Raw genomic sequence first — 127,500 nt, 5'->3', positions numbered from 1 at the left:
TCATGCATCCATCCATCCATCCATACATCCATCCATATATTCATCCACTCATCCATCTATCCATCCATCCGTCCATCCATTCATTCATCCGTCCATTCATCAATTCATCCATCCGTCCCTCCATTCATTCATCCATCCATCCATCCATGCATGCATTCATCTATTCATTCACTCATCCATCCATCCATCCATTCATCCATCCATGCATCCATCCAACCATCCATCTATCCTCCCATCCATCCATCTATCCACCCATCAATCCATCCATCCATTCATCCATCTATCCATGCATGCATCCATGCATCCATCCATCTATGCATCCATCCATCCATTCATTCGTCCATCCATCTATCCATTCATTCATCAATCCATCAATTCATCCACTCATCCATCCATCCATCCATCCATTCATTCATTCATTCATCCATCCATCCATTCATCCATTCATCCATCTATCCATTCATTCATCCATCCATCCATCTATCCATTCATTCATCCATCCATCAATTCATGCATCCGTCCATCCATTCATCCACTCATCCATCTGTCCATTCATTCATCAATTCATGCATCCATCCATCCATTCATTCATCCATCCATTCATCTATTCATCCATCCATCCATTCATCTATCCATTCATTCATCAATTCATCCATCCATCTATCCATTCATTCATCCATCCATCAATTCATGCATCCATCCATCCATCCGTCCATCCATCCATCCATCCATCCATCCATCCATCCATTCATCAATTCATCCATCCATCCATTCATTCATCCATCCATCTATCCATCCATCCATCCATGCATGCATTCATCTATTCATCCACTCATCCTTCCATCCATCCATCTATCCATTCATTCATCAATTCATGCATCCATCCATCCATTCATTCATCTATCCATTCATCTATTCATCCATCCATTCATGTATCCATTCATTGATCCATCCATCCATTCATGCATTCATCTATTCATCCACTCATCCTTCCATCCATCCATCCATTCATTCATCCATCCATTCATCAATTCATCCATCCATCCATTCATTTATTCATCCATCCATCCATTCATCTATAAATTCATCCATCCATCCACCCATTCATCTTTTCATCGATCCATTCATCCGTTCATCTATTTATCCATCCATCTATCCATTTATTCCTCTTCATAGGAACGCTTACCCATTTCAGGGTTGTTGGAGCCTATTTTAACAGAAATAGATGAAGTTTGGGGGGGTTGGGGGGCAGCTGTTTCAATCATTCGGGGGCTGGACTGGGCCCCCAGCAGCAGTGGTGCCCGTGTTCCTTTGGGTGTCGGCTTACCGGATCCGGTTGCCCGGCCCCCCACCCACGGAGAGGAATCCCTGAGTACTCTGGCTAGACTATGAGCCGGGATAACATCCCATCTCATCTGAACCTGGGAGGCACGTGTCCCTGTAGTGCTGGATCTGGACCGCGCCCTTAAGCACCAGGCCCCTCCAAAATTCCACCAGTGGGGGAGCCTGGTCGACCCATTTTTACCAGGGACCCCACTTCTCTTGAGCTTCTTGAAAGGTTTGGGTGAATGAAATGATCTTTTCTCCCTGAAGCCACAGAGAACTTCCGTTCATGCATGAAGGTACAGATTTACAAATGTTCAGATATTTAGCCACAGAAACTGAATGTGACCCTTTTCTGTGTCATTTCAGTTTCTCCATACTTTAAAATAGCCTCTCCAAACGAGGTGTAAAACAGCTTCAGTACATCCAGAATGCTGCTGCTCGAGTCCTGACCAGAACCAGGAAGTATGATCACATTAGTCCTGTGCTCAGGTCTTTGCACTGGCTCCCTGTACCTCAAAGAATAGACTTCAAAGCAGCTCTGCTTGTGTACAAGTCTCTCCATGGCCACGCACCAAAGTACATCTCTGACATGTTAGTGCCATATGAACCATCTCGTACTCTGAGGACCTCAGGGACCGGCCTCCTGTTGATTCCCAGAGTCAGAACTAAACAAGGGGAATCAGCGTTTTAATATTCTGCAGCTAAAATCTGAAACAGCCTCCCTGAAGGCGTAAGACAGGCCTCTTCTGTGCTTAAAACATTTCTGTTTAGCCGTGTATATGACTGAAAGGTCTTATCTGGTCCTATCTACACTTTTCTTTCCTTTCCTTCCTTTATTTTTAAATCAATTTTCAAATTTTTTCTTTTCTTTTAAAGTAAATTTTACGTTGATTATTTCAATGATGTATTGTGATTTTAATGCATTTTTCTGTTTTGTGAAGCACCTTGAATTACTTTGTGTACGAATTGTGCTATACAAATAAACTTGCCTTGCCTAAAATGATTCTGGTAAATATTTCCCTCCTTTGATGCCACATTCCTGTGCTTTGCTCACACGTTGGGTCATATCTGTTGGAGCTGGATGGTCAGCATCTCCCTGGTGACCATGATGATGCACAGACGAAGAGCGGAGCTTCTGTGCACATGCAGGGATCAGCTGACGGTAGCCGTGGCTCCTTCAGTCCTGCGCAGTGAGGCGAGTTTGATGAGACTAAAGTTAGCTCTGCCTGTTTGACCGCTTCCTAAATGGATGAGCTGCTCCCCTGAGCCTGATCGCTCGTCTCCTGTGGCTTTGGAGAGTTTATTTTGATTTAAATTTTCATGAAACTGCTCGTATCTTCAGCTGCATGAACTCATCGTGGTACGGTAGAAGCAAGAGGGATGAGCATGAACCCTCCATTGATTTAAATGACGGTTCATGGCAGTTGTTTTGGGGAATCGTGGCTTTGTCTCTTCGGTTTCCTCCACTCTGTGAAACAAGTCAGCCATGCAGCGTCTCTGATCCACAGCAGAGAAGCTCATTAGTTTCCACCCGGGCCGCTGCATGAGCTGCATCTTCAGCTGCCTGTCAGGAAGTTGTGGGGTTCATTTGAAGTTTGCTTTTGTTTTTGCCTCCTTCACGGCGGCTGCAACTCGCCGTGCCTGGACTTTCTGATGATTTGATAGCAAGCGGCAAATTGTGGTGTGTGATAAAATGCTGGCTGTCATGGAAGACGCGGCGGTTTGGGTTGAGCTCATTTCTCAGAGGCTCTGGTCTGCAGCCTTCAGATTGCTTCGGAAATTGACAAACCTGTCATGAATTTTTTCCCAGGCAGCTTGTCAGCGGCTTGACTTCAAGCTGAAGTCCCCGCTAAGACACTGAGACGTACTGCCACCCTCTGATTTACACTTCAATACATGTGGGGATTGTAATTTATCCTAAAAACTGTCTGCCTTCAATAAACAGCCTGTTTGCAATGCGTCTGCAAGACCTGCCATTCTGCTTTACTGTTTTTACTAACAGCTCATCCATGCGGCTGGTTGATCTTCTCCGGCTGGATCACGTCTGGTTATGTTGCTGGTTCAACGGTAACCCAGCAGGATCCACAGTTCAGTAAACCTTCTTCTCTGTGGAAACACGAAGATCCAGTTTCTAATTCAAGTTAAGGACGCAGATCTGAAGCTCCTTTGTCAGAGCAGAAGAAGAAAGATCTTCCTGTAGCTATTGACTTGTCTGTGAACATCCCATAATAAGCGTTTCTCTGTGACTGGTAATTCACCCCTGATGGTATGAGAGGGTTAACGGTTTTTTCCTCTGTGTGGATGTATGTAGGGCAGCCCGTGGATCCGCTAACATTCCCATCCTCCTACATTCCCACACAATCGTGTTAAAGCGTGCAGCTAATCTGAAGAGGAAGACGACTCTTCTGAAGCTCACGCCGCTTTCATCAGCCTATTGTTCTGCCCACATCACGCTGTGGCAAGAACCCTGAATTCTATCAGTGTGCCGGTTCCTTTGGGACAGGCTGGTTCCTCACATGTTCTTCTGGGTCCTCACATGTTCTTCTGGGTCCTCACATGTTCTTCTGGGTCCTCACATGTTCTCCTGGGTCCTCACATGTTCTCCTGGGTCCTCACATGTTCTTCTGGGTCCTCACATGTTCTTCTGGGTCCTCACATGTTCTTCTGGGTCCTCACATGTTCTTCTGGGTCCTCACATGTTCTTCTGGGTCCTCACATGTTCTCCTGGGTCCTCACATGTTCTTCTGGGTCCTCACATGTTCTTCTGGTTCTTCACATGTTCTTCTGGGTCCTCACATGTTCTTCTGGGTCCTCACATGTTCTTCTGGGTCCTCACATGTTCTCCTGGGTCCTCACATGTTCTTCTGGGTCCTCACATGTTCTTCTGGTTCTTCACATGTTCTTCTGGGTCCTCACATGTTCTTCTGGTTCCTCACATGTTCTTCTGGGTCCTCACATGTTCTTCTGGTTCTTCACATGTTCTTCTGGGTCCTCACATGTTCTTCTGGGTCCTCACATGTTCTTCTGGTTCTTCACATGTTCTTCTGGTTCTTCACATGTTCTTCTGGTTCTTCACATGTTCTTCTGGTTCTTCACATGTTCTTCTGGTTCTTCACATGTTCTTCTGGGTCCTCACATGTTCTTCTGGTTCTTCACATGTTCTTCTGGGTCCTCACATGTTCTTCTGGTTCCTCACATGTTCTTCTGGGTCCTCACATGTTCTGCTGGTTCCTCACATGTTCTCCTGGGTCCTCACATGTTCTTCTGGGTCCTCACATGTTCTACTGGGTCCTCACATGTTCTTCTGGGTCCTCACATGTTCTTCTGGGTCCTCACATGTTCTTCTGGGTCCTCACATGTTCTTCTGGGTCCTCACATGTTCTTCTGGGTCCTCACATGTTCTTCTGGGTCCTCACATGTTCTCCTGGGTCCTCACATGTTCTCCTGGGTCCTCACATGTTCTTCTGGGTCCTCACATGTTCTTCTGGGTCCTCACATGTTCTTCTGGTTCTTCACATGTTCTTCTGGTTCCTCACATGTTCTTCTGGTTCTTCACATGTTCTTCTGGTTCTTCACATGTTTTTCTGGGTCCTCACATGTTCTCCTGGGTCCTCACATGTTCTTCTGGGTCCTCACATGTTCTTCTGGTTCCTCACATGTTCTTCTGGTTCTTCACATGTTTTTCTGGGTCCTCACATGTTCTTCTGGGTCCTCACATGTTCTTCTGGGTCCTCACATGTTCTCCTGGGTCCTCACATGTTCTCCTGGGTCCTCACATGTTCTCCTGGGTCCTCACATGTTCTTCTGGTTCCTCACATGTTCTTCTGGTTCTTCACATGTTCTTCTGGTTCTTCACATGTTTTTCTGGGTCCTCACATGTTCTTCTGGGTCCTCACATGTTTTTCTGGGTCCTCACATGTTCTCCTGGGTCCTCACATGTTCTCCTGGGTCCTCACATGTTCTTCTGGGTCCTCACATGTTCTTCTGGTTCTTCACATGTTCTTCTGGTTCTTCACATGTTCTTCTGGTTCCTCACATGTTCTTCTGGTTCTTCACATGTTCTTCTGGTTCTTCACATGTTTTTCTGGGTCCTCACATGTTTTTCTGGGTCCTCACATGTTTTTCTGGTTCCTCACATGTTCTTCTGGGTCCTCACATGTTCTTCTGGTTCCTCACATGTTCTTCTGGTTCTTCACATGTTCTTCTGGTTCTTCACATGTTTTTCTGGGTCCTCACATGTTCTTCTGGGTCCTCACATGTTCTTCTGGGTCCTCACATGTTCTCCTGGGTCCTCACATGTTCTCCTGGGTCCTCACATGTTCTTCTGGTTCCTCACATGTTCTTCTGGTTCTTCACATGTTCTTCTGGGTCCTCACATGTTCTTCTGGTTCCTCACATGTTCTTCTGGGTCCTCACATGTTCTTCTGGTTCCTCACATGTTCTTCTGGTTCTTCACATGTTCTTCTGGTTCTTCACATGTTTTTCTGGGTCCTCACATGTTCTTCTGGGTCCTCACATGTTCTCCTGGTTCTGCAGGTTCTCCAGGAGGAACTTTTTGGAGTGATCAGAGCTGTAGGCACTGCAGACATTAGAACCTCAGCAGGGAATGTGATTTCTTGGGAGTTGGCTCCACCCCCAGTGATGCACTGACACCAGAGATCTCCAGCAGGTCCTTCTGAAGCTCCCTGCTGCCACTGTTGTGGAAAATCTCCTTTTCTCATTCTGACAGGAGAAGCTCAGGGGGAACAAAGAGCTGCATCTTGCTGAGCCTCATGGAGAAGCTGCAGGTCAGATGATGCCGACAGAATCAGGGCTGCAAAGGTTGAGATGCTGCTCAACACCTGGGCATTCCCAGAGGGAAGGGGTCGTCCAGCCCTCAGCAGACACCACAAGTCATCTCTGGATCCAAGTGAGGATGAGAACTGAACCTCAGATGTTTGTCCAAACATGTTCCAGGGTTTAGCTTTCTCTAAGATTTTTCTTTAACCGTAATGAGCAGCAGCTCAAACATCTGACAGGATGGTGGACGTGACTGAAGGGATTCATTTCCTACAGTTTCACTGGAATAACAAAACACCTTCATGAGGCGATGATCTCCTGATCCTGGTATGGAGTCACTTTCTGCCTGTCCTGAGATGAAGACCACTGGGTCTTTCATTTAGATCAGGCAACCAAAAATTATTCAATAATTCAAAAATAATGTTGTCATGTCTTCAGATGACCTTCTTTCTTATTTTGAGATCATTCAACCAAACCTGTGGAGCCGTTTCTCTGCTTTTCTCTTTTTAACAGTCAGGCATGTTGCAGCCATGATAAATATTTATCCATGTTGGCCTTCAGTTGACTTGGCAACACTGCCATCTAATGGTTAAAAGTGGGAATCAAAGGGAATGTCTCTTTCCTGAGTTTTCTGCTCCTCTGTGCTTCTCCTGATCTCTCAGCTTCTGTCAAACCAAAGGAAGAATGTTCAGCAGACTTCACTGCAGGCTCACAGAGGTTGGATTTGTTTTTGGCTCTCTGGTTTGTTCTCAAAGATTTCCAGCTTTGGAGAAACGTCCTGTTTCTGAAACTCCATGACAGTGAAGCTCTTCAGCGGGGATGCTCTTCACTCCCCTCCTCCTCCTCCTCGTCCTCCTCCCTGCTGCTGTGGACCAGCAGAGCGTCACAGCTCTGCAGCCGCGGGTTCGGCTGTAAATCCCCAGTCGGATGATGATGAAGATGATGCTGTTGGAGTCCACGATGGAGTCCAGCTGTGAGCAAAAGAGGAGCCGCGGGATTGCAGGGGAGGTGAGGGACAAACCTGCTGAGAACCACAAGAACCTGCATGAAGGCTCAGCAGAACAGAACCAGGCAGTGATGACCCCGACCCAGTTGGCCTTGACTCCAGGTCCCTGAAAGCATGTCCAGCATGTCTGCCTTGTCTTCATTGTGGACCAGGAGGCGGTCATATGACCTGTCTCCTTTGAGCATCAGCCTGCTTACACAGAGGGTGGTATGGTCCGGTCCAGTCCAGCCATCCAGTTTTCAAGCCCCAGGCCCACCGCGCCCTGAGTAAAGAGGCCAACAAGCTAATGCCAGAATATTTGGGAAGGATCCGTCAAATGGAGGATCAGCCATGCTCGTTGGTCATTGGATCAACCAAGAAGACCGTTTACAAGAGATGGTGACAGCGTCTACTACTGCTTCACCGTCCCATTCACACACACACTGATGGCTGCACCACCGCCAAACACTGGCACCACCCTTTAACCAACGCGGAGTTCAGTGTCTAGCTGAAAGACACCTCAACACACGGACACGCAAAGTGGGAACCAAACCTGCAATCCCCAATCAGAGGTCGACCACTCTACCTCTGCACCACAACCATCATTGCTGCTGGTGTTTTGACCCCAACAACAGCAAAATAAGAACTGACCTGGACAACCTCCCCCCAAACAGAAAGTGGTTTAAGGAAGCCAAACTCCCACAGACGTCTCTAGAGAATCAAACCGCTGTTCCTCAGTGGTTCTGGTCCTTTTTTAACATGTTTTTGATCATCCTAGTTTGGATGTTTTTGCTGAAGCACGATGAACATTTGAAGCGTTTGATGGACAGATTCTCCCAGCCCGCTTTCAGTGGAAGGGGCGTGGCTTCAGTCCTGACTGAAGAGAGTGGTTGCCATAGAAACGTAGATGTTGACTTCATTTGGTTGTAAGCGTAGCAAGATATTTTGCTATGGGAGACGTCATACGTGATGTCCAGCTATGCATGGTTCAGTCAGTGGTTGAACCACAGGCCCCGCCCCCATCCCCTCATTTGGTCGTTTTGGTCATTTCCTCCAAAATCCCACTGAAGATGTTTCTGCCTTTTTTTTTACCAAAAGGGGTCTGGGTGTGACACTCCGGGGGGGTATCTGTAGCTGCACGCCCAACCCTGTGGGGGGGTTGTGAACCAACAACTGTAGCCCGTGGCTGGAGGAGCCACTGGGGGCAGCGTTGGACTGCAGCTTCACAGAAAGCAGTTTGATAGGATGGCGGTGCTGAGGGGAGGCATGGGGGGGCCAAAGATGAGGGATAGCTCTTCTAGTGGTTTAGTCCCCCCCCCTTCCCATCTCCACCACCACGAAAAGCATCAACTTCCAGAGATGCAGTCATTCTTATCACAAATGCAAATCCCAGTTTTAGCCACGAGGGCGGAACTTCAAAGGAGACGCCTGCAGACAGACGGCGTCGTTCAGACTGAGTTCAAAGACGCCGCTCCGCCATAAACACAGCAAAGTGATGAAGGATGACATACAGAATTGACTGTTTCCCTCTTTTCCAATGCCCCCCCTCCCATCTAAGTATTCGATTAGCCAAACATCCTGACGGCCTTTTCCACGCCCAGCAAAGCCACGCCCACCAGCAGGAAGCAGTAGAGTGGTTCCTCTTTGAAGGTCACTGATGAAAAAGGATGTTTTTGGTGTTTCTAACGTCTTCTTTTTTTAGCAGATGATCACGGAGGACAATTAAGAAAAAACGGCATTTCTGAGGATTTCTTTATTCAAATCGTGAATCAGGAGCAGATGAAGACATGCAGTTTGAAAAAGTTTGAGCCGTAGAAAATACGCTGGGCGGGGCCACAAGCTCCCTGCCCCTCCCATTCTGATCCATCAGAAAAACAGATCCATGAACGTCTTTGTTCTCCTGGTCTGAGCTGGATCTGGATCTGATGTTTCTGCTGGACCGCTAATGTTAGGTTATGGCTGTGAACTAGTGGGAGGGCGGGTAAACCAAGGGATTATGGGAAATCAGTGGAGGCTTACTCCCCACCAACAGTCCCGCCCACAACTCAGAGGAGAATTTTTGATGAACTTCTTTCGCACAGAAGAAACTATGTCCTAGAAAGATGTAAATGGAGAACAAACACAGACACAATCATGGGGAGGAGGTCCTTTAATGAGGGGGGGGGGTCCTTTAATGAGGGGGAGGTCCTTTAATGAGGGGGAGCTCCTTTAATGAGGGGGAGGTCCTTTAATGAGGGGGAGGTCCTTTAATGAGGGGGAGCTCCTTTAATGAGGGGGAGGTCCTTTAATGAGGGGGAGCCTCCTTTAATGAGGGGGAGCTCCTTTAATGAGGGGGAGCCTCCTTTAATGAGGGGGAGGTCCTTTAATGAGGGGGAGGTCCTTTAATGAGGGGGAGCCTCCTTTAATGAGGGGGAGCTCCTTTAATGAGGGGGAGGTCCTTTAATGAGGGGGAGCTCCTTTAATGAGGGGGAGACAGGCAGAACTGGCAGGAGGAGAGAAGCTGCTCCTCACCTTCTATGAATACGAAAATAAGGGGGAGATAGAAAAGAGCTTCATTGGTACGGGGGGAGGGCAATGTGTTATCAGCCATGCAGAGGAACAGGACACCTCCAGGTGGAGATGCAGGAGAACGGGGAGATCTGGAGGAGCAGGTCCTTGATTACAATTACTTCAGGGAACCTTCAGGTGAAGCTCCACCTTCAGGCGAGGCTCCACCTTCAGGCGAAGCTCCTCTTGGCAGACATGCCCCCCCCCCCCCCCCCCCCCCCCCCCCCCCCCCGCATCAGCAGTTCAGCTCAGCGGTTCGTTGGCACAAATCTAAAGATTTTTTTCTATACATCTCCGGATGGCAGCTCTCCACTTAAACCTGCCCCCCCTTACATGGTGTACGCCACCCAGTAGATGACGTTGACCACGGCGAAGGTGAAGGGGAACACAGCGCGGGCGTAGATGTCGATGGTGTCTGCATCGATGGGTTTGCAGACACACTTGGAGCAGCACTTCTTCTCTTCCTCACTCTCCTCCACCGGCCTTGACCTCCTCCTCCGGGGCACTGCCTCCTCCGTGCCCCTCTCTCCAGGGATTTCGCTGCCGGAGCGCTGCGTGCGGCCCTGGCGGTTGGAAATAACCACGCCTTGGTTCATGCCGGTGACAGACAGGGAAAACAGGACCATGGCCTGTTTGCCGTTCTTCACGATGGACTGTGGAGACAGGAAAAAGTGTGACTGAGTTATGAAAGTTCCAAAACGCTCCTTCTCTTCTGAGTCGGACCTCCTGTCTGAATAGGAGAGACAACAGCTGTTGACATTGAACTGCTGCTTCTGATTCGGCCACTAGATGTCAGTAATGGTAACTTTAACTTATTTTTTTAAGTAAAATAAAGAAAGGAAATAAATGTCAAAGGTTAACTCCCATTCTTCTAGAAACGTTTTGCTGGAACCTCCTGTAGTATTTTCCTAATATTATATACATTTTTACTGTAAGTACTTTGAAGGACACAGGGTGAAGGACCCCCACTTTCCACAGTGGGTAGAAATGGTTTTCTGTCATTAATCAGCTTTGATTCCACACGTTTGTCTGATACAGTTACAGCCTCAGTCCCACCGGTCCTTGTGGGCTGTCTGCAGGTGTAACGTGGTCAAAACACAGGAAAAATCAGGTGATGGACGGCCCGGTGACCCCGTAGACTGAAAAAGGTCCTTTTTCTGTGCATGCTGCGGCGACAGGTGGTAGAGAACACTTCTACAACACGTAGGGGGGAGTAGGGGGGGAGTAAGTCAGACGCAGGCAGCATTTAGGCGGTCAGTGAGGAGCCAGAAGTCACTAAACACTAGAGTGTGGCGTAAGGACGCCGTACGACAGCATCATAAGTGTGTGCAACGTCACGTCACGATAAACTCACATCGCACACAACAATGGTACGTTCCATTTTCATGGCGTCCCTTGAAGTGGTCGTACGAGCCTTTGGGAAAACATAAGACATACCTCACTCCCCTAAGATGCAGCCCCTCTTCTCTACGACCCTCCTCGGACCCAGACAACCCAAAAACCCGCAGAACCCACCCAGGGTGATGTGACCAAGTTGGTATCATCCATCCCTGCTGCTCCACTTGACATCAGCTGCATCTTCAATAGCATCAGTGAGTTTTAGTTCCCATCTTCACATCATTTGTGTAAACTAGAGTATTGTGGATAATCCTGTTGGGGGGTCATCTCTAACAGAGCGGCAGACTGCAGCAGAAGGGTGGCTGTGGGACGATGGGACAGCGCCCTCCTCCAGGTCTGCCCCGCCTCAAGGTCTGCCCCGCCTCCAGGTCTGCCCCGCCTCCAGGTCTGCCCCGCCTCCATGTCTGCCCCGCCTCCATGTCTGCCCCGCCTCCAGGTCTGCCCCGCCTCCAGGTCTGCCCCGCCTCCATGTCTGCCCCGCCTCCAGGTCTGCCCCGCCTCCATGTCTGCCCCGCCTCCAGGTCTGCCCCGCCTCCATGTCTGCCCCGCCTCCATGTCTGCCCCGCTTCCAGGTCTGCCCCGCCTCCAGGTCTGCCCCGCCTCCATGTCTGCCCCGCCTCCATGTCTGCCCCGCCTCCAGGTCTGCCCCGCCTCCATGTCTGCCCCGCCTCCATGTCTGCCCCGCCTCCATGTCTGCCCCGCCTCCATGTCTGCCCCGCCTCCATGTCTGCCCCGCCTCCAGGTCTGCCCCGCCTCCAGGTCTGCCCCGCCTCCATGTCTGCCCCGCCTCCATGTCTGCCCCGCCTCCAGGTCTGCCCCGCCTCCAGGTCTTCCCCGCCTCCAGGTCTGCCCCGCCTCCATGTCTGCCCCGCCTCCAGGTCTGCCCCGCCTCCATGTCTGCCCCGCCTCCATGTCTGCCCCGCCTCCAGGTCTGCCCCGCCTCCATGTCTGCCCCGCCTCCATGTCTGCCCAGCCTCCATGTCTGCCCCGCCTCCAGGTCTGCCCCGCCTCCAGGTCTGCCCCGCCTCCATGTCTGCCCAGCCTCCATGTCTGCCCCGCCTCCATGTCTGCCCCGCCTCCATGTCTGCCCCGCCTCCATGTCTGCCCCGCCTCCAGGTCTGCCCCGCCTCCATGTCTGCCCCGCCTCCATGTCTGCCCCGCCTCCATGTCTGCCCCGCCTCCATGTCTGCCCCGCCTCCAGGTCTGCCCCGCCTCCAGGTCTGCCCCGCCTCCATGTCTGCCCCGCCTCCATGTCTGCCCCGCCTCCAGGTCTGCCCCGCCTCCATGTCTGCCCCGCCTCCATGTCTGCCCCGCCTCCAGGTCTGCCCCGCCTCCAGGTCTGCCCAGCCTCCATGTCTGCCCCGCCTCCAGGTCTGCCCCGCCTCCATGTCTGCCCAGCCTCCATGTCTGCCCCGCCTCCAGGTCTGCCCCGCCTCGAGGTCTGCCCCGCCTCCATGTCTGCCCCGCCTCCATGTCTGCCCCGCCTCCAGGTCTGCCCCGCCTCCAGGTCTGCCCCGCCTCCATGTCTGCCCCGCCCCCATTTCTGCCCCGCCTCCATGTCTGCCCCGCCTCCGCGTGTGAAGGCTCGTCACTCAAACCCTGCTCATTGATGCAGTCTGATGGAGAACTCACCTCAGAGCTCAGCTTGGGCTTCACCTTGCTTTTCTCTTTCAGTCGGTAATCGGCGTTGTAGTGGGCGAAGGCGTACTCGATGAGGGCTGCAAACACGAACACGTAGCAGATCCAGAAGTACACGTCCAGGGCCTTGATGGCGGATGCCCGCGGCAGCGAGGAGCGTGCGCTCACCATCAAGGTGGTCATGGTGAGAACGGTTGTTATCCCTGCAGGAGAGCAAACATGTCTGAGTCTGTGGGAGCAGCAGCTTTCTTCCTGCCTTCATGCAGCTGCAGCCTGAGCGTCATCAGTTCATCTCTGTCATTCCGAGGTGAAAAGCTCAGATAGGAGTCCAATTAGGCGACCAGCCTTCGGGTTCGGAACGTTTTCCTGATAATTTGAACTCAGAAATGCTGTAAAAAGAGAGCGTTTGAAGGCTGATTTGGACCTTCCAGGATCCCTGAGAAACGTGAATCTGCCCATTCTTTAGTGAAGATCTACGCCGCCGCTTTAGCCGTGGCGTCCGGCTTGTGTTGTTATTTTTTAAAAGCTGTTAAAAAAAGAAAAGAAACATCCCAGAAGATTTCCATAGAAAGGATTTTGTTGGACTGATGATGGTGCGTTTAAAGTTTCTGGATTCTGTGGATAAAACAGAATTTCATAAACTAACATCCCATCAATCAAACGGGATTTTGTCCTCAGACACGCAGATCCACGACGGTTTTTACTTTAGAAAAAAGGATCCTTAAAAAATGTGGTTGATCCTTTTTTATGATCTGAATCATTTAGGTGCAAACATTTACCAAAGAAATAAAAAGTAAGAAAAGCCACAAACAAAGATGTGGATGAACACGAACCCAGCCTCAGTTTATATCATGGGGGGGGGGGTTAGACTTCCAGATTGAAGCACACTTAAATTAAAGTAACCGGAGCCGGGTCAGTTCACAAAGTCAACACCAGGTGGTTTGAGTTGTTCAGAATTAGTCCAAAATAAAAAAGTTCCACCTGCACGACAAAGACAAAATGAAAACCTTTGCCCTGTGGCTAGATTTAGTATCCATGGTAACCGGGGGTGGGGGGGGTAATCTTATTATTCTGTTGTTATTCCAAGGCTAAATGACCTTTTCTGATGACATCATAGCTGGCGAAGGCCATGACGATAAGAAACTGGTTTCAGTTTGGCCCAAAGGGTCGTTTGACCTCAATGAATACCACGAGTGAAAAAAAATGACCGGGAGCTTCAAAACAGGCTTTAAACACAAACCAACCTAAGGTCACACGAGCCGGAACTGCTGATTGGCTGATCCAGAAGGACACCCAGGACATGGCCACCAGCAGGATGGAAGGCATGTAGGACTGGATGATGTAGACGCCTCTGTTGCGCCTCAGCTGGAAGCGAAGGCTGAGCCTCGGAAATCGTCCCGCTGGAGGAAGAAAACACTGGTTTAGTTCCACGATCTCCACGCCGTTGGGTTTTTAGATTTCCTATCTGGCTCAATTCTGCTTCCAGTGGAGTCATTTTAAAATGTGAGGCGTGACAGTTTTACAGCAGAAACTCCTGTCATGTCCTAAACCTTTTCTTTCTGCGCTCAGAACACGTCTGCCTGCAGGTTTCTACCGCGTGAAAGGTCAAAAATGCTTCATGATGAGTCAAACCGTCAGCCGCCATCAGAAGGAGGACGCTTCCGCTCACCGGACTTGAAGTTCATCAGTTCTGTGACAAAGCGGTAATCGATGATGGTGAACTGGGACAGCTCCAGCTTGTCCAGGCCGTGGATGTGTCTCTGACTGTCCGACCAGTGGTACACGATGTCCTCTGAGGAGTAGCCATCTTGGGACAGAGCAAACACAGCAGATCGTTGGTGTGTTCACATGACTGCTGATGATGTCGCTGAACCGCCACTCACAGCTCTCCAAGTCCAGCATGCACTCCTGCTCATCCATAGGATACTTGGTCAGGTCCATGTCACACGCCACCGTAGAGGTGATCCTACAGGAAGGAAGGTTCAGAACCAGCAGAAGGAGCAGATGAACGCAGAGACTGGACCGTACCGGCTGCTGTACAGGATGACCCCGTTGGGCTGCAGGCGGATCAGCTTGTTCTCCACGGTCACGTCGTGAAACCACGCCGATTTGGCGTTCACGATGAAGGTATCTGGAAGCCACAACTTGTCCACGAAGCGGCTGTCCAGCCCCAGAGTCTTGTTGGTGTGGTTGTAGGACAGGCGGTCGTCGTGCCAGCTCTGCCGTAAGAAGATGGTCATGGTGTACTCCTGCCAGGAACGGAAGAGGAAAGAAACCAGAAACCAACAAAGACTTTCAGGTCTGAAGGGAGAACATGTGACAGAGGGCGACCAAGAAGTATTCAACCTCTCCCTCACAAATGTGTCCAAACAGAGGAAAACTGATGAACCGTCCTGCTTTTGTGACATAGATCAGTGTTTTTCAACCTTTTCTGAGCCACGGCACACTTTAACCTTGACAAAAATCCCGCGGCACACCAGCATCCAAAGAAAAAAAAAAAAAGGGAGAAATTCATGGTCTGTAATGATCTCACGTGCATTTTTGGGATAGTTGTGGCAGAAAAAGCAGGAAGTTGCGGCTGTTTTTTTCTAAGAGATGAAATAAAAGTTAAGTTAGAAAATTTAGAAACTGTTTGTTGTGGTTTCAATACATTAAACAAGGACGACTCATTGTGCGCTGAGACACTGTCCCTTTAAGCCAATGCATCATGGGAGATGTAGTGTGAAAACTGCCGAAAGAGGGCAGAAAGACTCGCGTCTGTGAGCTTCAATGTTTTGTTCTCTTGTTCCACGGTCTGACACCGGATTCTGTGGAAAGCTACACCGCTAAAGACGAGCTTTAGCTGGTATTTCTGTTAGAACTGAGCGACTTTTTGAGCTAAATTGGAACAAGGAAGTGAAGACTTGATCCACTTCTGATTGGTCAGACTGATGACATGTGATTAAGATCCCAAGAATGATTGGTGGAGACAGTTAAAGGGGCGGGACTTTTCCGCAAACACTTATAGCTGCAGGTAAATCGCGGTATCCCGTGATTCTTATCAAAATGTCTTTAATAGAATTAAATAAACACAAAGAAAAAGTAATTTTATGATCTTTTATATTCCTAACTACTCAGTGTTTTATCAGGGCCTGTTTGGATGAACACAGAGCTGATATCCTGGAGATGGGAAATGTTTTTAGATCAGTTAATGATTAATGAGGGTAATTTCCCACGGCACACTTGACCATCTCTCACGGCACGCTGGTTGAAAAACACTGACATAGACAGACGTTTTGTGAATTTGATTTCAGTCCAAATATCTGATTTGTGTTTGTCATTTGATTTTGTAGAAGTTTTTCCCGCTTTGTCCGATCAGTGACCGGCAGTGCTGAGGGTAAGAGCGCCTTTGCTGCTGCGTGTTTGGTTTGTGTTGGTTGTGTGACGTTGTGTGAGATTTTGTTTTCTTCTTCCTGTTGAAGACAATAACCTGTGATTGTTAAAGTCAGAAAGGTCCAGCGCCGCCCCGCCCACACCAGAAAACATGTCCATGAGGACAGAGCGGCTGCAGTTCAGTCACCTGTCAGGCGGAAACTTCAAATGACAGGAAGAGCATTTTAAAAAGGTTTCTTCATTATGACGATGACCTTTGTAGTTTTTTAATTTACATGGGATTTGTCCCACACCAGTTTCTTGAGCCCTCAGGGCCACCGTACTTTGGTGTTGGTTTTTAAAAACATTGAAGCAACCAAAGCTGCTGGATTTGGTTCCTCGTTATAGGAATGGAAACTTGACACCCTTTCTGTGGTGTACCACAAAGCATTGTGGGTATGAGTGCAGATTGAAACCCCTCAACGACGGGCAGACGAGCCTTAGCAGCACTGATTGACAGAGACTAAGGCGCAGAGTCAAGACGTTGTGATATACAAGCTGTAGTCATGACAACCATGGGAAATTGGCTTTTATCTTTTCCAGGATGGAATAAAAACAGCTGAATTATCTGAAATCTCTAAGAGTCGAGGAGCAATCATGCTAGTGCTCTATCTATGTCTGCATGATCTGGTCTGGCAGTGCTGTTACCCCCAAACTCCCCTAATGGGGACTTCTTTGTAAGAAGTGCTAAACTAAATGGGAGTGGGGCGGGTGGAAGATGGTTCCACCTGTGCACTCCAGCTGCTCACCTGCAGAGGGTTCATAAAGGTGCTTTCCCTCTGTCAGCGTGACCGGCTGAGCCAAGGCTGCCTTCAAGCGGAGTCCAGGGGTAAATGCGGCTCAGCGCGGGGCTTTTTGGCTGAGGGTCTCAGCATCAGATGCTGCGTGTCGTTGCTGTTGGTGTGACTCCTGTGGGTCGTCCTCCTAAGCTGTGGGATCAGGTATGTGTGTTTTATGAACCTGCATTTGTCTGTAGGGGGCACTGTTCAGTCGTTTGGAGCCGCTGTCTAGGGGAAACCTCTCGCTTTGCTCTGTCAGAGTCCTGCGCTTATTCGGTTTTAGTTTAGTTTTGCTCGGCTAAAATAAAAGGGGAAACCGTGATGCCACAGGAAGTTCGTCAAATAAAGATGACGACTGCTGACATCTGTGGGTCTTTTTTCTAGCCTCTTGCTGTTCAAACTCCAGTTTTTCTCCTTTGCTTTGATGTTTTCATCACTGACCTTTTTCAAACGTAACGAGAACTAGGCTTGTTTTTGGTGAAGTTCCCACTGCTACCCACAATGCAATGCATGTTGGTCATGTGGTCTGCTAAGGTCTGTGTTGATGTGGCAGCTCAGCAGTGTTCATCATGGATTACCATGTTGGCTTCAGAGATGTGGTCTATGCTGGCCACTTCAATCGCCATGGCAACATTCACTGGAGGGCCTGTCGGGAGAAAAGGTAAGAAAACAGCAAACCAGCAGCATCCTCATGTCAAACACACACATCCGCAGATGCACACACACATCTGCAGAGGCACACACACACACATCCGCAGATGCACACACACATCTGCAGAGGCACACACACACATCCGCAGATGCACACACACATCTGCAGAGGCACACACACACACATCCGCAGATACACACACATCTGCAGATGCACACACACACACATCTGCAGAGGCACACACACACATCTGCAGATGCACGCACACACACACACACATCTGCAGAGGCACACACACACATCTGCAGACGCACACACACAAATCTGTAGAGGCACACACACACACACACATCTGTAGAGGCACACACACACACACACACATCTGCAGAGGCACACACTCATACACATCTGCAGATGCACGCACACACACACACACACATCTGTAGAGGCACACACACACACACACATCTGCAGACGCACACACACACATCTGCAGACGCACACACACAAATCTGCAGAGGCACACTCACACACACACACACATCTGCAGATGCACGCACACACACACACACATCTGCAGAGGCACACACACACATCTGCAGACGCACACACACAAATCTGTAGAGGCACACACACACACACACATCTGTAGAGGCACACACACACACACATCTGCAGAGGCACACACTCATACACATCTGCAGATGCACGCACACACACACACACACATCTGTAGAGGCACACACACACACACACATCTGCAGACGCACACACACACATCTGCAGACGCACACACACAAATCTGCAGAGGCACACTCACACACACACACACATCTGCAGACGCACACACACAAATCTGCAGAGGCACACTCACACACACACACACATCTGCAGATGCACACTCACACACACACTCACACACACACACACGTGCATGCAGACATTCAGTGGGATGCTGTCACCCAGCAGCTTGCCATGATTAGCATGATTAGCGTTGTTAGCATGGAGCGTGTTTTTGTGACGTGCTGCCATGCAGAGCAGGATGAGGCCTAAGGAACCACACTCTGTATTCCACATCATTCAAAGCCCCCCAGACCCTCCTCTGTCGGCGCTGATTCCTCTGGGAAACTACTGAAAACAGCAGGTTTGCTGACTAAACGACAAAGACCTGGTTAAAAACTGTAACGGAGGAATCCTCATCTCCCTGCAGCTCTAAACATGCAGTTTGGGTGACTTTGAATGCTTTATGGAGACACTTAACTGATGCAGAAACTCATTGAAGCGTGTTTGTTGCAGTAAACTCTGACAGAAATACAAGCAGCACAAACGCTGCAATGTCATTTGTTAGCAACAAATCCTTTCAAGTATTCATGTCTTGTTCCTGCAGTCCCACTCTTATGCATACATTACTCCTTTAAATATTCAGATTTCTGAAATAAATAGCAGAACACATAAAGAGTCACAGGGGAAATTGAATCAAGGCAATGAACTCGGATAACAGACATGATTCGCTAATAGTCCCATCAGAACCACAGAGTGTGATCCTAGCAGAGCCCCAGTTCATCTGAGTTAAGCTGTGAGATTGAGAAATCTATCGCTGTGGTTGTTGGATGTTTCACATGTAGCAGCCATTCTTAGCAGAGAAGGTCGTTCATCTGCCTGAGAAGCTCCTGTTTTTCTCTGAGGACCATTTGGAAAAACCAAGGAAGACTTGTCTGGAAAAGGCTGGTGTTGTGCTAAGGATGGCTGTAAATGTGAGGGGGTGAACTGCAACCCAACACCTCAAGCAGTAGATCTCATACTCACCTCCTATCCCAGGACGAAAGTTTCTCGCATAGCCCTTCATTAATTCATCCAGATTAGGTAACCAGGAGATTTGAATGTCTGTACCTACATAATCCCCGATGTCACTCAGCATGGCCCTGGGGGAGACAGACAGGAGACAGCAGCCTGAGAGGACGATCCTTCACAGCAAAGCCTGTCAGGAACATTCAGCACCAAAGGGCCATTTCATGTCTGCAAGAACTCCTCTGAAATACTAAGATTTATTAGGCAAATATCAGCGACCTGCAAAGAAAAGCACAAATTCTCACTGGTGTGAAAGTGTGTCTGAAGGAAAAACTATTTTAATCCACAACAGAATGGCGCCGTTGGAAGAGTCTGTCACGTGAACGGCCTCCGCCGCGCTCTGGCTGGCCACTGCTGCACCTTTAAGTCACAGGAAAAGGCCAAAAACCAGCTAAAAAAGGAGCGTTGTGCACCAGCGTGCTCATCGGTGTGTGCTTCAGTGTGCACGAATCCGTCCATGAATGCGTGCTCGCTGTGTTCTGCTCCACAGCGCCGCCCTGCAGGGAAAGCTGTGCTTATTTCAGCCGTCAGGTTTCTCCGTCTCAGTGGGAACACTAAAGACAACACACAACCTTCAAACAAAGAACGTTTCAGACTTTAAGAGCTAAATGAGCGTCTTAAAGGAATACTTCATGGAGGTAACCGCGGCTCGGTTTCAACACCTCCATGATTATCCAGCATTTCCAGATCAGAATCCATCCACAGAAGGTTAGTCACTGAACGTGTCCTTGAACGCTGCAGCAGGTCTTCAGGTTCTGTGTTAGCTCAGTTAGAAGTGATGTGCAGAGTGAAGGACAAGAGTGATGAGCCTCATTTAGTGCAGTGACGCCTCCTCAACGCTGATGGATGGAAGGTTCCATCAGTGCCAGAAGTCTCCTGATGCAGAACTCTGAAGGTCCAAACAGAATGACGTTGATAGAAGATCATAACTGCTAAAGCCAGAACTGAAGTGTGTTTGTGAGCATATTTGCTCTTTTATGCATTGAAATGACAAACAGTAATTCACCAACAGTCTCCCCTAGATTTAGAAACATATCTGTCCATACAGCAAATGACCTTTAGGATTTCACTGAAGGGCTGTTGTTCCACGTGACCTCATTCAGCAGATGAGGCATGAAGGTCATTAGATCAGGAGGAAGTCCGTCTTTACACCGTCAGCTGTTCTCCTTCCACAACAACCACAGCTGCTGTGGTTTCAGCCATGCTGCAAATGTGGAGCTTCAGTCTCCTCCCAGGCAGAAGAAACGGGCAGAACTGGCCTGCAGGAAGGGCTGCATTCACAGACACACCACCAGGTGGCAGTCTTGCACCTTAAACAGGTGTAAACACTGCTGGCCGGTCACATGGTGCTGAGGAGAGAGGACTGTGTGGCATGAAGGAAGGAATGATGATCCGGGCTCTGACTGACTGACAGACGCTCCTCTGAAGGAGGAAGGAGCAGGAGGAGCAGAGGACTCCTACCCCTCAGCACATCATGGTCTGGGCTCTCACTCTGCAGCTCCTGCTGTCCTGCACTATTTGCCAGTTTCTAAATCTGGATAGGAAACTTCTCCTTGAAGGACATTGACCAAGGTCGCAGAGGCTGACACGCTCAGTCCTGTGTGCGTCAGAGCAGCAGCTTCAGTCCCAGCTGTCCTCACAGGGGGAGGGGGCCGCCTGCAGGTGAAAACGGTCCGCCTCTCCTTTAACCCCCATACCCCACCCATCCACTGGGTAGGGTATCTCATACCCCACCCAGGGTATCTCCTCTTCAACCACCTCCATAACCCCTCCCACCAACAAACTGAAACTGAAGTGAGCGCGTAAACAGAAGCGTGATGGGAAGTGGGGGTGGGCTTACTCTGTGCCAACAGTCCCGCCACAACTTGGAGGTAAATTTTTAATGAAATCCTGCCGCTCTGCAGAAACTATGTCCTAGAAAACAACACAAAGCTTCAGATGTTGGCTAAATGGATCAGAGTGGGAATCGAACCCTAGACGTGTGTTAAACTGGGATTACTGGAGCTGTCAATGGTTGGAACGCCGTTCTTTTACTGTTTAAGTGTTGCTTCACATTATTTATTATTGTGAGCGCTGAGGACCCAGCATACACGGGGTTTAACAGGAAATGGTCGTAGCGTCCGCCAGACTGCGTCAGCGTTTCCTCTGTTCCATATCAGGAAGAACGTGGCGTCCTTCAATCCAATCCAGGTCTGACTAAAGTTGATCGTGAGGTCGAGTCAACGGCAGGACCAGACCTTCACGCCTGCCGGGGGGGGGGGAGTGTCCGCTAACTCCGCCTTTCACGCAGATTAGTCCGGAGATGGACGTCACCTGAGTTTCAGTGGAGTGAGGGTCGCAACCAGAAAGAAAGCTTCAGTCTGCAGGAAATCCAGCTGATCAATTCCTCAGTTTGGAAAACCAACATGTTTGTAAAAACAGACGTGACGCCCAGAAAGCCTCAAACAGACGCTCCTCTGGTTCTGGCTTGAATTCAGTTCATCATGTGAAGCCCAGACCCACTTCCTGACGCATCACTGCAGCACCAGTCCAGTTTGGTTCTGTGTTTGCTGTCAGCAGCGAGCCCGGCCCGGCCCGGCTGTGGTACCGGGTGAATCGGCTCAGCCTCCCACTCTCACCTCAGAGAAAAGCTGCTCGCCTCATCGCCAACATCCCATCATGTCCTCTGGGCAGACGTCCAGCTGATTAGTCCGGTGTTGGTCGGCAGGAACAGGTGAAGCATGACATGACCTCTTCCAGCCACACAGTTGACGGACCCCCCCTCCATCCGTCAGTTCATGTTCCCGTCCGGACGCTTTTCTCCGTGTTCTGTCGTGTTCTCAGCTGAATGCAGAGCAGGAGACCTGAACCGGATGTTGGTGAGATTTCCAGTGTTCTTGTCAGAACCGACTCAGAGAGATGAATAAGAAAGCATAGTCTGGGGTTTACTGCCCCCCCCCCCCCCCCCCCCCCACTGGCCTTTCCACTTCTTCCCTGAGATCTCTCCAGTTTCTCCCCTTCCTGATGGAGACATCCCAGGAACAACTGCACAAAGCTTGAGGAGGTGAGAGGAGACGCATTCATCGATTTATAGGGATTCATGTCATAGTTTATGGATCCTGATCCGATTCCCAGTCAATTTTGGTTCATTCTGAATGATTCTGATTGGGTCCGATTCTCTGAACTAAAGTGGATCCAGAACATCTTCCACCAGTGAGACTCAGAGAGAAAAACCTGGAGGTGAAGAGTGCAGGTGAGAATGCTATTATTTTGTGTTTTTTACCTTTAACTCAAATAATTTGCATTTAATGATCAGAGTTAAAATCAGGAAGCTGAAAGCCCGTCCCACAAACATTTTCACCTCTGCGATGGTCACTAATGCTTTCACTTAGAAGGCCATGAAGACACGGCTTTGATGAAGAAGGACGACGGAAGACAATTTAGTTTGTGAAAGATATAAAATCAAGAGGAAGTCGACACTTCTGTGTAGTCTGGAGTATTGTGGGTGGAGCCAGTCATGACGTCTGTCTGTGCACAAATCTGTGTTTGAACTTATTTTAAAAGGACATTTTTGACTGAAATGAGTGACATCCGAGTTTCTAATGAGCTGAATGACTTGCGTTTAAAATTTGTGACACAAATGTGCTTCTAGCGCTTGGCGTTGTCGTTTGCACTCTACCCTTCCTCCAACAAACTGGTGCTGCAAAGCTGACAAAGTGACAAGTGGAGTCATCGTGATGACGAGCGCGCCTCTGTGGGGTCGGTCCGCTTTTGTTTCCGCTCCTGTCAGCCCTGATTTAAGGAGCTTTTCTGCTGCTGGACCCTCAGTCGGCGTGTTGGATGGAGCTGGTCTCCACTGCTCTGAAACCAGAGTTGTTGTGTAACAAAGACTGCAGTCATTCAGCTTTCTCAGGGCTTTAAAAGAGATTTGGCTGAAAATCTCATCAGCTGGACTCAGAAACTGCTGTCAGACAATTTTTTACATCCTGTCAATACAGAACCACAGAAACACAAACGGATGAAAGAAAACAAATTCCAGTCAGAACCTGGAGAGCGATCACGCAAAGAGCACGCGAAGAGCACGCGGAGAACACGCAGAGAACATGCGGAGAACACGCGAAGAGCACGCAGAGAACACGCGAAGAGCACGCAGAGAACATGCGGAGAACATGCGGAGAACATGCGGAGAACACGCGGAGAACACACGGAGAACACGCGAAGAGCACGCAGAGAACACGCGAAGAGCACGCGGAGAGCACGCGAAGAGCACGCGAAGAGCACGCGGAGAACACGCGAAGAGCACGCGGAGAACACGCGAAGAGCACGCGGAGAACACGCAAAGAGCACGCGGAAAACACGCGAAGAGCACGCGGAGAGCACGCGAAGAGCACGCGAAGAGCACGCAAAGAGCACGCGGAGAACACGCGAAGAGCACGCGGAGAACACGCTAAGAGCACGCGGAGAACACGCGAAGAGCACGCGGAGAGCACGCGAAGAGCACGCGAAGAGCACGCGGAGAGCACGCGAAGAGCACGCGGAGAACACGCGAAGAGCACGCGGAGAACACGCAAAGAGCACGCGGAGAACACGCGAAGAGCACGCGGAGAGCACGCGAAGAGCACGCGGAGAACACGCGAAGAGCACGCGGAGAACACGCAAAGAGCACGCGGAGAACACGCGAAGAGCACGCGAAGAGCACGCGAAGAACACGCGAAGAGCACGCGGAGAACACGCAAAGAGCACGCGGAGAACACGCAAAGAGCACGCGGAGAACACGCGAAGAGCACGCGAAGAGCATGCGAAGAGCACGCGAAGAGCATGCGAAGAGCATGCGAAGAGCACGCGAAGAACACGCGAAGAGCACGCGAAGAGCACGCAGAGAACACGCAGAGAACATGCGGAGAACACGCGAAGAGCACGCAGAGAACACGCGAAGAGCACGCAGAGAACATGCGGAGAACATGCGGAGAACACGCGGAGAACACGCGGAGAACACGCGAAGAGCACGCAGAGAACACGCGAAGAGCACGCGGAGAGCACGCGAAGAGCACGCGAAGAGCACGCGGAGAACACGCGAAGAGCACGCGGAGAACACGCGAAGAGCACGCGGAGAACACGCAAAGAGCACGCGGAGAACACGCGAAGAGCACGCGGAGAGCACGCGAAGAGCACGCGAAGAGCACGCAAAGAGCACGCGGAGAACACGCGAAGAGCACGCGGAGAACACGCAAAGAGCACGCGGAGAACACGCGAAGAGCACGCGGAGAGCACGCGAAGAGCACGCGAAGAGCACGCGGAGAGCACGCGAAGAGCACGCGGAGAACACGCGAAGAGCACGCGGAGAACACGCAAAGAGCACGCGGAGAACACGCGAAGAGCATGCGGAGAGCACGCGAAGAGCACGCGGAGAACACGCGAAGAGCACGCGGAGAACACGCAAAGAGCACGCGGAGAACACGCGAAGAGCACGCGAAGAGCACGCGAAGAACACGCGAAGAGCACGCGGAGAACACGCAAAGAGCACGCGGAGAACACGCGAAGAGCACGCGAAGAGCATGCGAAGAGCATGCGAAGAGCACGCGAAGAACACGCGAAGAGCACGCGAAGAGCACGCAGAGAGCAGCAAATCCCAGTATAAGTATTCAGTCAATAGCAAACGTTCACCTGAACGTAACGTGACCCCGGTTGCTGTGACAGAGGTCAAAGGTCACCTGCAGGTCTGCAGCAGGTTTGGTCCATTCTTCATGCAGATCTTCTCTAGAGCTGGGATGTTTTCAGACTCCCTCCAGAGCATCTCTGATGGATTGTGGACCAGAAACGGGTCAAAAACACCCCAGAACCTTGAAATGCTTTTTTTCTTGAACACTTCTTGGTTGCCATGGCGATGCGTTCGGCGTCACTGCTGGATGATGCAGCCACGTTTCGTCTTCAATGCTCTCACTGATGGAGGGAGGTTTTCACTCAGAATCACATCAGCCCCAAATCATGATGCTTCCACCCCCATGCTTCACAGTGGGTCTGGGGGTCTTCATCCTCCAAACACGGGGACTGGCGTTTATATCAAAGAGCTCCATCTTGGTCTCATCTGACCTCATGACCTTCTCATCTGGATCATCCATGGTCTGTGCAGAACTGTAGACGGTCCTGGACGTGTTCTGGTTCAGGCAGGATGAACCTGTGGAGCTCTGCAGGATTTGGGTCCGTGACGTTGTGAGTTCCCGTAGCGGCCTTTGTTTCTGTGGTTCCAGCTCTCTTCAGGACCAGTTCCCCCGTGTAGTTCTGGGCTCTAACATGCAGATGCAGGTGGAGGGAGGTTGTCCCTGCTCCTCTAAGAATCGCTCCAACGGTGGATCTCTTCTCTCCAAACTGCTGTTTATAGTAGATGGGTTCATCCCAGTCTGGTTCAGGTCTACAGTCCCTGGTGTCCTCAGACAGCTCTTTGGTCTTGGAGGAGAGGTTGCAGTCTGATGTGGACAGGTGTACAGATGACCGGTCCAAACAGGTGACATTATTACAGGTAACCAGTGCAGGATAGAAGAGCTTCTTCAGTAAGGGACAAAATTCCTGTTGAAGGTGCAAATCCCTCTTTTGCCCCCCCATTATGTAAATCAATGCTTTATAGATCAAACCATTGGATTCGATCTTGGTGAATTTTCTGAAACTCTTGGCTTTGTAAATTCCTGCAGTGACCTTCTTCCTGCAGAATCTCTCAAACGCTAAGTTCTCACATAACGCTGCAGCTCTGCTGCTTGATCGGCTCTGAAGAGCTGCATTCATATTTATAGATGTCTTCTAGCCAAAGCAGTTCGTCAGAAATGGTTTGGATTTTCTGAGATTACAGGTTGAAGTGACTTCAGTGTTTCAGATTGCAGCTCAGCAGAAATCCAGTCAGCTAGAAGCTCTAGGAGGATTAGAATGATTATTCTAATGCGTCATTGCTGTGATGACTGTCTCTGTCTCTCCTATAATTTGTTATACAGTTTCCAGACTTGGTGGGTCTGCCCCCCCCCCCCCCCACCACCCCTGTTGTGTACCTGAGCGGATTCACCTGCAGAAACCCCCCTAGCCTGTCCCGGACTGTCAGCCACGGGGCAGCAGAAACACGGGGGGGGGGGGGCAGTAGGAGCTACTGTGCGCCTGAAAAATCAATCCTGGCTACAGAAGCGCAGCGGTTGTTTTTCAGTGAGTCGTGGGAGGCGAAGCGCGGGAGCCCCGTGCGTGATTCTGCGGGATTCTGCGGGTTTTCATGACAACAGTCTTCATGTCTGAATCTGTCGCAGGTTTGAAAACTACTGAATGCGCGTTTGGATGGCATTGGTGTCGTAAGGGACAGAAAATCAGGTCTCACCTGGAGAAAATGTCCCTCCCCACGCACAGCAGGGCCAGGCTGGACAGCAGGAAAGTTCGGACCTTCATTCCAGAACCGACGGAGCCACAAATGAGCAGCTGAGGAGCGTTAAAACCCAAAGAGAGTTCTGCTAAGGTGGATCTCTCAGTCAGTGCGCTCTCCGCGTGAGCCGGCGCTGCGGGGGGGAAGTCAAGTGCGGGGCTGCTGCTGAGGCTGATCGCGATGCTGACTCCATGATGAGATCCACACGTCCTCCGGGTTCTGGAGCGCGAGGCGGGTCCGCCTGACCGAGAGGAGACAATCCCGGTGCCTGTGCGCTAACGGAGCGATCCTTCCTGCAGCCACAGCCCGTTATACAGAGAGGGAGGAGGGAGGGTGAGATGGAGGAGGGATGGAGGGAGAGATGGAGGGAGGGGGAAGGAGGGATGGCAGGAGAGGGGGGAGAGAGGAGGAGGGATGGAGGGAGGAGGAGGGATGGAGGGAGGGGGGAAGGAGGGATGTCGGGAGAGGGGGGGAGAGAGGAGTAGGGATGGAGGGAGGGGGAAGGAGGGAGAGATGGAGGGAGGGGGAAGGAGGGATGGCGGGGGGGGAGGAGGGATGGCAGGAGAGGGGGGAGAGAGGAGGAGGGATGGAGGGAGGAGGAGGGATGGAGGGAGGGGGGAAGGAGGGATGTCGGGAGAGGGGGGGGGAGAGGAGTAGGGATGGAGGGAGGGGGGTAGGAGGGAGAGATGGAGGGAGGGGGAAGGAGGGATGGCAGGAGAGGGGGGAGAGAGGAGGAGGGATGGAGGGAGGAGGAGGGAGGGGGGAAGGAGGGATGTCGGGAGAGGGGGGGAGAGAGGAGTAGGGATGGAGGGAGGGGGAAGGAGGGAGAGAGGAGTAGGAATAGGAATGGAGGGAGGGGGAAGGAGGGATGGCGGGGGGGGGAAGGAGGGATGGCAGGAGAGGGGGGAGAGAGGAGGAGGGATGGAGGGAGAGATGGAGGGATGGAGGGAGGGGGGAAGGAGGGATGTCGGGAGAGGGGGGAGAGAGGAGGACGGATGGAGGGAGGGGGAAGGAGGGATGGCGGGGGGGAAGGAGGGATGGCAGGAGAGGGGGGAGAGAGGAGGAGGGGGGGGCGTCACTGATCCGTCTTTCTTGGCCTGGATCTCCAGCGTCACGTGGCGCCTGGAGGCCGCCACACTTTTCTCCTTGGAGCAGAAGCAGCATCTTCTCCTCCGTGGTTCTGGTCTCCTCCCTCGTGTTCAGTCGCTCCTCCTCCCAGACTGTTGGATATTCTGCTCCACAGCTCGGGTGGATCAGAGTCCGTCTCTGACGTAAAGTCCTCAAACTCTGATCAAAGACCAGAGCTGCTCTGCACAGAGGAAGTAGAAATACTCCAGAGAGAAAACTCCAACACGGCTGCAGCAGATCAGCTCTTTTTCATCTCAGTGGATGACATTCATCTTTCTCCTCCATGCCGACCTTTAACCCTGAAAAACGGAACTGAAAGAAATGAATAAAAGTGACAAAAATATGTTTCAGAACAAAAGAGGAGCAGAAACATCAAGGAGGCTCTATTGGAAATACTTCTATGGTGCTTCTCTGCCTCCTTTACAGTCAGACTCCCCAACCTGGAGCAACATGGTTGCTCAAGGACACTTCAGCACATGTGCAGCTCTGCACCACAGCTGGTTCCTCAGCAGTCACAGACGGTGACCTTTGAACCCTGCCTTTGCCCAGCAGTGGGCGGTCAGGCTCTGGCAGCCTGAAGGGGGCACAGTGGACAGAAGTCCGTTTGTCCAAAACCATAAACACGAGGATCTCAGAACTGTTGGAATTCAGTCCCAGAAGTGAAATTTGCAGGAGCGACTGAATCACTGTGGGGGGGCTGAAGGCAGAGCTCCTCCCACACACGGATGGCAGCTCCTCATGCGTGTCGGCTCCATGAGTCACTGGATGCCTCTTCCTGAACCAGCAGCGGCCCACGGGCCCAGCAGGGACGTCGCACCTCCCCATCCGGACCCCCCCACCTCGCTGAAGCCTGTCATGGTCCTCTGAAGGTCCCGATGAGGACCCGCCTGTCTGAACACCTCACCTTCCATGTCAAACATTCATTTTTCTGTCCTTTATGGTCAGAATTCTTTGATCTTCACAAGAGGCTGACAAACAGGAAGTGACTGTAAAATCCAAAGACAAAGATATCTTTTAAACCTCTTATTGATAATCTTCTGTTTTTTCTTTTTGTTTTTCTACAGTTCAAGATAGAAATGGACCAATCAGACGCCTTAGTAGCAGTAGGTGGAGCCTGCCGGAAATGACAGATGGGTGGGCGGCGTTCTTACGGCACGGCGCCGTCCAAATGAGCGACTCCTTCAAATGTGGCCAACGACTACGGCCTCCTTCTTCCAGATTTCAAGGATTGGTCTGGTGTATCCTTCTATGCTGTACATATCCCAAGATGCATTGCGGCCGAAAACTGAGATTTTCTGACGACAAAATCTCTGACAGCGGACTGTGAGGCGGGACCCAAAGTTGGACATAATTACACATTTTCATAATGAAAAGTTGGATCAAATAAACCAGGAAAATGAAAATGTTGAGCTCCATGCCAGGTTCACCAGTCCTCTCTGTTCGGGACTCGCGGTTGCTAGGCGACGGGACATTCACCGATGTAATGGCGGGAATTATCTAAAGGTTACATCCGGCCCACCTGCTCGACCGAGGACCCGGCCAAGAAGAAGCATAGTGTCTCTAGCAATGTAACTCTTTAACTGGCCCCCATGTTTGACAAACTTCATGTAGCTGCTTTCAAGTGGTGGGGGTGTGGCCTTCCAACAAGCTCACTCCTGATTGGTGAGAGTGGTTGTCATAGAAACGGTGACTCTGACCAATCACTGCTTATTAACCTCGTCTGGCTCCAACATGGCGGTGTCTGCACGGTGAAAAAATGGCGACTCGATTGACTCCACTTGGTTGGAGCCGGGGGGCGGGGCGGGGCGGGGGGGGGGGGGTCAGGTGGTTCTAAATCACGTTGAATGAAAACTTTCTGATTCCATTTCCTTCACGTCTTGATCTGAGAAACATTTTCATTATTGTGTCATAAATATGGGTTAGGAACCTTTTTTTATTATCACTTTTCCGGCTAACTGAGCAACAGACCCTTAACTTGCGCTCACACATTTACTTTTGCGCTGGGCGCTCTGATTTACACGTAATTTAAGACGTAGTTTGACTGCAGGACCTGAAGCAGAGACTCTCTGGGATGATCTCATGAACTCAAACATGGAAACATTGTTATCATGTGAAACTATTCAAAATAAAAAACCTGATCTTTTTACACTCCATGTACATTGTGCATCCATGCATTGTTACTGAGATAAGCACAGGCAACCGCTCCATGTGGCTATCAGGCTAAAAACATTAGCTGCTAGCTCCTCCCACACGCGGCATGGTGCATTCATGGAACTCCAGTTCATAGAAGCTTAGCTTGGAACTCCAACAGCCATCCAGCCTAACTTAGACCAGTACTAGATGTTAATGAGAAGATGAAAACCGCTGAACCGACCACAAAATCACCCGAATTATGCACACTCGCCCAAAGCCACTTTTATCCGCAAATTTAGAACCAAAACTGCCCAATTTATGGTAACACTGTGGATGTGTTGAGGTGCATACTCCCCCTAGTGTTGAGGGGTGTGTATTGCGCCGTCACGTTTGCTGAAGCATCTTCGATCGATGTAGTCAGGGTGCTGCTGCTCATGTCTGAGTAAACGAGTAGCCAATCACAAAGTCTCCGCCTTGTCTGGTTTGATTGACAGACAGACTCAGTCTCCTGAAAAAGCTCTTCATGAAATAAATACGCCATTGTGAAAAACAGCAACATGAAATAAAAACAAAGCTACTTTGGAAAATATTGATTATGAAATCTGAGGTTCTGATAAAAGACGTAGAATTATAATAATATTCCATGAATATTTTAAAATGCTGTTTTAAAATAATGAACAGGTTTTTAAAGCAAAATGAAATATATTGAATAATATAATGGCTGATTTAAAATCAGTGTGCAGGTTTTTCATAATTTCATGATCTTTTTATATATTTATGAGAGATTTATTGGTTGATTGTGTATTTGCATGAGGTCATATTTATTTATTTCATTAAATATTGATGTATTTAATTATGAACTGTATAGGACTCCATACATAAATGTTTCTATGGACAGAAAATTCTGACCCACCCCCCTCCCCCATACTGAGACCTGCGGCCCGGTCCTCATGTGCAGAGACAGCAGCAGAACCAGAACACGCTGGGCTTCTTCATGAACGCCCCCACTTTTCTAAAAATGGCTCCCCCACCCACCAGCGTAGGAGCCTTTGTGCCAGAGTGGGCTCTGCTGCATCTGCTGTTGGCTGAACAGCTGATCCTGATGGACGGACGCCGCCGCCGCTCTTCTACCTGCAAATGACAGAGCCGACCCCCCGCCCCAGTTATTCAGCGTTTCCCCCCCAATGTGAGAAAATAGACGACCGTTTTCATTCTTTCAGCTGCTGAAGCTTTTTAAACGGCAGAAGAAGAAAAGGCTGAAGCTGAGAGCAGAGACCCGCGGACCAGAACCTGACATAGAACGTCTGCAGGGACGATCCGGAACCGTTTTGGTGTTTTCTGGGTTAACAGCAGAGATCAGGATGAATTCTGAAGTTGTCAGCTTTTGAGCTCCAGCTTGCTTGAAGTGAAGAGCAGGAGATGACCTCTGACCTCCAGCTGAGCTTCTGCTCAGCAGGTTAACGTCCAGATGGACAAAGAGATTCATTTTCTATTTTGAATAGTTACCAGGATGTTTAAAGAGCGAAGACAGCCGTGGAGCTTTGAGTGGTCGACATTTCTGACTGTGAATTATGAACAGAAGCAGTTTGAATGTATCATTTAGAGCAGAACCTTCAGCCCCCCCCCCCCGCGGCGCTCGTCTGGCCTCGTTCTTATCTGGGTCTGAAGGAAGTTCTTCTTTTGCATCGCTCAGCAGGAAATCCCAGCTGAGCTGCTCCAGTTCCTTCACGTCTTTGGAAGCCGCCTGAGAAACTGGATGGACAGCAGGGGGACCGCCATGACTGTCAGGGGTCCTGACCCCAGCGCCACAGCAGGACCCCCACCCAACACGTCAGGGGTCCTGACCCCAGCGCCACAGCAGGACCCCCACCCACCATCCCAGAACCGTCAGCTCATGTCACACCTGGGATGTTGGAGTGTCTTCTTTGAGGACTTGTGAGGAACGCATGCGTGTCCACAGAGGATCTGCGTCTTAGCTTACAGAACCGGGACCGTTGCAGACTTGCAGTCGTCTTCTGTTGAGGCCTGGCTGCGTTTAGCTGAGCCCCACATTGCTGCCGGCGGTTGTAGTTTGGCGCCACTGTTCACCCGAACACGTGGATGTGTGTTTATGGGTGACCTGCATGGAAAGGGACCATCTTATGCCATAAAAGTATTCAACCACGCCCCCACACGCAGAAACAGACGTGATAATGTCTTCTCCTCTTTTCATGACTTCCTTTGTGTTTCAGCTTTGAACCCCCCCTCCTTACCTCTCTACGGTGATGTCATGTGACATGCAAGTCATTTTCCACCCAACGGTTTGTAGCCCCGCCCCCATCTACAAATGTCTACTTATTTTCATTTACTTAAACAAGAAATATTTATTTCAGCAAATGTCTTTAGGATCATCGGTTTCAGGATAAGTAGGAGTTTCTGCTTCAAAGTTTAGTCTCGTAACAAACCTTTGCTTCCTAATGAATCTACCAGGAAAGCTGCTGCTTTTCTGAATGAACTTCCTCACTCAGAGAGGCAGAAAACCTCCGGTTGTTTCTGAATCTTCTGCATGAAGCTCAAATGTTTCTTCAGGAGAACTTTGGTTTTCACTGGGATTCCTGCCTTGGTGTTGGATTCTCTTCATTTCCTGATCTGATGCACGATAACAAAAGCTGCGTGAGGATCACAGAAATCCGGCGTCTGTTATTCCTGGATTCTGTCCTTCATAAAAACGCTTCTGCTGCTACAGACAGAATGAAGAACAAGAATCCAGGAAATCCCAAAGTTTACAGACTATTCATGTAACGGAGCAGAAAAGAAGGACTTGTGTCCTGCAAACAAACCTCACAGACCCGTTACTTCATCTTTAGGACGTTTGAGAAGCACAGCATTTCCTTTCATTGCTACGCTGATGATAGTCAGATATATTTACCAAAGCATCAAAGACTGGATGCCCCTGCCCACACACACACACTGGGGTCTCCTGGCTCCACATTTAACCCTTGTTCTATCCTAGGCACTTTACCATTGGGAGTGGGGTCATCTAGACCCACTAGACAGAGCTCTGAACCTTTTTTCTTCAATGATTTGTGATCTTCACTGGTGTCTATGGATTACATTAAATCTTTCCACCTTTAGCCACCTTTGTCATGGTAGGGGGAACACCTCTATATAAGGGGGGGGGGGGTCATAGGATAGCACCAGGGTTAAAGCAGTTTGTGTCAAAGCCGTCTTCTGAAATGGACGCTGATTTGAAACTCAACTCCAGCTTCTTTCTTTCAGGCCGTTGGTGACGGTGAAACCCCTCTGAGGTATCCATGCTTTCCCCACATCTCAGCTGGATTACTGTCATTCTCTTTATTCCCGAGTCAGAAGGTCGTCCCTCTCACGTCTCCAGGTGGTCCAGAACGCTGCTGCTCGGGTTCTGGTTGGAGCACGTGAGAAGGACCACATCATGTGGATTCTAGAGTTTATTTGAAGACTCTCTCATTTGTTTTTAAATCTTTAAACAATCGTGCGCTGCCGTTCTTCTCTGAGTGAGCTTCTGTCTCCCCAGCCTGGAGCCTCCAGTCAGCTGATCAGCTTCTCCTGGAGGTACTGAGGAAGAGGAAGAGGAAACTCAGTGGAGAACGAGCGTTTTCAGTCAGCGGACTGAAGCTGTGGAACGCCTTTCCACTGAGGCACAGAAATCCTAACTGTTTATTTTCTGAAAACCTATTTTTCTAGCCGGACTTTGGACACAGCAAGAGACTCTGCAGCTGTTTTTTATTTGCTCTGGTTTTACTATAGTATTTCTTCTATATTTTACTTTGAAATAGTTTTAACTTTTCTATTTTTGCTTACAACCTTTTGAGATTTTAATGTACAGTGCCTTGTTTTGACTGTGGTCACGTTGATGCGCCATAAAAATAAACTTGAACCCCACTGGTTACCTGTAATAATGTCACCTGTTTGGACCGGTCATCTGTACACCTGTCCACATCAGACTGCAACCTCTCCTCCAAGACCAAAGAGCTGTCTGAGGACACCAGGGACTGTAGACCTGAACCAGACTGGGATGAACCCATCTACTATAAACAGCAGTTTGGAGAGAAGAGATCCACCGTTGGAGCGATTCTTAGAGGAGCAGGGACAACCTCCCTCCAGCTGCATCTGCATGTTGGATCTTCTGGATGGATCTCCCAACAGGACAATGATCCCAAACGCATCGCCATGACAACAAAGGACTATCTACATAAAGACATAAAGGTTCTGGGCTGTTCTGACCCGTTTCTGGTCCTCAATCCAGCAGAGATTCTGAGGAGGGAGTCTGAAAACATCCCAGCTCTGGAGAAGATCTGCATGAAGGATGGACCAAACCTGCTGTAGATCTGCAAGTGACCTTTGACCTCTGTCACTGCAACCAGGGTCACGTTATAAAGGATCAGGAGGCAGTGGCTCAGGACTGAGCAGCTCAACCAATGTTCCACCTCTGCTGCTGCAGTGTGACTGTTCCTCTGTCTTTTCTCCTCTGATTCCGGTTCCTTTGGTGTTTTTCATGTTGAGGAACCTCATTTGTTTTTTCGCTGATGCAGCTTCTCTGATCAAATCTGCTGCTCGTTTTGTCTGCAGATGTGCTGATCGCTCTGAGGGTCCACAGCGTCTTTGGATAGATGGATGCGTTTACAGTAAAGGTGATGGTTATTTTTCTGTTCAGGTGAGAGCAGGAGAGATCGGAGCTGTTCAGAGCCTCAAACTGGAGGTCACCTTCACCCCAACCGTTCAAGGACAGAGCCGACTGGACTCAGCATCAAAGCCTCTGATGGAAGCAAACAAACGGTGGCATTTTGTTCAGTATGTCACCAAAACATGTAGAAAAAAATGTGAAAATGTCTGACATGTTTTTTTTCCATGTTCACCTGTTCTTTGGTGTTACTGTGGACAGATGTGAGCAGATACCTGTGCAGGTTAGAGGTGTGGCCGTCGGCGCTCCTGTGTGGGTTGAACCAAGCATCAACCTGAAGGTCTGCACGATTGGCTGCTTTAACCAGGAACTGATTGTGGTCCAGAGCAGGTGGGTCCAGTCCAGCTGACCAGTCCTGAACCGCGCTTGGTTCATGACGCCAAAGGGTAAAGAGCAGCAGGGCAGGAAACTCTGTCACGTCGTGTGGGGGAGGGAGGGCATGTGGGGGATTTACACGCCATCTGCCGCGCTGGCTCATGCGCCGGAGAACTGCAGCTTTTTAAGAGGAGAGAAAACAGAAGCTTGGCAGGCGTTTGGGCGGAAACAACAAGAGCTGCTGCCGTAATCACAGTCTGTCACTTTCTGCCTTAGGGGGACGGACCCCACGAGAAGCAGCAGCACCGTGGAGCTTCTGCTGCTTCAGGACGTAACGTTTCTGGCTTGGTCTTCCAGGGAAAATTCCTCTTCTAGCCTGGGAGTTCAAACACTCCCAGCTGGAGATCCAAACATGGTGGTCCAAACATGCAAGTCCGAACCTCCCAGCCAGCAATGCCAAGTGGGCCCCATATAGTTTAAAAGTGGGCAGAAATTGTGGCCCCAGATGAATTTGTCCACAATTTCCATGGTGGCCCCACCTGTGTGTGCCCACATTGGTGTAAGTGGACACTCAGTAGGCTGGCTAGCAGGCTGGCTAGCAGCTAGCTGCTGCCTGGTGGTCACTGAGTGTCCACTTAAGCTAATGTAGGCTAACAAAGGTGGGGCCCACAAATCATGCCCACTTTTAAACCATATGGGACCCACTTGGCCTTGTTGGCTGGGATAAAGTCCAAACATGAAGGTCTGCTCAGTTATTGATGAACATCAAGGCAGAGGACTGATGGGCAGAGGAGCCATGATGCTGTGAGAACAGTCATCCTCAACTGAAACATTTCTGCAGAACCTCTAAGTGATCCATCTTCTTTTGATGAAGTCTCTTGCTGATCAATCTGATTTGGTCACATGTCAATAATGGTGAGATCTGCAGAGAAGGAGCAGGCGAGTTTTTAACCTCATTTGTTTTTAGAGTGTATCTGTTTCTGAACCTTTCATTTTAAATATGTAAGTTTATGTTTTCATCGCTGCCTCCACGTCGACAATAAAAATGTGGCTGAAAATGTTTTTCAGCTAAAGCCGTTTAGTGAAGAAGGTGTGGCTTTTATCTGCAGGTAAACCAGACGACCAGTTTAATCAAGGTGAACCTGTTTTGACAGAGCAAGCTGCCCTCTGAGACTGACCTTTGAGGAAAGCCCTAACTGAGCAAACACATGGAGATCCTTCCAAAGAGGTGAGGGATGCGGGAATGCTGAGTGATTGACGATCGATATATTGTCATCAATACTCAAAATTCAGTAATCAATGACCAGCAATTTGTTATCAATCATCAGCATTCATTAATCAATCATCAGCATTCAGTAATCAATCATCAGCATTCAGTAATCAATAATCAGCATTCATTAATCAATCATCAGCATTCAGTAATCAATCATCAGCATTCAGTAATCAATCATCAGCATTCAGTAATCAATAATCAGCATTCAGTAATCAATCATCAGCATTCAGTAATCAATCATCAGCATTCAATAATCAATCATCAGCATTCAGTAATCAATCATCAGCATTCAGTAATCAATAATCAGCATTCAGTAATCAATAATCAGCATTCAATAATCAATAATCAGCATTCAGTAATCAATAATCAGCATTCAGTAATCAATCATCAGCATTCAATAATCAATAATCAGCATTCAGTAATCAATCATCAGCATTCAATAATCAATAATCAGCATTCAGTAATCAATCATCAGCATTCAGTAATCAATCATCAGCATTCAGTAATCAATAATCAGCATTCAATAATCAATCATCAGCATTCAATAATCAATAATCAGCATTCAGTAATCAATCATCAGCATTCAGTAATCAATCATCAGCATTCAGTAATCAATCATCAGCATTCAGTAATCAATCATCAGCATTCAGTAATCAATCATCAGCATTCAGTAATCAATCATCAGCATTCAGTAATCAATCATCAGCATTCAGTAATCAATCATCAGCATTCAGTAATCAATCATCAGCATTCAATAATCAATAATCAGACTTCAGTAATCAATCATCAGCATTCAGTAATCAATCATCAGCATTCAATAATCAATAATCAGCATTCAGTAATCAATAATCAGCATTCAGTAATCAATCATCAGCATTCAATAATCAATAATCAGCATTCAGTAATCAATCATCAGCATTCAATAATCAATAAATAGCATTCAGTAATCAATCATCAGCATTCAGTAATCAATCATCAGCATTCAGTAATCAATAATCAGCATTCAATAATCAATCATCAGCATTCAATAATCAATAATCAGCATTCAGTAATCAATCATCAGCATTCAGTAATCAATAATCAGCATTCAGTAATCAATCATCAGCATTCAGTAATCAATAATCAGCATTCAGTAATCAATCATCAGCATTCAGTAATCAATAATCAGCATTCAGTAATCAATCATCAGCATTCAGTAATCAATAATCAGCATTCAGTAATCAATCATCAGCATTCAGTAATCAATCATCAGCATTCAGTAATCAATCATCAGCATTCAATAATCAATAATCAGCATTCAGTAATCAATCATCAGCATTCAGTAATCAATAATCAGCATTCAGTAATCAATAATCAGCATTCAATAATCAATAATCAGCATTCAGTAATCAATCATCAGCATTCAGTAATCAATAATCAGCATTCAGTAATCAATCATCAGCATTCAGTAATCAATCATCAGCATTCAGTAATCAATAATCAGCATTCAGTAATCAATCATCAGCATTCAATAATCAATAAATAGCATTCAGTAATCAATCATCAGCATTCAGTAATCAATCATCAGCATTCAGTAATCAATAATCAGCATTCAATAATCAATCATCAGCATTCAATAATCAATAATCAGCATTCAGTAATCAATCATCAGCATTCAGTAATCAATAATCAGCATTCAGTAATCAATCATCAGCATTCAGTAATCAATCATCAGCATTCAGTAATCAATCATCAGCATTCAGTAATCAATCATCAGCATTCAATAATCAATAATCAGCATTCAGTAATCAATAATCAGCATTCAGTAATCAATCATCAGCATTCAGTAATCAATCATCAGCATTCAGTAATCAATCATCAGCATTCAGTAATCAATAATCAGCATTCAGTAATCAATCATCAGCATTCAATAATCAATAATCAGCATTCAGTAATCAATAATCAGCATTCAGTAATCAATCATCAGCATTCAGTAATCAATCATCAGCATTCAATAATCAATCATCAGCATTCAGTAATCAATCATCAGCATTCAGTAATCAATAATCAGCATTCAGTAATCAATAATCAGCATTCAATAATCAATAATCAGCATTCAGTAATCAATAATCAGCATTCAGTAATCAATCATCAGCATTCAATAATCAATAATCAGCATTCAGTAATCAATCATCAGCATTCAATAATCAATAATCAGCATTCAGTAATTAATCATCAGCATTCAGTAATCAATCATCAGCATTCAGTAATCAATAATCAGCATTCAATAATCAATCATCAGCATTCAATAATCAATAATCAGCATTCAGTAATCAATCATCAGCATTCAGTAATCAATCATCAGCATTCAGTAATCAATAATCAGCATTCAGTAATCAATCATCAGCATTCAGTAATCAATCATCAGCATTCAGTAATCAATCATCAGCATTCAGTAATCAATCATCAGCATTCAGTAATCAATAATCAGCATTCAGTAATCAATCATCAGCATTCAGTAATCAATCATCAGCATTCAGTAATCAATCATCAGCATTCAATAATCAATAATCAGCATTCAGTAATCAATCATCAGCATTCAGTAATCAATAATCAGCATTCAATAATCAATAATCAGCATTCAGTAATCAATAATCAGCATTCAGTAATCAATCATCAGCATTCAATAATCAATAATCAGCATTCAGTAATCAATCATCAGCATTCAATAATCAATAAATAGCATTCAGTAATCAATCATCAGCATTCAGTAATCAATCATCAGCATTCAGTAATCAATAATCAGCATTCAGTAATCAATCATCAGCATTCAGTAATCAATCATCAGCATTCAGTAATCAATAATCAGCATTCAGTAATCAATCATCAGCATTCAGTAATCAATAATCAGCATTCAGTAATCAATAATCAGCATTCAATAATCAATCATCAGCATTCAGTAATCAATCATCAGCATTCAGTAATCAATAATCAGCATTCAGTAATCAATCATCAGCATTCAGTAATCAATCATCAGCATTCAGTAATCAATCATCAGCATTCAATAATCAATCATCAGCATTCAGTAATCAATCATCAGCATTCAGTAATCAATCATCAGCATTCAATAATCAATAATCAGCATTCAGTAATCAATCATCAGCATTCAGTAATCAATCATCAGCATTCAGTAATCAATCATCAGCATTCAATAATCAATAATCAGCATTCAGTAATCAATCATCAGCATTCAGTAATCAATCATCAGCATTCAGTAATCAATCATCAGCATTCAGTAATCATTATTCTGTGTCTGTGAATCTGCCATTAGCCAGTAGAGGAAACCATCTTTGACTTTGACATCAGTCTGGTCTCCAGACTGAAGTCCTTTCCTTGGACCTGCTAATGTTCTGTTTTTAAGGATCTGTGCTTCAGGAACTTTCAGGAACTTTAAGAACTTTAGGAACTGTTGGAGCTTTCAGGATGTTTTAGAACTTTTAACACAGGAGATTTCCTGCGGCGCCCCCTCTGATGGCGGCGTGGACCTGATGACGGGATCATGGGAATGGGATTGCTTCTCTGAGCGGTTTTTGGTGTAATCTCTGAAGAGCGGCCACGGGGCCAACCCCTGCAGTTCCGGCTGATAAAAGGGGGATTACAGGGATGATTTACTGCAGATTACGCCAAACAGCTCCACCGCTGCATTTGCATGCTGGCTCCACACGCCAGCACATGGCCGCTGCCACAAGAACCAGGCAGAGCACGCCGCCACTTTGGACCGAAGCGTGGTTTGGTCCTTTTCCATCATGATCCAGCAGTTAACCATCCTGACATCATCTAATCCTTGGATAATCACTTTAAATGCAGGAGTGGCGTCCACCGAGAAATCAGTTTTTTCAGGAACGTAAAGACGCTGCTGCTGCTGCAGTTGTTTCTGCTGCTGCTGCTGCTGCTGCTGCTGCTGCTGCAGATGCAGATGCTTCTGCTGCTGCTGCTGCTGCAGATGCTTCTCAGACGTCCGGTTCTTCCAGGCTGACTTCGGCCGGAAGGCTGAACGGAACACGGCTGAGAACAGCAGGAACTCAGAGCAGCAGCATCGTCCTCTATTTCTGCTCGACATATTGGCCGGCCGGCGCCCCACCAGGCTTTTCCACTGCAGCTTGCCAAGATCATTCAGAAGTGACTGTCTGCAGCTGACAGAGAACCCCCCCCCCCCCCCCATATGTTCACAGCCTAGTCGGGGGGGGGGGGGGGGGGCAGGAGCAATGAAGGGCCATAATGAGGCTTCAAAGCTACTTTAAAAACTTTTATGCAGCTGACAGAAAATAAAAGGGGGGGGGGGGGGGTTACAGGACTCAGGAGAAAGATCCATCTGAGAGGGAGGGGCGCTGCAGGTTTTCATATGCCTGCATGGCTGCAGGACCCATCTCTCATCACCATGGAGACAAACTACAGCGGCGTGGAGGCGCCGTCCTCGCTGAGCGGAGAGTTAGAGTGAAGGCTTAGAACCCACCAAGCAGCTGAAGTCCTCGGGTTCTGGTGGGCTGGTTCCTGATACTTTATCAGTAAACCCCCCACACACACGTTTCCTGGGACTGCCGTAACAAACAGCAGGACTCAAACCGGATCAAAGACCAGATTCAAGCATCGTCGTCCTGAATCATGGTCACAGGGTTTGGAGGTCCCGCCTAGCTGAGGCTTTGGTTCTGAACTCCCACCTGAAACCCTGGAGGTCAAAGGGAATACTTTGCTCTTTGTGGGGGTGTGGATGAATGTTAGCAGACCAGGAGCAGAAAACCCTCTGATACTTTACCCCAGGCGTGCTGTTGCCCCACAGCACAGTCATATTTTATGAGTCACAGCAGAACCAGACAGAACCGGACTTGTTGAGAATGTGTGGAGCAAAGCTTTCCAGATGGAGGGGAACCTGAAAGCAGTGCTGCTGCAGCTCTGAGCTTGGGTCATTGCGCCCTCTAGTGGACACAGGCATAAACAGCATAGCGGCACCTGCTGCAATAACTGTTACCAGCAGAGGTCGCCCCCTCCCCACCACAGGGACCCCCACCAAGCAGCCTGAAGCCCAAACCTGTTTCGTCTGCTTGGTTCAGTCAGACCCCAGATTCCAGCTGTGCTTCTCGGTCTCCGAGGCGTCTCATCCAGGTGACGTTCAGACCCAGACTTTCACACCTGACAGATGGATGGAGACCCCAGAGGCTGAGCATGGAGGCACCAACAGGTGGGGGTGTATCTGGGTAATAAATAATTATTTACAGATTTCATTTGAACAAACACAGTGACTGACCTGCTCAAGTTAAGGTGTGTGGCACCTGCATTTGGGTGCAGAGCAGCGGTGTGATGAATAATCGATTTATCCATGAATGGATTTATATTCCTACAGTCCAATCAGATCTTGTTACAAAATGAGATAAATCAGTCGATCTTGGAAGATCCCATTTGCCAAATACGGTATCTAAGATAAGATAAGATAAAGATACTTTATTGATCCCAGCTTGGGAAATTCAGTTGTTGCAGCGTCGGCCTTAGGCTCAAGATACAAACTTACACACAATAGATGACAGAGAACCAGAACAATCAATCGGAATCTGACAAAGTTACTACTCTGAGAGAAGGAATTTTTATTTGTGGAGGAGATTGAAACACAATTCCAGACAATTCAAAGGACTGGACAAGCCTTAAGAAGCATAAGAGCATCAAATCAAGAGATTCATTCATTCAACATCAACATTTTCATAAAACAAACCGGACTGAGTGATGTGTGGAGGGAACTACATCCATCTGAGAAAGATTACACTCACTACTCAGCAGCTCATAAAATACACTCAAGAATAGATTACTTCCTAGTGAATAACACAGACAAATACAGAGTCTTGAACTGCAATATAGGAATAGCGTATATATCAGAGCATAATTTCATACACCTGACTATACATCTGGACAACCAACCCCAGTGGCTGTTGCAGCACATCAGACAGAACACACACGTCTCTGGTTCCACTCAGGTTCATTCAACAGTTCATGGTGGATCTCCTGATGAACCTGGAGCTTGTGTCATTTCCACACACCCTTTTCTTTTCTTGTGATCCATTGAATCCTGTATCAGCCTGCCTATGTGCATGTTAACTTTAACAGGAGCAGTAGTATCGAGAACATCCTGAGAACACGTCAAACACCAACAACCTGCTAAAGCTTCCCCCTCATGGATGACTCGGGTCCACTGATGAATTCACCTGCATTCAGAAGAACCAGCCGTGTTCCTCAAACATGGATCTTCAGCCACAGTTCTGACTTCTGTCTTCCTCATGTCACTGACAGAACCTTTAGAACCCTAGAGAACCATGGGTTTTTTACACACATCCATTCAGTCTCCTTTACTGTAAAACCATCAACATCCAGAGTTTCTGGCTTGTAGCTTGGTCTATGTGGGGCCGGAAATCCTTTCAAAAGTTCCCACACTGGTGCCATACCAATTGGGCGTTTATGGGGGGGTACATTCCATAAATAACCTGCGATAGGCGAACTCCATAAAGGAGCATTCTAGATGTTTCCAGGCAGTAAAACCTCTCGCTAGTTTCTCTGATAGAGAGACGTTTTCAGACTTTTCTCAAAACTCAAACCTTCACAGAGTAAATCTGTCCAGGTTTAGAGAATGAAAACAAAGATCTGAATAGATTAAAGACTCAGCAAACTGAACGCGCCACATCTCTTTGCAAGAGGCAGATTGACAAGATCAGCAGCCAATCAGGATCCAGAATACAGTTCAGGGTTCAAAAGAAAATCTGCGAAAGGTGGACCCCAATAGAGCGAGGGACCACTGTGCCCCGAATTTGATTTTTGTTCATAACTGATTTTAAGAAATACTTTCAACAACATTCTGTACCATCTTGTCTTTGGTTGTTTCCTTTTTTTAAGTGTTTACTGTGAGTAAAAAAGGGAGAAAAGATGAGCTCAACATATGTGTGATAAAGTTTTACTAGATGTTGGATGTTTGAGGCTTCCTGCCACACCTGAGTAACCCAAATCCCTCCAGATGATTCCTTTCCAATTTGGCATCAAATGTTTAAATACTGGATAGGATGGAGTCCATTCAGTCAGAAGGATGGAACTTGATCCGTGGGCCTGTTTCTGTTTGTGTGGAACCGTCCCTTTCGTTAGCTGCATATGTGAACTGGGGATTGACGCCGTTTGAGTTCAAGTCCAGAAGTCCCAGTTTGAGACCATGTTTACAAAAACGGCTGGAAACTTGAAGAAAGCCTTTTATGGATTATGAATCTGTATGATGAGTACTCTACAGAATGAACTTTAATCATGTAGATGAGGATTATTGGGACATTTGTTTGATGGAAATGTTTGACTAAAATATGTTTAAGTTGGAGCTGCTGCCACCTCCAGCCGTTACACTAAAGGTTTTATTCACTTAAGTAGCCCCGAACCCAATTCTCTCCAGTTATGTGATTGCTTTCAGTAATCAAACCAGTAAAGTCTATGAAATGAGCATTTGGCGGATCTGGATGTAATCAGTTTAAAAAACAGATGTATTTTCAGGATGAAGAGCATGAAGACTGAAAGGCTTGAATGATAAAGAAACGGGACGTCCGATCCCTTCCAGAACTTCTGCAGCTTTCCTCAGACCTGGAAGACATCCGCAGAAGACGCCTCAGACCCAAACGCTTTCCAGATGGGTTGCTACATTCACAATCAAATGTGCTGAAATGTGTTTGGCTGTTTGAATCACCTCACCATGGGTTGCTTAACATTGAGCTGGGCCGCGGTTAGGCTCCTCCACAGATGGAGATGCGTCATGTTGAGATGGGTGTCACATGTCAGGCGCTCACGAGCGGCCATCTGTCTGCAGAAATGATACTGTGCAGACTTTTCCAGATGTACAGGAATCCACTCAAAGTGTTGTGGGGTGATGCTGAACCACTAAGCAGGTTCTTCTCACTGATCTCTTCAGACCAGCCGGGGATTTTGGGTCGTTCACACAGAGAAATGTGCCTCTTGACAATGATCAGGTGGGTGGGGGTCAGCATGGTGAAGTCACAGCAAAGAGGGTCCACCCTGGACAAACCAGCAGGTTCCTCCATCCTGCACAGGCAGGTGAAGGTCATGTCAGACCATTGAAAGAAAATCATTGAATGTTTGGAAATATTCGGACAGAAAATGGATTTCAGACGTGATTCTGGCTTTGACAGACTGGAACTAGCATGAACGCCATTATAATGGCTTGTGTTAACCGAAACATAGGGCAAACGTGGCTGCACCATATACAATGTCAGTTATTTACATGAATCAGTCCTTTTCAATAAAAAATCTAGCCACAGGGGTTGCAAGCCAGTTACTTCTGTGCCGGTCCCAAGCCCGGATAAATAGAGAGGGTTGCGTCAGGAAGGGCATCCGGCGTAAAAATTGCCAAAATAACCATGCGAATCATCCACAACACTTTAGACATACCGGATCGGTCGAGGCCCGGGTTAACAACGACCGCCACCGATGCTGTTAACCTACAGGGTGTCGGTGGAAATTTGACTACTGTTGGTCGAAGAAAGAGGGGAGGCAGAAGGGTCCGTGGCCAGAGAGAGAAGGGAAAAGGCAGGAACATAGGTTTGAGAATAGGGACTCTTAACGTTGGCACAATGACAGGGAAAGGCAGAGAGCTGGCAGACATGATGGAGAGAAGGAAGGTAGATGTACTGTGTGTGCAGGAGACAAGGTGGAAGGGCAGCAAGGCCCGTAGTATTGGAGGAGGATACAAACTGTTCTATCATGGTGTTGATAGGAAGAGAAACGGGGTAGGAGTGATTCTGAAGGGGGAGTTTGTAAACAGTGTTCTAGAGGTGAAAAGAGTCTCAGACAGGATAATGAGCCTAAAGTTAGAAATTGAAGGGGTGATGGTGAATGTAGTCAGTGGGTATGCGCCACAGGTTGGCTGTGAGTTAGAAGTGAAGGAGAGATTCTGGAGTGAGTTGGATGAGGTCATAGAGAGTTTTCCCAGAGGAGAGAGAGTTGTTATTGGAGCAGACTTTAATGGGCATGTTGGTGAGGGCAACAGAGGTGATGAGGAGGTGATGGGCAGGTTTGGTGTGAAGGAAAGGAATCTGGAGGGACAGATGGTGGTGGACTTTGCGAAGAGGATGGAAATGGCTGTAGTCAACACTTACTTCCAGAAGAGAGAGGAACATAGAGTGACATACAGAAGTGGAGGTAGGAGTACTCAGGTGGACTACATCCTATGTAGACGAGGTCATTTGAGAGAGGTTAATGACTGCAAAGTGGTGGTAGGAGAGAGTGTAGCTAGACAGCACCGCATGGTGGTGTGTAAGATGACTCTAGAGGTCAGGAAGAAGAAGAGAGGGAAAACAGAAAAGAAGACCAAGTGGTGGAAGCTACAGAATGAAGAAACTTGTGAGGAATTTAGGCAGAAGTTGAGACAGGTCCTGGGTGGTCAGGATGAGCTTCCAGATGACTGGGAAACTACAGCAGAGATTATCAGGGAAACAGGTAGGAAGGTGCTAGGTGTGTCATCTGGAAAGAGGAAAGACGGTAAAGACACTTGGTGGTGGAATGAGGAAGTACAGGAATGCGTCCAGAGGAAGAGGTTGGCTAAAAGGAAGTGGGATGTAGAAAGGACTGAGGAAGGTAGACAGGAGTACAAGGAAGCGCAGCGTAGAGTGAAGAGAGAGGTGGCAAAGGCCAAACAGAAAGCTTACGATGAGCTATATGACAGGTTAGACACAAAGGAAGGAGAGAAGGACTTGTACAGGCTAGCCAGACAGAGAGACAGAGATGGGAAGGACGTGCAACAGATAAGGGTGATTAAGGACAGAGATGGAAAGGTGCTAACAACCCAAGAGAGTGTACAGAAAAGATGGAAGGAGTATTTTGAGGAGCTGATGAACGAGGAAAATGACAGGGAAAGAAGGGAGGAAGATGTGGTTGTTGTGGAGCAGGAAGTAGCAGAGATTGGAAAGGATGAGGTTAGGAAGGCTCTGAAAAGGATGAAGAGCGGAAAGGCCGTTGGTCCTGATGACGTACCTGTGGAGGTATGGAAGTGCTTAGGAGAGACAGCAGTGGAATTTCTAACGAGGTTGTTCAATAGGATTCTAGAGAGTGAGAAGATGCCTGAGGAATGGAGGAGAAGCGTTCTGGTCCCGATCTTTAAGAACAAGGGTGACACGCAGAACTGCAGCAACTATAGAGGAATAAAGTTGATGAGCCACACAATGAAGCTGTGGGAAAGAGTAGTGGAAGCCAGGCTTAGGAAGAAGGTGGAGATTTGTGAGCAGCAGTATGGTTTCATGCCCCGTAAGAGCACCACTGATGCCATTTTTGCTTTGAGAATGTTGATGGAAAAGTACAGAGATGGTCAGAAGGAGCTGCATTGTGTGTTGGTAGATTTAGAGAAGGCGTATGACAGGGTGCCGAGGGAGGAGCTGTGGTACTGTATGAGGTCGTCTGGAGTGGCAGAGAAGTATGTCAGAGTAGTTCAGGACATGTATGAGAGAAGTATGACGGTGGTGAGATGTGCTGTAGGTCAGACAGAGGAGTTCAAGGTGGAGGTGGGACTACACCAAGGATCAGCTTTGAGTCCTTTTTTGTTTGCTATGCTGATGGACAGGCTGACAGACGAGGTAAGACAGGAATCTCCCTGGACAATGATGTTTGCGGATGACATTGTAATTTGCAGTGAGAGTAGAGAGCAGGTGGAGGAACAGCTAGAGAGGTGGAGGTTTGCTCTGGAAAGAAGAGGCATGAAGGTCAGTCGTAGTAAGACAGAATACATGTGTCTGAACGAGAGGGATCAAGGTAGAAGCGTTAGGTTACAGGGGGCTGAGGTGAAGAAGGTGCAGGGGCCTCATTTCTAAAACTTTGCGTAGGATTTGCGTCAGAAGTGGCGTACGGATGAAACATAGGACGTGCGTACGCACAGAAATATTCGGAGTTATAAAACCGTGCGCACGCACATCCTACGGATCTTTCCCTTAATAAATCACAACCAATTCTAAATGCAGCGCAGCTTTTGCGGCTTCATGACACGCCCATAGTTGCCCATAAATAGTCCGTGAAACGCCCACAAATTAATATTCATTGATTGCGAAACCATGGCAAACACCGAGAGGAAATCAAAAAAACGTAACTTCACTCAATGTGAAGTAGAAGTTATCGTTGGCGAGGTGGAAAAGAGGAGAATAATGTTGTTTGGAGGACACAGTGTGGGCATTACTAATGCCAAAAAGGCACGTGAGCGGCAAACGGTGGCAGACGCCGTTAATGCTGCAGCCTCACAACCTCGGACCGTGGCCGAAATAAAAAAGAAATGGTCGGACATCAAAGTCGAGGCAAAAAAACGTCTAGCGCTGACCCCCCCTACCCCCACCCCCACCCCCACCCCCCCACACACACACCCATGTCTGCCACGGGTGTGTGTGTGTGGGGGGGGGGGGACACCGGAGCTGACCCCTCCTGATGAGAGACTGGCGGCAATAATTGGGGAATCCCTTTTAAGTGGAGTGGTGACTGAGGCGCAGCGGGACACCGACGCGCCAGATGCACCGGGTGACACCCCCCCAAAAGCCCGCAGAGGTCCAACAGGACGGCTGGAGGAAGTCGGAACCGGCTCATAAGCCAGTCGTCCTCGTTTGCCAGCAAGTCTTCTTGCCGTTTAAAGATGCGTTCACTCCGAATTCTTCCATTTGCCACATCTTCTAAGAGCGCAAGATCAGCCATTGTGCGTCATTACGCATTGTGATGGAGCATTTTATTTCCCTCCATTTAATTACATCTGACAAGCTACAGATGTCGGTAATAATCCACGTGGAAATGGGAAATTGATCAGCGCAAATGTAATTTCTTGTTGCTTTCTGAATGGTTGAGACATACGCCATAAATTGTTTCATCAAAAATAAAACAAACTAAAGGCATATGCATGAAAACCATAATTCAGTAGCTTATGAAGAAATGTTTTACTATGAAAACAACTTTCCCTAGTGGACAATTAATGCATCTCTCTCTATCTATCCATCTGTCCACTTGTTCATTTCAATAGCAGGAGCATGTATGCAAATTTTGATAACATTAAGGAATACTTGTGCAATTTTTCACAACGCTTTAGTGTGATAGCAATCTCAGAAACGTGGTTCAATGCAGAGACGGGAGTTGAAAACTTTATTTTGGAGGGTTATGAACTCAGATACTGTAACAGACTAAACAAAGGTGGTGGAGGAGTTGCTCTATATGTGGATAAAACTCTGCATTTCAGAGTAGTGACCAGCATGACAGCTGTTGTTGACAATATGCTTGAATGTTTAACAATCGAAATCTCTCAAGAAAATCAAAAAAATATAGTTGTTAGTTGTATTTACAGAACACCTGGCTCAAATATGGATATGTTTACAGGCTGGATGGAGAAAATGTTTGTGGATAAAAATAAAGTAATTTTTGTATGTGGGGATTTTAACATTGACCTATTAAATCCTCATAAGATTAAAGCAGTTGAAGAATTTATTAACACCATGTACAGCATTTGCTTATTTCCAAGAATTACAAAACCAAGTAGGATAACTGCAAGTTGTGCAACATTAATTGATAACATATTCTCCAATGACACTGAAAATAAAACAGTTAATGGGTTGCTAGTTAATGAAATCAGTGACCATCTTCCAGTTTTCACAGTATATGACAGTAGTTATGTCAACCACAAGTTGCATTTCTCAATGGGATACAGACGAATTAAAACAGAAACCTCCATCAATGCATTTAAAACTGAGCTACTTGAGAATAATTGGGATGTGATTTATCAAAAAGAAACTGTTGATGAGGCTTATGAATATTTTTTGCGGATATTTGGTTCGATGTATGATAAACATTGTCCAGTTAAAAAGTTCAAGGAAAAAATTAAGTATTTCCATTGTCCATGGATTACAAAAGGACTGCAGAATGCATGTAAGAAAAAAAATACTCTTTACAAAAACTACTTAAAAAAGAGAACAAAAGAGGCCGAAATTAAATATAAAAAATACAAAAATAAGCTAACGCAGATCATAAGAACATGCAAGAAGGAATATTATGGAAAACTTTTAGAGGAAAACAAAAGTAATATCAAAAAAACATGGGGCATACTTAATACTATTCTAAGAAAGGGTAACAAGGAAGACTCCTATCCAAAGTATTTTATTAGTAAGAGTGAAGAAATAGATCAAAGGGAAGAGATTGCTAAAAGATTTAATGATTTCTTTGTAAACGTGGGACCTGAGTTAGAAAAGCAAATCCCAGATCCAGGAACATTTGGAAAGGATGTGCAAATGTTAATTGACAGAAATCCCAGTTCAATGGTTCTTAGCCCAGTAACTGAAAATGAAATATTAAAGACCGTGAGAGGAATGAAGGGTAAACTCTCTACTGATGTTAATGGCATTGATATGGCCTTGGTGAAAACAGTAATCAGTGGAATTCTGAAACCATTAGAATATATCTTCAATTTATCATTCCAAACAGGTTCATTTCCTAATCAAATGAAAATTGCAAAAGTTATACCATTGTACAAAACCGGGAACAAGCATCACTTCACAAACTATAGGCCAGTTTCTATGTTACCGCAGTTATCAAAGATTTTGGAAAAAATGTTCATAACCCAATTAAACTCTTTCATGGAAAAGCACAAGATACTGGACGAAGGACAGTATGGGTTCAGGTCAAATCCATCAACATCACTGGCCCTGATGAATGTAATAGAAAATATAACAAATGCTATTGATAATAAAAAACATGTAATCGGGGTATTTATTGACTTAAAAAAAGCTTTCGACACAATTAACCACTGTATATTAATTCATAAATTGGATCGGTATGGCATTAGGGGGTTAGTGCTAGACTGGATCAGAAGCTATTTGAGCAACAGAAAGCAGTTTGTAAAGGTTGAAGGTGCTTGTTCCCAATGTTTGGACATTGTTTGTGGTGTCCCTCAGGGGTCGGTTCTGGGACCAATATTGTTTATTTTATATATAATATATTTATTTCAGGTTTCTAACAAATTACGGCTAGTTCTATTTGCTGATGATACTAATGTGTTTTGTGATGGGGATGATCTGCAGCAACTCATAGAAATTGTTAAGAAGGAGATGGAAAAACTGAAGCTGTGGTTTGATGTAAATAAGCTTTCACTAAATTTAAGTAAAACAAAAATGATGTTATTTGGTCACCATAAGGGTAAAAATATTAACATTGACATGCACATAAATGGGGTGAAACTTGAAAGAATTTATGAAAATAAATTTCTTGGGGTCATAATTGATGACAAACTTACCTGGAAAGCACATATTAGCTACATACAAGCTAAACTATCCAGAAGTATTTCTGTCTTAAATAAAGCTAAACTGGTTCTGGACCACAAATCACTCCACATGTTATACTGTACATTAGTTTTACCATATTTTTCTTATTGTGTAGAGGTTTGGGGGAACAACTATAAAACAACGTTACATTCACTTTCAATACTTCAGAAGAGAGCAATACGAATCATACACAAAGTCAGTTACCTTGAACACACAAATAAATTATTCATAGAATCAAAATTACTCAAATTTTACGATCTAGTAGAGTATTGTACCGCTCAAATAATATTCAAGCCCAAAAACAATTTATTACCCACAAATATCCAAAGGTTATTTATTACAAAAGAGGAAAAATACAATTTTAGGGAAAAAGATACATTTGTCATACATAAAGCACGTACAAATAAAAAGAGATTCTGTGTTTCAATTTGTGGAGTGAAGTTGTGGAACAGAACCAGTAAATGCTTGAAACAATGTCCAAACATAAAATAATTTAAATATAGATACAGGAAGATGATCATGGATAAATATGTGCAAATACAAAAAAATACAGAATGTCAGCATTTATAAATCTGCATACTTTGACAATACGTTTTGTTATTCATTTGTATGTTGTTTGGAAATGAAAATTACATGTATATATGTACATATACACTTGGGTAGGGCCCTGGACTCTAATGGTGGGAAAGTAAGGGCTTAGGGTAAAGGGGGGTGAGAGTTTATAAGATTTTTCTTCTTCTCACTCCCTTTTGGACTGGTGTTTATATCATTTTGTTTTGTTTTGTTTTGTATAATTTACTTGTCTTTTTCTTGTTTTTGTAAGTTTTGTCTCGTTCTTGTCTTATTCTGTTATTTTACATTTGTTTCACTAGTCCAAAATAAAAAAAGACTACTACTACTACTATCTGTCTGTCTGATTGCACCTCTATCTGCTCCGCCAGACGGACACACTGACGGGAATATCAGTTTTGTACATTATTTCGTTCTGTTAAATATATTATTTATGAGGATGAATTGCACAACATGCCAATATTGCAGAACATATTTCACTTTTCTTTTTGCAAATAAATGTTCATTTGAATTTCTGTGGTAATTTTGTTTGCTTCACTGCTGATCGATCAAACGGGTGTTTGTGTAGGCTGTTAATTGTAAGACTTGCTTTGTGAAGTCTTCATGTTATTTCTGAGAGGCAGTATTGTCATTTTCACTTTCACGTGTTTCTTCCATCTGCCGACGGTGTCGCCGTTTCTCATTTCACCCGTTTTTGTGCGTACGCCTGGGTCAGAGCTTGCGTGGAGGACCGCACATTTTCCCGTCAAGTTTGCTTTTTATAAATCTCAACTATTGCGTAGAGAGTGGCGTACGCCTTCTTTTGTGCGTACGCAACCTTTAGAAATGAGGCCCCAGGAGTTTAAGTACTTGGGGTCAACAGTTCAGTGTGATGGGGAGTGTGGAAAAGAGGTGAAGAGGCGAGTGCAGGCAGGTTGGAGCGGTTGGAGGAAAGTGTCAGGAGTGTTGTGTGACAGAAGAGTGTCAGCAAGACTCAAAGGAAAGGTGTACAAGACAGTGGTGAGACCAGCTCTGCTCTATGGGTTAGAGACGGTAGCAGTGAGACAGAGACAAGAGGCTGAGATGGAGGTAGCGGAGATGAAGATGTTGAGGTTCTCCTTAGGAGTGACCAGGTTAGACAGGATAAGGAACGAGTACATCAGAGGGACGGCTCATGTTGCCTGTGTTGGCGACAAAGTCAGAGAAGCCAGACTGAGATGGTTTGGACATGTTCAGAGGAGGGATAGTGGATATATTGGTAGAAGGATGTTGGAGATGGAGCTGCCTGGCAGGAGGGCAAGAGGACGGCCAAAGAGGAGATATATGGATGTCTTAACAGAGGACATGAAGTTGGCTAATGTTAGGGTAGAAGATGTCCATGATAGAGTGAGGTGGAAAACGATGATTCGCTGTGGCGACCCCTGATGGGAAAAGCCGAAAGAGAAAGAAGAGTCCTTTTCAATGAATGGGTCCATTTCAGAATTTTCCTTTATTTATATTGGACCACAAGACGGTCAAATCCAGCACAGGTCCACTTGAATGAGCGGCAAAATGTTCCAAGGAAGAAGATTTTCAGTCCAGTTGAAATGAATCAACTAGAAGACATGGTAGTTTGATAATTGCAGAACTGACCTCCACCACCAGGGGGCGTCTGCTGTGACTAGTACTTGTTTGACCTACTCGAAGACCTGTCACTTGTTCACCTGTTGGCACATCCCTTCAGCGGCCGCCACAGTGAATCGGCTTCCACTGATCCGCACAGGTGGTTTAGCTGAGATTTTCAGGCTTTTCCTGACACAACCCTGTATTTTTGGGCTGGGGACCGGCCGTCACGGGGGGGGGTCCAGACTTGGCCCCCCTCACTGCTTCATAGTTAGGCAGCTGAGAGAGGCCTGTCATCAGATACCAAAACTGCTAAATAGCATAGAACAGAGCTCTGTGTGCATTTCAGCCTTCCATGAATCAAATTCATTCAGGTCTTCTCTGAGTCTTCAGAGGGTTCGGGTCAGTCCTGACCCACCTTGAATCAAACAAGAGCAGAAGATTGGTTCTCTGTTAAGGATAAAGGTGGAAAGATTTCATGTAATCCATGGACACCAGTGAAGATCACGAATCATTGAAGAAAAAAGGTTCAGAGCACTGTCTAGTGGGTCTAGATGACCCAACTCCCAATGTTAAAGTGCCTAGGATAGAACAAGGGTTACTGCAGGGACTCGCACTGACAGTGTAGACTCGATGAACCTCTGAGGCCTGTTTAGGGACTGTGGGAGGAACTGGAGAAGACCCAAATGCCACACAGATAGAGCCCAGCTGGGATCGGAACCGTGACGTTTTCGTAGAATCCATTCTTGTTTCAAATTCCAAATGAAGGACTGGCATCTTTTGTTTCATATGTCCTCCTTCAAACCATGGTCTTTGTTCAACATTCATATCAAACATTTAAGCGAAACTTCTGATGTTTCATCACAGAAAAGGGGGAAAACATCCGTGAACACATGTGAACAGCACATGTGAACAGCACATGAAAACAGCACATGTGAACAGCACATGAAAACAGCACATGAGAACAGCACATGAAAACAGCACATGAGAACAGCACATGTGAACAGCACATGTGAACAGCACATGAGAACAGCCCATGTGAACAGCACATGAGAACAGCACATGTGAACAGCACATGTGAACAGCACATGAAAACAGCACATGTGAACAGGACATGTGAACAGCAAATGTGAACAGCAGATGGCAGTGATGCCCTGCAGCGCTGCAAACGCTCTGACCTCTCTGAGAGATACATGCAGTAAGCAGTTATCAGAGATTGGAGGAGATTATACTAAATCAGATTACTGTACACCAACCTGCCTATAAAAAGCATGTCATTAAGAGCTTAGCCTCATGTAATGTCACTTGTTTTATAAAATCATGTTTTGCTGGTTTTAATCTGGTTTCTCCTCTGATCTTTCACTAATGCTGTCCGATAGAGCTACTTACTGTCCGTGTTGAAGCGGCCGTGGAGTTCACGTGTTCACATCACATCCAGACACAAAGAGACCTCATTTTTCTTTGGGGTGACTCGTTTACATGACAAAACCAGACATGAGCGCCCGTGCTGCAGGGGTAGGCGGTCAACCCCTGATGGGAATACCGTAGGTTCAATGGCTGCCCATACGTCGAGGTGTCCTTGGGAAAGACACTGAAGCCTGCCTTGTCTCTGATGGAAGGGGGGGTTCAGTGACTCGTCCAGGGACATGCTGCCTCACACACTTCAGTGTGCGAGTGGAACTGTGACTGTAAAGCTCTCGGTTCCCTGGTGAAGGTAGAAAAGCTCTGTGCAAGTCTACACACCATCATCTCTGCAGCAGTAAACACAACATTAGGATGAAATGAAGAACCATCTCCAAACCACTGTTTAATAAGAAGAGCACAGTAACAGCACAGACGACCAAAGAATGTGTTGGACTAGGACTGGTTTCTGTCCACTTCAGGAGCGGTTGTTTTGCTCATCACTGGTCCTTCAGGACCTTCACGTGTGAAGGAAGAGGTGTCTCCAGGAGCAACTGCATCCCTGAGGCCTTCACCTGGGAATGGATGAACGGCTGAAAAGATGGATGTTTCTGAAAATAAAATGAAGACTTCCAACAAAGCTGCCATAAGGAGGTCTTCCAGTGGAAAGTCTGAAAACACAAATCCAGCAGAGACCCAGCAGCTGCTCTCCAGACAGAACAGCAGCTCCTTGGTTTCCAAGCAGGCTGCGCCGTCTCAGAGGACGCCACTGTTCCACTCCTCCAGGTAACGCCGTGACCCACTGAGCATCACCCCCTCCCTGTGGGGGTTCAATGCTCTGTCCTCCTGCTGCCGGTAACCATCAGGTCTGCAGTGAAGTCCACCCACTCTGCAGGAACAAATCCCTGCTGACGTCTTCCTTCATCCACCAGAGGAAAGATGCAGCAAAGTCAACAGATCAGCAACTCACCTCTAGCTTATGTTACAGACACCATCCGGGTGTCAGAACTCAATCAGAGGAAAACACCACTATTCTCTTCAAACTACACATTTCAAAGAAATGATGGAACCCTGTAATGGCTGTGCCACAGTGGACAGGCGGGTCGTCTGTCCAACTCTGCAGGCAGGGTGCATTTGTATTGCAAATGTGTGCATTTTGTAGTTTCACAGTTACAAACCGAGGAGACTCGTTTGAATAGAATTTTTCATTTAATAAATAACATTAAAATAAAGGGGATCTAACATTTATTTCATTTCATTGAAAATTGTCTTTGGAGGTAAACTGAATAAATGTGCTGCGTTTTTAATGTTCCAGGACTCTATATTTCTGTTTGTGGCTGTACTCTTAGAGCTGATTGTGTATCAAAATAAATGTTTAATTTTGTTACATGTTGGAACGAAGTTACTCCTGTTTAGAAAAGTCTTATTAGTATTAGAATAAGTCCATTGGCGCGTGTGTTTGCAGCACATCATCCCTTCCTTACAACCGCACAGAGACTGGATTCTTTTCTGCTCTGATGCCACTTCAGGGTCGAAACATTTTCCCGGAAACAGAAGCATCGAGCTTTTCTCCGATATTTGTGTTTACCTTTGCGTCTTTTCTGACATGTATTACCTTTAATTAAATGTTTAGTGTTATATCAATCCCATCGTTAGTTTGTTGTTGTTGTGTTGTTGTTGCTTTACATCACATTGATCAACTGAGAAAATAAACACGTAAGGCCTGCTGCACTAACGTGACTACGGAACGAGGACTCGTTTCCTAAATATTGGCCGTGGCCCGTCACTTCAAAAACAATCGTTCCATAAGCGTTCGGCGGGGGTCTTGGGCAGATTGGGGGGTCATTTTCGGCGGGATGCCGCCGTTCTGCCAAAGATGGCAGCATTTCCGGATCCCCTGAAGTGGTCGCCGACCCTTCGCCTTGCGTTGTGACGCTTTCGTAACGTGGGGTTTCCCGGAGCAGAATGCAGGGTTACCGCGCCCATCTGTGCTGTTTGATGGCCCGAGGAAGAAGCGACTGAGATCCAGGCGTGAAGGCACAAACCGGGCCGTCATCGGTTGGAAAGACGACAACGGGTACTTGCTGGAAGCTGGAATTCGCGCGGAGAACCGGGGAAGCTTCGTCGGGACTCTCGATCCGTCTGCCTGGCTGAACACCGCCGGTCTGTGCGCCCGTGTGCCCCCCCCCCCCCCCCTCGGCGGCTCTGACTGGGTTCGGGGAGTGCCGCTCCTCGGTGATTAAACTCCATCGTTACGAGCGACCGGGTTGCTGGTTGAACGACCACGTCCGTTGTTTCCGGTCAATGTGATTCAAACACCGACAGGCTTCGTCTGAAAGGTGAGTCCGCGCTCCGCCGAGCTCCAGGAAATGCTTTGTACCTGCAGCTGTTAGCCCGCCGAGCCGGAACCCGAAGGGTTAAGCGGACCGGAGGCTCAGCTAGCCTCGCTAGCTCCTTCGGTTTGGGTGGGTGTCAGGGCTCTAGAACCGACCCCCCCCCCCCCCCCCCGTATTATCACGGGTGTCGGTCCAGATGAGTGGCGTTTAGTCGGTTCTCTGCGGGATAATGTGCGGTCTCAGTGGCTGGGCTAACGGTAATTAGCGGGTTAGTTTGGGACTGCTCGCTGGTTAGCTAGCGCCCCTCCGATGTCCGGGCACCCCTCCACCCCCACGGTTATCGGATCCAGCGGAACCGAACCCGTTCCGATTAGTTAGCCCGTTTGGTTAGGATCTTTGGCCCGGTGGAAGGGGACGGGCTCAGATGCGGTGCGCCGCGTCGGCCTCCGTTCAGTCGGCGGCATAGATTTCCTGGTGGGCTGATTAGCTTCATTTATGAGACTGAAGTTACCGCCGCGTTACTCGAGTACTTCTACAAACACGAGTATTTTCACGAGTCTAACTCTCGGGTCCTCCCTGAACCGTAGCATCACGAATTAACGACGGGGGTCTAAAAATGGCTACTCGTCCTCCACCCCCACTATCCGTAGTCCTCCGCGTTACCGTCCGCGGTACCGTCCACTTCTGCGGCCTCGGCGATCTCCGGTGTTCAGACTGCGACAAACGCGTTTCTTTCTGACCGTGAAGGCGGACGGCCGCGTGGTCATTTACCCAAAGACCACCGGGAAACCGAAAATCCCGTCCGTGGCCGTTTGTTCTCCGGGACCCGCAGCGAAGCAACGCCTCTGGTTTCCACCCGTGGTTGACATTCCTGCGCGAAAATGCAGACTGAGCCGGTCCGGTTGTTCTCCGTTATGTTGCGCAGTGCGCTCAAAGCTGCACCGGGAACACCGGGAGCGCATTTTGTCCGTGTTTGCACACACACCGGCCGGCCTGGACGGTAACGTCTCCTTTTAACAAAGCGGGCGAGAGGATCTAATTGGATTTTCGTAACCTGTTTATCTCGATCACGGGGCCGTTTGCGTTCACAGTTGCGGCCCGCGCGGCTCCACACTTGTTTTAAGAAGGCGGGCACGCGCAAGCCACGATAGAGCACGAGGCCGGCGCGAGCTCATCCTCACAGGCTGTAGCAGCTACTTGGAGGGTTTTCATGGAGGATCGGAGGCCTGCGCCGCCGCCAGTCGTCCCTTCGCCCAGAAACGAGCGGCTCTTCTGGAAACATTAGTTCCTTAAAGAAACACATTTGTTGGAATTCATGTCTGCCCCCTCCCTCCCTCCGTCCCTCTATCTGCCGCCTCCAATGAAGGAGTTCCTGTATTCGGGCCAGTGCAGCTGCAATGAACAAGATGGCGTTCAGAGGCCTGTTCATCAGCAGCTGCTGAGCAGCAGAGCCGGGACGCCAGCTAACCTGGATGCTGCTCGATGCCGTTTGACTTCATAGCTCATGTTTTTGGCTGCTGCGGTTGCTTGTCAGGGTTATAAAGTATGCACCCCCCTAGAACCAGAACAGCAGATGCTGCTGATGTTGAAGCACTAATCAAATCTTAAAATCCATCCTCTGTTCAGCTGGAAAATATATTTTTTTTATCCAAAATCACCTGATAGTTGAACTTTGTAGTAAACATTGTACTACATTGTACTGTAGCGATTCATTTTAACGATTCCATTCAAATCATAACTTGTGGTTGCTGATCCGATTAGGTTTGAACGGTCCGATCCTCTGTCCTAAATGGATCCAGATCCTCTGTCCTAGAGTGGATCCAGATCCTCTGACCTAAATGGATCCAGATCCTCTGTCCTAAAGTGGATCCAGATCCTCTGACCTAAATGGATCCAGATCCTCTGTCCTAAAGTGGATCCAGATCCTCTGTCCTAAAGTGGATCCAGATCCTCTGTCCTAAATGGATCCAGATCCTCTGTCCTAAAGTGGATCCAGATCCTCTGACCTTAATGGATCCAGATCCTCTGTCCTAAAGTGGATCCAGATCCTCTGTCCTAAAGTGGATCCAGATCCTCTGTCCTAAAGTGGATCCAGATCCTCTGTCCTAAATGGATCCAGATCCTCTGTCCTAAAGTGGATCCAGATCCTCTGACCTAAAGTGGACCCAGATCCTCTGTCCTAAAGTGGATCCAGATCCTCTGTCCTAAAGTGGATCCAGATCCTCTGACCTAAAGTGGACCCAGATCCTCTGTCCTAAAGTGGACACTGGATGGTCACATGACTTTATTCAAAGTCTGTCCACACATTGGACTGGAATGATGGACTGATCCGTGTTGATGACATCACACGTGTGTTGTTGCTGTGACGTGTGTCGGTTTTACCTTGAAGTCAAATAAACCTGCTGTACCTCAATCCAGATGGTATTTTCCAATATCAATTATAATCGATTGGTTTCATTGTGACACGATTTTATGAGATCAGATTCTATTCAGCCTCAGACAGATCGATCTGGTTGGAATAATTAAACTGTTATAGCCCTAAAATAGACCATTATTTTTGATGCAAGGAATCACCCCCCCCCCCCCCCCAAATTTACCATTAACTGTGTTCATTAAAATATATTTCTTTTTTAGTCAGTATCTGTAAAAATATGTGATGAATTTAGACTACTGGGAATTGCCCAGGTGGCAGCAAAGTTGATCCAGTTTTTCTTCCTTTCTCTTTCATAACTGACTGAAACCATGAAGTACCAAATGTTGTAATTCGTTGTAATTTTGTCAATTTCCATGCGGGAACCTCCCAAATGGATAAATAAAGTTGTCTATCTATCTATCTAATTCCTCAGGATACCACTCCACGGGTGTTAGGAGAAACCTTTCATCCACTCCCATGTTATTTTTCCATCCGAAACAGACGTTTGTACAACCCATGGTCAAAACTCATTTTAAGAAACTGCTTTAGATTTTATTCATGGCTGTCTGTTTTGATCGCAATAGCACTCAAATGTACATAGTTTCTTGATTGGCAGGTGGGTGGACCGGTACAGCTTCATGCTTTGAATTGTTTTGGCCAATTACCAGTTTCCTTTGTTGAAGTGGGGGGTGTAAACTCTGGCCCATCCCACCTTAGACTACATTTTTGCTGTGCATATTTTAACGTTATGCCTGAGATTCTGTCCAGTCTATTTGTCTGATAGTTTCAGTTCGATTCTCCTCCCAGTTTGGCCGTTTGAACACTTCAAACATACACTGTGTGTGTTTGTCAATCTCCTATTCTTTTTGGACAGTATACAAAAATGCAATTATTTTTCAAATGGAAAAAAAAGATTATACATGTTGTGTGAAAGTATTTTTTAATCTGTGTATAAAATATATTTTTGGGAGATATATTTATCTTACAGTTAATGTTGAATGATTATTGTAAATCTGCTTTGGTGGAAAGTCCAACTGTTCTAGAGGGTTCCTAGACTTGAACATGACAAAAATAATTCTGAATTTGGGTCAGGATCTGTGTGAGAATGCATCTGTAGTCTTGACGTACTCAGCAAAGCAGAGGAACTGGCGTATAGGCCGAGGTTTTAGACCATCTAACCTAAGCATTCTACAGGGGTAAAAAAAGACTCATCAATAATGTGTGGATGACATGAAGCACGACCATGTTAATATCTGTTTACAGTATACAAGCCACCACTGCTATTTAGTGTATGGTGGTGTTTCATACTCATGCTAATAGCAAACCAAAGTATAAACGGAGCAAAGACTCCTCTTTTGGGGTCCATGTTGACATACCGGTAATCAATACTATAAATCAGTCTCCAACCTTTCTATGCCACAAACTGAATTTAATTTATGATAAATTCACTGACAGCCTCTACAAAACTGACATTGGCATTGTCTTCTTTTTTTTTTCTTAAAGCTTCTAAGTTCCCTTAAATTTTAAGGGAACATTTAAAGGAATTTCAGTTTTTCACATCAAAATAGTCTTAAACTAAATCTAGTGTAAAAGACTGTAAAAAAATATCTGTAGATATTGTAAAAGGAAACAAAGTGGCAATCTGTGTCACATGGATGAAGTTTGGATATAAGGAGACAGACAGTCGTTTGTAAATTATGCTTCCTACTAGTGTGCAAAAAAAATCCTTTATGACCTGAAGATTTTGCACATCTTTACTGTCAATGAGATATTGCCAGAAGTCTGAAATCCTAACATTTTTGTTAGGCTGGTTTAGGGCTGGACGATAGAACGATAATTGAATAACTGCGATACAACTTTTTCTGGATAGAAGAATGAGTCTGTCTTTTATTTTGGAGGATCCAAAACTAATTATTGCCAGTTGTGAGCATTTTCTCCTCTTTGGCGAGGGAAAGGGTTAAAGGGTTATTTGCCACATGGAGAGTAAAACGTGAGACGCTAATGCTTTGATGATATGCTAACAAGCTGTTCCGTGTGCCGCCTATGTGTAAACATGGACCGGCCTAAAGACGGACAGTATTTTTATGGACCTGCCTTTAAGACGGGGCGGATAAATAAAACAAGATTTATTCATGGGACATAAATACAAACAGTATTTCATAAATATAACAACAGAATTGAATCCACAGTTTTAGCAGTGTCTTTGTAGCATCACAGAGCCGGTGTTGCACCAAAATCTGTCAGATGTACTGAATCCTCCCGCCTCCTTCCTCATGAGACCTGCTGATTTAATGTCAATGTATAATAGCAATTACCATCAACATTCAACTGTTTTCAGGCTGTTTTTGTTATGATTTAATATAAAATGGAAGCAGAAATAAATCTCGTTTTCTCAGAATGTTTGAAATTGACTTTACAGTTAGATAACAATAAAGACGTGTTCAAACCATTTAATAATTGCTTTTTATACAGTTACGTTTTCTTTAACAAATTCAGAAGGTAAAATGTATTTCTGTATAAAATTGTGCTATAATTTGGCCGGTAGAAATGACGTTTGTCTGTCAACTTGGCCGGTGACTCAGAAATTAAGTTTGGGCCCCTGTGTGGAGGTTTAGTTATTTAAAATCCAACAAAAAAACAGTAACCTGCAAATTATGCAGAAGACATGTTCCTTCTAAAACTAGAAATGCCACCAACCTTTTTATCAGAGCCACCAAGCATGTTCAACCTCAGACTGAAAGAAACGAGGATTGTCCTGCAAAAAAAGGTCCGACCTGCACAGCCGCCTGAACTACCGCTAGAAAGCTTTTGCTTTTATCGTGTTCCCTCAATGCATCTGTTATGTTTGAAGTACAATAGGAAATAAATATTGAAATCTGAACAACCTGCTGATTAGGCCTGCGCAATAAATCGCAAATTTATCTCATTGCAATATTAAGCTGTGCAATGTGCAGATGGCGAAAATCGCAATAAATGGTTACTTTAAATGTGCTAAAACAATCTCACGGCAGCTTGAAGTATTTAACAAATCAAAAAATCCATTTATGCATTTGACCAACCGGATGGATCCCTTTGATGCTAGATGTTCGGCTCCTATGTAGACGAGGGTCATTTGTGTTATGATTAAGTTATGTTGACTCTTATTAAAGAAGAATGTTGCAGTGAAATGGAAAAGATGTTTTTGGTTGTTTTGCAATGTCACAACATTTATCAGTAGTTCTGATCTGAGTCTCAAATTTCCAAACAAAAACTAGCGTAAGGCTATATCAGGATATTGTTTTTCATATTGGGCGATAATGATATATGTCACAATTTAATCCAAATAACTATATCTGGCAAATTTGATCGCTTTAAGGCTCACAATAGAAATGTGTCATCATCAGCAGTAGGGCAGAATGATGTGAGGAAAACTTGCGATTTCCAATATTAGTGATCAATGCTGCGATGATGACATAACTTGCGATAAAAGAACAAATAGGAAAACGACCAAAAACATAATTTCCATTTCACTGCAGTTTAAATTAAACAAGAGTCAATATAACTTAAATCATACTCCAAATGAAACTAGTCTACATGGGAGGCGACCATCTAACAAAGGACTCCATCCAATTGGTCAAGTGCATACAGGGATTCATTTGATTCGCTTCAAGCTGCCATAAGATTGTCTTTGCACATTTAAAGTAACCATTTATTTCAATTTTCAGAAACTTTTGCGATGTGCACATTACACATGATAACGATAAATTTATGATTTATTGTGCAGGTCTACTTGTGAGCATTAATTTCTGACCCTGTACATAGCAGACCCACTAGGGCCATCGGGATGGACGATGATTTCGTGGGGGGGAGTATTTTTAAATGTTCGTTAATATATAATTATTATTCGTTATTTTACTTTATTACTTTAATTTTATTTCCCAACTAATGACTCATCCTCGATGATCCAGTATAAGCTCAGAGAAGTGACTTTAACAAAAAATAACAAAATAGAAAAGAAGTAGTCGGTCCTGCACCTGATTACTCAAGTGGACCGGTTGAGCGCGGACTTACAGCTTTGTGTTTGAGGGGAAGGGAGGATGCTTCGTTACGTGTGCCCTATGTGTGGGAGATTTAGGACTGCCATCCGTCCTGCAGCTGTAGGGGAACGAGCTACCGGACTCAGGAGAACCGGGTCTCCCGGTAAAAGTGTGTGTCCGGGCAGAGCTCGGACCGTCAGCTCACACAGCGGCTTTGGGGCGGTGTGTGAGCTGTTCAAAGCAGAAATGTGGCTCAGTTTTTAGAAACTGTTCAAACAATCACGTGGATTTGCGTTTCCAGTCGTGTCCCGACAAAATAAAGGCTGATGTTATTCCACATATTTATGTGCAGCCAAGATGCAGATTGCCGCATTTCTGCATGGATTTATGTCCATCAAAGGCTAAATGTTGTTAGCCCGTGTTAGCCTCTCCTAGCCCTGCCTTCTTCCAGCTCCGTTCTTCCACAGAAAAAGCACGGATTAAAATGAAAATGATGAGCGAACAGGCGCTTCATAATAACATTAATAAAAGCACGTTTAGAAGATCATCTCGTTTATTACGGAGCTGCCAGATATCTATGTATGTAGCCTCTCAGTGGAACTCGTTTCCTCTTCCAGTATTTCCAACACTACTGTGCATGTGTGAATGATTTATTCTGACCTAAAGTGGGACCATGTGCACGTTTGTTATAATCGGTAAAAGTTTTTCTGGGCCCATGAACACGGTTGGATTCTAATCCGACCATTGATCCCATCAAGATATTTTGCACATGTAACCACGGCTTATGGCAGGGGTCGGGAACCTATGGCTCGCGAGCCATATATGGCTCTTTTGATGGTCACATGTGGCTCGCAGACAAATCCTTAATTATACTTTTTTTTTTTCATTAGACCAGTCCTTCTCGGGCGCGATGCAATGCCAAAGGCGCGCAGTAGTAGCGGTGCTTGGAGAAAAAACTATCAGTTTACTGTTATCTATTATTTCACAGAGTTTGTACCACCCGGAAACCTTTGAATTGCCTCCCTGAGGAAGAGCGCGCAGTTTTGGGGACGGGATGTGTGAGGAAGAAAGCAGAGGGGGTGGGGGGGGACCGGCAGCAGGTGAATCGCGCAGAGATGGTAAAAACGTAAACCTGCTGCCCGTCACTCCTGCAGCGTGGGTGTGTGTGTTTGGTTCCATGTCTGTCTCACATCTAAAGAACATTCAGACCTACGATCACGTTTAAAGTCTCAACGCCTGCATGAAGCAGAAACTCACCACGGATCAACCAGACTAGACCATCAGCAGAACAACTACCATGAGAAATACTCATCATTTATTAGCAACAGTATAACAATGTTATTAAAAAGAATCCACAGACTTATTGGACTTTAAAAATGTTGAAATTACATCAAATGCACACATTCATTTGTATATTTAGTTTTAAACATATTGTCGCGGACTGAGTTTAACTTGGCTGTTGGGCCGCTTTAAAAGTTCTGGAGTTCATGGAACGCATCGTTCAAGCAGTGATCTGATTGGCCCTCAGTTCTGTCACTCAGCCTGTTGTTAGGGAGTTTGGACCAATGGGGTTCAGCTATGGGCCGAATAAGGAAATGGGAGGGCTGGAGCAGGACGGGGGAATATAAAGTTGGGAGAAGCGCTCTCGTCTCGGCGGGAGAGATTCAGGAGTTGCTGAATTGATTGTACGGCGTTTGTTGTGGTCTGCAGTAACCAGAATAAAGAACCCTAAAAGAGGTTAAGTCTCCGTGCCTTAGTGTGGGAAAGGGACACTACATTATTGTATGGCTCTTTCGAAATTACATTTAAAAATATGTGGCGTTTATGGCTCTCCTGGCCAAAAAGGTTCCCGACCCCTGGCTTATGGTGTCGACTCTCAGCGTGGTGGGGGCGTGGCTTCACCATGGTGTCGTCCATCGTGAGGCCAGTCAGCCATCACATCGTCCATCGGCACAACCCTAATACCCACTTAGTCGTATTTCTGCCTTGTTAATTTTTTTCATCTGCGTTTCCTCCATATACCCCTCTGCTGTGTTGATTGCAATAAATGTATCTAAGAAGCATTTAAATCTCTCTGGATACTTCCAGACTATTAACTGTATGACATTGCCACTGTCTGAAGTAGCACCACAGAAGTACTCTGGTATACCTGCAATACTGGCATCAGACATTTAATGTTTTGGATTTTTGGCTCTGTCTCTTACTGACGGGGACAGAAAAGTGAATTCAAAAAACTTTTTAGTATTTATTTTGAATGGAATATTTAGTTCAATTTGAAGGATTTAACATGTGAGGAAAGTAGTAGATTTGAAGTGATTTAGAAAACAACGTTAGGTTGACAAACCTCTGATATGATTGCATGCTCACTCTTCAGTTGATTACTTCTTGCTGTTTCTGGCCAACAGTTCCCTTTTGTAGGCATTTGTATAATTTACTGGCCGTGCGTTTCTTTTCTTTGCTTTTTCCTCTCGGGTTTGCTGATTCATAATAAAAAATTCTTTCAATTTTGACAGGAGTGTTCCATTAAATGATCCATTTTCAGTCTTGTACAGTGTTGGGGGTAATGAATTACTGTAATTTAATTACTTTTGTCAGTAAGAGAGTAACGTAACAAATTACAGTTAAATTTTGGTAAATAAATTGCACATACTAGATGACCGAAACCCTCAATACTCTGTTACTCATAATTTGGGGCAGTGAAACCATCAGCGATTAATAAAACAAATTCATTTGTGTAAACAGTTGTCTCTGACATTTTCTCTTGGGGGGAAAAAAACAATAAAAAACAAACAGTTATGATGCATGCATACACGCATTTACGCTAATGCAGAGTTGGAGATTTGTCACCGTGAGATGAGATCGGTAATATGGTCATGGAGGAATTCATAAAGGCATTCAGCAACTGGAGATATTCAAATGATTTCCTATTAGTTGAACATAAAGGCCAAAACATTTCAGTTAAGAGCATGCGTTGTCCTGGAGATGAACTGCTTGGCACTGCCCCAGTGTCAATGAGCAACCTGTCTATACGTTAGGCTACCAAACAAGGTAGCTCACATGACAGACTGATTCAAAGTAACTGAATGAATCCAGTAGCGAGTCGGAACCAGGCGAGAATCTTGTCCCTGGAGCGAGTCGGAACCAGGCGAGCTGCTCATCCCTGGAGCGAGTCGGAACCAGGCGAGAATCTTGTCCCTGGAGCGAGTCGGAACCAGGCGAGCTGCTCGTCCCTGGAGCGAGTCGGAACCAGGCGAGCTGCTCGTCCCTGGAGCGAGTCGGAACCAGGCGAGCTGCTCGTCCCTGGAGCGAGTCGGAACCAGGCGAGAATCTCGTCCCTGAAGCGAGTCGGAACCAGGCGAGCTGCTCGTCCCTGGAGCGGGTCGGAACCAGGCGAGAATCTCGTCCCTGGAGCGAGTCGGAACCAGGCGAGAATCTCGTCCCTGGAGCGAGTCGGAACCAGGCGAACTGCTCGTCCCTGGAGCGAGTCGGAACCAAGCGAGCTGCTCGTCCCTGGAGCGAGTCGGAACCAAGCGAGAATCTCGTCCCTGGAGCGAGTCGGAACCAGGCGAGAATCTCGTCCCTGGAGCGAGTCGGAACCAGGCGAGAATCTCGTCCCTGAAGCGAGTCGGAACCAGGCGAGAATCTCGTCCCTGGAGCGAGTCGGAACCAGGCGAGCTGCTCGTCCCTGGAGCGAGTCGGAACCAGACGAGCTACTCGTCCCTGGAGCGAGTCGGAACCAGGCGAGCTGCTCGTCCCTGGAGCGAGTCGGAACCAGGCGAGCTGCTCGTCCCTGGAGCGGGTCGGAGCCAGGCGAGCTGCTCGTCCCTGGAGCGAGTCGGAACCAGGCGAGCTGCTCGTCCCTGGAGCGAGTCGGAACCAGGCGAGCTGCTCGTCCCTGGAGCGAGTCGGAACCAGGCGAGCTGCTCGTCCCTGGAGCGAGTCGGAACCAAGCGAGAATCTCGTCCCTGGAGCGAGTCGGAACCAGGCGAGCTGCTCGTCCCTGGAGCGAGTCGGAACCAGGCGAGCTGCTCGTCCCTGGAGCGGGTCGGAACCAGGCGAGCTGCTCGTCCCTGGAGCGGGTCGGAACCAGGCGAGCTGCTCGTCCCTGGAGCGAGTCGGAACCAGGCGAGAATCTCGTCCCTGAAGCGAGTCGGAACCAGGCGAGCTGCTCATCCCTGGAGCGGGTCGGAACCAGGCGAGAATCTCGTCCCTGGAGCGAGTCGGAACCAGGCGAGAATCTCGTCCCTGGAGCGAGTCGGAACCAGGCGAGAATCTCGTCCCTGGAGCGAGTCGGAACCAGGCGAGAATCTCGTCCCTGAAGCGAGTCGTAACTAAGCGAGCTGCTCGTCCCTGGAGCGAGTCGGAACCAGGCGAGAATCTCGTCCCTGGAGCGAGTCGGAACCAGGCGAGAATCTCGTCCCTGAAGCAAGTCGGAACCAGGCGAGCTGCTCGTCCCTGGAGCGGGTCGGAACCAGGCGAGCTGCTCGTCCCTGGAGCGGGTCGGAACCAAGCGAGCTGCTCGTCCCTGGAGCGAGTCGGAACCAGGCGAGCTGCTCGTCCCTGGAGCGAGTCGGAACCAGGCGAGCTGCTCGTCCCTGGAGCGGGTCGGAACCAAGCGAGCTGCTCGTCCCTGGAGCGAGTCGGAACCAGGCGAGAATCTCGTCCCTGGAGCGAGTCGGAACCAGGCGAGAATCTCGTCCCTGGAGCGAGTCGGAACCAGGCGAGAACCTCGTCCCTGGAGCGAGTCGGAACCAGGCGAGAATCTCGTCCCTGGAGCGAGTCGGAACCAGGCGAGCTGCTCGTCCCTGGAGCGGGTCGGAACCAGGCGAGCTGCTCGTCCCTGGAGCGAGTCGGAACCAGGCGAGCTGCTCGTCCCTGGAGCGGGTCGGAACCAAGCGAGCTGCTCGTCCCTGGAGCGAGTCGGAACCAGGCGAGCTGCTCGTCCCTGGAGCGGGTCGGAACCAAGCGAGCTGCTCGTCCCTGGAGCAAGTCGGAACCAGGCGAGAATCTCGTCCCTGGAGCGAGTCGGAACCAGGCGAGAATCTCGTCCCTGAAGCGAGTCGGAACCAGGCGAGCTGCTCGTCCCTGGAGCGAGTCGGAACCAGGCGAGAATCTCGTCCCTGAAGCAAGTCGGAACCAGGCGAGTTGCTCGTCCCTGTAGCGAGTCGGAACCAGGCGAGAATCTCGTCCCTGGAGCGGGTCGGAACCAGGCGAGCTGCTCGTCCCTGGAGCGAGTCGGAACCAGGCGAGAATCTCGTCCCTGAAGCAAGTCGGAACCAGGCGAGTTGCTCGTCCCTGGAGCGAGTCGGAACCAGGCGAGAATCTCGTCCCTGGAGCGAGTCGGAACCAGGCGAGAATCTCGTCCCTGAAGCGAGTCGGAACCAGGCGAGAATCTCGTCCCTGGAGCGAGTCGGAACCAGGCGAGAATCTCGTCCCTGGAGCAAGTCGGAACCAGGCGAGAATCTCGTCCCTGGAGCGAGTCGGAACCAGGCGAGAATCTCGTCCCTGAAGCGAGTCGGAACCAGGCGAGCTGCTCGTCCCTGGAGCGAGTCGGAACCAGGCGAGAATCTCGTCCCTGAAGCAAGTCGGAACCAGGCGAGTTGCTCGTCCCTGTAGCGAGTCGGAACCAGGCGAGAATCTCGTCCCTGGAGCGGGTCGGAACCAGGCGAGCTGCTCGTCCCTGGAGCGAGTCGGAACCAGGCGAGAATCTCGTCCCTGAAGCAAGTCGGAACCAGGCGAGTTGCTCGTCCCTGGAGCGAGTCGGAACCAGGCGAGAATCTCGTCCCTGGAGCGAGTCGGAACCAGGCGAGAATCTCGTCCCTGAAGCGAGTCGGAACCAGGCGAGAATCTCGTCCCTGGAGCGAGTCGGAACCAGGCGAGAATCTCGTCCCTGGAGCGAGTCGGAACCAAGCGAGCTGCTCGTCCCTGGAGCGAGTCGGAACCAGGCGAGTGGCTCCTCTGTGCTGACGACTACGGTCGGCAAGCAGTAAACGGGAAAGGTTCATAAATATATATTTTTTAAATGCCAACAGGTTGAGCGTTCTATCTAAATGTAGACACTTTCTCAGTAAGGTTGTATGTGACTATTGACCTGCGTCATCACCACCACTCCCGCCGGCGTGTGATCCCAACAATGTTCCGACCCAGGCAGGACAACGATGGAGAATCTGAAGTACTGGCAGATTTGTCTGCTTTCAGCGACTTTACCCGTACGATTAATATGTAACCAGGAATTTGCAAACAACAACGTCTCAAATGTGGCGAGACATCCCAGAATAAACATGCAGCTTTGGCCCCAAAAACATCCTGACAGAAATCTATCGGAGAAGCGGCTTAACTGCAGGTTCATTACGACATATTTGCCAGTTTTGTGGACTCTCTGGAAATGGTTCTCATCAGAACCCATTAAATGACAGAGGATGCAAAAAAATGAACATGTCTTCACTAACTTTAAAAAAAAAGTGACACGATGCCATCCACCGGAAACACCGGGTTTTCCAAAGGGTGTTGCAGCTCCCCGTGTTTTCATTTCTGTGGGAAACTGATCCAAATGGCTCTTTGATTGGGATCCAGGGGAAGCTTTTAGGTCCAATTGCCCTGAAGAACAGAAATTCTGGGATAACTGGACTTGGATCAGTGAGTTTGACATACGTTTGCAGTTGACCCACAAATGGACTGCCTTATTCCATGCTGCTTTCATTTAAAGTGGTGTCATTGTTACATACCTTATCCTCTATTTAGATTGGAATCAAGCTCAAGTGTGGTTGTTTTCTGCACAGTTGGCTGTGGTAGAGCAAAAAGCCTGGTCTGTGTTTTGAATAGTCAAAGTAGTCGGCCCTGTTTGCTGTCAGTGCAGCGCTGTTGCACTTCATTCTGCAGCTCCTAACAGTCTGGATCAGCACTTTGCATGTTCACCTCAGAGGCTTCTCTGCTTTGAATGGCCACAGTCTAATGTCTGTTTACATTTGACTGCTGCAGGAAAAACAGAACTGACTGGAATGCAGAGGTGACAGCAGAGACTCTTGTTTGACTTGTCGCCTTCTGTTAGCAATCCGTCCCACAGTGGAGCCAAAACATGGCAGCGCCGTCATGTGACCCTTCACACACATGTTCCCTTTTTAAGTGCTTGGAGGCTATGAGTGTTAATGCAATCAAAGGAGTGCGTTTATTGTTTAAATACACTCGTGCGTTTAGCTCCGAGCTGGCCTTTCCTTTTTAAGGTAAATGATTCATTTCCTTGTTTGACAAGAATTGTTCCGTACAAAACATTCTTTGGTTCATGTGTGGGACTCATCGTCTTCCCGCTTCAGAACTTCAAAACTTACACAGTTGCAGCAAAGAACCCCAACAGAGAAATACATTTTTTAGACTTTCCATCGCTATGACTGCTTTTCAAATTAAGATTAGGCATAGTTTTGTTTTGGTGGTTTTTCAGTAAATTCACTTGAAATGATTTTATAGCATCTTTTTAAAAAAGTTCAATAATCAAGTTTTGTAGCTTTATCACTTTCCTTTTTTACATAACGTGTTTTAAAATAAACTTAAGATCCAAATTAGCTCAGACTGTAGGACACAGATCACTGTCATATTTACAGCCTGACTTCTATTGTATTATAAGCTAACTTTATAAAATTCTAATTTGTGAAGAAAACCAAAATATTCCTTTCAGGAGACTTCATCTGTTGATAAAGAAATGGCCTTCATCTGGTGTGTAGGTTAAAAAAACGTCATTCCAGTGGATGAAAACTTGTTACCAATGAACGGCTAATCTCAAGTAATCTGCACTTCAGGGACCTCAAACGTTTTTAGTACAGGAGGCTACTACCCCCCCCCCCTGGGGGGGTCCTCCCCCAGGAAAATTTGGAAATTGGGGCCCTCTATATGCATTTTCCAGGTGTTTCCAGGCATTATTTCAGCGGATTTGAAAGCAGCGGGGGGGGGGTTAACGCTCGTACCCGTTTACCTGTGAATGCTGATCTACGACACAACTTCAGAAACCTTTCAGGAGGGGTCCCTGAAAGGCCGCTGTTTGCAACAGGTCAATGAATTCTTTCATTGTTTTTAAATCATAAATAGTCTTTCTGGTTTCTTTAGCACAGCAGCACAGCACTGTGCTAAATAAATGCCCCCTGAACCCCCATGAGGGGGCTGTTAACAATCTGTAGGTCATGAAAATCCCAAATGAAATGGCATAAAAGTAATTCATGGATGAAAAGACGACGTCTTTAATGTCACCTAACTGTAAAGTCTAATTAAAACATGCTGAGAAAACAAGGACAGATTTACTGGGGGGGCACTTTTCCCCCCAAATTCCACCTCCAGGTGATTCATTTTATGACCTGAAAGTTTTTTAAAGATGCTGGCATCTATAGAGGCCGTCTAAAAAAAGTCTCACTGGGGGGGGGGGGGGGGGGTGTCAGCACGACACCACCTCTGTAATTTAGGAAGATGCTAATAAAGTTTCATTCCTGGTTATTATCTTTATAAAATACGGTGTTTTATGAAAGTGCTATGACTGAATGTATTTCTTTAGCCATGTCCGGTCCGGTCCGGTCCAACACCCAGAACAGCTCATTAGCCTCAGTGTCTCACGACTGTCTCCAAATGAACACTTTTATTCTTCTACCTGTGTCCACACAGAAAAGAAGGAGCATTTCAAATAGAAAGTCAAAGGAGGGCTAATAAAAACGGCTGGTTTTACACAAACATCTGCAGCGCTGCCTCTAACTTTTACTCATCAAACAGAAGAAAATGCTCAGAATTGGTGTTCATTTTTAATACACTGTTGTTAATTTGGGACCCTAAAACAATCTTATGGCAACTTCAAGCATTTAACAAATAAAATAAATCCCTTTATTCGTTTGACCATTTGCATGGAGCCCTATTATGTTAGATATTTGCCTCCTATGTCAACAAGGGTCATTTGGAGAATCATTTTTAAACTCTTGCAATAAAATGGGAATGATGTTTTTGGTTGTTTTGCTATTTGTTTACATACCGCAAATCACATCCTGATTGCAATATTAATCAGTAATAGGCCTGCACAATATCGACTACGCAAATTTATCGTTATCGTAATATCAAGCTGTGCAACATGCATGTCGCAAAAGACAGCAAATTTGCAGTAAAATGGTTACCTTAGATGTGGCCAAACAATCTTATGGCAGCTTGAAGTGTTTAATGGATTGAAAGAATCCCTTTCTGCATTTGACCAATCAGATGGACCCCTTCACGTTGTTAACTAATCGGATGGCGCCCTATTATGTTGTATGTTCCCCTCCTACGTCAACAAGGGTCATTTGTAGTATAATTTTTAAGCTGTTATAATGGAATGGGAATAATATTTTTGGTTGTTTTTGCTATTTGTTTACATACCGCAAATCATATCCTGATCGCAATATTAATCAGTAATATTGCATATCGCCAGTTTTCGTCACATCGAGCAGCTCTACAGTATTTGTTTGCTGAATCGGACACGATGAGCGTGTTTTTTGATTATGGGGTCTGAAACTGCATTTAGAGCGGTTCTGGAAAGGCTTTAAATATAGCATGAAACCTGCTAAGATTTGGATTTATCATCATGCTTCATCAGTTTTGCTTCTGAACTGAATGGTACTAAAGGATGGTTCCGGCCTTTGTGTACGTATTGGCAGCCTCAGGATCTTGCACTACTTTCAGAGGAACTAAGTGGGTTGCGGGGCCTAAGGCTAACCATTTTTAGTTCAGCCATTCATCTATTTTAAAGGCACTTATTGTGTATGGTGAGGAGAAAGCTGCCTCATGTAGAGCCGAAAAGGTCATTGACACAGTCAGTTTGATTTGTTTAATTACCTGTTTTGTCCACTGCTGAGTGGGGCAGTAGGGCAGTAAACACCAGTAGCCAGTGAGCTTCTATTGCTACTTCTATTTAGTGAAGGCAAAAAAACCAAGCTGCTGATGAGCCACGTGTGTTATAGAACAGCCATCTGAAACGCATGAGGCTTTTATAGCAAATGTCCAGGAGCGATTCCCTTCTGTCTTCTGTCGCTGCATTTACTTTGCTTCACTTCACCACAGCACTCAGATGGAGCTTAGCCCATGTGCTGGACCAAAAACATGGAGTGGGGGTGGCGTGGAGAACGCAATTCATCTAAGACGGTTGGAAGTTTACTGGCAGCAGCTTCTCTTCTATGACAAATGCAAATATTTACATTGTGATAGGAAATGCTCAGTAGGAAAGCTTTCACTTCTGGCATCACAGACAACAGCGGTTGATTTGAAAGAATTGAAAGTAAAACAGCAGAGATGAGAATGATTTCATTTAAATATTTCATAATTCTCTTCCACAGAACAAATGGAAGGAAGAGACGGTGAGCTGGTGTGGCTGGAGTGTAGCTTTCCAACCACCCATTTTCACTGCAAGCCACACACGCTTTAAACTCACTTTTCTACAATTTACATGTCGGTGAATCTACGAATACGGAGAACCACGGAGAGCGATAGACTGTACCGTAGGGTACTAAATAACATTAAGAGTGCCGTGTGCCTTAAAAGCAGGAGTCCGTCCTTCCTCCTTCATCAGTTTAGTGCCAGAGGTCTTCTTCTTCCAGAAGGGAGCGGTTTCATTCATAGTAAACTCTGCTCCGGATGATAATTATTCACCACGATTGTCTTCTTCAGCGTTTCAGGAGATTTTCCAGCTGCTTCTGAGTCCGTGCAGGAGAAAGAAATCTACGAATAGTGGAACACTAATATGCTGAGGAACACTGTGTACTTGTACAGCACCTTACTACCTTCTTAGAAGGCCCAAAGCACTTTACAGCCCATTGACCAACAAGCACATTCACGCACTGATGGTGGCGCTGCTGCCGAACACTGGCGCCAGCCTTTAACCTCCAGGAGCAATGTGGGGTTCAGTGTCCTGCCCAAGGACACTTGGACACACAGGTGCTCAGGACAGGAACCTCGTGATGTTTGGATCAGAGCTGGATTCTGATACCGTCCTAATGAGCTGATGTCTGGCTCCGTTGACCCTTGTGGACCTCATGAGGCGGCTGGTCAAGGCGAGGAGCCTTTAGTTTAGGTATGAGCATCTGGCTGTATCGCTTGGGTGCTTGCAGATTTTATTATTATATAATAAAAACAAAGATCATTCTGTACAGGAGACGGGTATAAGATGAGATTGATTGGAATAGTCTACAGCCAATCAGAACACTCAATGCTGTAAGGAAAAAAAAGGCATGAAGAAAAGTTTTGTTTCAACATTGTATTAGCACATTGTGCACCGCTCTGTTCAAAATGCTATACAGATGTACTTACTGAAAAAACTGCACAACAACAAGACCTGTTAAAAGTGTAGCACTATAAAGCAACAGGGCTCCAGACTGCGACCAAAATTTGAGTGTGCGACTGAGTTTTACATCCAGTCGCACATGTGCTACCAGTAAATTTGCCTCCCCCACCCTCCGTATTTTATACATTAAACGTGAAAGGGGCACGTCAATGATCAATGAAACGAGCAATGAAATCATCAGAGACGCGAGCGCACACGCACGCAGACTGACACGCACACTCGCGCGAATGCTCATCAGACTGGAGCACACGCGAGCGCACACTCGCGTGTCATTGAGTGATGCCTGAAGCGGCCAACGCGTGTGAGAAGAATAGGGAAAGTCACTGTAAGTGGCTAAAATATGTGGAGGGGGCGGGGCCCAGAGATAATCGAGTGCGCGTAAACATCTGTGTGAAGGAAATGGAGACAAATAGACAAATATCATCACAACCTGATATGTGCGTCTGAGCTATGAGCAAGCGAACTATTGATTCATTCTTCCGACCTGCAGCTAGTGTACCAGTGCCACAGTGTACAGCAGGGGTCTCAAACTCGCGAAGCTAACCACGGCCTCTCATCATGCACGGCTGTTACGGCAGCACACCGCTCCTGCGGGAGATGGTCAGCTGAGGAGCATAAATGTCCCACACGTTCATGCGTGACAGCTAACGGGGCTCTAACATTAAACACGTGTGAGCGACAACACGATTTAAAACAGGCAGGGAAAGTGCAACAATAGACGTGTTTAAGATGAACCAGCGCCCTGGGGGTGGGGGGGGCATGAAGGCGAAGCTGCAGCGAGACTGAAGGACAACAGGCAGTTGTAGTCCTTAACATTCAATTTAGTTTTAGTATGCCTCTCCCCCTGAGTATGATCTGTGATATTACATCTTTTATAATTATTTTAATGTTTTGTAATGGATTTAGCCTTTTTTTAATCAGTTGGTATTTTAAATTATTTTAATTGATCAGTGAACTACAAAAAACCCATCAGGACACATGTCCCATAATGCATTGTTTTGTAGTCTGTAGGGCAACTTTCAGTCAGTTCAGTACTAAATTTCCAGCTGCGTTCGCTCAGGTTGGGGTCTTGCTCCGCCCCTTTCTGTTGATGTTTTTGTTTTGATTGACAGGTGATGTTAGAGCAAAAACAAAAATATACATTTTTTTTTTTTTTTTTTTTTTTTTTTTTTTTTAACTTGTCCTGTCCAACAGCTAGGCAGACAGATGAGAGCTGAGGGCCTCTTGGGTTGGACATATTTTACTTTAACAAGAGGGGTTATTAATCTTCAGACAAACCAAAGGTATGTCTGAATAAACCCCTTTTGTAATTGAGGCCAAACTTTATTAATTTCAATCATGTCTGAAAATCTTTGGTGTTGGACCGGACGGAAAAGGAAAGAGGGGAAGAAGAGAGAGGGACGTTAGAGAGAGGGGGGGGTAGGGGGTGATAATAGGAGGGGAAGGGGGGTAAGACCATGAAGCAGCATAAAGCAGCAAGTTTACTGGTTGTTAATCATTATGGTAAGGTTCAAATGAAAAAAAAAAACGAAAAAAAAAGGGGCGGAGCCTGTCCACACACACACTCAAAAGTTATAAACACACCTGTTAGTTGCAAAAATGTCCACCTGTCGACATGTACACAAAACAGATAGTGTTCACACGCATACTTATGCCTTAAAACCAACTAGTGTGAAATATTTCAGTCATTCAGTCTGTTGAGCTAACACCTGTGCTCAGGTGAGTGTTTATGTTCTTCTAAAATGGATGGTGGAACGTGAAAAGAAGGAGGGAGAGTGCCCAGCCATCCCCACCCCAAGACCCCCACCGCACCAGCAGCGGCAGCCGGAATCCCCCCAACGCCACACGGGAACCGGCAGGGAACAACCGCCGCCCGGGCGACCAAGCCCGCCACCCAGGCCAGGGCCAGCAGGGCCGCCGCAAGGCCCCCAGAGCCAGAGAGCAGGGAGGCACGGAGGGAAAGAGGGCGCCGCCCCAGCCCAACCAGGAGAGCAGCCCCCCCGCCGCGCCGGGAGAACCCAACGCAGGGCCCCACCGGAGAAGGACGCCCACAGCCCCAGACGAGCACCCCACCACCACCCAGGAGTTCCGGGCATCCCCCCGCCCCAACCCCAGGTACGAGCCAGGACCCCCCAAGGGAGACCCACTCCGCACTCCAGGCAGCCATCCGCCCGGCCCACGGTTGGTCCAGGGAGGAGCGAGGCAGGGGCCCGCCGCCCCCGCCCAGAAGGGGGGAACCCCGGGGAAAAAAGAGGGCCCACAAGGGGTGTTGTAAATATGGCCCGACCAGGCTCGGCCACAGTTGGAAATTTGGCGGGGCCCAGCACTCAGGAGCAAGGACCAGAACCCACCCCCCAGGGACACGAACACCCCCGGCTCAGATGTAATGTGAACCCCCCCACCGCGCGGAGAGAGCACCGCCGGGCCCAGGAGGCCAGCACCCCGGGGACACAGCCGCCGTTGCAAAGGGGCCCGTACCCCCCACCAGGGAAGAGGCAGGGGACAGATGGTCCTAGGTCCCACCTTCCTTGCAAAATGTGTGTGCGTGTATGTGTGTTTGAGAGAGTGTGTGTGTGCATGTGTGTGTGTTTATGTTGGGATGTATATATTGAGGGGGGAGGGGTGTGTGTACTAAGGGGGGTGCGGTTAAAATTGGCGGGTAGGGCACTAAGGGGACGTCTCCTGATTACTCACAGTGACGTCCCCTCACCCTCCCCACCAAGGGGCCCTAAATGTCTAAGGTGCGGTTAAAATTGGCGGGTAGGGTGCTAGGAGGACATCCGCTGCTTGTTGGCAGTGATGTCCAAGCACCCCCCCTACCAAGGGCCCTACATGTCTAAGGTGCAAATAAAACCGAAAGAGGGGGGGCCCACTCCATACGGCAACCACAGGAGGGGGGTCACTGCCTAGTAAACCCCCCCCCCCAAGGCTCATCGCAGGCTAAGCCCCCCACCCCCTCACCCTATTATGAGGTTATATGAGGAAGGGGGTAAGTTGGGGACAGATGATAGACTATCCCCCGGTGGTCAAACAGCCGTCCCCCGCCCCCCCCCCAGCAAGGGGGCCAGGCCCACCCAGCCCCGGGGCCCCACCCCCGGAGGCGCAGACACCCCAGGCCCAGCACCACCACCCCCACACAGAGAGAGGGGAGCCAGAAAGCGCCGGCCCCCCCCGGAGCAAGCCCAGGCCCCCACCCCCAAACTAAAATATACATCTCACACCAGGTGATCTGTGCAGTGTTGTGTCCATCTGGGTGATCTCAAATTATTGTGCATCTTGGCTGCACTTATTTGGTGTCGCCAACATGAATTTCCATCCTCTAATGTTTACATACATTTAAGTAGGCCTGCACAATATACCGCAAATTTATCGTTATCGCAATATCCAGCTCTGCAATATGCATATCGCAAAAGACGGCGAATATCGCAATAAATCGCAAACCCAAAATGTGTTAAAACAATCTTCTAGCAGCTTGAAGCATTTAACACATCAAATAAATCCCTTTATGCTTTGACCAATCAGATGGACGCCTTCCCATTGTTGACCAATCAGATGGAGGCCTATTATGTTAACCCTGGTCCTGAAGAGCCTCAACCCTGCCTGTTTTCCAGCTCTCCTTAACCAGCTTGCTGTTGATTGGCTGACTCAAGTGATTTCACATCCTGATTGACTGAACACACCTGATTTTGGTTATCATTATCGAGCAGTCTAGGGAGAATTGGAAAACAGACAGGGTTGAGGCTCTTGAGGACCAGGGTTAGCCACCCTGACGTTTGTCCCCCATGTCGATGAGGGTCATTAGGAGCATAATTTTTAAACTGTTGCAATGAAATGGGGATGATGTTTTTGTTTATTTTTCTATTTGTTTATTTACTGCAAATTTATCGTTACCGCAATATTGATCACTAATATCGCATATCGCAAGTTTTCCTCATATCGTGCAGCCCTACATTTAAGTATTGTTTGTAACTGTGAAAGACCGAAAGGTTACTACGGTAATCACTTGTTCCTAAAAACTTTTTTTAATTCTAAATGTATGGTATTTTGTTTGCTATCTGTACTGTCATGACAGCGATGCTGCTGTCAGTTTACCTTGTTGTTTCATCTTCAAAAGTGCAGATTAAAATGTGACACTGAATTAGAAACAGAACATTGTAATTTCTGCATCTATTAAAGTATTTATTCGTAATACAGTGGAAATTAGTAGATTTGGTTAAAATGTTGATTTACGGTATGCGTCCCTAAATTCTCTGGTTGTGCCCCTAAAATTTTCATTTGGGGGCCACTGTGCTCCTAGTGAAAAAAGTTAGTCTGGAGCCCTGAGCAATATAGCTATGTAACTATATACTAGGCCTGCACAATATACCGCAAATTTATCGTCATCGCGAAATCAAGCTGTGCAATATGCATACCGCAAAAGACGGCAATAAATGATTACCTTAAATGTGCTAAAACTAACTCATGGCAGCTTGAAATATTGAACAAATGAAATAAATCCCTTTATGCATTTAACCAATCGGAAGGACCCGTTTACGTTGTTGATCAATCAAATGAGCCCTTTTATGTTTGCCGCCTACGTCGACAAGGGTCATTTGGAGTATAACTTTTAAACTGTTGCAGTGAAATGGAAATGATGTTTTTGTTTTTTTGGCTGTTTGTTGATATACCGCAATTTATATCGTTCTCGCAATATTAATTACTAATATCGCACATCGCAAGTTTTCCTCATATCGTGCAGCCCTACTATATACCTACATTTGGTCTGATGTTTGTTTTTGTTTGCACTTTTTGTTTTTTACATTTTATTCCTTCATTGAAGGATGAGGTGTATCTGGATCATCTCTCACTGGGAGACGACACTACTGACACAAACGTTTAGATACTTGCTTTGAAAAAAGCTTTTAGTCCCTCCGTGTTTGACGGTTGCATCGGTTGATTTCCAGACTCACTGACGACGTTTTCTGTCTGAGATGCTTTGAACTGGCTTTGCACCACTTCCTCCACATTAACTGGTTCTGGCTGATGAGCATCTCCAGGTTGAAGAAGCAACGTTGTGCTTAGTGGTTGACACAATATTTGCGTTAAAATAAACATTGGATTTTTTTCTGCATCTATTCTGATAAGAAAAATAAAATCATCCTTTATATGAAATATTTAGTAATATTTATACATCTACATATAAAGTTGGAGGCGATGGTGCTTTGTGCTTAGTCTTTAAGGCTATGAATACTCCGGCTGGCTCCCTGCTACCAAGGGGTTAATTAGCAACTACCCTCCCAATTGTCCTCTGCTTGTTCACTCTCATTAGTTTAATCTGGGTCTGTCCTCCAGCTTGCCTCCCTCGTCTCTATCCTCTTGTGCGCCGACAGCTCTGGACCGACTCTTTTCCTAATGTCATCAGGGTGACAGTCATTGGCCTCCCCCAGAATCTACTGCCAAAGCCGTTAGACTAGAATATGCTTTATGTTGCTGCCCTACTGCTGTGGTTTGATGTCAGTCAGAAGTTTCCCTGTAACTTTAAATAGAGAAAAAGTTATTTAGAAATGCTTATAAGTGAGCATGAAATGATTCAAGTGTGTTATTGTACTTTTCCTGTACTCCAGAATAGTAACTTAAAGCTAAGGGCTACTATTTCATATGGACTTAATTTGTCATCTTAGATCAGCTTTTAAAAACTATATTTTGGATTCTTTCCTGCTTCTGGATCTCCTTCAAAGACGACGTGAGCTGTATTAACAGTGTACAGTATTCCCCCCGTATTTTTGGGGGTTATGGTCCAGAGACACGCCCCACCCTGCGGCTGAAGAATGTCCGTCACCAATCCTTCCTCATCAAAAACCTTCTGAAACAGCAGTTTCTTGATTCAGAGCAATAGACTGTACCGTAGCCTACTCTATGACAGGAGTGTCGCTCTGTGCCTTAAGCCAGGAGTCCGTTCTTCACTTTAGTGCCAGAGGTCCTGCGGTGCCATTTGAGCCGTTTCATCCGTCATTCATTCATCCAGATGATTATTGTTCTCCGATGATCTTTTCCAGCGTTGGGGGAGATTTTCCGGCCTCTTCTGAGTCGGCTGATGCCATTTCTCCGTGCAGGGGTACAAACTTTGGTTATAGCCATTCAGGAATCGTGGAACCAGCTCTCAGTGGTTGACGGGCCGGCCGGCGTGCTCTTTATCTCCGCCCCCCTACCTCAGAAATTCCCACAGCACCTCCCTCGGGTGGAAAGGTTTCATAAAAGCATCCTGAGTTGTCTGAGCTTTTGTGATGAACTGGAGGAGTCGCGTGACTAAAAGAATCTGCAAATACGCGGAACCGCGAATGTAAAAGACGAATAAGCCTGAACAGAAGGAGCTAAAGCTGTAGTAATGGTTGTGTAGTAACAGGAAATGACATGAAGGGTCTGTGTGGAGTCTCCTGGGTGTGAGACGCTGCAGCTGATAGGAGGAACTTTCAAATGTGAAATATGCTTTCCTCCTCCCAGCACCTCACTAAAAATAGGAAGCGCAGTCAAGGATCATCTGCTGACGGGGGTTTTAGCACACCCACCTTCAGCGGGAAAGGCAGTCCTGGATCATTTGTCTTACGCAAACCAGCTCGTTTTTTCATGGAGATGCTTTATTTGGGGAGTTTAAAAAGCATCTGCCTTTCAAATGCTGCATTTCTAAGATGTGACCTGATGCTGCCAAAACAAGGACATTCCACAAGTACGACGTCATAGAGTCATAGAGGGGGGGGGTCATAGGTGACCGAACCTTCTCTGGTCCGGCCTTATCGCTGTGATACATGCATGTTGTTGTCATTGGCTTTTGCTCTGATGTAGTGTGTCCTGGAGTGTTCTGAAAGGCCTTTTCAAACCAAATGGATTTCTGTTGTCGTGTCTGCTAGCCGACGCTGCAAAGATGGCTGGATTCCCAGAAATGTTTAGCTGGAAATAAGCCAAATGTTTTGATTGGGAAAATGTTTATGACAGCAATATGTTGCTGGTCTGATCATTTGGCACTGAAACAGGCTTTTCTATTTGGATGGAAGCTGATGTATTTCTATCACCTCTGTACTAATAAGTGAGGCGGAGGAACCTGAAGACAGAAGCCTAGAGTCTGTGTTTGTGCTGAAACGCCGTCTTTCTCTGCCAAAACGCCGTCTGCCTCTGCCGTCCTGAACATGTTCACCGGGTTATAATAGAGGAGACTAGAATTATCCACTGATATTACCGTGAGATTAGGGGGTAAGGCGCCTTGCTGAGATTCAGACCCATTTAGCAGAGCCAGCCAATCAGGTGACAGGTAGCTACTAAGATGTCAGGTGCATGAAGGATAAGGTGTTCATTCAGAAGGTCTCTGCACTCCCCAGGACAGAGGAGCCTCATCTCAAAGCAGAGGAACAGCAGCAAGGTAGGGTTGGAGCCCAGCTTTGCTAAAGCCATTTCACCCACAGAATGCTCTTATTTTGAAGGTTCATTTGTCAGGTATTACCTGCTCAGGTCGTCTCATTCGATCTGTGAAGTTCAGTTAGGATTTTCCTTTTTGCACTTTGCATTTCTAGCGTGAGGATTGTTAAACTTGTGTTAGTCGTCTGAACGTCGGTGGCTCCTGTTTGGATTTAGGTCCAACACAAAGCCTCACGCTTGACAATAGAATAAGTCTCTGTGTTTAGTGTTTGGTGAAAGTGGCGTTGTTAATGGCGTCAGAGGATTGGGGTCAGCGGGATAGCCGCTGCTTTTAGGATCATCAGCAGGTTTTGTCTTAACCGGATTTGGCTGGAGGAGCTGAATCAACTGTGTCCCAGGATTACAGGGATGACATTGGAGGGCAGTTTAGATCCAGCCACAGCATGAAGGGCTTTACCTGCCCCTCAAGTGAGCCTCCGGGGGCTCCGGCAGCCCAGCGGCAGCCCAGCAGGTCTCTGGCCTCCGCCTCAAACCTAACTCCATCCTGGTGGTTAGGGGGCGGGGCTTTGGAATGACTCCTTTCTGAACGGGATGTGTTTTGTTGCCACTGTGTGATTTACAGATGAGCTCCATCAGAGCGTCACGTAGGCCTGCACAATATACCGCAAATTTATCGTTATCGCAATATCCAGCTCTGCAATATGCATATCGCAAAAGACGGCGAATATCGCAATAAATCGCAAACCCAAAATGTGTTAAAACAATCTTCTAGCAGCTTGAAGCATTTAACACATCAAATAAATCCCTTTATGCTTTGACCAATCAGATGGACGCCTTCCCATTGTTGACCAATCAGATGGAGGCCTATTATGTTAACCCTGGTCCTGAAGAGCCTCAACCCTGCCTGTTTTCCAGCTCTCCTTAACCAGCTTGCTGTTGATTGGCTGACTCAAGTGATTTCACATCCTGATTGACTGAACACACCTGATTTTGGTTATCATTATCGAGCAGTCTAGGGAGAATTGGAAAACAGACAGGGTTGAGGCTCTTGAGGACCAGGGTTAGCCACCCTGACGTTTGTCCCCCATGTCGATGAGGGTCATTAGGAGCATAATTTTTAAACTGTTGCAATGAAATGGGGATGATGTTTTTGTTTATTTTTCTATTTGTTTATTTACCGCAAATTTATCGTTACCGCAATATTGATCACTAATATCGCATATCGCAAGTTTTCCTCATATCGTGCAGCCCTAGCGTCACGCATGTGTAGCGTGTTCATGGCGTGTTTGCATGACGAGCTGGGTTCAGCGGCGTTTCTGTACTGACTGCAGTCCTTCTGCTCTCTGCAGATCAGCAAGAGCCCGGCGGCGGAGTGAAGCCCACCTTTAGCAGAGGAAAATGAGTGAACTGGATCAGCTACGCCAGGAGGCCGAGCAGCTGAAGAACCAGATCAGAGTAAGCCGTCGTCATGGCGACAGCGGGTAGCCGTGGCTGTGCACTAACCGAGCTTCTGCTGTGTCTTTCAGGATGCCAGGAAAGCGTGTGCAGACGCCACCTTGTCTCAGGTGAGGCGGTCTGAAAGGGTCTGCGGGCGTCCCCTCAAGGGGGCAAAGCGTCTGATTGGTGCGTTTCCCTCCGTTCCTCAGATCACAGCCAACATTGATCCTGTTGGACGGATTCAAATGCGCACCAGACGGACACTGAGGGGGCATCTGGCTAAAATTTACGCCATGCACTGGGGCACGGACTCCAGGTAACGTCGACCATCCGCCCAGGACCCCCACCCCCCCAGGACGGGTCTCTCATTTAGCACAGCGGCCCAAAGATCTGGGCTCCAGTTGTTGTGGTCTTGCTGTTGCTGGGTGTGTCGGTGCGTGTTTGTGTGTCGGTGCGTGTTTGTGTGTCAGTACCGGTTTGTGTGTCGGTGCGTGTTTGTGTGTCGGTGCGTGTTTGTGTGTCGGTGCGTGTCGGTGCGTGTTTGTGTGTCGGTGCGTGTTTGTGTGTCGGTGCGTGTTTGTGTGTCGGTGCGTGTTTGTGTGTCGGTGCGTGTTTGTGTGTCGGTGCCGGTTTGTGTGTCGGTGCGTGTTTGTGTGTCGGTGCGTGTTTGTGTGTCGGTGCGTGTTTGTGTGTCGGTGCGGGTTTGTGTGTCGGTGCGTGTTTGTGTGTCGGTGCGTGTTTGTGTGTCGGTGCGTGTTTGTGTGTCGGTGCGTGTTTGTGTGTCGGTGCGTGTTTGTGTGTCGGTGCGTGTTTGTGTGTCGGTGCGGGTTTGTGTGTCGGTGCGTGTTTGTGTGTCAGTGCCGGTTTGTGTGTCGGTGCGTGTTTGTGTGTCGGTGCGTGTTTGTGTGTCGGTGCGTGTCGGTGCCGGTTTGTGTGTCGGTGCGTGTTTGTGTGTCGGTGCCGGTTTGTGTGTCGGTACGTATTTGTGTGTCAGTGCGTGTTTGTGTGTCGGTGCCGGTTTGTGTGTCGGTGCCTGTTTGTGTGTCGGTGTGTGTTTGTGTGTCGGTGCGTGTTTGTGTGTCGGTGCGGGTTTGTGTGTCGGTGCGTGTTTGTGTGTCGGTGCGTGTTTGTGTGTCGGTGCGTGTTTGTGTGTCGGTGCCGGTTTGTGTGTCGGTACGTATTTGTGTGTCGGTACGTGTTTGTGTGTCGGTGCGTGTTTGTGTGTCGGTGCCGGTTTGTGTGTCGGTGCTTGTTTGTGTGTCGGTGCCGGTTTGTGTGTCGGTGCTTGTTTGTGTGTCGGTGCGTGTTTGTGTGTCGGTGCGGGTTTGTGTGTCGGTGCGCGTTTGTGTGTCGGTGCGCGTTTGTGTGTCGGAGCGCGTTTATGTGTTGGCCTGCTGTTGTGTGTTGGCCTGCTGTTGTGTGTTGGTACGTGTTTGTGTGTTGGCCTGCTGTTGTGTGTTGGTGTGTGTTTGTGTGTCGCGCGTATTTGTGTGTCACGCGTGTGTGTGTGTGTCGCGCGCGTGTGTGTGTGTGTGTCGCGCGTGTGTGTGTCGCGCGTGTGTGTGTCGGCGCGTGTATGTGTGTCGGCGCGTGTGTGTGTGTCGGCGCGTGTGTGTGTGTCGGCGCGTGTTTGTGTGTCGGCGCGTGTTTGTGTGTCGGCGCGTGTTTGTGTGTCGGCGCGTGTTTGTGTGTCGGCGCGTGTTTGTGTGTCGGCGCGTGTTTGTGTGTCGGCGCGTGTTTGTGTGTCGTAACGTGTTTGTGTGTCGGCCTGCTGTTGTGTGTTGGTACGTGTTTGTGTGTTGGCCTGCTGTTGTGTGTCGTTGCGTGTTTGTGTGTTGGCCTGCTGTTGTGTGTCGGTGTGTGTTTGTGTGTCGGCGCGTATTTGTGTGTCTGCGGGTTTGTGTGTCGGTGCCGGTTTGTGTGTCGGTGTGTGTTTGTGTGTCGGTGCGTGTTTGTGTGTTGGCCTGCTGTTGTGTGTTGGCCTGCTGTTGTGTGTCGTGCGTGTTTGTGTTTCGGCGCGTGTTTGTGTGTCGGCGCTTGTTTGTGTGTCTGTGCGTGTTTGTGTGTCGGCGCGTGTTTGTGTGTCGTTGCGTGTTTGTGTGTTGGCCTGCTGTTGTGTGTCGTGCGTGTTTGTGTTTCGGCGCGTGTTTGTGTGTCGGCGCGTGTTTGTGTGTCGGCGCTTGTTTGTGTGTCGGCGCGTGTTTGTGTGTCGGCGCTTGTTTGTGTGTCGGCGCGTGTTTGTGTGTTGGCCTGCTGTTGTGTGTCGGTGTGTGTTTGTGTGCGTTCCTGGTGGAGCATGGGGGCAGGACCAGTCTGTGTTTCTGTGTGTAAGCAGACAACACCTGCTGCCTTAGTGCCCTTGGGCCAGGCGTGGGGCGGGGCTGCAGTCATGTTGTGTCATTGTGAAGGTGTTGGCCCAAATGCATGATGGGTAGATGTGAGCGCCGCTCCAGCAGAAAGGTGCTTAAGGCTGCAGGAGTCCCAGCAGGCCTCGCTGCTGTTGGGACTGGGACCATCGCCGTGGTAACAGGTCACAGCTCAGCCCGCCGCGCCGTGTGGGAGGGGCTAACTGACACTAGTTGAAGATGATGTAAATGCTGCAGCATTGTGTGTGAGTCAAAGTGTGGTGGTTTTTGTGTCTTTGTGGTGTTCAGGCTGTTGGTCAGCGCCTCCCAGGATGGGAAGCTCATCATCTGGGACAGTTACACCACCAACAAGGTAAACGGGACACAAGTGGGGGTCCAACACACGGAGCCCCCCCATGGCAGTCCACAGCAGCCCCTCCCTCTGTGTTTTAACTCTGAAACCTTCTGGTCACTCAAAGGTCCACGCCATCCCGCTGCGCTCCTCCTGGGTGATGACGTGCGCGTACGCCCCCTCTGGCAACTACGTGGCGTGCGGCGGCCTGGACAACATCTGCTCCATCTACAACCTGAAGACCCGTGAAGGAAATGTGCGCGTCAGCCGTGAGCTAGCAGGACACACAGGTACCACGGCCCGTCACCTTTCCTGAAGCTCGCAGTGATGTCATCTCTGGACGGGGGCTTCCTCATGTTGTGACATCAGTTCCGAGGCATCCCATAATAGTCTGAAGCTCTCAGTCAGGCTGAGCTGCTGCCGACAGGAAGAACCGGTTTGTTTCTGAAGGAGAAACGCTAGAAACCAGACGCTCCTGCCAGGCTTCAGTGGAGGGAAGGCCCCCACCATCACCTGGGGGGGGGGGCTTCATGTCACCACACATGATGCAGGAAGTGTCTGTGTTTCAGTCCCTGCTGCTTCCTGAAGCTGTGCTGCAGTGGTTCTCTAACCCCCCCCCCCCCCCCCCCCCCCCCCCCCCCCCCCCCGTCCAGGTCACCTGTCCTGCTGCTCTAACCCCCCCCCCCCCTCCAGGTTACCTGTCCTGCTGCTCTAACCCCCCTCTCTCTCTCCAGGTTACCTGTCCTGCTGCTCTAACCCCCCCCCCCCTCTCCAGGTTACCTGTCCTGCTGCTCTAACCCCCCTCTCTCTCTCCAGGTTACCTGTCCTGCTGCTCTAACCCCCCCCCCCTCTCCAGGTTACCTGTCCTGCTGCTCTAACCCCCCTCTCTCTCTCCAGGTTACCTGTCCTGCTGCTCTAACCCCCCCCCCTCTCCAGGTTACCTGTCCTGCTGCTCTAACCCCCCTCTCTCTCTCCAGGTTACCTGTCCTGCTGCTCTAACCCCCCCCCCCTCTCTCTCCAGGTTACCTGTCCTGCTGCTCTAACCCCCCCCCCTCTCTCTCCAGGTTACCTGTCCTGCTGCTCTAACCCCCCCCCCTCTCTCTCCAGGTTACCTGTCCTGCTGCTCTAACCCCCCCCCCTCTCTCTCCAGGTTACCTGTCCTGCTGCTCTAACCCCCCCCCCCCCTCTCTCCAGGTTACCTGTCCTGCTGCTCTAACCCCCCTCTCTCTCTCCAGGTTACCTGTCCTGCTGCTCTAACCCCCCCCCCCCTCTCTCTCCAGGTTACCTGTCCTGCTGCTCTAACCCCCCTCTCTCTCTCCAGGTTACCTGTCCTGCTGTCGTTTCCTGGACGATAACCAGATTGTCACCAGCTCTGGAGACACCAGCTGGTGAGTCAGACGCTGCAGCCGTCCCTCCAGGGGGGCAAAGGCCTTCAGATCTGTGCGGGGGCCTCTGTGGTTCTTCTGGGGGGGTCCTTACGTCTGCTCTCTTGCAGTGCTCTGTGGGACATAGAGACGGGCCAGCAGACGACCACCTTTGCGGGTCACACCGGGGACGTGATGAGCCTGTCGCTGGCGCCCGACACCCGGCTGTTCGTGTCTGGGGCGTGCGACGCCTCCGCTAAGCTGTGGGACATCAGAGAAGGAATGTGCCGGCAGACCTTCACCGGCCACGAGTCGGACATCAACGCCATTTGTGTACGAGCGCACGCCTCCTCTATTGACCGCGTGTCCCCCCCCCCCCCCCCCCCCGGTCCTCCTGTGGGGGGGGGCTGCGCCGCCTTCAGGGACACGTCTGGGTCTGAGCGGCTGAATGTTCCTGCGTTTGCTCTAAAGCCTTCTCTCCCGTGCTGCAGTTCTTCCCCAACGGCAACGCCTTCGCCACGGGCTCAGACGACGCCACCTGCAGGCTGTTCGACCTGCGCGCCGACCAGGAGCTGATGATCTACTCCCACGACAACATCATCTGCGGCATCACCTCCGTGGCGTTCTCCAAGAGCGGCCGCCTACTGCTGGCCGGCTACGACGACTTCAACTGCAACGTGTGGGACACTCTGAAGGCCGACCGCGCAGGTGAGGCCCCCCCACTCGGAACAAGGCGGGGGAATTTGACCCCCGTCCTGAAGGGGCGGGGCTTAGTTTCTGGGTGGGAAGTTCATTGGATCCTCTGTGGATCCATTCTCTCTGGTGCTGCCCCCCCAGCACTGAAAGCAGGCTGCTGGCTGTACACCTGTGTTTGGGCGGGAATGTCCGGCGTGTTTTCACCTGCTGTCCCACGGACGCAGAGAGAGACGGCGAGGGTTAGCGTTGGGGTTGATGTGAGGGGTGGGGCTCGGATTAGAGTGGTTGGGTGGCGGTTCCAAACCCAGTGTTTTCATCTGAGCTCCTGAGGCTCCAACACAGGGAGGTGGTGTGTGGGGGCCATGCTGGGGGGGGTCCACGCTCCTGCAGAGGCTTAGCCCCGCCCCCTGACCGTCTGTCCCTCTGCCCTCAGGCGTCCTGGCCGGTCACGACAACCGCGTGAGCTGCTTGGGCGTGACCGACGACGGCATGGCCGTGGCTACAGGGTCCTGGGACAGCTTCCTGAAGATCTGGAACTAGAAGCTGAAGGTAACTGAGGAGGCGGGGCTCTGACTGAGGAGGCGTGTCTGCAGGCGGCGCTCACCCCCCCTCTGCTCTGTCTTGCAGGCGTTCGGACTCCAAAGCTGCGTGAAAGACCATTCCAACATCATAATGTTTAATTTCATTGCATATCCAATCTTTTTGAAAACCATCATGATACTGACTCCAACCCCTCCCCCCCAGAAACCACCAACAGCAGACCCCCCCTTTAAAAGAGCACAACTGTCTGTCAGTCACTCAGTTCCAACCACCGTTTAGGCTTTAGTGGTTTTGAGAAGGACCAGGGGGGTCGATTGTGCGTTCCTCCAACCCCCCTGGTCCGGTAACGGTAAAACATGCCCCCCCACCCCCACCCCCACCCCAGAGCAAAGGCCTCCTGTCTGACTGGACGTGTTTTCTGTTTCTGAACACGTGTGGCGTCTGAGCCGGATCGTCATCGTCACGAAGGTCCGGCTGTGTCCCCCCCACAGGAAGCCCCCCCTCCCTCCCCGCTCCGTGTCGTTTGCACAACATAAACTCTGCATATATAGAAACGTGTCTACAGGAAACTAACCAAGCACACAGACGAACGCTCCATGACGTCCAGGTGGCCCCTCCCCCTCCATCGGGGTCCTCTGCCCGTAGTCGGGCGCCGTCGGGGTCGTCGGGTAGGGACGGCCTCCGCTTCAGGCCTGGTTGACACCCGGAGGTTTGTGGTGACAGAGGTGGCCGTGGCGTGCTTGGACCTGCAGTTCCTACTCTGTGAATGACATGTTGTATAAATCAATGTTTGAAAATAATATTGAAACTTTTTAAGTTAAAAAGGAAAAAAAAGATTTGGGTCGTCTGCCATGGGTGGGGTATCTCTTAGAATCGCATGCTGTAGAATTGCTTCAAAGGTGCATATGGAATTGAGTCTTTTTTGATGTTTTCTTTAAGAAAAGAACCTGTTGAATATATCAATACAACCGTATTTATATATCTTCCTTTTTTGCTACTCTGTGCATACGTGATCCACCTGACATGTCTAAGCTATGCACTGGAGGAGCAAACCCTGCAACAGTCTCGGTTCCCTGGTCCATGCTGGGGGGGGCATCCACAGGTTCACTCTGTCACCGCGGCGACAACATCAGACGGAACCAACCGGTGGTCGTTCCTTCTGTAGCAAAGCGACCTTTCCTTCAGTAGAAGCTGGAATCTTCTGGAAGCAGACGCTCTTTCTTTAGTCTCTCTCTCTCTCTCTCTCTCTTCTGCAACATTCTGTACAAATGTGCTGTAATTGTGCGTTAGGCCTGGAGTTGGCAACAAATAAAAAGATTAAACATTTATTAAATGCCCTTTTTTCCTCCTCCTCCATGGATAACTGTAGAGCTCTGCATCCCCACTCTTCCCTTCACACCTTTTGTATTTAATTTGAAAGTCAGTCAGTGTAAACGGAAAGCTGGATGCAAGATAGACTCTATAAAATGTACTGTTATTTAAGACGTAATAAAGAGCAGTTTGATGAGCTCCTGTGTCCAGACTGAGTCTCTGTGAACCATCCTGACCCAAGTCTGTCCCGGAGCAACGCTCATGGGGCGGGGCTTCTGGCCAGCTGGATGAGTGTCCATCCCAGAGTCAGAGGTTCAAATCCGCAGGTGCAGCTCCTCCAGGAGGCGATGAAGAGGAGGAACTTCATGGTCCAAGTGCTGCACTCTACTGCGGAGGAAACCCAGCTTGGCCTGTGCTGCCCTCTGCTGGACAGACGTGGTGCAGGTTTTATTTCAATAGGAGTTTGGTCCAGAACCAAACGGGACTTTTCCGTCCGTTTCTCCAGAACTTCCAATGCTGGAGGGCGAGCCTTTAGCCTGCTGTCTTTGGACAGGAGTCTGAGTCCCACATAAACATCCTCGAGCTGTGGTTTATGGCGCTCACCTGTATGGACGTGGTTTATGGCGCTCACCTGGATGGGTCGCGGTTTATGGCGCTCACCTGGATGGGTCGCAGTTTATGGCGCTCACCTGGATGGGTCGCGGTTTATGGCGCTCACCTGGATGGGTCGCAGTTTATGGCGCTCACCTGGATGGGTCGCGGTTTATGGCGCTCACCTGTATGGACGTGGTTTATGGCGCTCACCTGTATGGACGTGGTTTATGGCTCTCACCTGGATGGGTCGCGGTTTATGGCTCTCACCTGGATGGGTCGCGGTTTATGGCGCTCACCTGGATGGGTCGCGGTTTATGGCGCTCACCTGTATGGACGTGGTTTATGGCGCTCACCTGTATGGACGTGGTTTATGGCTCTCACCTGGATGGGTCGCGGTTTATGGCTCTCACCTGGATGGGTCGCGGTTTATGGCGCTCACCTGGATGGGTCGCGGTTTATGGCTCTCACCTGGATGGGTCGCGGTTTATGGCGCTCACCTGGATGGGTCGCGGTTTATGGCGCTCACCTGTATGGACGTGGTTTATGGCGCTCACCTGGATGGGTCGCAGTTTATGGCGCTCACCTGGATGGGTCGCGGTTTATGGCGCTCACCTGGATGGGTCGCGGTTTATGGCGCTCACCTGGATGGGTCGCAGTTTATGGCGCTCACCTGGATGGGTCGCGGTTTATGGCGCTCACCTGGATGGGTCGCAGTTTATGGCGCTCACCTGTATGGACGTGGTTTATGGCGCTCACCTGTATGGACGTGGTTTATGGCGCTCACCTGTATGGACGTGGTTTATGGCGCTCACCTGGATGGGTCGCGGTTTATGGCACTCACCTGGATGGGTCGCGGTTTATGGCGCTAACCTGTGCGGCACCTTCCTACCTGTGTGGAGGTCCAGCTTTTGCCACTGGTACCTGCTCCAATCTGTACGGAATGTTCAGTGAAGGGAAGAGCAGTGAGAATAACAAAGTGCAACAGTTGAAGTAAGTCTGACTGACAGACTTTACGATACGCATTGGTGAAGGTCAAAGGTCACAAAGAGTCCGTGTGCTGCAAAGTGTTCAGAACCGCATGTGGTCCAGTCCGTAGACAGTCCAAAGCGTCACACACTGATGACGGTTCCGCTGATGTACCCCACGCCAACCTGTAACCGCCAGGAGCAATGTGGGCCTCTGCCTTGCTCAAGGGCACGTGGGCAGGCCAAACCGGCCGACCGCTGCTCCACAGCAAGTAGTGACCTCGTGTTGGACAGATGAACAACTGTCTCTGCAGAATCTGGTAGATATCATCAGCCTTTGATCCATCCATCTATCATCCATCCATCCATCTATCATCCATCCATCCATTCATCATCCATCCATCCATCCATCTATCATCCATCACCCATCCATCTATCATCCATCATCCATCCATCTATCATCCATCCATCCATCCATCATCCATCCATCCTTCCATCCATCATCCATCTATCATCCATCCATCCATCTATCATCCATCCATCCATTCATCATCCATCCATCCATCTATCATCCATCCATCCATCTATCATCCATCCATCATCCATCCATCATCCATCCATCCATCATCCATCATCCATCCATCTATCATCCATCCATCCATTCATCATCCATCCATCCATCCATCTATCATCCATCCATCATCCATCCATCATCCATCCATCTATCATCCATCCATCCATCTATCATCCATCCATCCATTCATCATCCATCCATCCATCCATCTATCATCCATCATCCATCCATCTATCATCCATCCATCCATCCATCATCCTTCCATCCATCATCCATCTATCATCCATCCATCCATTCATCATCCATCCATCCATCCATCATCCATCTATCATCCATCCATCCATCTATCATCCATCCATCCATCTATCATCCATCCATCATCCATCCATCATCCATCCATCCATCATCCATCATCCATCCATCTATCATCCATCCATCCATCCATCCATCCATCATCCATCCATCCATCCATCCATCTATCATCCATCCATCCATCCATCATCCATCCATCATCCATCCATGCATCCATCCATGCATCCATCCATCCATCCATCCATCATCCATCCATCATCCATCCATCATCCATCCATCCATCATCCATCATCCATCCATCTATCATCCATCCATCCATCTATCATCCATCCATCCATCCATCCATCATCCATCCATCCATCTATCATCCATCCATCCATTCATCATCCATCCATCCATCCATCATCCATCCATCCATCCATTCATCATCCATCCATCCATCTATCATCCATCCATCCATCCATCATCCATCCATCATCCATCCATGCATCCATCCATCCATCCATCTATCATCCATCCATCCATTCATCATCCATCCATCCATCCATCATCCATCCATCCATCCATTCATCATCCATCCATCATCCATCCATGCATCCATCCATCCATCCATCCATCCATCCATGCATCCATGCACAAGGGTTTATTTAAATGGATGTCTAAAACTAAACAAATTAGTTTGTACAAACTTGATTGTTGGATGGAATGTTTGGAATGCATGTACTAAATGAATGGAAAGTATTTACTGTGTTTATTTGAACTGTATTTGGTGAAATCTGAGCACAGGTGATGGTGAGAAATGTAAATATGATGCAATGTGTAATCACATTGACATTAAATTAAATAATCTCTGAATACTAGCTAGTCTGACAATAATCCTGTCCACAGAGGAATGTTTTCAGTCTAGCTTTGAATGTAGAAACTGAGTCGGCCTCTCTTCCATGAGCTGGGAGTTTATTCCATAAAACAGGGGCTTGGTGGCTAAACGCTCTACCTCCAACCGTACTTTGACTAATTCTAGGAACCACAAGCAGTCCTGCATTTAGTGAGTGAAGTGTTCTGATTGGATGGTAAGGGACTATGAGGTCCTTAATATAGGACGGGGCCAGTCCATGTAAGGCCTTATAGGTTAACAGGAGGATCTTGAACTTGATTCTGGAATCAACTGGGATCCAGTGAAGTGAAACTAACACAGGAGTGATGTGATCTCTTCTGCTAGTTCCTGCTAACAATCTAGCTGCTGCGTTCTGAACAAGCTGGAGTTGATGAAGAAGCGTCTGATGATGATGATGATTGGCTATTTTTAAAGCATAAACTGTGGATAAAAAACAGGCTTAAAATAAGTCAATAAACACAAAAGTTTTACCTCAGATTTTCTTAATTGGAACCCCAAAACTGTTCAATTTTTAGGTTGAATGATTTATTCTGTGGATTAAAAACTTGAGAATTTGAACACAATATTTTTGAAAGACAATCGACTTATTATAATTATTTTTGTTTGTGTTTACGTTTTTACAATTGACATCGAATGGAACATCCCCAGCTTTCGGCTCTTCCTCTTCTCTGACGTAATCCCAGAGGAGCTCGTCTGATTGGTCGCTGGATTACGGAAGTGAACGCGGAAACGACGGCGGCTCCGATGTGATTATGGTGAAACTTCAGCTACTTTGGGGTTTTTCGGCGGACTTCGGCAGTGAATACCGAGCCCCTCCGGTTCTGTGAGACCTGCCGGTTCTGAGAGCTCGGCCCGCTGGAGTCCAGGTCTGTTCCGTCGTTGGTTCTGACTGCATGTTTACCGCGAAAACAACAAGGCGGCAATTTTCAGAGAAGAAAATCGGATTAGTTACGATATTCCGAAATTCTGTAGATTCGACTAACTAAACGTTGTTTTTCTGTTGTCTCTGTCTGTCTCTCTACCGTTCTGCCTGTCTGTTGTCTGCCTGCCTGTCTGCCGGTTTGTTGTCTGCCTGCCTGTCTGTCTGTCTGTCTGTCTGTCTGCCTGTCTGTCTGTCTGTCTGCCTGCCTGTCTGTCTGTCTGCCTGTTGTTTGCCTGTTTGTCTGTCTTTTGTCTGCTTGCCTGCCTGTCTGTCTGCCGGTTTGTTGTCCGCCTGCCTGCCTGTCTGTCTGTCTGCCTGCCTGTCTGTTGTCTGCCTGTCTGCCTGCCTGTCTGTCTGTCTGTCTGTCTGCCTGTTGTTTGCCTGTTTGTCTGTCTTTTGTCTGCTTGCCTGCCTGTCTGTCTTTCTGCCTGTCTGTCTGCCGGTTTGTTGTCCGCCTGCCTGCCTGCCTGTCTGTCTGTCTGTCTGTCTGTCTGTCTGCCTGTCTGTCTGCCGGTTTGTTGTCCGCCTGCCTGCCTGTCTGTCTGTCTGTCTGCCTGTTGTTTGCCTGTTTGTCTGTCTTTTGTCTGCTTGCCTGCCTGTCTGTCTTTCTGCCTGTCTGTCTGCCGGTTTGTTGTCCGCCTGCCTGCCTGCCTGCCTGCCTGTCTGTCTGTCTGTCTGTCTGTCTGTCTGTCTGTCTGTTGTCTGCCTGCCTGTTGTTTGCCTGTTTGTCTATATGCCGGTTTGTTGTCTGCCTGCATGCCTGCCTGTCTGCATGCCTGTCTGTCTGCCTGTCATTCTGCCTGCCTGCCTGTCTGTCTGCCTGTCTGTTGTCTGCCTGTTTGTCTGTATTTTGTCTGCTTGCCTGCCTGTCTGTCTTTCTGCCTGTCTGTCTATATGCCGGTTTGTTGTCTGCCTGCCTGTCTGCTGTCTGTCTGTTGTCTGTCTGCCTGCCTGCCTGTCTGTTGTCTGTCTGCCTGCCTGCCTGTCTGTTGTCTGTCTGTCTGTCTGCCTGTCTGTTGTCTGTCTGCCTGTCTGTTGTCTGCCTGCCTGTCTGCTGTCTGTTGTCTGTCTGCCTGCCTGTCTGTCTGTCTGCCTGTCTGTTGTCTGCCTGCCTGTCTGTTGTCTGCCTGCCTGTTTGTCTGTCTTTTGTCTGCTTGCCTGCCTGTCTGTCTTTCTGCCTGTCTGTCTGCCGGTTTGTTGTCCGCCTGCCTGTCTGTCTGTCTGTCTGCCGGTTTGTTGTCCGCCTGCCTGCCTGTCTGTCTGTCTGTCTGTATGCCTGCCTGTCTGCCTGCCTGCCTGTCTGTCTGCCTGTCTGTTGTCTGCCTGTTTGTCTGTCTTTTGTCTGCTTGCCTGCCTGTCTGTCTTTCTGCCTGTCTGTCTATATGCCGGTTTGTTGTCTGCCTGCATGCCTGCCTGTCTGCATGCCTGTCTGTCTGCCTGTCATTCTGCCTGCCTGCCTGTCTGTTGTCTGCCTGTTTGTCTGTATTTTGTCTGCTTGCCTGCCTGTCTGTCTTTCTGCCTGTCTGTCTATATGCCGGTTTGTTGTCTGCCTGTCTGTCTGTTGTCTGTCTGCCTGCCTGCCTGTCTGTTGTCTGCCTGCCTGTTGTCTGTTGTCTGTCTGTCTGCCTGCCTGTCTGTTGTCTGCAGACATGGATGGCGCTGCAAAGTTGGGGGCGGAGCCTACTCCCTTCTGCTGCTCGGCCTGTGACGCTGCAGAGGCGCCCGGCCACGGCTTTGCCCGGCGCTACAGGAAGGCCCGCAGCCTGAGCACGTCATCCGCCAGCAGCTGCTTCGAGTTCAGGTGAGGGTGGAGCGGTCCAGTCCGGTTCTGTCCGGTTCTGTGGAGGAAGCTGCAGCTGGTTTTGAAAGGCGTTTGCATAATCCATGTTGGTCCACCGAACAGGAAGTTCTGCAGCAAGAACCTTCAACCACAGTGTTGAAGCAACCTTGGTGGGGGAGCACTGGTTCCAGAACCAGGGCTTCCTGATGTGGACCTACTGCTCAGGCCCGCCCCTGCAGAACGCTCTGCATGCCTGTGGGGGGAGGCGGTGCGGGCTCAGCCTAAGAGGATTGCGGCTCAAAGATGGAGCCTGATCCAGCAGAGCTCCGTAGATCCGACGTTTCTGCTGGTTCTGTTCTGGTTTGTCTCTGAACCCGTCTGTCGTCTTTCAGGAGGACTCAGTCTCTTCATGGGCCGAGCCCCGTCACCACGTTCGGTCCGAAGGCCTGCATGCTGCAGAACCCCCAGGCTGTCATGTAAGCTGCTTCCTCATCATCATCACAGACCGGGGGGAGGGGTCAAAGGTCGGGACAACATTTAAATTGCTGACAATGTTCAGGAAGTCGGAGCTTTTATTTTGAAAAGGTATTTTAAAGTCAGTGGGACTGAGGATGAGAACAGATGGTGTCTCCAAATACCCCCGCTGATGTCCCATGATCCTTTGCAAATAGACCAAAAGCAGAACTTCTGGTTCAGAACAGTTTCTTCCTGATGCTTCAAGGGTTCTGTTCTGCTGGTTCTGGTTCCTGTTCACTGAACAGCCTTTGACACCTGAGAGGCTGATGGCCTTTGGTTACCTGTCCAGGTGTTCCTGCTGCCTCTGTGGCAGACAAGAAACCGTCTGCGGTCGGTTCTGCGGTTCCAAACGTGACTCCGCCTCAGGGTTCTTTAGATCAGTGTTTTTCAACCAGTGTGCCACGGCACACTAGTGTGCCGTGGAAAATTGCCCTCATTAACTGATCTAAAAACATTAACCATCTCCAGGAAATCAGTCTCTGTTCATCCAAACAGGCCCTGATAAAACACTGAGAAGTTAAGAATATGAAATGTCATAAAATTATTTTTTCTTTGTGTTTATTTGATTCTATTAAAGACATTTTGATAAGAATAACGGGATACCGCGATTTAGCTGCAGCTACTGTGTAAGGAAAAGTCCCGCCCCTTTAACTGTCTCCACCAATCATTCTTGAAGGCTTAATCACATGTCATCAGTCTGACCAATCAGAAGTGGTTAAAGTATTCATTTCCTTGTTTCGATTTAGCGCAAAAAAGTCTCTGTGTTCTAACAAAAATACCAGCTAAAGCTCGTCTTTAGCGGTGTAGCTTTCCACAGAATCTGGTATCAGACTGGAACAAGTGAACAAAACCGTGAAGCTCAAAGACGCTGGTCTTTCTGCGGTCGGCGGATTACGGGCACTACATCTCCCATGATGCAGTAAAGTGACTGTCTAAGCGCACAATGAGTCTCTCCTATTAACGTCTTAAAACAACGAACACACATCAAACAGTTTTTGAATCTTTTGACTGAATTTTTAATACATCTTTAAGAAAAAACAGCTGCAGCTTTTCTGCAACTATTATCCCAAAAATGCATGTGAGATTGCAGAGCGGCTGTAGATCAATACAGACTGAGCTTTTTCTTTTTTTTTAATTATCTATTTTTTTGATGCTGGTGTGTCGCGGGATTTTTGTCAAGGTTAAAGTGTGCCGTGGCTCAAAAAAGGTTGAAAAACACTGATCTAGATAACCCTTAGGCCTCCTGGAAGAACCGGAGCAGAACCCTGCAGGCGCCGGCGGAAGAATTCCAGGAATTCGGTCTGCGTTCTCCAGGAATCTCTGACCGTCAAAGCTGCTCCGTTCTTTTCACTTTTCTGGCCGGATGGTTTCAGAACCAGGAACAATTCTGCCACAAACCCAACGTTTCTGCTCTGAAGACGACCCGTCTGCAGGCATTTGGGCTCAGAACCAGTGAATGAGGACAGGCTCCAGCATCAGCACAGCGCTTCTCCTACTTCCTTCACCTGTGTGTGACTGTCGGTGTGTGTGTGTGTCGGTGTGTGTGTGTCGGTGTGTCTGTCTGTCGGTGTGTGTGTATCTGTGCATCTGTGTGTGTGTGTATCTGTGCGTGTGTGTATGTGTGTCTTTGTGTTTACTTTGAGTCTGCCAAAGGTCACCATAGACCCCTGATGTTTGGCTCCGCCCCTCTGACTAGGCTCCGCCCATGGTCTCATAGGCGTTTACCTGAGCGTCTGCTCTGTGGCTTAAGCTCCTGCGAAGCTGCTCAGCAGGTTATAAATAGGAATCCAGGTAATCCAGGTGTCCACAAACACACTCTACCTGTTTGGAGCTTTGCTGCATTCGAGCGGTCAGACGGGTTCGAGTCCCCTGCTGTTGCTGGGAGGAACCCAGGACGTTGTCATGACAACATCTTCAGAGGATGTCTTTGTTCTGAAATCAGTCCATCTTTGTGAAAAACAGGTGTGGCTGGAATTCAGGTGATGAGTCAAACTGTGATCTAGATCTGAAGATGAAAAATCAGCACCTAACCCTCACATGCCCCCTTAATGCCCCTTAATGCCCATTATTGCCCCTTAATGCCCCATTATTGCCCCATTATTGCCCCCTTAATGCCCCATTATTGCCCCCTTACAACCTCTCTTCATCAACCTCACATCCTTTGCGTTGTGAATCTCTGCCTGTTTGCGTCACCTGTCCCTCCCTGAAAGTGGGCGGGCTGTGCAGAGCAGTGAGGGCGGGGCCTAACGTGCCTTGACACCAGCAGCAGAGCGATCCGCTGTGATAAGCGTCTCTGGGACCGAGCCGGCAGGTCTGTTCTGACCCGAGCCCGGTCTGCAGACAGCTGGGAGATGTTCTGCTGTCTGGAACGCCATTAGAGGAAACCTTCAGGACGCCGGTGGGCGGAGCAGAGCGCCATGAAATATAACCACGGCGTTCTGGAGGAGGTTCCCGCGGGCCGCAGACTCAACCCGGTCTGGAAATGGTGAGATGAGATTCCGGAACCAGAGTCCAGATCCTGAATGTTCCGGTTTGAGAACTTAGAGGTTTACAGAAAGTGAGGGAGTGGACGGGGGGACGGTGTGTGTGTGTGTGTGTGTGTGTGTGTGTGGGGGGTTCTGATGGGATGGAGGAGGTTCTAGTTCTGGACCCGACTGATCCAGGTTTGAACTTTCAGGCACATTCAGGACCCCGCCAGCCAGCGGCTGACGTGGAACAAAGCCCCCAAAAGTGTCCTGGTCATCAAGAAGATCCGGGACGCCAGCCTGCTGCAGCCGTTCAAGGAGTTGTGTGTGTTCCTGACCGAGGTGTGTGTGTGTGTGTTCCTGACCGAGGTGTGTGTGTGTGTGTGTGTTCCTGACCGAGGTGTGTGTGTGTGTGTGTGTTCCTGACTGAGGTGTGTGTGTGTGTGTGTTTGTGTGTGTGTACCTGACTGAGGTGTGTGTGTTCCTGACTGAGGTGTGTGTGTGTGTGTGTGTGTTCCTGACCGAGGTGTGTGTGTTCCTGACTGAGGTGTGTGTGTGTGTGTGTGTGTTCCTGACCGAGGTGTGTGTGTTCCTGACTGAGGTGTGTGTGGGTGTGTGTGTGTTCCTGACCGAGGTGTGTGTGTTCCTGACTGAGGTGTGTGTGTGTGTGTGTGTGTTCCTGACCGAGGTGTGTGTGTTCCTGACTGAGGTGTGTGTGTGTGTGTGTGTGTTCCTGACCGAGGTGTGTGTGTTCCTGACTGAGGTGTGTGTGGGTGTGTTCCTGACCGAGGTGTGTGTGTGTTTGTGTTCCTGACCGAGGTGTGTGTGTGTGTGTGTTCCTGACCGAGGTGTGTGTGTGTGTGTGTGTGTGTGTTCCTGACCGAGGTGTGTGTGTGTGTGTGTGTGTTCCTGACCGAGGTGTGTGTGTTCCTGACTGAGGTGTGTGTGGGTGTGTGTGTGTTCCTGACCGAGGTGTGTGTGTTCCTGACTGAGGTGTGTGTGGGTGTGTTCCTGACCGAGGTGTGTGTGTGTGTGTGTTCCTGACCGAGGTGTGTGTGTGTGTGTTCCTGACCGAGGTGTGTGTGTGTGTGTGTTCCTGACCGAGGTGTGTGTGTGTGTGTGTTCCTGACCGAGGTGTGTGTGTGTGTGTGTTCCTGACCGAGGTGTGTGTGTGTATGTGTTCCTGACTGAGGTGTGTGTGTGTTCCTGACCGAGGTGTGTGTGTGTTCCTGACCGAGGTGTGTGTGTGTGTGTGTTCCTGACCGAGGTGTGTGTGTGTGTGTGTGTGTGTGTGTGTGTGTGTTCCTGACCGAGGTGTGTGTGTGTGTGTGTGTGTTCCTGACCGAGGTGTGTGTGTTCCTGACTGAGGTGTGTGTGGGTGTGTTCCTGACCGAGGTGTGTGTGTGTTTGTGTTCCTGACCGAGGTGTGTGTGTGTGTGTGTTCCTGACCGAGGTGTGTGTGTGTGTGTGTGTGTTCCTGACCGAGGTGTGTGTGTGTGTGTGTGTTCCTGACCGAGGTGTGTGTGTTCCTGACTGAGGTGTGTGTGGGTGTGTGTGTGTTCCTGACCGAGGTGTGTGTGTTCCTGACTGAGGTGTGTGTGGGTGTGTTCCTGACCGAGGTGTGTGTGTGTGTGTTCCTGACCGAGGTGTGTGTGTGTGTGTGTTCCTGACCGAGGTGTGTGTGTGTGTGTGTGTGTTCCTGACCGAGGTGTGTGTGTGTATGTGTTCCTGACTGAGGTGTGTGTGTGTTCCTGACCGAGGTGTGTGTGTGTGTGTGTTCCTGACCGAGGTGTGTGTGTGTGTGTTCCTGACCGAGGTGTGTGTGTGTGTGTGTTCCTGACCGAGGTGTGTGTGTGTTTGTGTTCCTGACCGAGGTGTGTGTGTGTGTGCTGGAGGGGGAGGGGCCATGCTGACTACCTGTCTCCCAGGTGAAGGACATGATCGTCTACGTGGAGAAGAAAGTTCTGGATGACCCGGCCATTTCTGGAGACGAGAGCTTTGGGCCGGTCACTAAGAAGTTCTGCACCTTCAGAGAAGGTGAGCCTTCCCCTGGTGCTGGGGGCTGGGGGGCGGAGCTTAAAGTCAAAGCTGTCTCCGTCTTTGGCAGACCTGGATGACATCTCCAACCGCGTGGACTTCATCATCTGCCTGGGAGGAGACGGAACGCTGCTGTACGCGTCCTCGCTCTTCCAGGTATGAAGCCGGACCCGGCCGTGCGGCCGCTAGCCACGCCTCTAAATGTGTTGCCCCTCCCCCTGTGTTGGTGCAGGACAGCGTCCCGCCCGTCATGGGCTTCCACCTGGGCTCTCTGGGCTTTCTGACGCCCTTCCAGTTCGACGCCTTCCAGTCTCAGGTCACGCAGATCATTGAAGGTCCGACATTCCCGTCCTGTCAGGCTGTGGAGGAGGAGGAGCTTCGGCGTCTTTCATGGCGTGCTTGGACTGTCCACAGGTAACGCCGCCATCATTCTCCGGAGTCGCCTGAAGGTCCAGGTGTTCAAGGAGAACTGGGAGAAGAAGGACGGCTCGGACGAGAAGAACATCGTCCTGGCCAACGGCGGCGTGAAGGCCAGCCGCCCCGCCGTGCAGTACCAGGTCAGGTCCCGGTTCTGAGTGCGAGGGCCCGTGACGGCGTGTTGGGGGGGTTGACCAAACGTCGACTGTTTTTCAGGTTCTGAATGACGTGGTGGTGGACAGAGGCCCCTCCTCCTACCTGTCCAACGTAGACCTCTTCCTGGACGGACACCTCATCACCACGGTGCAGGGAGACGGTGAGCGTCCCGCCGGGCCCCACGCTCTCAGTTCTGAACGGGTTCTGAAGGCTCTCTGCCCCCCCAGGATTGATCGTGTCCACACCTACAGGCAGCACGGCGTACGCCGTGGCGGCGGGGGCGTCCATGATCCACCCCAATGTCCCGGCCATCATGATTACCCCCATCTGCCCCCACTCGCTGTCTTTTAGGCCCATCGTGGTTCCTGCAGGGGTGGAGCTGAAGGTAAGCCCCGCCCCCCAGCCAGAAAAACCCAGCAGAACCTGAAGCCTCTAACCCGATGCTGGCGTTTGACAGATCACGCTGTCGCAGGACGCCAGGAACACGGCCTGGGTGTCGTTTGACGGCAGGAAGCGGCAGGAGATCTGCCACGGGGACAGGTGTGTCCACATGCCCCGCCTCTGGTGGGGCGGTCGCTGGCGGTTCTGGGAAGAAGGTGCCTGACTGTTCCGTGTTCCTGTGTCCTCAGCATCAGCATCACCACGTCCTGCTTCCCCGTCCCGTCCATCTGCTTCCGGGACCCGGTGAACGACTGGTTCGAGAGCCTGGGCGAGTGTTTGCACTGGAACGTGAGGAAGAAGCAGAACCACCTCGGCGCCGAGGACGAGGACTTCTGACGTCCTCTGAGGTCCGTTTAGGCTCTGATGGTCCTGAAAAGAGAACCCGTCCGTCCTGAGGTCACGGCTGCAGACCTGAACATGGATTCAGCTTTAGAATCGGTTCTGGATCGGGTCAAACCAGCAGAACCTTTAGCTGAAAACCCCAGAGGACAGACGGATTCTCCTTCAGGACGGCCGCCATGACAGAGCGCCTCAGACCAGCTCCGCCACCGTGCACCAGCCTGCGAGTACCGCTGGGCGTCACGTGCACTGTGCCTTAAACTCGCGCACGTTTACATTCTTTTTCAAACTGTCCTGGAGCCGCCCTGTGCACGTGTGCGTGCACGTCTCATCAGGACGGGCGGGTCATTCCTGTGCAGACGGAGGTTCTGGTTCTGCCTCCGCCTGCTCCTTAGATTTTAGGTCTGGGATCAGCACATTCCAGTCTTTCTGGGGGGGTGGGGGGTCCTGTCAAAGTGCTTCTTCAAGCCGACAGCCGGAAATGTCGTTTCAGCAGATTTTCTGCTGCTGTTTTTACTCATGAATAAAGAACCGTTGACCTTCTGCGTCATGGCGTCCTTCCTGGACTTCCTGTCCAGCTTCTGTGGCCCAAACAGCAGCCGTCTGCTTTGAATATCAAACCTTTATTCAACCCAAATTCAGAGCCGCACAGTTCGGCATCGGTCGTGTGTTCAGGAGGTCCGGAAAGATCCGGCGCAGCGACTGCAGGGATGTTCGGGAAGAGGAGAAACCCTGAATGACGCCGACCGCCGTCACTTCCTGGATGCAGACACTGCAGGATGACAGAGCTTCTGGTTCTGGTTCTGGTTCTGCTTGCAGCCTTGGTGTTCTGATGTTCAGACTCACCGGTCTCCTGCGGTCCACGTCCCAGGCGCCGCAGCAGCCTGGCGAGCCCCCACAGCAGCACGGCTTTGATGAACAGCGACAGCAGCGCTCCGATGACCGCCGCCGCCTCGTTGGTGTACGTCTTATCGCTGAACCATCTCGCCACCACCTGCAGGGACAGTTTTTCAGACGGACGCTGCTATGGTTTGACCCAGGGATGGCGAGGACTCACCGCGTACATGAGATACACAAAGAGCGCCAGCTGGAGGAGGTTCTGGACCATGTAGACCCAGACCAGAACCTTTGCTTCTTTCAGAACCTGGAACGCAGAGCAGACGGTCCAACGCTGATCTCTGCTGAGCTTCAGCTGAAAGCTGTCAGACTCACCGCCACGCCTCCGACCGCCGCCGTCAGGCAGGCCCACGCCACGCCCACAGCCAGGACCGCTTTGTCCGTCACAGACATGCCTCCGTCCGACGCCGTGATCAGGATGCACAGACACAGCTGGGGGGGGGGGACACAGGAAGTGATGTCAGCTGTCTCAGTTCTGGTCTCTCAAAGCATCGCCGTACCTGAGCCTGCAGGTCCAAGGTCACCATGGAGAAACAGAGGTTGGACAGGAAATACTGTTCTTGCACGCTTTCCAAGGCTCCGCCCACGCGGAACGCCATGGTGTGGGGCGACCGGAGGAAGCCGAAAATGATGCCAACGAAGTGGACACTGCCCAGGACCATGATGCACACGAAGCGGGCCTACAGCAGAACCAGAAGGTTCCATCAGTCTCACCGCACCGGTTCCACAAAGGAGGAGCCAGACAGTAGAAAGCTCCGCCCCCTTCCTTCTAATTTAGACATCACTAGGAGCAGTAGGAACTGATCAGGTAAGAAGACGGGTTCCGGTTCTGCAGCAAAAGTTCTGAGGTCCAGAAAAACAGACGTCTGAACGTCTTAAACGTCTTTGTTGAGGGACAGGAGCTGAAGGCGTCCGAGTGGGACAGATTCTACTGAACAGGAGGTTCTGACACACTAGGAGTGTATTTGTATAAACTCCTTTGGTAATTTAGACTAAACTTTATATTAAACCCTTGTGCTGGGTCCAGATGACCCCCCTTCCATTGAGGTGTTCTCCCTACCATGACGAAGGTGGATAAAGGTGGAAAGATTTCATGTAATCCATGGACACCATGGAAGATCACAAATCATTGAAGAAAAAAGGTTCAGAGCTCTGTCTAGTGGGTCTAGATGACCCCACTGTCTAGTGGGTCTAGATGACCCAACTCCCAACGTTAAAGTGCCTAGGATAGAACAAGGGTTACGGAACAAGATGCTGGAGGTTTATCATCATTACTGTCTGGTGTAAATGTCAGTCTAAAAGGGGCGGGGCCTGTCCACACACATTCTGGGGTTTTACAAACATACCTGTTGGCTCCAAAACTCTCAACACAACTACAGTTCACACACACACAAAGCATTTCATTCTGTCACACACTATAATGCAAAGGTGAGCTCCAGCTGTGCTCAGGTGGGTGTTTGTTCTTCTGAAGTGAATGATGGGATGGAAAAAGAGAGAGAGCCTGGCCGCCCCACACCACCCCCCCCCCCCTCCCGACACGGTACAGCAGAAAGAGGGAATCCAGCCAGACCTGCTGCTGCTGGTGAGGGGGCGTGGCCACAGCAGCTGCAGTTTCACCACCAGGAAGATGAAAGACCAAAGCTAACCAGAAGAACCGGACTAAGTCCAGCTGCGGTTTGGTTGGGAAATCCTGGTCGAGGCCGGACTCCTCCTCAGCTTCCAGGGCCCTTCATCTTCCTCTCCAACACTTGAGGGCTAAAACAGAGCAATGCTGACATCTGCTGGTGGATCATCGGAACCAGCAGACCCCCCTTTCTGGATCACTGACAGACGGTGTCCTCGAGTGACCCGAGGCTCTGGAAGGACGCACTTTTCCCCGACACACAGAGATTCCTTCATTTCTGTGAATCTCTGGTGATTTGAAGGATGGAAGGCTTCACTGCTGTCAGAGTGGAAGTGTCTCTGATGGATCAGCGGGATGAAGATCTGCTTTCTCCTCGGTGATCTCTTCCTTCTTCTGACCATTTGTTGTCAAGTCGCCGATTTCATCAGAAATGTGTTTTATCCACTAAACACGAGAACCCTTTGATCTGGAGCGGAACGATTAGACCGACATTCCTGAGAAGACTCAGACTCCGCCCCCAATGACTGACGGACAGCAGGTTTGAGGCCTGCAGCAGCTGCGCAGACAGGAACCCGGTTCCGGTTCTAAGACGTCAGACCATCAGGATCTTGTGGAAAGCCAGCAGAACCTGGTGTCATTTCAGGAACCTGGTGACGGCTTCCTCTTTCTGCAGGGGGGGGGGGCGTCCTGTTTGAGGACTGAAACCGGTTCAGGGCTGGTTTTTGGTTGGAACTGGGTTCCAGACCTGGACTCTGGGTCTGTCTGAACTCTAGATGTTTTCTCCAACAGACGTGAAGATTCCTAATGATTCTGTCGAGGCGTCAAACGTCGGTTCTCCAGAGAACAGCAGAACCGTCCACGTTCCGGGTCACAGCTGCAGGATTTCTTAGAGGTTTTGTTTGACTCAAATTCAAGATTTAAATGAAACATTTCAGAAAAAAAAGTCCTTTTTGATGGAGATTTTCTACCAGACTGCATGTCTGTCTCTGAATCCTCTGAGAACCAAACCGGTGACTCTCTTCCACATTGACTTAAATTAAATCCAGTTTCCCAGCAGAACGGTTCTGGAGCCTGAGGGACTTTAAATTAAAACTCTGTCAATAATCCACAGAAATGCTGATTCCAGACGTCTCTTCCTTTCTACCATCAGAAGTTTGTGTCGTGGCGACTTTTATGTTCAGATGACAATGAAAATAAACATAAAAATGTTAAAGGAATAACAGGCAGCAGACAGAACGACCGGCATTCATCATTCACGCTCTAACGCCTGATTCAGAGCGTTTGTCAACCCTCGCCGTGTCCGGGCGTGCGCTGACCCACCAGCAGCTCTCTGCGGCCGTCCGGCCCGACCACGATGAAGTTGACCAGAGAGCGAACCATGACGACCGCCAGGCTGAGCAGGAAGACCAGCAGCTCCAGCTTGTTCTCCTGCAGAACGCCGCGGCTGACGTAGTAAATGCAGAACACTGCCGGAAGAGAGCACAGACAAAGAGTGGGCGGGACGAGGCACCTTGGCTCCACCCACCTCACAATTCAGCAAAACTTCATCAGGAGCCTTTTTCACTGGAGCTGTGGAAAAAAACCCGCAGTCTCTGAACTACCGCGGCTCTTCAGCCGTTCACCGACTGACGTCACTGCAGCAGACTGACAGACTGTCTGCGATGCTTCAGCGCTAAGCGGCTGTTTGAAGAAGGAACACGCCGGAGCTGCACGCCGGAGCTGCACGCCGGAGGTTAACGCCGGAGGTTAACGCCGGAGCTGGAGCTAAATGTTTACCCAGGATTTGGAGGGAAGATGCTACCTCTGCTTCCAATGGTGTTTTGAGGGAGAAATTTGAGAATGGAGGGGCGGGGCTTGACTCAATTAGCACAATGACCCCCCCCCCCCCCCCCCCCCCCCCATGCAGGAGGCGGGGCCTGCAGGTACCTGCGATCTTCAAATGTGCGTCTGGCCTAGAACTTTGCCGCTCCCTGCAGCGGTACTCACACACTCCCAGCAGCTGGATGATGGAAACAGCAAAGTCCTCGTTGTACAGGTGAGGGTCGGTGCGCTGGCGGTACGTGGGCACGGTCAGGCCGAACAGCACCAGCAGAGACGCAATGATGAAGCAGAAATAGATCTGAGCCGTGAGCGTCAGCTCTGACCAGCGTTTCACCTGCAGGGGGAGAAGCCACAACCAAAGGTCATTTTCCACCAGCGCCTCCATCCAGACATGAAAGCAGGACTGTGAACAAACGGCAGAACGTCTCACCGGTCCACATGGTGTGGGGAGCAGGTCCTGATGTCTGGGTCTCAGGTTCGGGGACAGAACTTCTGGACTCTCCTGCAGCCGGTCGCCCAGCAGAGGACTGAAACAGCGAGCAGACCCCAGATCAGTCTGGTTACCAGCAGCAGGTCTTAGTGTGGACTCCTGCGGCTCTGGTGGGTCATCTAAGCCTGACCCAACTCATCTGTGCAAACAGCGAGAACGGATGAGCGCAGAAACGTCTGTGGAGAAGTTCTCCATCAACCAGCAGATCTCCTGAAGCTCAGAAACCTCCTCACCGTCCTTCAGGACCTACCGGGCCGGTTCTGAAGGTCCAAAGTGAGAGGCAGGTTCTGTCTGAGGGACTTTCCTCTGCTATCCGAGCCACAGTATCTATACTGTAATGTGTACTTTTGTTAAAGTACAGTGTGTAGTATTATGATAGTTTAGTATGTAATAGTATTACAGTAATATTTCCACCATCCACCCAAAATGAAAGCACTGCAGGGACTTTCCAGAATGTTTCATGGGGGTGGGGGGCCACTTTAAATCTTGGGGTGGCACACAGAAACCATGAGCTTTGATTTTAAAATTCATTCTACTAAACGTATAAAACAGTCTTTAGAAAACTAACAGAAAGTTAAATGTCTACTGATAGTATTGATTTGTTGTGTCTGCGACCGGATGCCCCCCACCCCCCCCGCGGCTTTGCCCATAGGTGGCCGGGATAGGCTCCAGCAGCCCCGTGACCCCGAAAGGGACAAACGGAAGCAGATGAATGACAGAATGAATATTGTGTTTGTGCAACACTGACACACTCCCACATTTCAAATCAAAGCTAAAAACTCATCTTTTCATAATGGCCTATTCACTGGAACAGTAACCTTTTCATGATTTTATATATTTTTTATTTAATTGTGTATTTATTTAAATTGTTGTTGTTGTTTTAACTGTTTATTGTATTTTATACTGTATACATGCTGTGCGGCGACTTTGAGTGCCCAGAAAGGCGCCTTATAAATAAAATGTATTATTATTATTATTATTATTTCATGCTAAGGTGTGTCTGCTTGGGGTGTTCGGCTCTTGACTGGGAGATTTCTATGATGAACAAAGAGTCAGTTGTTCGGAAATAATAATAATAATAATAAAATAGTAGTAATGATAGTAATGTAATACCCCTCCATGGTATTTATTATTTACACAGTGGTGGACATAATAGTTGGTTCCCCTCAGTCAAAGAAAGTCCACAATGTTCACTGAAATAACTTGAAACGTTCAAAAGTAACAATAAATTAAACTTTATTGAAAATTAAATAATCAAATTCAGCCATTACTTTAGAGTTGTTGATTAACAGAATTATTTAAAAAATCAAACTAATGAAATAGGGCTGGACTAAAATGATGGGACCCATAACTTCATATTTTGTTGCACAACCTTTTGAGGCAATCACTGCAATCAAACGGTTTCTGTATTTGTCAATGAGCCTTCTGCACCTGACCACAGGTATTTTTGCCCCCTCCTCATGAGCAAACTGCTCCAGATGTCTCAGGTTTGACGGCTGTCTTCTCCAAATGGCATGTTTCAGCTCCTTCCACTGATGTTCAATGGGATTCAGATCTGGGCTCATAGAAGGACACTTCATTGAGCTGGCTTCTCAGGACTTGCCTTACTCGTTGGAGGTATTTAGCTGTTGCAGCTTTCCTTGTTGCCTGCTCCAGGTTGCCATTTGCCTGTGGAATTCCAAGGTACTTGTAACTGTCCTCAATGTCTGCTATTGTTCCTTCTGGGAGTGAGACCCCTCCTGTGTGGACTACCTTGCCTCTCTTTGTCACCATCCGGTTGCATTTCTCGAGCCCGAATGACATCCCAATGTCAGTACTGTAGATCCTGGTGGTGTGGATCAGGGAGTCAATGTCACGCTAGCTCTTAGTATATATTGATGTCATCCATGTAGAGGAGGTGACTGATGTTGGGCCCATTTCTGAGTCGGTATCCATAGCCAGTCTTGTTGATTCTTTGGCTCAGGGGGTTGAGACCTATGCAGAACAGCAGTGGGGACAGAGCATCACCTTGGTATATCCCACATTTGATGGACACTTGTGCAAGTGGTTTCCCATTGGCTTAAAGGGTGGTTTTCCACAGCTTCATTGAGTTTCCTATGAAGGCTCTTAGAGTCCTGTTGATGTTGTACAGCTCCAAGCATTCAGTGATCCACGTGTGCGGCATTGAGTCATAGGCCTTCTTGTAATCAATCCAGGCTGTGCACAGGTTGGTGTGTCGTGACTTGCAGTCTTGAGCGACTGTTCTGTCAACCAGGAGGTGGTGTTTGGCTCCTCTGGAGTCTCTACCAATGCCTTTCTGTGTGTTACTCATGAATTGATCCATGTGCCTATTTATATTGGTTGCAATGATGCCAGACATGAGCTTCCATGTTGTGGAGAGACAGGTTATTGGCCGGTAGTTGGATGGGACTGCACCCTTTAAGGGATCCTTCTGGATCAGGGTTGTTCGCCCTTTCGTTAGCCATTCGGGGTGAGTCCCATCTCTTAGCAGCGGGTTCATTTGTGCTGCCAGGCGCTCGTGGAGTGCGGTAAGCTTCTTTAGTCAGTTGGCATGTATCATGTCAGGGCCCGGTGCTGTCCAGTTCCTCATACCTGAGACTCTTTCTTGGATGTCTGCCACTGTGATGGTTACTGGATTCTGTTCAGGGAGGTTGCTATGTTCTTGATATATAAAAATGAAAAAAACACCCCTCTCCCCCTCCGCGGGTGGTTTCTCCTCCAAGCTGGGGTCCTCTACCAGAGGCCTGGGAGCTTGAGGGTCCTGCAGGATCTTAGCTGTTCCTGTTCTTTTCTGGACTGAGAGGTCTGAGGTCTTTCCAGGTATCTGTTGTAGCCACTCCTCCAGCTTGGGGGTTACTGCCCCGAGTGCTCCAATTACCACAGGCACAACTGTCACCTTCACTTTCCAGGCTTTCTCCAGTTCTTCTCTGAGTCCCTGGTATTTCTCCAGTTTCTCATGTTCCTTCTTCCTGATGTTCCCATCGCTTGGCACTGCCACATCCACCACCACGGCTTTCCTCTGTTCTTTATCCACCACTACAATGTCTGGTTGGTTCTCCATCACCATCCTATCAGTCTGGATCTGGAAGTCCCACAGGATCTTTGCTCTCTCATTCTCTACTATATATAGATTGTTGTTGACTACCTCACCAACAGACCACAGTACGTGAGGCTCCAGGACTGTGTGTCTGCCCAGGTGGTCTGCAGCACGGGGGCACCACAAGGGACAGTGCTCTCTCCTTTTCTCTTCACCCTCTACACATCTGACTTCCAATATGACTCAAACAGCTGCCATATCCAGAAGTTCTCCGATGACACAGCCATCGTTGGACCCGTGTCAGAGGGAAACGATCTGGAATACAAGAAGGTGATCAAGGACTTTGTGGACTGCTGTGAACTCAATCACCTTCACATCAATGCCACCAAAACGAAAGAGATGGTGGTCGACTTCCAGAAAAAGGCTTCTCAGCCTCCCCCCGTGGTCATTCAGGGACTGAACATCGAGAGGGTGGATGTGTACAAATATCTTGGTGTTCACATCAACAACAAACTGGACTGGTCAGACAACACAAAGGTCCTGCACAAGAAGGGCCAGAGTCGCCTCCACCTCCTGAGGAGACTGAGTTCCTTTGGTGTGTGTAGGCCACTACTCAGGACCTTCTATGAGACTGTCGTTACATCAGCAACTTTCTATGCTGTGGTCTGCTGGTGTGGAGGCATTAGTGAAAGGGATAAAAAGAAACTGGACAAGCTGGTCAAGAGAGCTAGCTCTGTCCTGGGCTGTCCCCTGGACTCAGTGGACTCTGTAGGTGAGAGGAGGATGCTGACCAAGCTGTCCAGCATCCGGAACAACCCCTCCCACCCCCTGTATGCGACGGTGAGGACTATGAGGAGCTCATTCAGCCAGAGACTGCTGCACCCCCAGTGCAAAAAAGAGCGTTACCGGAGGTCCTTCATCCCAACAGCAATCAGACCATACAATAACACGGTCTAGGACTGATGAAACAGCTGCTGCTATTTATTGCCTTATTTAATCCGTTTTTTATACTGTACTTTTACTTCCACCTTGTATTATTTTTATTCTTACTCATTGCTACTGTGTTTTTCGTACTTTCCAACTGCTATTTTTTCTTGTTTTTGGCTGCTGTGACAACCCAATTTCCCCCTGGGGATCAATAAAGTCCTATCTTATCTTATATATATATATATATAAATAAAAGTTATCCAATTTTGCCAACTTAAATGAATTACTTCTGTAAGACGGAGTTTTAGGGCCACGGTGAGGAAAAAATTTTCTGGCCAACGAGAAAAAACGTGTCGTGTCGAGATAGAAATCGGAATAAAGTTTTGAGATTAAAGTCGCAATGTTGCGCGAGAGCAGTGAAGCTGAGTCTTTCAGGAGTATTCAGTGTTATGGCTAATGTTAGTGAGCTAGTGGCTTTGTATTTAAGAGTTTACGACAGTTTTATGGCCACCAAAAAAAAAGTAATTTTATTAGGAGATAAAAACTCGTAAATTTACGGGAAAAAAGTCATAGATCAACAAGGAGAAAAAACCGAAGTCATCTGTTTATCGGAGCCTAGCTTGAAGATGAAATATGTGGAACCTTTTGTGAAGCTTCATTTCCGGATCATTATAGGTTTAAAACAAAGAGATTCTGAACCTTTTGGCGACTTAAAATCAGATTATTGTCAGTGGAGCCGTCTTTCCGGGGTTCGATGTCGTTAGAGCGGACTTTCAGCTGTAAAATAAGGAGCTCAGAGACACGTTTGGGTGTAGAGGATCGCTGCAGCCTTTATTCTCCTTTTCATTCACATATCCTGAAGTTCATCTGTCACATTACGTCATGAACCTGTCATCCCAACACCAATGCTGAAGTAAACAGTGTTACATATGCCCACTCCTGATCATTAAAAAACAAAGATGAATGAAAATAATCTGTTATATTAGCATTACAACGTTGAAAAAGGCAAAAAGTGCTTCTCCTCCTCAGACGGAAGCGTCACACAGACGTAGAGATCTGATCTTTGGAGGAGGAAGAAAGGATTCAAGCAAACAGCTGCAGGGACACCGACGGCTTCATGATGGGGCTGCAGAGATCCTGCAAACCAACCATCAATAAATAAACCTTTAATAAATTGTAAATCAATCAAATGAGCTTCCAGAATTTGGAACGTTATCAATAAACATTCAGCTCACCTGTTCAACTACGTTTAGTCTGTCTGCTCTGCTGCTGCGCGGCGTTCACCTGCTGCTCTGCATGCTCACTTCCATAATAATCTCCTAAATTTACGAGATAAAATCTTTCTCGCGCAACATTGCGACTTTAATCTCGATACTTTATTTCGACTTTTATCTCGACACGACGAGCTTTTTCTCGAAACTTTGGCCAGAATTTTTTTTCCTCACCGTGGCCCTAAAACTCTGTCGTACTTCAGTTGGTAACAAGTAACTGAGTTAAATTTATTCAACCTAATTTCTTATGTCTATAAAACTCAATTAATGGTTTATACAACTCAAATTTACATATTTATCTAACTAAATGTCATATTACTCCAATTCAATTAATATGTTTTCCATCTTAATGAATTATAATTCTTGAACTCTCATGTGTCTAAGTTTGAGCCGGCAGATATTCTCATTTTATAACAATAAAAAGGACGAAAGAAATGCACGGAGTGCATAAATTCATTAGAGGAATTTACCGTAATTGTCATTACAACTGCAAACAGTAGGGGTGCTATATAAACTCATCATCCTCTCCCTCACTCTCACTCATGGTGCAGAGACGTAAGCATAGTAGGACAAAATAACTCAGCAAAACACAGTAAAACAACTAAACACATTTGGTCAAAAAGCCACACTTAAACCCAAATCCGTCCAGACAGGCAGAGGGAATGGTATCCCACAATCCCTTGCAGTGCCGATCTAACAGAAGCACCAAAGTTACACCTACTTAATTGAATTTGAATGAAAGTAAAATAACTCTCTGATAACTACGTGTTATTTTTAAACTGACTAAACAATAAATGATTTATCTTAACTGAAGCAAATAATGAAGTTAGATCAAAGTATAAAGTTTCTCTTTCCAACATCCATATGTGGTCTTATCACCCTCTCATGGTGGAAAAAGTATTATCTGAGCTTCTTCATCCACTAAATCATCTTCAAATGGACACGCCATGCTGCTTCACCTCTCTGAAAACAAACTAACCTTCAACTAAACCTGCTCCAGACCAGGTTATGTTCAGAGCATGAGTTGCTATGGCAACTTGACCTACCCTGAAACATACCTCCATTTCTGGAACCGAAAGCTGAGGTTATCAACTTCCTTAGCCTCAAACTTACCGTGGGAGCTAGCATAACCTGCTTTCTGGAACACCCCCCAGGTGATCTAACGTTCAGTAAACAGATTGTTAAAAGACCCACAGAAAATATTTAACAGATGTGAAAAGAAAGGAAGTGTTTTGGGTTGTGTGCGTGTGCGCTGAAACCAGTGCTCGATGCAGGAAGAGCGCGTGTGAGGAGCGCGTACACGCGCGCAGTCAGTTGCTGTTTTGGAGTTGAGGAGAAAATAATAAAGAAAGTTCTTCTTGGAGAACTGAGACTGGTTCTTTGGTTGAACCGCTCTGAGGGTTCGAATCCCGAAGGAAGATCAGCCTCACCGTCCAGCGGCCCGTCTTGAAGCTGTCTGGGGGGAGGGGGGGGGGGGGGGGGCAGGTTCAGGTGATCAGAGCGACTTGCCGCCTGCAGGCTGTGCATTTGGGATGTAGTGCATAACCGATACTACCACTGTTTATAGTTGCTAGTGGGGGGGGGGGGGGGGGGGGGGGCACTGTTTCCAAGAAGTTGGTGAAATCCATTAAACTTCCTCAAATCGCGCGCAAGGGGTGAGGTCATGTGCATTCCACCAAACGGTCCAGGCACGCGGGCAGAACCGTTTGGTGGAATGCACATGACCTCACCCCGATCAGAACCGTAAACAGGACGTTAACCGGATGAAGCGCCAAAACCCGCTTTCAGACCCCCCGGAAATGCCATTGACGACCACCCGTTTGTTTGGGGGCGTGGCTTCTCATGACGTGTTAACGAACGGAGAAAATAAGTTTCCAACACCGAATTCCCGCCGTTACCTTGACTCGTCCATCTTCCGAAGGTTGCAGCAGGAGCTGACATGTGTGCACGCGCCGCCGTGGGCGGAGCCTCTTTGTTTATAGTCTTCTTTGGGATGGTTGCCCCCCCATCTTCCCTCGAACCGTCTCCATTCTTCTTCGGTTGGACCGCTTGTTCTTGGTTACCGGGCGCGCGCCGCCGCCCCCTGGCGGACACAGAGGAACATGGTTGAAGGATCAGCTGATCAGTTGAAACGCAGGTATGACGTCACCTGCTGACGAGCATGGAACAGGACAAATACTGGGGGACAGAAAAGAATCACAAAAGATCCAAATGAAATCTAAAGATGTGAATCCATCAGATCAATCCTGCTTGGATTCTAGAGCTGCTATCAGCACGTGTTAGTGGTTCTGATGCTGGTTCTGAGGCTGGTTCTGATGCTGGTTCTGATGCTGGTTCTGAGGCTGGTTCTGATCACTGTGGGAGTCATTTCATTAACAACCATCTAGATAATTCATTTAAAAACTACAAGCTGATTAAAAAACTGCCCAACAACCGGATGAGTCCGTGTCCAGGATGAGGACTTGATTTTGGTTCAGATAGACCTTTTTCACACTTCCGCATTTTTCGACCGGAAATACGTCAATGACGTGTAAAACAACTTCCTGTTAGCGTAGCAGCAGATATGAAGAATGGCAGAGTGGAAGAGTTGCAGTCTCTGTTGTGTTCCCGGCTGTTCGTCTTCCAACCAAAAACAGCCCTACCTTTCATTTCATTATTTTCCTGTGGATCCAAACCTGAAACCCAAATGGATACAGGCGATCCGAAGAGAGGAAGGGCATAGTTTTAATGTAAACACAGGTAGCACCGTCTGCTGCCGGCACTTACTAACTTCGCTCCGGATTGTGGTGCGGCTGCGTCGTTCGTCGCCTGAACAGTGGTGTTGCCCCGAGTATTTTCCCTTGGAAAAACTTTACTGCTCCTTTGAGAAGGGAGTCAGAATATGACAGAACCTCAGACGTCAGTCTATGCAGCTAAGCTGTGAAGATACTAGCGACACGGTGGCTAAGCTAAGGCAGTAAAGATGGATCAGGACTACGTGACACAGGTAAGGTTGTTCATGATGTGTTTGGTTAACGTTAGTCAACTATGTGTACCGTTATTGGATAAATGCATTTCTACCTGAACAAATTAATATTTATAATAAAAGCTGTTCATGCTCTCACCTATTTTAATTACATGTATTTAATCACTTTTGAGCATTTTGTCATTTTGTCATTTCCTTAACTTGATTGATTGATTGATTTAAGTGTCATGCACTAATGTGCCCAGCCCACACGGGCTGAAAAACAAAACAAAATACACAATACATAAAGATACATCCCCATCACAAAAAGAAAAAGGAATCCAATAACCAATAACCCCCCTAATCAGAGTCTAACAGAATACATAGAGTCCATTCTTATTGTCCATGCTTTTGACACAAAATTTGCCAAACAAAAGATTTCATTTTCAAAAAGCCAACGTAAAATTTTGTCTTCAGATAACCAAAACAAATCTGGACATTTCTGTTCTATGACGTCATACATACAAAGTCTCTGTTTCTCATACAAAGGGCAATAAAACAAAAAATGAAATTCATCCTCCATCACTCGCAGCTCACAGATCTCACAGTCTTTCCTCCTCAGGAACGCCTTTAAAGCGCCCTACTTCCACCTGTAGGGGGCGCACTCCTGCTCTGAGTGGAGCACATAAGGATCTTTGTCCTCTTTAAGTTATATATAACATATAGTTCAGCAGAAAATGTGTCCTTAATTTGCAAATAAGTTCGTAATTTTGGTTTTTGAAGCAGTTTCATTTTCCAGTCTTTTTCATAATAACCAACTAAAGTTTCCTTAACATTATCTATCTTACATTTCAAACAATTAAAAAATAATGATTGTAGGTTCACAGAATGTTCAACACATCTTTACAGCAGGGATAAATATGAGCTCTATCCCAATCAAATATTTTAGGTGCAAGTCTCTCTGCAGGTAAAGTCACCAGCCGGTTCCATAATCTGAGAACTTCTGCTCTTTGTTTGATCACACAGGGTCCCCCCCCCCCCCCCCATGTCCCCCTCAATGGCGGCTTTAGTGGTGAACCTGTGTACACCCAGAAAATATCTCATTGTATTGAACCTTATCACACTCAGGAGCGTCTTCATAACCCCAGACTCCTGCAGAATAAAATAACACAGATCCACCATGACATCGTACAATTTACCAAACGTGTCAAAACTCAACTCAGGACAAACCTTCATCTTATTTATCACTGCACCAAGCTCCTCCCAGCAGAATCTGATAACCGCTGCTTCCCTTCTGAGAACATCATATTTTTTTTTGCAAATATCTTTTTATTGTTTTTAAACACAGGAACAAAGTTAGAAGCAGTGAAACAGCATATATTGAACAAAAATCCAAAGAAAATGAAAAATTAGTACAAGAAGGTAAAGTTGTCAGGTTGAAATTTTCCTCCTAACCAGGATATTGATCACAGAGTTAACAATATGTCATAACTGACAGGTATATGGAGGGAAAAGAAGTCCATGGCAAGATGGCTGCCGCTCGTCCAGACGGAGTTTCATGCACTCCAGACAACTGTAACCAAGGACATTGCCAACTTAGGGAAACCGTTCAAAAGCTTAGACTGGAACTCAGAGAGAAATCAATTCTGATAGAGAAAATTCTCTCAGTATCGACATCCCAGTCTAAGTACATCCAGCAGCTACAGCACTCCATTAACACCAACCGCTCCCTTTCTCAAACCCTTCCGTGGTTTGGAGAAACTCCCGCTGAAGCCCATTCCACCGCTACGGACAGCAACATAATTCAAATATGTGGCCGTAAAAACAACGGGTGGGAACGGATGGACGGGGCTCCGAGCACCACCAACACCAGCTCTGCACTGCTGGAGGCCAGGAGTCGACAGGACCTCCATGAAGACCAGGCTGATGCCGGGCCCAGGGCTCCAGCCCTCTGCTCTACGCCCAAACAGTCGTGGGCTGAGGTGACACGTCGCGGCCGGAGGATCTGTGGACCCGAACCCGACACAGCCAGTTCGGGGAACCTAGCGCTGACCAACCGCTTTGCCCCGCTGGCTGAAGACCTCACCGCGGCGTCAGCGACCCGAGCGGGCTCACCGGGACCAACATCGGACAGAACGCCTACCGTGGCATCCGGCTCTGCTGCTGGTCCCAGCCAGGCGACGACTCCCGCTACCACCTCTACGGATCCAACGGCGTCTGCTACTTCGGTGCCCGCTTTGCTGGAGCCTGGCCGGCTCGCCCTTCATCCCGGAGCCGCGGCACTGGCCCAGCCGCCCGGATCCCCTGCTGTTCCGCTGGCCCCCGCCACGAGAGGGAAACGCCGCCGTCTGCTGAAAGAGGCGGTGGCCCGACGCTCAGGCGAGCTTCCCCGGGGCTTGCGCGCCGCAGCCTGGATCTCACCAGCTTCAGGGGATCCACTCTCCACAGAAAAACCAGGTCTTCACGCTGGAGTACTGTCTGCCCGGAAACATCACTATGGAGCTCCCAACTCTCCACCTGAGCCCGCTGGAGCGGAGGCCGCTGCTCATCACCCCGCTGCTGTATCGGGGAGACCCGCTGGAAGACCCGGACCTGTGCAGCAGCCTGTGCTCATCGTGGGAGACTCCGTTGTCCGGCATGTCCGGGTCAGAAGGTGCCACACACACACACTCTCTGGAGCTGTCGTCAATGAGATTAAAAACTCTGCCCACCAACTTTCTGTGAAATACCCCTCTGCGGAGACTTTCATCATACATGCAGGCACCAACAACCTGAAACTGCAGCAATCAGAGACTCTGAAAATGGACTTCATCCACCTGATTCATACCATCCAACAGTTAAACATACACTGTATCGTATCTGGACCACTACCTGCACCCCGTTATGGAGACATCATGTTCTCACGCGTCCGTCAGCTTCACATTTGGTTAAAAACATACTGTCATTCCATAAGCATTCCATACGTTGATAACTTCACAACTTTTTACAATAGACCATACCTCTTTAAATCAGACGGTTTACACCCCAACAATAGTGGTTCCCGTCTTCTCAGCATGAACATTGATCTCACCCTCCGTTCTTTCAAAACCATATCCAGCTGACGGTTGAACCAGGACACCCACACCCCTGACTCATCATTCTCTGCTATACAAAATCACATACCAGTCCGCATCACCAATAGACATTCTAATCATTTGCATTCATATCCACGTGCCTCGCATGTTAGATGTCTCCGGCCAATTCACACATCAGTCACAAAACCCATGACATGCATACATCAGATTGTACCCACAACCATGAAGATGGCTCTTTTAAATGTCAGATCCCTTTTAAATAAGTCTTTTATCATTAATGATCTGATTTTAGACCATGATTTAACCTGTTTGTTTTTAACTGAAACCTGGCTTGGCTCTGATGCTCCAGCTATTCTCACTGAGGCTTCTCCACCTAATTTTAACTTTTTATTTTCAATCAGGGGAGGAAAGAAAGGTGGAGGTACAGCATCGATTGCTCACAAAAGAATTTTATCTGAAAATATTTTACTCGGTAAATATTGTTCATTCGAGCATCGCTTTTCTTTTTGGAGACCCTCCTGTTTTAACTGTCACAGTATACAGACCACCAACCCCTCCTTCCTGTTTTATCGAAGAATTTTCGGAACTTTTATCATCTCTTCATATTAGGTACAATAGGATTTTAATTACTGGTGATTTTAATTTGCATGTTGATAATTATGATGATATCTATGCCTGCGAGTTTTTAAATCTTCTAAACAGCATGGACTTTCAGCAGCATGTCACACAGCCAACTCACAACAGAGGACACACCCTGGACCTGGTCATTACCTATGGTCTGTCCACTGGGGTGTCCTCTGTTGTTGACATAGCCACCTCAGACCATTACTGTGTGTTTTTTACTGTCACCAGTGAAATCCAGCAGGAAGCCTCAGTGAGAACTGTGAGGAAACGGTATTTAACTCCTGAAGTGGCTGCAAGTTTTATTGATGTTTTTAAGCAAACTCCTGCTCAGATTTTACCTGCACCCTGTGATTTTATTGTTGATCATTTTAATAACAGACTTCAGTCTTCCATAGATGCAGTGGCTCCACTCAAAACAAAAACATTAAAAGCCACTCCTAAAATCCCATGGAAGACTGACGACATTAAGGGTCTGAAGCAGAACTGCAGGAGAGCAGAGAGGAGATACAGGAAGACGAAATTAATAATTCACAAAGACATTTTTAAAGAACAACTCAAAATCTACAATAACTCAGTTAAACGGGCCAGAACCTCCTATTTTTCAAAAATCATTTCAGAAAATAAAAACAACCCCAAATTTCTTTTTAAAACAATTGATATTTTAATAAACAAAGATTTCAACAAGTCATCCATGCCATCATCTAATGCTGCATGTGAGGACTTTGCAGACCACTTCTTGGGTAAAATCAATGCTATAAGATCAAACATTTCATCCATGCAGTACACTGATCTTAACAGACCTCCAGCATTGTCTTTACCAGAAGAAACACTGGGGAGTTTTGTCCTGGTTGATGCGGAGATGCTTGGTCGAGTTTTATCCCAAGTAAACACTACAACCTGCCTTTTAGATCCCATTCCCACTTCACTTTTTAAAACATTTTATGGATTCTTTGAGTCAGAGCTTTTAAATATTATAAACTGCTCTCTTCAGACGGGGGTCTTCCCCTCTGCCTGTAAGACGGCGGTGGTGAGGCCCCTTCTGAAGAAGAGTCAATTAGATCCAAAAAATCTGGATAACTATAGACCCGTATCCAACTTACCATTTTTAAGTAAAATAATAGAAAAAAGTGTCGCTACTCAACTGCATGAGTTTTTAAATGCCCAAAAAATTTTAGAAAAATATCAGTCTGGTTTTAGGAAAAGCCACAGTACAGAGACGGCTCTTTTAAAGATCGTTAATGATCTTAGATTAAACTACGACTCACAGAAACTTTCTGTTCTGGTGCTACTGGATCTTAGTGCCGCTTTTGATACAGTAGATCACCAGATTTTATTAGACAGACTTAGTAGTCTAGTGGGCCTCTCTGGAAATGTTCTTAAGTGGTTTTACTCTTACCTGACAGATCGACACTTTTATGTAAGTATGGATACGTGCTCTTCAAGAATCCACGAAATAAGTTGTGGGGTTCCCCAGGGGTCGGTTTTAGGGCCAATACTTTTTAATTTATATATGTTGCCTCTTGGGGATGTCATCAGGAGACACGGCGTTGACTTTCACAGCTATGCTGATGATACACAGCTTTACATCGCCGTGTCTCCTGATGACCTTGAACCTGTCAACACTCTTTTAAACTGCATTTTAGATATAAAGTTGTGGATGGCAGAAAATTTCTTAAAGCTCAACCAGGACAAAACTGAAGTTTTAATCATTGGTCCTGAAGACAAGAGAGAGATGATTTTACCACATCTTCATAATTTTAAACCTTCTCAATGTGTGAGAAACCTGGGCGTTCTTTTTGACTCTGAGCTAGATTTTATCCCACACATTAAAAATGTCGTTAAGACAGGATTTTATCATCTCAAAAACATTGCCAGAGTCCGCCCGTTCCTCTCTCTTGCCAGCACAGAAGTGCTAATGCATGCTTTTATTTTCAGTCGTTTAGATTACTGTAATGCCCTGCTCTCTGGTTTACCCAAAAAGTCTCTTTCAAACTTACAACTTCTACAGAACTCAGCGGCACGAGTTCTGACGAGAACCAGAGGGCGGGAACACATTACACCGGTTTTAAAATCGCTGCATTGGCTCCCTGTGCGTTTCAGGATTGATTTTAAAGTTCTTTTAATGGTTTATAAATGTTTTTATGGTCTTGGGCCTTCTTATTTAAATGATATTCTTTTAAAATATGAGCCCTCGCGGACCTTGAGGTCTTCCGGTACTGGCCTCTTAGTTGTTCCCAAGGTGAGGACCAAAACTTATGGTGAGGCTTCGTTCTGCCATTATGGTCCTCGCCTGTGGAACGGCCTTCCGGAGAACCTCAGGGCTGCAGAGACAGTAGAGGTTTTTAAGAAGAGGCTCAAGACCCACCTTTTTAATTTAGCTTTTAGTTGATTTTAACTGCTAATTTATTCTATTAGTTTTAGTATAGGCTATTTTATTTATGTATTTATTTTAATTTTATGCATCTTATTTTCAATTTTATGTTTCTTTCTTTTTTATGTTTTTAATTTTAGCATCTTATGATTTTAGCCCCAGTGTTTCTTGAGGGGATCTTTTCCTCCAGGGCTTGCCGGCTTGGTCAGCGGTTGTTGCTGCAGTTGTTGCCCTTGCTGGGGCGGCTGGGGTCTAATTTTACAGCTTTTGGCTGTGGGGGGGACCCCGGTGTTGTCCCGGTCTGGGTGGGCGCTGTGGCGATGTTCCGGTGGCCGGGCTGGCTCCTGGTATGAAAGGATTCCCAGATACTGTTTCCTCACAGCAGAGCTAAGCCATACTTGTTTATTTATTTATTTATTTATTTATTCTTTTACAGTTACATAGTCATATTTCATTGTACGTGGGAGCCATGGGTCATGTGGTTTAATGGAGGGGAGTGGGAAGGGTGAAGGGTGGGTTGGGTTTTTTATTGTAATGTTGTGTGTTTACTGTTTTTAGTGTTAAAGCGCTTCGAGCTGCACAAAGTGCATGAGAAGCGCTATTTTATAAATAAAGTTTGATTTGATTTGATAACCTTTTCTTGTTTTGTACAAAAACCATTTTTCCCAGTCCTTCAGAAATCTTTCTTCCTTCATTCTTAGTTTGTATGCAAGTCTCTCCATTGTTTGGATTTCTTCCACAATATACATCCATTGTTTGTGTGTTGGGGCTTCAGCCTTCTGCCAGTTCTTAGTTATGGCTTTCTTTGCTGCCACAAGAAGAACTTTTACTAGGTTTTGGTCCGTTTTATGTACTGTTCCCTCTAAGTAACCCAGATACATCACAAGACAGGTTTGGGGTATCTTATACCTGAGTGTTTCACATATAGCAGAGTGGATGGTGTCCCAGAAGGGCTTTATTTTCTCACATTCCCAAAAAATATGTGTCTGATTTGAGTCCTCATCCATGCAAGTTCTCCAGCAGAGTTGCTGAGTTTCAATTAGTTTGCCCTTGATTTGTGGTGTTATAAAATATCTTATTTGATTTTTCCAGGCATATTCTCGCCATTTTAGTGACTGCGTAGTGGTTTGGTGAACTTTCCACATATCATCCCACTTCTCCTCTGAGATTTTCTCTCTCAAATCCTTTTCCCATTTTGCTTTGACATATAGAGTTGAACCCATTTTTGATTCCATAAGGTGCTTATATAGAACTGATATAATCTTGGGAATATTTTCACTGTAGGCCTGTATAAATGTCTTAATTATTGGGTGTACTTTGTGTTCCTCTGTTTTGATTTGCTTTTCATAGTAGTCTCGCATTTGCATATATCTGAATAGGTCCTGATTTATTAGACCATATGTGTCCTTAAGTTCCTGAAATTCTCTCATTTCACCTTTCTTTATCATTGTGCACATGGCCGTAATACCCTTGTCAGCCCATTGTTTAAATCTGTGATCAAATTGTGCAGGTCTAAATTTGTCGTCATATGCTGTCCATTTCAACAATCTGATTTCTTTACCAAATTTTAATTGTTTTATAACATAATACCAGTTCTCAAGAGTAAATAATGTTATTGGATTTAGATCTAAATGCTCTTTAGCAGTGGCTGGGACCCCGTTTTCCCCCATACATGTTTGAATTGGGAATTTGGGTGTAAAAAGTTCTATATCTTTCCATCGGGCAACATACTCTGTATTACACCAGTATACTAAACGATGTATTTGGGCAGCTCTAAAGTATTCTTTTAGATTAGGTAAGGCTCTTCCCCCCTTAATATTGGGTAGTTGTAAAGTGTGGTATCGTATTCTTGGTCGTTTTCCTTCCCATATAAATCTTGATATAAGTTTATCCCATTTTTGGAATTGGGATTGTGGGATCTCTACTGGTAAAGCTAGAAAGAGGTAAAGGAGGCGTGGTAGTATATTCATTTTTATAACGTATTCTTTCACTTAATCCTAGAGTGTATGTGGACCATCTTTCTATGTCTTTTCTGATATTGATATTTATACGTTCATAGTTATTCTGATAAAGTTTTCCTGGGTCTTTAGGTATATTCACCCCCAGGTACTCAAGTGATTTGGCATCCCATTTTATCTTCCAATCCTTTAAACCTTGATTTGCAACGCAATTAAACATGAGTGTCTGAGTTTTATTTATATTTATTTTGTATCCTGAGCTTTGACCAAATCTATCAAAAATCTTCATCAAATTACCAAATGATTTGACTGGATCTGATAAATAGATCATAACGTCATCCGCGAACAGGCCTATAATATGTTCCTGTCCACCGATGTCTATTCCTGTTATCCTTGAGTCTTGCCTCACCATTTGGGCTAATGGTTCAATATAAAGGGCAAAGAGTACAGGGCTAAGGCAACAGCCCTGTCTAGTCCCCCGTCCGAGACTGAATCTATTTGTGAGGGATCCGTTAATTTTGATTCTACCTGTTGGTTTGTAGTAGAGAGCACTGATACACTTAATTGACTTTTCATTGAATCCAAATTTCTCCAATGTTAAATATAGAAATTCCCAATTGACTCTATCAAATGCCTTTTCGGCATCTAAACTTATTAAGGCAGCTGATAATTTTTTTTTTTTTTTATGTATACTGTTTATGATGTGAAGTGTTCTTCTTATATTATCGTGTGTTTGTCTACCTTTGACGAATCCGGTTTGGTCCTCATCTATTAAGTTTGATATAAATGATTGGAGTCTATTTGAAATTATAGAGGTGTATATTTTATAGTCAATCTAGCCACAGGGGTTGCAAGCCAGTCACTTCTGTGCCGGTCCCAAGCCCGGATAAATAGAGAGGGTTGCGTCAGGAAGGGCATCCGGCGTAAAAATTGCCAAAATAACCATGCGAATCATCCACAACACTTTAGACATACCGGATCGGTCGAGGCCCGGGTTAACAACGACCGCCACCGATGCTGTTAACCTACAGGGTGTCGGTGGAAATTTGACTACTGTTGGTCGAAGAAAGAGGGGAGGCAGAAGGGTCCGTGGCCAGAGAGAGAAGGGAAAAGGCAGGAACATAGGTTTGAGAATAGGGACTCTTAACGTTGGCACAATGACAGGGAAAGGCAGAGAGCTGGCAGACATGATGGAGAGAAGGAAGGTAGATGTACTGTGTGTGCAGGAGACAAGGTGGAAGGGCAGCAAGGCCCGTAGTATTGGAGGAGGATACAAACTGTTCTATCATGGTGTTGATAGGAAGAGAAACGGGGTAGGAGTGATTCTGAAGGGGGAGTTTGTAAACAGTGTTCTAGAGGTGAAAAGAGTCTCAGACAGGATGATGAGCCTAAAGTTAGAAATTGAAGGGGTGATGGTGAATGTAGTCAGTGGGTATGCGCCACAGGTTGGCTGTGAGTTAGAAGTGAAGGAGAGATTCTGGAGTGAGTTGGATGAGGTCATAGAGAGTTTTCCCAGAGGAGAGAGAGTTGTTATTGGAGCAGACTTTAATGGCCATGTTGGTGAGGGCAACAGAGGTGATGAGGAGGTGATGGGCAGGTTTGGTGTGAAGGAAAGGAATCTGGAGGGACAGATGGTGGTGGACTTTGCGAAGAGGATGGAAATGGCGGTAGTCAACACTTACTTCCAGAAGAGAGAGGAACATAGAGTGACATACAGAAGTGGAGGTAGGAGTACTCAGGTGGACTACATCCTATGTAGACGAGGTCATTTGAGAGAGGTTAATGACTGCAAAGTGGTGGTAGGAGAGAGTGTAGCCAGACAGCACCGCATGGTGGTGTGTAAGATGACTCTGGAGGTCAGGAAGAAGAAGATAGGGAAAACAGAAAAGAAGACCAAGTGGTGGAAGCTACAGAATGAAGAAACTTGTGAGGAATTTAGGCAGAAGTTGAGGCAGGTCCTGGGTGGTCAGGATGAGCTTCCAGAGGACTGGGAAACTACAGCAGAGATTATCAGGGAAACAGGTAGGAAGGTGCTAGGTGTGTCATCTGGAAAGAGGAAAGACGGTAAAGAGACTTGGTGGTGGAATGAGGAAGTACAGGAATGCGTCCAGAGGAAGAGGTTGGCTAAAAGGAAGTGGGATGTAGAAAGGACTGAGGAAGGTAGACAGGAGTACAAGGAAGCGCAGCGTAGAGTGAAGAGAGAGGTGGCAAAGGCCAAACAGAAAGCTTACGATGAGCTATATGACAGGTTAGACACAAAGGAAGGAGAGAAGGACTTGTACAGGCTAGCCAGACAGAGAGACAGAGATGGGAAGGACGTGCAACAGATAAGGGTGATTAAGGACAGAGATGGAAAGGTGCTAACAACCCAAGAGAGTGTACAGAAAAGATGGAAGGAGTATTTTGAGGAGCTGATGAACGAGGAAAATGACAGGGAAAGAAGGGAGGAAGATGTGGTTGTTGTGGAGCAGGAAGTAGCAGAGATTGGAAAGGATGAGGTTAGGAAGGCTCTGAAAAGGATGAAGAGCGGAAAGGCCGTTGGTCCTGATGACGTACCTGTGGAGGTATGGAAGTGCCTAGGAGAGACAGGAGAGGAATTTCTAACGAGGTTGTTCAATAGGATTTTAGAGAGTGAGAAGATGCCTGAGGAATGGAGGAGAAGCGTTCTGGTTCCGATCTTTAAGAACAAGGGTGACACGCAGAACTGCAGCAACTATAGAGGAATAAAGTTGATGAGCCACACAATGAAGCTGTGGGAAAGAGTAGTGGAAGCCAGGCTTAGGAAGAAGGTGGAGATCTGTGAGCAGCAGTATGGTTTCATGCCCCGTAAGAGCACCACTGATGCCATTTTTGCTTTGAGAATGTTGATGGAAAAGTACAGAGAAGGTCAGAAGGAGCTGCATTGTGTGTTCGTAGATTTAGAGAAGGCGTATGACAGGGTGCCGAGGGAGGAGCTGTGGTACTGTATGAGGTCGTCTGGAGTGGCAGAGAAGTATGTCAGAGTAGTTCAGGACATGTATGAGAGAAGTATGACGGTGGTGAGATGTGCTGTAGGTCAGACAGAGGAGTTCAAGGTGGAAGTGGGACTACACCAAGGATCAGCTTTGAGTCCTTTTTTGTTTGCTATGCTGATGGACAGGCTGACAGACGAGGTAAGACAGGAATCTCCCTGGACAATGATGTTTGCGGATGACATTGTAATTTGCAGTGAGAGTAGAGAGCAGGTGGAGGAACAGCTAGAGAGGTGGAGGTTTGCTCTGGAAAGAAGAGGCATGAAGGTCAGTCGTAGTAAGACAGAATACATGTGTCTGAACGAGAGGGATCAAGGTAGAAGCGTTAGGTTACAGGGGGCTGAGGTGAAGAAGGTGCAGGAGTTTAAGTACTTGGGGTCAACAGTTCAGTGTGATGGGGAGTGTGGAAAAGAGGTGAAGAGGCGAGTGCAGGCAGGTTGGAGCGGGTGGAGGAAAGTGTCAGGAGTGTTGTGTGACAGAAGAGTGCCAGCAAGACTCAAAGGAAAGGTGTACAAGACAGTGGTGAGACCAGCTCTGCTCTATGGGTTAGAGACAGTAGCAGTGAGACAGAGACAAGAGGCTGAGATGGAGGTAGCGGAGATGAAGATGTTGAGGTTCTCCTTAGGAGTGACCAGGTTAGACAGGAAAAGGAACGAGTACATCAGAGGGACAGCTCATGTTGCCTGTGTTAGCGACAAAGTCAGAGAAGCCAGACTGAGATGGTTTGGACATGTTCAGAGGAGGGATAGTGGATATATTGGTAGAAGGATGTTGGAGATGGAGCTGCCTGGCAGGAGGGCAAGAGGACGGCCAAAGAGGAGATATATGGATGTCTTAACAGAGGACATGAAGTTGGCTAATGTTAGGGTAGAAGATGTCCATGATAGAGTGAGGTGGAAAAGGATGATTCGCTGTGGCGACCCCTGATGGGAAAAGCCGAAAGAGAAAGAAGAAGATATTTTATAGTCAACGTTTAATATAGAAATTGGTCTGTAGTTTTGACAATGTTCCTTGTCCTTTAATGGCTTAGGAAGTACTGTAATGACTGCCTCCTTCCAGGAGGGTGGAGTTTGTCCACTTGATAAAATCCAATTGAAAGTGGAGTGAAGCAGTGGAATAATTATTTCTTCGAATTCTTTATACCATTCTGATGGAAAGCCATCACTCCCAGGTGCCTTGTTTGATTTCAGTTTGCCAATTGTTTTTTTAATTTCTTCCGTGGAAATTTCTGCTGTCATGAGATCATTTTGTTTCGTTCCTATTGAAGGTAGGTCTAATGAGTCTAGTAAGGTTTGCATCTCCTCTTGTTTTGCAGTCTTTGGCTCAGTGTATAAGTCCTCATAATAGTCCT

General features: G+C 47.7%; 4 protein-coding genes and 2 long non-coding RNA genes across 8 annotated transcripts; 3 read left to right on the top strand and 3 right to left on the bottom strand.

Annotated features, from left to right (window-relative positions):
- Positions 1–9,914: 9,914 nt before the first annotated feature.
- On the bottom strand, positions 9,915–27,087 carry gabrd (gamma-aminobutyric acid type A receptor delta subunit). Its single transcript, XM_023956266.1, has 9 exons — positions 26,691–27,087; positions 19,322–19,437; positions 17,442–17,509; positions 14,702–14,922; positions 14,557–14,639; positions 14,343–14,480; positions 13,918–14,073; positions 12,668–12,876; positions 9,915–10,290 (listed from the first exon to the last, which is right to left on the bottom strand). The coding sequence occupies exons 1-9, from the start codon at positions 26,756–26,758 to the stop codon at positions 9,967–9,969; spliced, it is 1,383 nt and encodes a 460-aa protein (XP_023812034.1). The 5' UTR covers positions 26,759–27,087; the 3' UTR covers positions 9,915–9,966.
- Positions 27,088–30,850: 3,763 nt separating this feature from the next.
- On the top strand, positions 30,851–36,093 carry LOC105358440. The gene is made up of 2 exons (XR_002289406.2): positions 30,851–32,293; positions 33,252–36,093. It is a non-coding gene; the product is annotated as an uncharacterized LOC105358440 (long non-coding RNA).
- Positions 36,094–56,042: 19,949 nt separating this feature from the next.
- Positions 56,043–89,884, top strand: ol-gb1 (guanine nucleotide-binding protein beta subunit). Of its 2 annotated transcripts, none has more exons than XM_023956220.1 (11): positions 56,043–56,498; positions 82,992–83,097; positions 83,169–83,207; positions 83,289–83,395; positions 85,734–85,797; positions 85,904–86,066; positions 87,098–87,164; positions 87,272–87,473; positions 87,632–87,848; positions 88,270–88,385; positions 88,464–89,884. In XM_023956220.1, the coding sequence occupies exons 2-10, from the start codon at positions 83,041–83,043 to the stop codon at positions 88,374–88,376; spliced, it is 1,023 nt and encodes a 340-aa protein (XP_023811988.1). In that variant the 5' UTR covers positions 56,043–56,498; positions 82,992–83,040; the 3' UTR covers positions 88,377–88,385; positions 88,464–89,884.
- A 3,830-nt stretch (positions 89,885–93,714) lies between these two features.
- nadk (NAD kinase) lies at positions 93,715–102,643 on the top strand. 2 transcript variants are annotated; one of them, XM_023956263.1, is made up of 12 exons: positions 93,715–93,893; positions 95,597–95,750; positions 96,122–96,205; positions 98,923–99,052; positions 100,639–100,747; positions 100,818–100,903; positions 100,980–101,082; positions 101,162–101,304; positions 101,381–101,480; positions 101,548–101,705; positions 101,778–101,860; positions 101,950–102,643. In XM_023956263.1, the coding sequence occupies exons 2-12, from the start codon at positions 95,599–95,601 to the stop codon at positions 102,095–102,097; spliced, it is 1,296 nt and encodes a 431-aa protein (XP_023812031.1). In that variant the 5' UTR covers positions 93,715–93,893; positions 95,597–95,598; the 3' UTR covers positions 102,098–102,643. The 2 variants fall into 2 exon arrangements, with proteins under 2 accessions (XP_023812031.1, XP_023812032.1); XM_023956264.1 differs by lacking the exons at positions 93,715–93,893; positions 95,597–95,750; positions 96,122–96,205 and adding an exon at positions 98,390–98,730.
- Positions 102,644–102,707: 64 nt separating this feature from the next.
- LOC101169411 lies at positions 102,708–117,364 on the bottom strand. The gene is made up of 10 exons (XM_023956265.1): positions 117,255–117,364; positions 114,066–114,250; positions 106,873–106,969; positions 106,608–106,776; positions 105,942–106,087; positions 103,498–103,677; positions 103,313–103,429; positions 103,158–103,244; positions 102,947–103,094; positions 102,708–102,872 (listed from the first exon to the last, which is right to left on the bottom strand). The coding sequence occupies exons 2-10, from the start codon at positions 114,077–114,079 to the stop codon at positions 102,853–102,855; spliced, it is 978 nt and encodes a 325-aa protein (XP_023812033.1). The 5' UTR covers positions 114,080–114,250; positions 117,255–117,364; the 3' UTR covers positions 102,708–102,852.
- A 6,444-nt stretch (positions 117,365–123,808) lies between these two features.
- On the bottom strand, positions 123,809–127,491 carry LOC111947634. Its single transcript, XR_002873494.1, has 2 exons — positions 127,121–127,491; positions 123,809–123,973 (listed from the first exon to the last, which is right to left on the bottom strand). It is a non-coding gene; the product is annotated as an uncharacterized LOC111947634 (long non-coding RNA).
- Between the last annotated feature and the right edge of the window lie 9 nt (positions 127,492–127,500).

This window comes from Oryzias latipes, chromosome 7 (assembly GCF_002234675.1).
Source record: "Oryzias latipes chromosome 7, ASM223467v1".
NCBI classification, from domain to species: domain Eukaryota; kingdom Metazoa; phylum Chordata; class Actinopteri; order Beloniformes; family Adrianichthyidae; genus Oryzias; species Oryzias latipes.
This window is presented reverse-complemented; position numbering and strand designations above follow the sequence as displayed.

Excerpts from the sequence above, each read along its gene's own strand:
- gabrd (XM_023956266.1), bottom strand. The coding sequence starts at position 26,758 with ATGAAGGTCCGAACTTTCCTGCTGTCCAGCCTGGCCCTGCTGTGCGTG. Across the intron at positions 17,510-19,321 it reads CTTTCGTCCTGGGATAGGAG|GCCCTCCAGTGAATGTTGCC; the intron begins GTGAGTATGAGA and ends TTCTCCCGACAG. Across the intron at positions 14,481-14,556 it reads CATGCTGGACTTGGAGAGCT|ATGGCTACTCCTCAGAGGAC; the intron begins GTGAGTGGCGGT and ends CTCTGTCCCAAG.
- ol-gb1 (XM_023956220.1), top strand. The coding sequence starts at position 83,041 with ATGAGTGAACTGGATCAGCTACGCCAGGAGGCCGAGCAGCTGAAGAAC. Across the intron at positions 83,098-83,168 it reads AGCTGAAGAACCAGATCAGA|GATGCCAGGAAAGCGTGTGC; the intron begins GTAAGCCGTCGT and ends TGTGTCTTTCAG. Across the intron at positions 83,208-83,288 it reads CAGACGCCACCTTGTCTCAG|ATCACAGCCAACATTGATCC; the intron begins GTGAGGCGGTCT and ends TCCGTTCCTCAG.
- nadk (XM_023956263.1), top strand. The coding sequence starts at position 95,599 with ATGGATGGCGCTGCAAAGTTGGGGGCGGAGCCTACTCCCTTCTGCTGC. Across the intron at positions 95,751-96,121 it reads AGCAGCTGCTTCGAGTTCAG|GAGGACTCAGTCTCTTCATG; the intron begins GTGAGGGTGGAG and ends GTCGTCTTTCAG. Across the intron at positions 101,706-101,777 it reads CTGCAGGGGTGGAGCTGAAG|ATCACGCTGTCGCAGGACGC; the intron begins GTAAGCCCCGCC and ends GGCGTTTGACAG.
- LOC101169411 (XM_023956265.1), bottom strand. Across the intron at positions 106,777-106,872 it reads TCCCCACACCATGTGGACCG|GTGAAACGCTGGTCAGAGCT; the intron begins GTGAGACGTTCT and ends CTCCCCCTGCAG. Across the intron at positions 103,245-103,312 it reads CGGCGGTCGGAGGCGTGGCG|GTTCTGAAAGAAGCAAAGGT; the intron begins GTGAGTCTGACA and ends TCTGCGTTCCAG.